General features: G+C 44.1%; 1 protein-coding gene across 1 annotated transcript; it reads right to left on the bottom strand.

Annotated features, from left to right (window-relative positions):
* Window positions 1-26488: 26488 nt before the first annotated feature.
* Window positions 26489-126756, bottom strand: LOC121280074 (hepatocyte nuclear factor 4-beta-like). Its single transcript, XM_041191702.1, has 13 exons — window positions 126747-126756; window positions 124807-124957; window positions 116393-116523; window positions 83381-83555; window positions 61172-61266; window positions 55061-55167; window positions 51493-51495; window positions 46981-47136; window positions 44710-44797; window positions 40973-41125; window positions 39703-39939; window positions 28201-28314; window positions 26489-26628 (listed from the first exon to the last, which is right to left on the bottom strand). Exons 1-13 carry the CDS (start codon window positions 126754-126756, stop codon window positions 26489-26491), a joined length of 1560 nt encoding a protein of 519 aa, XP_041047636.1.
* Between the last annotated feature and the right edge of the window lie 17423 nt (window positions 126757-144179).

Genomic DNA, 144179 nt, shown 5'->3' with positions numbered 1-144179 from the left:
ATTGGGCAGGAGTACCTGCATAGACCATAAGACCATAAGACAAAGGAGCAGAAATTAGGCCATTCGGCCCATCGAGTCTGCTCCACCATTCAATCATGGCTGATAAGTTTCTCAACCCCATTCTCCCGCCTTCTCCCCGTAACCTTTGATCCCCTTACCTATCAAGAACCTATCTATCTCGGTCTTAAATACATTCAATGACCTGGCCTCCACAGCCTTTTGTGCAATTAATCCCATAGATTCACCACTCTATGGCTAAAGAAGTTTCTCCTCATCTCTGTTCTAAAAGGTCTTCCCTTTACTCTGAGGCTGTGCCCTCGGGTCCTAGTCTCTCCTACTAATGGAAACATCTTCCCCACGTCCACTCTATCCAGGCCTTTTAGTATTCTGTAAGTTTCAATCAGATCCCCCCTCATCCTTCTAAACTCCATCGAGTATAGACCCAGAGTCCTCAAACGTTCCTCATAGGTTAAGCCTTTCATTCCTGGGATCATTCTTGTGAACCGCTTCTGGACCCTCTCCAGGGCCAGTGCGTCCTTCCTGAGATACGGGGCCCAGAATTGCTCACAATATTCTAAATGTGGTCTGACCAGAGCCTTATAAAGCCACGGCAGCACATCCCTGCTTTTATGTTCTAGTCCTCTCAAAATAAATGCCAACATTGCATTTGCCTTCCTAACTACCAACTCAACCTGCAAGTGAACCTTAAGAGAATCCTGGACTAGGACTCCCAAGTCCCTTTGTACTCCAGATTTCTGAATTCTCTCCCCATTTAGAAAATAATCTATGCCTCTATTCTTCCTACCAAAGTGCATGACCTCACACTTCCCCACGTTGTATTCCATCTGCCACTTCTTTGCCCATTCTCCTAACCTATCCAAATCCTTCTGCAGCCTCCCCACTTCCTCAATACTACCTGTCCCTCCACCTATCTTTGTATCATCTGCAAACTTAGCCAGGATGCCCTCAGTTCCTTCATCTAGATCATTAATGTATAAAGTGAAAAGTTGTGGTCCCAACACTGACCCCTGCAGAACTCCACAAGTCACTGGCCGCCATCCTGAGAAGGACCCCCTTATCCCCACTCTCTGCCTCCTGCCAGACAGCCAATCTTCTATCCATGCTAGTACCTTGCCTCTAACACCATGGGCTCTTACCTTACTGAGCAGCTTCCTGTGCGGCACCTTGTCAAAGGCCTTCTGGAAGTCCAAGTAGATAACATCCATTGGCTCTCTTTGTCTAACCTACTCATTACCTCCTCAAAGAATTCTAACAGATTTGTCAGGCATGACCTCCCCTTGATGAAGCCATGCTGACTTTGCCCGACTTTACCATGCACTTCCAAGTATTCTGAAATCTCATCCTTAATAATGGACTCTAAAATCTTACCAACGACCGAGGTCAGGCTAATCGACCTGTAATTTCCCGTCTTTTGCCTCACTTCTTTCTTAAACAGGGGGGTTACATTAGCGATTTTCCAGTCCTCTGGGACCCTCCCTGACTCCAGTGATTCCTGAAAGATCACCACTAACGCCTCCACTATCTCTTCACCTATCTCCTTCAGAACTCTGGGGTGTAATCCATCTGGTCCAGGTGATTTATCCACCTTCAGACCTTTCAGCTTTCTTAGCACCTTCTCCTTGGTAACGGCCACCTTACTCACCTCTGCCACCCGACTCTCTTGAACTTTGGGGATGTCACTCGTGTCTTCCACTGTGAAGACTGAAGCAAAGTACCAATTTGGTTCCTCCACCATTTCTTTGTTCCCCACTACTACTTCTCCAGCGTCATTTTCCAGCGGCCCAAAGTCCACTTTTGCCTCTCTCTTACCCTTTATATATTTGATTCCCAATGTCAGGAAAACTGTCCCTAATTTAGTGGGGGGGCAGGAAGCATATTAGTGAAAAGCACTGATGTTCATGGAAGAGCAAGAAAGAGTTAGATGTCATCCTGGAAAGAAGTTTGCTTGTCGTGGCTGAATTTCTTAGATGTGTCCAAGTGTGATGCAAGGTTCAAGCTCATATTGGCTTAGATGCCAAATGCTGCAATGTAATCTGAAGAGAACCTTAGCAATTCCAGCTGTTCTGCCTGTGGCTCTTAAGACACAGCAGCTGCTACTCCCAATCTTTTGCTTCCAGGTACAAATAGGTGATTCTGTAGTATTTGTTGGGGCAGAATCATAACTAGTATTCAGGAGGTGACCACTGCCCCAGTTCTGCAAGTCCATTAAATTGTCAAGAATGCACAGGTAGACGGCAACAGGGTTAAAGGGGAGGTGGTGACATAGTGGTATTATCACTGAACTAGTATTCCAGAGATCCAGGGTAAAGCTTTGGGGACCCAAGTTCAAATCCCACCACGGCAGAAAGTGGAGTTTGAATACCATAAAAATCTGGATTTAAAATTCTAATGATGACCATGAAACCATTGCCAATTGTTGTAAAACCCATCTCAATGCCCTTTAGGGAAGGAAACCTTCCATCCTTACCTGGCCTGGCCTATATGTGACTCCAGACCCACAACAATGCAGTTGACTCTTAAATGCCCTCTGAACAAAGGCAATCAGGGATGGGCAACAAATGCTGGCCTAGCCAGCGACGCCCACATCCCATGAATGAATTAAAAAATATGTAAGGTGCCAGATTTTGCTAGGGTATGAGGTGTGGATAGTGTTCGTCAATCCAGCTGCAACATGAGTTGTGACTTCCCTCAATGTTCAGTTGGCAATATTTCCCAAAAGCAATTGTATACGATTGCTTATGATTCCCTAGTTACCTAATCAATTGAAAGACTGGATTTTGGGAACCATGATCATTCATTAAAGTTGTCATTCGTGACACTGTTCATCAATTTCTAAATGTAAACCAGTCTTATAACTCAGGATGTTACAACACAGGTGACCATTTGGTATATCACATCTCTTTATCCATTTCCCTAATCTTTCCCCATTCCCTTGTAAAATGATCTTTTTCAAAAATTTAACAGCTTCCCATTTACGAAATCCACTGCTGTTTTCAAAAGATCATTCCAAGTTTCCACAAGCCTTTAAATTTTAATTTAAATTAAATTTCAAGCTTTTGAATTTTTTATCCCCTCCCTCTCCTTTGTTCTTTTGACAATCTAGTTACCAACTCACCAATGAGTGAGAATAATTTTTCTTAATGTGCCTCATCAAAACTCATAATATCTCTACAGATTTCTTATTCTTCATAACAATGGAAAAAGCCTGCGTTTGTCTAGTCTCTGCTATTAATTAAAACCTCTCATTTCTGAAGTCATCTTAACAAATTTCTTCTTCTCCAGGATCAAGACATCTTTCCTTCAGGAAGTCTCCATTGTTGGTCACATTATTTAAACCGTGCCCCAAACAATAGCGTTATTCCCTTTGCTTTTCTACTCTATACCCCTATATATAAGATTTAGAATCTACATGTACTTGTGTTTTTACAGCTTTTTCGATTTATCCTTCTGGTTTCAAAGGTTTTTCACTTGAACCCCTAAATCTCTTTTCTCTCCTACTCTCATTAAATCAGTTATATTATTTAGTGCATTTGGAGGGGCACGTAAAATAGAGCGGGTGCCAACATCACCGCCTTCCCACAAACTCCTGAGCTCATCCCATATTTAAATAGATAATCAAGGGTCAATTAGGCTTCTTACTAAGCCAACTGACCCGGATAGTACGATGCCCACGCCATAAAATGTTTGGCATGGCCTGTCAGGTGTGAGTGAGCAGCCCAATTTTTTAAAATAATCTCTAGCAAGGGTGAGAAGAAAGGGGGGGCTTCTATCTTCAGGGGCTGCCCTTTGTTGATCGGGTAGGTGACTTGCTTAAGATAGAAACCCCTTTCTTCCCAGCCGCATGCATCCTTAAACCCACACACCAGCCCCTTCCCTGACATGCCCAAACCCGACTTAAAACCTGGGACTTACCTGTTCAGGGGATCCATGGGTCATCTTCCTCCTCCTCTTGCAGTCCCAACAGCACCCACTAATGCACTGTTGGCGCTGACAGGACTGATGGAGCTGCTGGCCAATTGGATTGGCCGGCAGCTCCCGAGAACAGTACTTCCTCTGCAGTGAGGGGTGGGAGTCCCACTTGGTCTTTGTTTAGCCTGCCTGCCGGGGTGGGGCAAGCTCCCCCTACCCCTCCCCCCCAACCACCCAAAATATACAGCCCTTTATTCTTGCATTCAAAATTTCTCAGCTCATCTAACATCGATCTATATATGAACGTAAGTTCATTCTCACTACCCAAACATACTAACTTGCCTATGCCTTCCTGATCACATGTAGTCCTGTTCACAATTCTCCATCTCCTAATATATTAAGAAGAGCAACATTTCCAACATACACCTGATGGATACCATTGTTTGCATTCCTAAAATCTGAAAAATATCCGCTAACTATTACTCAGGTTTCTGTTCTTTAGCCAAATTTCTAACCACACTTTCATACTATTTTATCAGCAAGCCTTAGTTACTAAAGCAGCATTTAGCCCCCTATGGGGGGCTATTGATTTTTCTTTGCTGTGTAGTCTTGATACCATAAATTCACTTGAATTGACTGTGTCAGGGAATTTGGGAGTTCTTGGTACTTACCATTGGTAAGACAGGTTACATAAATATACCCAGCAACATTTTTCTCCTGCCAATGTGGCTTTCATCAATTGTGCTCTCCAAAATCACATTTTACGAAACAGTCCATCAAATATCCAAGAGTGCACATGCATTAGAATAATAAGAATGGTCCAATATATCCCTAATTCTGTCCATCACTCATTCTACTAATCACTATTTATTCCCGTGTTAAAAGAAAAATACTCATTGTAATATAAGAACATAGTTGTAACTAAAACAATTTGTTAACAATGACAATATGTGCAAAATCTTATTTGAGTTTGTTTTTTTGATTCTACAAAACTCTCGTAGTGGTACTCACCAAATACTTGTATGTTCACGAATGATGTAAAACCACATAAATTTCCAGCATGGAACAGCACCATTCAGCCCATCATATCTGTACTGACACTTTGCTAGAACAGTAGACTGCTCCCTCTTCCCGTATCCTACTGATTCCCCTGTGTCTGTAGCACCATTAGAAGGTCTTGCGTCCAAGAGGGAACATGCAACTCAGCTTGAAATAAGGGATGGATCAGCAGAACAACTTGATATCTGGATGTTTTACCTTACTGGAGGTTGATGCCTTGCAGAGAGTGGAAAACCACAACTAGACTGCTCGGCTATATTGATGGAGTTTCAAGTCAATGTTCTGTGCACATTGTTACATACTGAAAGATATCCCTTACCTTAGTCAAACGCTTCTTCAGTAGTGACTGTTGTTGTAATATTAGCTAACTGCGGACTTTGATGCACTCACTGAGTTACATATAAACATAGAAACTAGGAGCCGGAGTAGGCCATTCGGCCCTTTGAGCCTGCTCTGCCATTCATTATGATCATGGCTGATCATCTAACTCAATAGCCTGCTCTCGCTTTCTCCCCATACCCTTTGATCCCTTTCACCCCAAGAGCTATATCTAACTCCTTCTTGAAAACATACAATGTTATGGTCTCAGCCACTTTCTGTGGCAACGAAATCCACAGGCTCACCACTCTCTGGGTGAAGACATTTCTCCTAATCTCAGTCCTAAATAGTCTACCCCATATCCTCAGACTGTGACCCCTGGTTCTGGGCTTCCCCACCATTGGGAACATCCTTCCTGCTCCTCATTCTTCTGAACTCCAACGAATATAATCCTAATCGACTCCATCTCTCCTCATATGTCAGTCCCGCCATCCCAGGAATCAGTCGGTAAACCTTCGCTGCACTCCCTCTATAGCAAGTACATCCTTCCTCAGATAAGGAGACAAAAACTGCACACACTATTCCAGGTGTGGTCTCACCAAGGCCCTGTACAATTGCAGCAAGACATCCCTGTTCCTGTACTCGAATCCTCTGGCTATGAAGGCCAACATACCATTTGCCTTCTTTACCACCTGCTGCACCTGCATGCTTACCTTCAGTGACTGGTGTACAAGGACACCCAGGTCTCATCGCACATTTCCCTCTCTCAATTTATAGCCATTCAGATAATAATCTGCCTTCCTGTTTTTGCTACCAAAATGGATAACCTCACATTTATCCACATTATACTGCATCTGCCATGTATTTGCCCACTCACTCAGCTTGTCCAAATCACACTGAAGCATCTCTGCATCCTCCTCACAGCTCACCTTCCCTCCCAGCTTTGTGTCATCTGCAAATTTTTAATTCCTTCATCTAAATCATTAATATATATTGTGAATAACTGGGGTCCCAGCACTGTTCCCTGCGGTACCTCACTAGTCACTGCCTGCCATTCAGAAAAGGACCCGTTTATTCCTACTCTTTGTCTCCTGTCTGCCAAGTAGCTTTCTATCCACCTCAGTACACTACCCCCAATCCCATGTGCTTCAATTTTACACCCCAATCTCTTATGTGGGACTTTGTCGAAAGCCTTTTGAAAGTCCAAATAAACCACATCCACTGGCTCCCCCTCATCAACTCTATTAGTTACATCCTCAAAAAATTCCAGTAGATTTGTCAAACATGATTTCCCTTTCATAAATCCATGCTGACTCTGTCCGATTCTGCCACTGTTTTCCACGTGCTCAGCTATTACATTTTTTATAATGGACTCTAGAATTTTCCCCATTACCAATGTCAGGCTGACTGGTCCATAATTCTCTGTTTTCTCTCTGCCTCCATTTTTAAATAGTGGGGTTACATTAGCTACCCTCCAATCTGTAGGAACTGTTCCAGAGTCTATAGAATCTTGGGAGATGACCACCAATGCATCCACTATTTCTAGGGCCACTTCCTTAAGTGCTCTGGGATGTAGATTATCAGGCCCTGGGGATTTATCGGCCTTCAATCCCATCAATTTCCCCAACACCCATTTCCCTGGTAATACTGGTTTCTTTCAGTTCCTCCTTCTCACTAAACCCTGTGTTCCCCAATATTTCTGGTATGTTATTTGTGACCTCCTTTGTAAAGACAGAACCAAAGTATATATTTAGTTGGTTAGCCATTTCTTTGTTCCCCATTATAAATTCCCCTGTTTCAGACTGCAAGGGACCTACATTTGTCTTCACCAATCTTTTTCTCTTCACATACCTATAGAAACTTTTACACTCAGTTTTTATGTTCCCTGCAAGCTTAATCCCGTTCTCTATTTTCCCCTTCTTAATCAATCTCTTGGTCCTCCTTTGCTGTATTCTAAACTGCTCCCAATCCTCAGGTCTGTTGTTTTTTCTGGCCAATTTCTATGCCTCTTCCTTGCATCTAATTTCCCTTGTAAGCCATGGTTTGGCCACCTTTCCTGTTTTACTTTTGCACCAGACAGGAATAAATAATTGTTGCCGTTCACCCATGCACTCTTTGAACATTTGCCATTGCCTATCCACCGCCATCCCTTTAAGTAATGTTTCCCAATCCATCATAGCCAACTCACACCTCATACCATCTTAGTTTCCTTTATTAAGATTCAGGACCCAAGTCTCAGAATCAACTATGTTGCTCTCCATCTTGATGAAGGATTCTATCATATTATGGTTGCTCATCCCCAAGGGACCTCGCACAACTAGATTGCTAATTATTCCTTTCTCATTACACAATACCCAGTCGAGGATGGCCTGTTCTCTCATTGGTTCCTCAATGTATTGGTCCAGAAAAATATCCTGTATACACTCCAGGAATTCCTCCTCTATTACTAATTTGATTTGCCCAATCTATATGCATAATAAAGTCACCCATAATTACAAATGTTCCTTTATTACATGCGTCTCTAATTTCCTGTTTAATGCCATTCCCAACATCACCACGACAGTTTGGGGGTCTATATACAACCCCCACTAACGTCTTTTGCCTGTTAGTGTTTCTCAGCTCTGCCCATACAGATTCCACATTGTTGGAGCTAATATCTTTCCTCACTTCTGTGCTAATTTCCTCTTTAACCAGCAATGTAACTCCACCGCCTTTTCCTTTTTTGTCTGTCCTTCCTAAATACTGAATCCCCCTGGATGTTCATTTCCCATCCCTGGTCACCTTGCAGCCATGTCTCCGTAATCCCAACTATATCATACCTGTTTACATCTATTAACGCGGTTAATTCATCCACTTTATTGCAAATGCTCCTCGCGTTAAGGCACAAAGCCTTAAGGCTTGTCTTTTTAACATTACTTGTCCCATTCCCACTATTTTTCACTGAGGCCCTGTTTGATTCTTGCCCTTGATTTCTCTGTCTATCACTTTTCTTATTCCGCTTTCTTTCTTTTGTTCTTGTCCTTGATTCCCCCTCCTCTGACTCCTTGCACAGGTTCCCATCCCACTGCCATTTTAGTTTAAACCCTTCCCAACTACTCTAGCAAATGTTCCCCCTAGGACATCAGTCCCGGCCCTGCTCAAGTGTAACCCACCCAGTTTGTATTGGTCCCACTTCCCTCAGAACCGGTCCCAATGCCCCAAGAATCTGAAATCCTCCCCTTCACATCATCACTTCAGCCACCTATTCATCCGATATATCCTGCTATTTCTACTCTGACTGGCATGTGACACTGGTAATAATCCTGAGATCACTACATTTGAGGTCCTACTTTTCAACTTAATTCCTAACTCCCTATATTCTGCTTTTGGGACCTCATCCCTTTCTTTTAACCTATGTTGTTTGTACCAATGTATACCATGACCACTGACTGTTCAATCTCCCCCTTCAGAATATCCTGGCTGCTCTGAGACATCCTTGATCCTTGCACCAGGGAGGCAACATACCCTCCTGGAGTCTCATTTGCGGCCACAGAAACGCCTATCTATTCCCCTTACAATTGAATCCCCTATAACTATTGCATTCCCACATTTTTACTCCTCCCCTGTGCAGCAGAGCCAACCGCGGTGCAACGAATTTGGCTGTTGCTGCTTTCTCCTGAGAGGCCATTCCCCCCCAACAGTATCCAAAGCGGTATATCTGTTTTGCAGGGGAATAGCCACAGGAGATTCCTGCACTGCCTGCCTAGTCCTGTTGCTTTGCCTGGTGGTCACCCATTCCCTTCCTGCCTGTGGGCTCTTAGCCTGCAGTGTGACCACCTCTCTATATGTGCTATCCACAATACTCTCCACCTCACGGATGTTCCACAGTGTCCCCAGCTGCTGCTCCAGCTCCAAAACCCAGGCTTTCAGGAGCTGCAGCTGGAGGCACTCCCCGTATACATGTCGGCCCTGGGCACTGGAAATGTGCCCGGCTTCCCACGTAGAGCAGGAGGAGCACACCACGGTTTTGAGTTGGATCCATTTCCAATGCAGCCGGTCAAGGCAGTGTGCAGCGGTTTCTATATTGTTTAGTTGTCAACATTGAGGATCCTGCTGTGCGAATCATGGATCCCAGTGCAATGAACTCAAAATCAATCTTGGCCAATCATTACAGTGTATCACTCAGAAACTGAGGAAATTAACCTTGACCATGAAATTATTTGAAACAAAATAGTCGATAATAACGCATTATTAATCTCAATTCCTATTTAAGTAAGTGGGGAGGCGGCAGAGGCTGGGAAATTACGGTCCAGATTTTACCACGGCAGGACATCTAATTGTGTCTGGCGTTAGTTACACTTTCCCTTGCACATTAAATGTTTTGCATGGCAAGTTTCTGAATGTGAGCTGACAGCATCACAGTGAGAGAAAAATGGCCCCGGAAACTGAGTGAAGTCTATCTCATTTAGCAATCAAATTAAAGGATTATTAATTTAGCAGTTTAAGAAAGTGTAAATTCAAGTGGATGAATTCAATGTCAAATGAGGTAAAGAAAGAGAAGTACAGGTCAGAATTTTCCCAGATTTGCATTAAGCGCAGTAATGGGCGGGTAAAATGGAGTCCGACCCACTGACAAAAATAAGGGGTTTTCACGCTGAGCCCACTTCATTATTTTTCAGTCCTGTGAAACACGCCGTTTCCATGGCGGGTGGGCTCTCATTCGCTCATTCGCCATCGCCCAACTGTTGGATCATGCCAGCCGCCATCTTTAAAAGACAGCCGCCAACAGAGCACTCATCGCTACCAGCTCACCACCGCTGCCCGGGAGACATGGCCACCGAGAAAAGGCTCCCCCGCTTCAATGACGGGTCCCTCGAGCAACTACTGGATGCTGTGGAGGCCCACCAGGATGCGCTCTTACCCCGCTCTGGCTGCAGGATGGGCAGCAAAGTCACCAATCCAGCTTGGGAGGCAGTGGCAGTGGTGGTCAGCGCAAATGCCCTGCAGAGGAGGACAGCCACCCAGTGCTGCAAAAAGGACAAATGATCTCCATTCTGCCAGGGTAAGTTACTCTTCTCATCACTCCCAACTCAGACACTCTCAAACCCATCACACACCCTCAGTGCCCTCACTCACTGCCAGTGTAAGGGACATCATCATTCACTCTTCCACAAACACTGTCATTGTCCTCATCCCATCCATGGGACCACTGATCACCCACACAGGCCAGGCATACTTATCATCTGGCCCAACAGGAGTCCTGATACCCTCTCCCCATCTCTATCCATGCAGGACAAACTGGCTCACAACAGGAGGATCAAAGATCTGACAGAGTTGGAGAACAGAGCCATCCAGCTGGCCGGCGATGACTGAGACCAGTCCTGTGCTGATGGTGAGGTCAGTGCTGCTCTACCAAGTGAGGATCCAGCAGTGCAACATGCATCAGACAACCATGCTGTCAGTGAAGTGTCCTTTTCCACAGGCGCATGCACTATCTCCCCTTGCTTTCACAGGCACATCTGCCAAACAGCCGACAGAGTCCGTGACCCAGGGCCTCCAATCAAGTTCCGAAGAAACCTCTGAAGAGGAACCTGGAGGCACCCTCCCTGAAGTCCCGTCACAGCGCTCACCCACACCCTCCAGCAGCGCAGAGACACACATCTCGGTGGGACCTAGCTTTAGAATAGCCTCGGGACCACAATCTGGTAAGCATATTGCATTTTCTGATCCACAGTGGGTGGAGGCAGGAACTTCCCAGGTCCCAACACTCGGAGGACTGCTGGAGGCCAGAACGTTGCTGAGTCCGAGTCAGATGATTATGGACTCCGTCATGTCAAAGTTGCTGGAGCTGCAAAGGCAAGCTCTGGAACATCAGGAAGGGATGTCTGCTGCACTCCTCAGATTGAAAGGCAGGATGGAGAGGTCCATCCATCTTCAGGCTGAGGTAATAGTGTCAGCATTGCAGCGCACCAAGGTAAATACTGGTAGGATGGCGGCCGCAATGGAGACCTTGGTCCAAGATGTCATTCCTGCACTGCTGTGCTGGCTGAACTCCATCTCTGGTGCCATAGTTGGCCTCCAACAATGTGTACATGAGAGGGGTTCTGGGCAGCTCGATCTCACTCCAGCTACCCCTTCCACTTGTGGAGTTAGCCAGGGGCCCTTGATAGGGAGGAGGATCAGCAAGTGCACACTCCGGGGCCTTCCATTCAGGTGGTTCTGGGAGTGACTAGCCCATCCTTCTTCCTGGGACCTCCGCAGCTCCGGCTTCACAGGCCGAGGAGGGTGCCACTGCCACACAGCAGGACTCCGAAAGCAGGCCAGGGCCCACCAAGTCTCGGCCCTCCAGAGGACGCCCGCCAAAGTCATCACAGACAGGGCATCACAGTCAGTAGGCTGCACCCATCTCTGCTGTGGATGTCTGGGGAGCACGAAAATGTAGTGGCAGGGTTAGGAAAGTTAAGTAAAAGTAGTTGCACAGCCTAGACACAGGTGTTGATCATGTACTTACTGTACACTATTGTCAACAAACTCCCAGGAATGTCACCCTGCCTATGGCTCCTTGTTCTGATGAGCAGTGTTCTTGTCACTCAGATGTAAAATCTTTCTGCACAAGATAAAAGGCAGGTGTCTCAGTCAGGGCCCTCTTCCTTGTGCTCTGTGCAGCCTTCAGACCACAGTGATGGTCCAGCCTCACACTCCCTAGAAACATTACTGATACCTGCAGTTCTGGTCATTGCTGCCAGAATATGGTGGGCAGGCGCCACAGAGTTCTTTCATGCTCTCTGTGTGCTCTCAGCAACTTTAAGATGGGGCTGGCCCTCAACACATCAGCATCTGCAACCAGTGATGCTGTGCACCAGCTCCTGAAGGGCTGAGGTGCTGAAGGCAGACACAGCATTGGATGCATCTAAAGTTTCATGGCTGCGTTTCCAAGATGGCCGTGATCATGGAACACAAGCGAGCTACCCTCAGCCAGTCAGGAGTCAGACATTCCCAGAGGCTATATGAAGATCAATGAAGTGACCTCACTGCATGTTGTCAACATCCTCCAGTGATTGAGCGACTATGAGGGCCTCCATTGCACATCCATGACAGGAGGATTCTCACAGAGGATATTAGTGCTGCCATAAGCTAGACTGGAGTCAAACATTCACAACTGCAATGTGAGGATCTACGGGGACACCTCATGCATGTCGTCACCATCCTCCACAAATCTGGCAGCTATGAGGGCCTCCCCAGTGCACCTGCCCCATCTAGCCAGTGCGAGAGCTTCATAACCGTCATCATCACCACCGAGGACCCTTTCACCCTCATCCCCATTGGCGTCCTCCTCATCCGAGGAGACTTCCAGTTCCTCCATCTCCTCCTCAGCCAACTCCTCACCCTGTTGTAGCACCAGGTTGTAAAGGGCACAGCAGATGATTATGATGCGTGACACCCTCTGTGGACTGTATTGCAGGGCTCCACCAGACCGGTCCAAGCATTGGAACCACATCTTCAGCATCCTGATGGTCTGCTTCACCAAGTTTCGAACTGAAGCAAAAGCCTCATTATAGCATCGCTCTGCTGCAGTCTGAGGCTGCTGCACGGGTGTCAACAGCCACGGCCTCTGCGGGTGGCCCTTGTTCCCGAGGAGCCACCCCTGCAGACTCTGTGGACCCTGGAAGACCGCAGAGATCGGCAAGCGACTCAGGATGTAGGCATCATGCACACGCCCTTGTAAAGTTGCGCTTACCTGCAGGATGTGTTTCTGGAGGTTGCACACCAGCTGCACATTCAGTGAGTGGAAGCCCTTGCGGTTGATGAAGTCCACCAAGTGTAGCAATGGAGACCTGAGCACCCCATGAGTGCAGTCAATTGCACCCTGCACTGTGGGAATCCTGAGATCACGGCGAATCCAATGGCCCTTGCACCCTGGCTGTCCCGGTCCCGGGCAAAATGCACAAAGTTGTGTGCCATGGAGAAAATGGCATCTGTGACCTCATGGATGTATTTGTGGGTGGTGGATTGTGAAATCCCACAGAGGTCACCTGTGGAGCCCTGAAAGGAGCCACTGGCATAGAAATTGAGCGTCACAGTCACTTTCACAGCCATTGGCAGTGGGTGCCTTCCATGTCCCCTTGGCGCCAATTCCTGCAGTAAGTGGCAGATGTGAGCCACCAGTTCCCTAGACATGTGCAGTCATCAGCGACACTGGTTCTCGGTTATCTGCAGGAATGGCAGGCGGCGTCTATAGACCCTGGGTATCGCTAGGCACCGACCAGTATTGGCTCGCTGTCACTCCTGGGCAGTGTGTGCGGGAGCCTCTGCTGCCCTTTCTTCATGAGGTTGCTGCTCCTGCCTTTGAGCAGCCAGGAGCCTCACTCACTCTCTCCTCTGTCTTCTATGGCCTCTGGAGGCCATCAGGCATACAGCTAGATCACCAGGATCCATGATGCAGCATAAAAGAGAGAGAGATGTGGTTAGCATGGGTGTACATAGCACCTTTCCTGGCCCTGTGTAACCACAGCTTAATGCTTCCTGGGGAGTGCTGGTCACCCCCTCGGATGGCCAGAAGTGAGTTATCTGCATGGCTGCCCTGTCAACCTGCGACATCGGGGACACTGTTCCCAACTGGAATGCTGAGATTTCAAGAGACTGTGAGCACCTCCAGCAGTGACTGCTACATGGCCAATATTGGCAAGGAGATCGTACAATGTGTGCAGTCCAAATGCTCTGCGGTCCGCTAACATGATGGCTGACTCGGTGTCTGTGCTGGGACTGTGGGGGGATGGGGGGAGGCAAGTTATGGAGTGCTTGGTGGTCCTTTGGTGCCTCTGGTGCCTCTGATGGGCAGGCTAGGAGCCTGACCCCAATCATATCACTGTGGCTGCGCCTGATCTGTCTCAGTTGCAGGGGTTTATACAGGTGTCCCTAATGCGTGGACACTCCCCTCGCTTACTCTTCCCCCTACCTCAATTGCCTGTGCATGGGATGCAGTGCCAAGGCAGCACTTGACCACGCCCCCCCCCCCCCCCCCCCCCCCCCCCCCCACACTGACAATAGTTGCCTCCAAGGCTGGCCAGCACTTGCTCCCAGACACCACCTCCCTCAGCAGTTGCCTCTGAGGCTGACCAGCAGTTGCCCCTGGACATCCCCCCACCCCACCCCCCTCAGCATTCGCCTCCGAGGCTGGCCAGCACTTGCCCCCACCCGCTGATGCCCCTGAGGCCTGTAAACAAGAGGCAAGCTGTGGAAAATGCTTCTCAATTCCCCCAAAGTGAAGGCTGCCAAGTGCACTTTTGCACGCTGTTGTGAAACACATTGGTGTGCTTTCCCGCCAACGTGGATGGATGATACAGCGGGGTTCCCAGAGCCTGGTGAGATGGTCTTTTAATTGTACGCTGATATATTATAATTAGCCCCCCCCACCGACTGATGGTGGGAAACGCAGCCCGGCATCAATGGGCTGAGCTGACAATCACAACCTGTCTTCACACCATCTGAAACAGGTTGCACCGTATTTTCCACACACACCACCAGCGGGCTCGGAAAATTCCACCGCACGGAAGTTTGGATTAAGAGAGAAAACTCAGATAATTAAAGAAACATAAAAATATATATTTAAAAATGTTATGGTTTTAAAATTTCCAATAACACTTAATCCTGAAAGCATTGAGACTTCGTACTTGTAATAAAAATATTAACTTATATTTTGATAGTACTTTAAACACGATTAAATGTCCCAAGATGCTTCACAGCAGCATTATAAAACAAAATTTGACACTGAGCCATGTAAGGAGACATTAGGGCAAATCAAAGAGGTAGTTTGTGAGAAGTGTCTCAAAGAAGGAAAGAGCAGTAGGGAGGTGAAAAGGCTTAGGGAAGAAATTCCAGAGCTTGGGGACTTGAAGGCACTTCTGCTTATGGTGGAATCGTTAATATAAAGGATGCTCAAGAGGCCTGAACTAAATGAGTGCAGGTATCTCGGAATGTTCTGGGACTGCAGGAGATAAGAGAGATAGAGAGGTGAGGCCATGGAGGTATTTGAAAACGAGGATGAGAATTTCAAACTGAGGCAATGTTTTTCTGCCAAAATGGCAATAATTAATATTTATCACATCATTAAAAGAGTACTTAGACTTGAAATGACAATACTTAATTTTCTATGCTAAGTTTACTTCACGAGCACTTTGTAAGTCCAGCAACTTCACACCATTCAATGTCTTTCAATGGTGAGGCAGACAACAATAGGCTTTTGTCGCAAAGCTAACAGTGGAGTGGCACAACTCGGACAGAAACCTTTGAGTATTCATGTTTAACCTTGCATCTGTCCTTCACCTGAAGTTTTTGAACCATCTATGTATAAATAGTGGTGCGAGTCATTGGTATCATCATTGTTTTGACAGCAAATTTTGGCCCAATAACTATATACAGAATTTTTAGACCCTCTTGAGGGAAAATACAGTAAATATTGATAATGTCATTCTACCAATTACTAAGAAGTAAAGCCTTTGCATATAATAGCTAAATCAGTACTAGTCTTTAAGATTTTTATTTTAATTCAATTTGTTTTTCTTTCTCAATGGTTTCAAGTTAGTGCTTTAAGATCAATATATTCCTCTTTGACAGATATTTTTCACTGGACCAGCAAACTGACTTTTTTTCACAAACAAAAACAAAAATAGATGAAAAAACTCAGCAGGCCTGACAGCTTCTGCGGAGAGGAATACAGTTAACGTTTCGAGTCCATATGACTCTTCATCAGAACCCTGATTTTTTAACCCAACCAGTGTTTGCTTTCATCCTTAAATACGTTGCCTGACATCGGCAAATTTACAAAACTTTCTAAAGTGAAAAATATCTAATGCTATAACTTTTACTATCTCACGATCTGCTTTGGTACTTTGCTGAATGCTAACATTAAACAAGGGATAATCATAGGTAGATTCAGTTTTACACATTTTCATTAAACTGCATTGCCCACTTACTGTGCTTTGCTCATTTTTGGTACTTGTGAAATGGGTAATATGGTCAGAGCCAGCAAATCTCCTTTCAGGCAATGCCGATATTGTCCCCTTCCTGGAGAAAAGTCTTAAAAAAATAAACAAAAGGAAAACATTCTGTGTACCAGCCTTCTTGGCAACGCTCACTGTTCACAGCTTCAAAATATCCAGCTAGCTACCTGGCTTTTTGTCACAATATATTTACTCCTGTTGTCTCTGGGGCATAGTTCCTCTTTGTCAGGCAACCTCTAATTCTTCAAACATGTGGCTGTTTTCCATGTGCGAGTGGAGATGGTGAGGCCGACAGCAAGATGCTGTTGTCACGAAGCTAACAGTGGAGCTAACCACGTTGCCAAGTTATTTGCCTGTGTGAGCAGGTGAATCACAGTCAAGCACAATTCCGCTTTATCTGATGATCCGCATTCATATCACTTTCCAGAAGACACGTTACAATGAGAAAGCCTGGGTTCCCCTCACTCCTCCCATCTCCAATGCAGTATTATAAAACAGTCTTTACCTAAAAGAATGTTATTGGAAAGAATTGAATCTTCAAGTGATGGAGAGTAAAATGATACCATGACAGATAATAAGAATATTTTGAAGAAATTAATTGGGCTAAAGGAAGACAAAGCACTATGGAACAAAGGGATACATCCTAGGATTCTGAGGAAGCAAATTGCCATGGTCCTAGAAATTATAATTTAGGTCTTCATTGAATGCAGATGTGTGCTGGAGGACTGGAGAGTGGCCCTTGGAGCATTCATTTTGATAAAGGGAAATAAATAATTTGGGCAAAAACAGGTCCATTAGGTTAACAGCTGCAGTTGGGAATTTTTTAGCGTCTCTAAGGATAAAATTGCCATGGCTGCGATCGGTGCTCCACCCTCCTGCCCTTGCCCAATGAGATTGGTCCGGGGAGGGCTTAACATTTGAAAATCCTAGCTCAGGCCTCCAACCTGACACTTCCTGGTCTCCATAAATTTTGTGACAGGTGGTCATGCAATCGACGAGTCTCCTGCCAAGGGCAGGTGGGGTCATTATTAAAAACTCAGCAAGATGTCATTATTAACTTCACATCAGGGGGAGTGCCACACTGTCGCCATCATCAGAGCAAATTCATGGTGGAAGGTGCCGAAATGCCAGAAGAGGCCGTGGCACATTCAGAAAATGCCTCTTGTAAGGCTCCTTGTTGTCTAGGACGAGCGGGCATGCCCCCGCCCCCACAGGTTTTTCAAGGGCTCCTTGGGCTTTCCTGCCCTGGCACCACTACCAAATTCACCGCTCCAACATGCTGGCCAGGTAAGCAAGTTAGGCTGGGTGTCAGGCCAGACTCTGGGAAGCTTTATCTAAATGAGGGCCTGTTGTTAAGATCTGCAGGACCTCCTTGTTTCCAAACACTTTTGGTATGCCTCACCCCACTGGGACTCATGTGCACCATTCCACTCCCCTGCCTCTACCCTGACTTTTTCAAAAGGCCAGAGAATCATCCTGGGACTTTTTCGGTCTTTAATTCTCCTTCATTAACTTCCTTCTTGATCTGAAGTTGCCATTCATTTTCAGGCAGAACATTGGGGTGGGGTGGAGGTGGGGGGGTGGAGAAATGGAACACCTATTCCATTCTGTCAGCCAGCATCAGCAGCAAGCTATTCTTGGTAAGGTCAAACTGATTCTGGTACAGAGCTAGCTCCCCTTAATTTATCTCAACGAAACAACTGTGCCCAACTTTTTAAGCCTGCAGCACCAGCGTGAATTCTTCCATTTTATACAGAAACTCATCAAATCGTTGCTCTGAGTGGAATTGTCAATTATTGACAATTTTGTACTGTGAAAATTCGTTATTTTTATTGTTACTCAGTTCCACATCAAGCCTGCATCATGATGCCACGGAACAAAATCATGAGGAGATGTTGGTGCAGTATACAACACAAGACGCCCACAAATTAGCACAAATGTGCTAATCTCAGGAGACAATTGTATTGCTTAAGTGCTATAGCCCAGCCCAGTGGTCAGAACTTATTCTATTGTCCTCTCGACGGCGCAATTCCTGAAATAACTTTTTTTTATTTTGATGGAAAATGAGATAGCCAGTCATTCAAAAATATGACAGGTTTAGGTTTTAATACTTTAATATCTTATTTTCATTTGGATATTCTTGGATGGAAGAGGTGTTTTAATGAGAGGATACAGCACTGTTTCTTTCATGTTTGAAATACTGTACTTCAGTTTATTGGAAGGGAAGCACAATAATAAATTGCTCTTAAATAACAGCGATGACCCTAAATTTATTTGCAATTGTTTCTAGTTGCATTTACATTTACATAATGAAACATAACCGATTAAGTTTGCATATATTGGCATACCTAGAATTTAAAATCTGTTGCATTTTAAAAACAACTTCTCTAATGACATAATGCTATATCAGTTGCAAGGAACTCATATGCATACTTGATTCATATTTAAATTACACACTCGCAACCTTAATTACAAACCTAATTATTAGCTTTTTGTTGATAATGGTGCCTGCAGTAATTCTTCAGTATCCTATGATTAAAAGAGTTGTTTACGCAACCTTCTGTCACTGTTTCGTGATTTGTTTGCAACGCTGCTATTATGAGAGCAGTTCAATTCAGCAAAGTTGAACAATGCAATTAGTGCAAATTGTTCCTCATTAATTTATTTCTTTATCTGTACTTTGTACTCTGTAATATACAGAGCACATGGAAAAATGGAGCACTTTTTCCATTCTGTCAGCCAGCATCAGCATCAAGCTATTCTTGGTAAGGTCAAACTGATTCTTGTGCAGAGCTAACTCCCAACCGGTCTCGACAAAACAACTGAGCCCAACTTCTAGAGACTGCCCTCTGCTGCCCCAGTGTAAATTTTTCCTCTTCATATTCAAACCCATCATATTGTCTCTGTGGGTGAAATTTAATCTTGGGTTGGAAAACCAGAGGGGATCCCACATTGTCTCAGTTGGGAAGGCCAGACAGGATTAAGTGCCCAGTCAGGGTTGAGACTCCCCCAGGATTAGGACCTCAAGGGAGGATATCCACTGCCCATACCCCCAGAGAACTACCAGCAGATCAGAGGACTGCAGTTTTCCATTGCCAGCAGTGCCACCAGAAGTGGTGGCTGCTACTGGTAAAAGACCCAGGAGAGGCCTAGGATCACAGAGGGACCCAAACCACAGGGATTGAGGGTAGGGGTATGGTGTGGGATTAGAAGCCCAGCAGGCTTCCCCCTTCCCATTCTCAATGCATGCCCCTTGATCAAAGGCACTGAGTGGATTCGAATGACAGACACCCCAGGGAGGCCGCGAGCAAACATGACAGGTCTTGTCAGTCTCCCTGCATAATGAGTGCCCTGCCCACTGCTGGTTGAATACCAGTGGCAGTGGGATGAGGCCCTTAAGCGGGCATATGTTGCTCATTAGCAAATAGCACCCAGATGTGAAGCCTTCCTGCCCTGGACTTATCGGTGGAGGCAGATTGAGGGCGGGCTACCCACTCCACATCTTACTGCCCAATCATATGTCCACCTGCCTCCAAACCTGTTTCTGGGGGGGGGCATTGAATTCCACCCTGTGAGTGGGATTGTAAGTGCGTGCCAGCTTTGTACCGTGACCATTAGTAATGGAGATAAGATTGCCCAAGCTCCTTTCACCACCAAATTCTTATAACCAAGGGAAGAGACTTCCATGCCATCATTTGATAAAATAACATTGACCAGATGTCACATTCAGTGGCTAAGTGATGGTGCTTGGTGCTGACCTCGAAAAAAGCTGCCAACAAAGATATAATGATCCCAGGGCATAGATTTCCCTTTTCTCAATGTCAGTTTGAATCTGGTGCCAAGTCACAGGGAGCTCCAGGCAGAAACAGTGATGCTTCAAGCAGGTTAAGCAACCAATCGCATTGAAGTATTCTCACAGACAGCAAATTATGAAGTCAAATGCTGAATTTTTCATTTCAAATTAAAATTTTACAGAAAGCAAAATAAATGACTGGGACATACACTTGGGATTAAGGTACAAAATATTATTTCATAAGCTTTATATGTCATAATGGAGAAATTTGCCATTCCACAAATATAAAATCAGTTTTTCAGCATGAAATAAGCTCTTCAGCCGCAATTATGAGCTGAGTCCACGGCTAAAAACCCAATTATACCTCATTTAACAAAGTGTAACTTTGCAAGAGCTTTTATAGTGATACTAATAGCATAAAGGGCAAGTTTTCATCTGTTCAGTAATTTCTACTTGATTGCAACCTTGAGGCATCTTCAACAGCGCATCCAACGGGAAAGTGTATAATCACTGATACAATTCCTGGATTTCCACATTTAATTGCGCACATACAGAATCCAGAAAATTCTATCAGCTTCTATGCCGTAATAATAATGGGAAAGGCTGGCAGTTTTGCCATCATTACATTTGCACAACCTGGACCATTGTCAGAATCCATACTGCACTGGATGTAACAACAGAAACCTCCGTTGTTCATTGCAGTATGCTACCTCTCCAATACCTTTTAATCCATCAGCAACTAGTTTTAGTGTTGCAGCTATTCTCAGCAGTGTGTGAGTATCTGACCTTTTATTCTGTTGACTACTGATAATTACTTTATAATTTTGCATTTTGATGGTTTACCCATTCAAAAAAATGTACTGTTTAAACCAGAGCAATGAATGTAATTTAAATTACTATGATTTAGAGTGTCTGTGTTTAAATCTATGTGCAGGTTTGTGTTAGTTAAGACACTTGAGATGTTTGGATTTATGTAGAAAGGGCTTACCATTATCAGCATAAGTGATCATATTCATAGAATGTTTTCATAAGAATCAAATTGCTTTCAAAATAAAAAAAAATCTTTAATACACAAACCATTTTGAGGGGAAGCAGTGGCGTAGTGGTATTGTCACTGAACTAATAATCCAGGGATATGACCTAGGCAGCGGAAATGACAATGGCAAACTCAACACTGTCACCCCTGCAAAGCCCTCCTTACTAACATCTGGGTCTTGTGTCATAATTGGGAGAGCTATCTTACAGACTAGTCAATCAACAGCCTGACTTAGTCATACTCACGGAATCACACCTAACAGACAATGTCCCAGACACCGCCATCACCATCCCTGGGTATGTCCTTTCCCACCTGCAGGACAGACCCAGCAGAGATGGCAGCACAGTGGTATACAGTCAGGGGGGAGTTGCCCTGGGAGCCCTTAACATTGACTCCAGACCACATGAAGTCTCATGGCATCAGGTCAAACATGGACAAGGAAACTTCCTGCTGTTTACCACTTACCGCCTCCCCTCCGCTGATGCAACAGTGCTCTTCCATGTTGAACACCACCCGAACAAAGCAAAGAGGGTGACACGGATGCAGAATTTACTCTGAGTGGGGGACTTCAATGTCCATCACCCAGAATGTCTCGGTAGCAAAACTACAGACCTAACTGGTCAAGTCCTAAAGGACATAGCTGCTAGATTGAGTGTGCGACAGATGATGAGGGAACCAACAAGAGGGAAAAAATACTTGACCTCATCCTCATCAACCCTGCCTGCTGCAGCAGTACCTGCCAATGAGTGTATCAGCAGGAGTGACCACCGCACAGTCCTTGTGAAGATGAAGTCCCATCTTCACAATTGAGGATACCCTCCATCGTATGATGTGACATTACCACCCAGCTAGATGGGATAGGTTTAGAACAGATCTAGCAACTCAAGACTGGGCATCCATGAGGCACTGTTGGCCATCAGCAGCAGCAGAATTTTACTTAACCACTATCTGTAATCTCTTGGCCCAGCATATCCCCCACTCTACCATTAGCATCAAGCCAATGGATCAACCCTGGTTCAATGAAGAGTGCAGGAGGGCATGCCAGGAGCAGCACCAGGCATACCTAAAAATGAGTTGTCAACCTGATGAAGCTATGACACAGGACTACTTAAATGCCAAACGGCACAAGCAGCAACTAACAGACAGAGCTAAGTGATCCCACAACCAATGATCAGAACTAAGCTCTGTAGTCCTGCCACAACCTGTCATGAATGGTGGTGAATAATTGATTAACTCACGGGAGGAAGAGGCCCACAAATGTTCCCATTTTCAATGATGGGGGAGCCCAGCACATCAGTGCAAAAATTAAAGCTGAAACATTTGTAACAATTTTCAGCCAGAAGTGCCGAGTGGATCATCCATCTTGGCCTCCTCCGGAGATCCCCAGCATCACAGATGCCAGTCTTCAGCCATTTTGATTCACTCCACGTGATATCAAGAAACGGCTGAGGGCCCTGGATACTGCAAAGGCTCTGGGCCCTGGCAACATTGTGGTAATAGTACTGAAGACTTATGCTGCAGAACTTGCCACATCCCTAGCCAAACACTGGCATCTACCCAGCAATGTGGAAAATTGCCCAGGTATGCCCTGTACACAAAAAGTGGGACAAATACAACCCGGCCAATTACCGGCACATCAGTTGACTCTTGATTATCTGTAAAGTGATGGGAGCGGTCATCAACAGTGCTATCAAGCGGCACTTGCTTAGCAATAACTTCCTTATGGTGCTCAGTTTGAGGTCCGCCAGGGTCATTCAGTTTATGGTCTCATTACAGCCTTGGTTCAAACATGGACAATAGAGCTGAACTCCCAAGATGAGGTAAGAATGACTACCCTTGACATCAAGGCAGCATTTGATCGAGTGTGGCACCAAGGACCCTAGCAAAACTGGAGTCACAGGGAATAAGGGGGAAAACTCTCCGCTCGTTGGAATCATACCTAGCACAAAGGAAGATGGATGTGGTTATTGGAGGTCAATCATCTCAGTTCCAGATTGTCACTGCAGGAGTTCCCCAGGGTAGTGTCATAGGCCCAAACATCTTCAGTTGCTTCATCAATGACCTTCCTTCCATCATAAGGTCAGAAGTGGGGACAAAGCAGCCAGCTTCATTGGCATCCCATCCACAAACATTCAATCCCTCCATCGATGCACAGTGGCAGCAGTTTATTATCTACGAGGTGCACTGCAACAACTCACCAAGGCTCCTTAGACAGCACCTTCCAAACCTATGGCCACTACCATCTAGAAGGACAAGGGCAGCAAAAACATGGGAAAACCACCACCTTGTTCCCCACCAAGTCACTCACCATCCTGACTTGGAAATATATCGCTTCACTGTCATTGGGTCAAGGACAATTAGGGAGGGGCAATAAATGCTGGCCTAGACAATCCACCCATATCCCATGACTGAATAAAAATGAAGAAAAATGTCCAAACTTTTCAACTGGTGCCAAATGATGTGCAATTATATTTGGAGGAGTTGCTGTATTCTCAATGTGCATAATAAGGTTTTATCATTGTTATAAAACCATGTTTTATATCAAAAATTACTGTATTTATTGAGTGGTTTGACACCACAGGATAGATTTTAATTAGACTGACAACAGACAATATTCTTAAGTGATCTAAACAGCAATTATGGCCGAACATTTACATAACTTCAAATTACATAACTTTGCAAATTGCAATGTTTCAGAAAGGAGTGGTACTGTTTGGAAGTATCCCATCAGGACAATCAGCTTAAACGAGCGTGAATGACCCACCCGCTGAACTACTCACAGACATCCAGAGATAATCTGTTTATTCATTTGGGTGCAGACCGTCCTGTTAAACACAATCACTTTGGACAATGATCCCTAGCTGAGAAGAGCACTCCATCAACCTATCTGATCTAATCACATAAAGATTGGGCCTGGAATGACAGCTGCCCTGCCTTGCTTTGTCAATATTTACTAATTGGCTAGTTTGGAGATCATGTTATAGCAAACTCACCCTTTATGTTTCCCCAACAGGGGGAAAATGTTGCCCTATGTGTGTGAGAGAGAGTGGGTATCTTGAATGCATGTGTATGTTTCTATTATTTCTTGTCCATCATTTGCCAAGGATAATCAACACTATTTCCTTCTCTCCTATCACTTCTCTGCTGGCTGTAACATCATGAATGTTTCAATTTAGAGTTTTCTGACAGGAATTCTTAAGTTTAGGTAGAGGTCTAACTAAATCATTTATTTTAAATATATTTCCCATTGCAACTCTTGCAATATTTTATAGTTTTGTTTTTAGAGCAATATTTGGGGAAGTGAGACTATAACTTGAGCAGCGAATGACAGAGTGAATGCAAGACACTAATCTCAATGAGATTTTAGATGATATAAACTACATGAGCATAGTGTGTCATCATTCGAAACTTAAAGATGGAATTATGATCTTAAAATCAACGTGTATTTTTTTTTGTTTGATGACAGACATTTTTTTTTTGCCAACACAAGGTATTCTTTTCTGGTCATAATGTCCACATAGAAATTGTGATAAAGTCATGGCAAGTTTATCGTGAAATTACAGCTGCTTGCTGGAAAACCCCTCTCTATAGCTGCAATGCAAAATAGCTCTTCTGTGAAGGTTGCCTTTTAACTAGGCAATTCAATTAACTAATCAGAGAGGGTTTTTCCTCTGCGTGTCTTAATTCTCTTCCTCCTTTTGCTATCCTCTTCTCTGTACTTCTCCTGTATGCTCTGACTTCTTGCTGGGGTTAAGTTTCATGGATGCTCTTCATTATCCAGTAACTTGCCCAACTTTTTTCACCTGTGAACCTGACCAGTGAGTGAAGCAAGGCCATTTGATCATAAAGTGTTCTGTTGAAGAGTCATACAGACTCGAAACGTTAACTGTGTTCCTCTGCGCAGATGCTGACAGACCTGCTGAGTTTTTCCAGGTATTTTTATTTTTGTTTTGGATTTCCAGCATCCGCAATTTTTTGCTTTTATTTTTGCTTTGATCATAAAGTGTTCCTGGCGTATGTAACTGGGTACTCACATTCTTAAGTAGCTAAGCCCAAGAAAGAGGGCCTGAAGAAGTCCTTAATGAAATTGCTAAGTATAGGCCATGTGCTCTGTAATGCAATGCTTTAGTACCACAAGATTTATGTCCAAAATGCTTTTCAATTTTCATTCTAATTAACAAATCATTGAAATATATTAACGGTGAAACATCAATTTGCTGCAAATTCTTGGGCAAATTGAACAATGTCAGTGACATGATACACACAACTCTTTCAAAACATATTATAGAATCTCTCAATTTTTAGATTTCCTAAGCAATACAGTATAATGGCATGGAATTCACTCAAAGTCCAGAAGTTAGACCCAAAAAAGCGCCCAATGTGTGATGCTAAATTGCACTCAAATTTCCTGCCAATCCCTTTAGAAGATGCCCGAATGTGAAACTGGGTATAAATTAGTGTGAACAATTGAGGTCAAGGAAAGTGTGGTACTCACACAATAGATTCTTTCCGCATTTGAAAATTAAAGTTTACAGTCATTTAAATATCATTCATGCACATTATACATACATGTTTAGGAACATTGCAATTGGCAAACTTTTGAAATTTTAATGTGGCATGCCATAAAATGTAGTAAAAGAAACAGAGAATACGAAACAGACCTCAGTGAGGATATCATTAAAAATCCTCAAACAACTGCAATAAAACTTCAGAAAAATTAATTTCCTGCTGCACCTCAAAATCTAGTTATAATTTTGAAGGAGCTTCTGAGCAAGTAAAAATATAGAAAACTCGTAGACAAGGCCCTCTAACTAGGGAGCAGAACCAGTCTTATGGATGGACATGCATTCAGGTGGAGAGATCAAAAGACAGCTGTAAAAATTGAGGAGATTTGAGTGTATTGTAGTTCTGAGCATAACTCACACCCAAAATTCTGTAATCATGCCAGATGTGTCTCTCGGTGCAAGTACAGAGGAAATTCAAGGCAAATAGTGTATAAACGTAATCGGCTTTGTTGAAAATTTTTGACTTCTATACATATTACTGATATAAGATGATATTAGTACCTGACTCTTGATCATTCTCTTTGCAATCACAGTATATGACAGTTCAGAAAACATATTCCTAACAGCACTGTGAGTGTACAAACACCACTGCAGCGCTTCAAGGCAGCTCGCCACCACCTTCTCAAGGGTAATTAGGTGTGGACAATAAATGCTGGCCTAGCCAGTGTAGCCCAAATCGCGTGAACGAATAAAACATTTCTATTTTGCTTTGACGTATTAAACGGTAGTCATGTTTTGCAGAAGTGCTTGCAGCAAATTGGGTTTTTTTTTAGCATAGGGACATGGTGGAATTACATTGATTTATTTTTTACAGTATTTCCTGCTTGGGAATGATGGCTTGAGGCAGCATACGTGCAGAGGGAGTCTGGATTTGGGCAACAGGATGCAGTTTATATTCCTCATTTCCAGAGCCAGAAGATGGGGGTGGAAGTGGAGTCTCCGGTGATGCTACAAGAAACATAAATATTTTCAGGTTACGGTGTTAACGTAAGTCTTCAAACCGACAAAACAATTGACTTCTTGCGCTGAAAAAGGCTTGTCCAACTTTTTCACATAGCAGGTGGAGGGTTGGGGGGGGTGGGTGTCAAACAACAATTTTTTTTTTAAATGCCGAGGGATGAAAATACACAACCAGCTGAGCAAAGGAACAATGAGTAATCAATAAAGATGAGTATTAGGGTTTAATGGGGTGAGTGCGTGTGTGTCTGGCTCACTCCCAGTCTCAGGTGCTCACTCACTCACCCTCACCCACTGTGAGAGTGGATGAGAGTGTATGATGGTGTGTGTGGATGAGGGTGAATGACACCCCTGAAATTGGGAGTGAGCCAGACTTATGGACACACCCTGCCCTCCACACTCACTCCCCTTACACTCTCTCTCCCTCTCCCCCTCAAACTCTCTCCCGCAACCCACATACTCTCTCCCTCCCCGTTGGTTTTCGCTGTTTCTCCAATCACGGATTGTTTCTGTCCCACATTTGCTGCTGATAGGTTCACTAGAACCAAAGGTGAGAAAGAAACGGCCTGTGATTGGGGGAACAGCTCCATGCAGAATCTTCCACTGGAACTTATCTGTTTGACAGGCATTTTGAAAACTGGCACCAGAGGCCACATAGTGGGACATCGTTGGACAAGCCTGCTCTAGAATAATTTAAGAAAACACCCTTCATGCTCAATAAAAAGTACTGACTGTACTCAAGCAGCCCATGCTTGTGAGACTCAGAACATAATGCCTAACGTTAGATGTAATTCCATGATTGGGCAGCACTTGCTGAACAATCCCAAGTGCACTGAGAATTACACTAACAACCAATTTACGACTATCAGTCAAGCTCACAATATAGCTCATTTACGCTTGCTAGACGCTACACATATTCATATGCAGGGACCTGTCCTCTGCAGGCAAAAAGAATATGTCCAGACATCGCACCTTTTTTGAATTATACAAAATCTGGAAGGGGGGAGGGGGTGCAATAGCTCCCTGGTGCATTTGCCATGGCAATATCTCAACCAATCAGAGCTGACTTGTCCACCAATCAGCATCCTTTCTCATGCAGTATAAATTGTTGCTTCCTTTGAAATTTAGCTTTCTTCCATCTGTCCTGATAAGTGCAAGATGATAAGTTTCGACAGCATATCTAATTATTCATCAATATTTATGTTCTGTAGTACCAAGCGACTATCAAAAAAAAGTGTTCAAGAATAGAAAATCTTAAATTGTCTCAGATTGTATCATTTTCAATACAAATAAAAATATTAGCAGTCACCCACATACGCACTGGAACCCTACAAAATACTCCAGATGATGAACATGGTCCTCTTTGCCTCAATGGATGAACAACAACAACAGAAATATAAGCAATATATCTGCCCTAGTTAGCAATAAAACTGAACTGCAACAGAATTCAAAATAAGCATTGGTGCTACAGGAAAGGGCTCTAGGCACCTTTAAAAAATAGGACTTTTAAAGCAGCTTTCTTGTAATGTGAAGTTTCAGTCAAACTCAGGTTAGGCAACTTACAGATTTGAACGTGACGGATTGCTGAGGACACACCAGCTGACATCGCTGCAGGGCCACCTAAAGAACTGTGAACCAGACCAGAATGTGGGTACTGCGTTAACTCAGTTGTGGATCCTGTGGCAAGATGAAAGTCGTAATGCAAAATTTTTGTAAAAGAAAGAAGCTAAGCTACAACACAGGCCTAGGCAGCATAATGAGACACCATAAAAGTCAACATTTAGGTTCTTGTTCCTGAGACATCAGTCTGGTGACCACATTTGTTTTACTTTATTTTAAAGTATTCGCACATCACAAATTTGTGAAAAACATATGAGACGCCTATAGTTCTGAAACTAGACACATTACCAGAGCTCAGCCTGAGTAGCATTAGGTTAAATTATTTAAGTTGCCACGTACCACCAGTGTGGTACCACTTTCAATAACACGTTGGAAAGAGCCACCTGCGGCCTCAATGTGTTAAGAGAATGTGTGTAACTGAGTTACAGAGATCAAGAAAATTTTGGGTTGGATCGCTAATCTGCACTGAGTTAGTTTGATCTCCCACGGCGTTCACAGTAGGGACGCAACAATTGGTTTCAGTGGACCTGGGTTAGAAAAGGGGATTAGACAGGATTTGTTGCTCTGTTGGAAAGAAAGTGAGTGTGGGTGTCAGGTGGAACAAACCTGGCTGTAATATCCCCCACAGCTAATTAGCATGTGCAAGATGTGTGGGCACCAATTTGATGAAGTATCAGAGCGTAGCTGGTATCAATGCAATCATATTGGTTAGTGAGAAGAGGAGAGGAGAAAAGAAAATTGAAAGAAAGAGAAAAGAGAGGCAAACGGAATAAAAGACATAAAAGGAAGGATTCCAAAATCTGATATATATGTGATAAATGGGAAGATACATTAAGATACAGTACAATTAAAATTCTGGAGTGACTTCAGCCACCGTTTAACATTACTATTGCTCATATCTTAACTTTTATCAAAATGAAACAGCTTATTGTATGAAGAGATTAGATTTTGGGGGAAACTTTCCTCATTTAGGCTGCCAGTGAGGAGCCTCAGTCACTGGTATACACCACAGGAAACTGTGGGCAGCACACCAATAATGTCCTGGAGTACGATCTCAGAAAATGCCCAATAGCCTGTCTGAGTTGCTCTTTATTTCAGCAGTTAAATCCACATTGGAATTACTCTCCAGTAAAACCTAGGTTCAAACCAAGTAAAATTGTCTGCCTGAGATTTCTCTTCACCTGAAATTAAGAAACTCTAACCTTGGAACTAGAGTGGTTATAGAATGTGTCTTTAAACAACTGCTTTATATATCCATCCAGTCAGGCGGGTGTGATAGTGACTTAATGTTGTTATTCTTCTCATGTGCCGACATTGCTTAGCTCTCTCGGTCTGCTGCAGGTGCTTCAATTGATTACCGTAAATATGGATTAACTAAATGGAATAATCTGTTTTACACTGCTTTCCTTGTACACATAGTTCCTTTGGGTGGTTAAGTTTGGAGCAGCCAATGTTGAGAAGCAAAACATTTGTTTTTACTGTTGTCACGCAATCTTAGCACCAAGTTTCCACACATCAGGTATGCCGCTAAAAGTCACATGGAGCAATCTGACAGATTGATTCTACCATCTGAACATTGTGTAACAAGTGATAAATAAAAGTATGTGAAGATAGTTGCATTGAGATGGTGCAGTCAGCAGTAGAGGACAGTAAATGGTCAGCTAGTGTTTGGAAAACTATAAAAAGAAACGTCTCTATCCTTATAGGCAGAAAAACAACTGTTTTCATTTTAACTTCCAACTTGTACATGACGAAGTCCATTTATCTCCCTAATACTGTGTTATATGAGCTTTTATTAATGAGATTGTGAATGGCAAGTTCAACATGCCAAAGAAGTGACTAAATGTAAGAAAATTTTAACCATAGAATAAATGTTACATGTATTTCTACCTGGAATTAGTTATTGAATAAAACTGAATTGCTTTCTTGATAACTTGCATGCTTGAATGTACTAATAAATTAGAACAATAAGTGTGTCTATTCTGAACAGGTTCTCTTTCAAATAGGATCACAATTTCGAACAATGAAAAAAATAACATTAGTTAATCTCCTGTGGTGTTGCAACTGTGGGTGTGGGGTGGGGGGAGGGGGAATGAATTTAATGGGCACCCCATTAGTGTTTTTGAAGGCGGGGGTGCGTAAAATAAAGTGGGTTGCCAGCCCACTGTCTTCCCATCCAGCCCTGACCTATCCCCCATATCACAGGGGGCAGGGAACGCATCAGGCAGCCTGCCTGCCCTGAGGCCGATTGAGGCCCTTAAGTGGACAATTAGTTGCCACTTAAGAGCTTCATTCCACCTCCAGCACAACTTTTTGGACTTCAAGGGAAGGCAGAAGGAAAGAAGGCAAACAGCCCAGCAGCTTTTAAACTGCAGGCTGCTGTCAGACAGGAAGGGAAGGTATCTCCTTTGTGGGGAGGGGTTCCCTGCACCCAATATGGACCCCCAAGATGGTACCCCACATTTATGGATTCCTCTCTGGCATCTCTAACATGACCCCCAGCTCCATTCGCCCCCACCTCCCCCTTAACCTCACCCGCCCACCCCTCGTTGGGGTCTCGCAGATGTGCCCCTCCAAAATCCCTGGACTTACCTTAAGTCCCATCCTCACCCTTTTTTTCGGACTAGTTGTAGTCCCTTCAGTAGTCAGTATTCTCCTCTGGCATTAGTGGCACTACAGAGCTGCTGGCCTATCAGATTAACTGGCAGCTCTCTAGGGGCGGAACATACTGTCCCTGATGGGACGAAGTCCCAGTCTTAACTAATAAAGGCTGCCCCCAACCTAACCATGCAGCGGAGAAGCCAGATTTCACATCAGCAATGTGCTGACCGATTTTTAGGTTGGGGGCACGCATAATCCATAATCCCGGGCTAGTTCAGGCCAGGTGACAATGTCAGGTGAAGTGGGGGATAATTAGACTAGTGCAAACAAATACAATTCAGTTCCTATTTTAAAAGGATAACTTCAGTCCTTATTTTGAAAGAAGACCTAGCGTTTATACAGTGACTTCAACATTCCCAGAATGTCCCAAAGCAGTCACAGCCAATGAATTCCATTTACTGTGTAGTCACCTTTGCTATGTAGGTGAACATGGTATCTAATTTGTACACAGCAAGGTGTCACAAGCAAGAATGTGATAAATGACCAGCAATTCCATTTTCTGGAGGTTTTGTTTGAGGGTTAAATGTTGGCCAAGACATTGGAATAACTCTTTACAGATTAGTACCTTTGGATCTTTATATCCCCCAAAGGAAAATTTATGAAAATTGCCGATGTAAATTTGTCGTAAACTTGGTAAACTGGCCCTAACTTAACACCTTACCCAAAAGACAATTTCCATAATAATTCAATTAAAGCTCATCAAGATTATGTGCTCTAAAGTCGGGTTTGAACCCACAACCCTTGACACAGAGGTAGAAGTGCAACAGTAAATCTAGGCTGGCACTTTATAGTATACTTTGATTATATACAATTAAATAATAACATTCAGCCCATACACGGCAGGCAATGACCATCACCAAGAAGAGAGAATCTAACCATCTCTCCTTGACAGTCAATGTCATTTCCATCACTGAATCTCCCACTTTCAACATCCTGGGGTGTTATCATTGACCAGAATTGGAACTGGACCGGCCATATAAAAATGTTAGAAGCTATTTTTTAAAAGTTATAGCAGGGCACTTGGATAAGTTCAAGGTAATCAGGCAGAGTCAACATGGTTTTGTGAAAGGGAAATCACGTTTAACCAACTTAGTGGAGTACTTTGAGGAAGTAACATGTGCGGTGGATAAAGGGCAACTGGTGGATGTACTGTATTTAGATTTCCAGAAGGCATTTGATAAAGTGCTGCATCAGAAGTTATTGCATAAAATAAAATCTCATAGTAGGGGGTAACATGTTGGCATGGATCGAAGATTGGCTGCTAATAGGAAGCAGAGAATAGGCATAAATGGATATTTTTCTGGTTGGCAAGGTGTAATGCAGGGATCAGTGCTGGGACCTCAACTGTTTACAATTTACATAAATGACTTGGATGAAGGGATGGATAGGATGGTTTGCCAAATTTGCTGATGGCACAAAGATAGGTAGAAAAGTAAGTTGTGAAGAGGTCATGAGGAGGCCTCAAAAAGATATAGATTGGCTAAGTGAGTGAGCAAAGATCTGGCAAATGGAGGAGAATGTGAGAAATTGTGAAATTTGTCCATTTTGGCAGGAAGAATAAAAAAGAAGCTTATCTAAATGGTACGAGATTGCAGAGCTCTGAGACGCAGGGAGATCTGGGTGTCTTAGCGTATGAATGGCAAAAGTCTAGTATGCAGGTACAGCAAGTAATTAGAAAAGCTAATAGAATTATTATTGCAAGGGGAATTGAATACAAAAGTAGGGAGGTTATGATTTAGTTATACAGAGCATTATTGAGACCACGTTTGGAGTACTGTGTACAGTATTGGTCACCTTATTTAAGGAAGGATGTAAATGCATTGGAAGCAGTTCAGAGAAGATTTACCAGACTAATACTTGGAATGGGTGGATTGTTTTATGAGGAAAGGTTGGACAGGTTAGGCTTGTATCTGCTGGAGTTTAGAAGAGTAAGTGGCAACTTGATTGAAACATATAAGATCCTGAGGAGTCTTGACAGGGTGAATGTGGAGAGGATGCTTCCTCTTGTGGGACAATCTAGGACTAGGGGTCACTGTTTAAAAATATGGGGTCACCCATTTAAAACAGAGATGAGCCGAAATCTTTTTCTCTCAGGGGGAGTCTTTGGAACTCTTTTCCTGAAAAGACGGTGGATGCAGAGCCTTTGAATGTTTTTGAGTTAGAGGTGGATAGATTCTTGGTAAGCAAGTGGATGATAGGTTACTGGGGGTAGGCGGGATGCAGATTTCAGGTTACTATCAGGTTAGCCATGATCTTATTAAATGGTGGAGCAGGCTCGGGTGGGGTGGGGGGGGGGGGGGTTGCTGAATGGCCTACTCCTGCTCTTTGTTTGTTTGTTTGTATGTGGCTACAACAGTGGGGATCAAAGTGTGGGAACTCACCTCCTGACTCCCAAAGCCTGTTACTATCTATAAGGGCCAGACAGGAGTGTGATGGAATACTCTTCACTTGCCTGGATGAGTGCAGCTCAAAAAGCACTCAAGAAGCCCGACACCATCCAAGACAAAGCAACCCACTTGATTGGCACCACCTTAAAAATTCACTCCCTCAACCACTGATGCACAGAGGCAACAGTGTGTACTATTTACAAGACGCACTGCAGCAACTCACTAAGGCTCCTTCGCTGGCACCTTCCAAACCCGTGACCTCTATTCCCTAGAAGGACAAGGGCAGCAGTTACATGGGAACGCCACCATCTGCAAGTTCCCCTCCAAGCTACATACCATCCTGACTTGGAAATATATCGCCATTCCTTCACTGTCGCTGGGTCAAAATCCCGGAACTCCCTCTCTAACAACACTGTGGGTGTACCTACACCATGTGGACTGCAGTGGTTCAAGAAGGCAGCTCACCACTGCCTTCTCAAGGGCAATTAGGGATAGGCAATAAATGCTAGCATGGCCAGTGAAGCCCACATCCCATGAAAGAAGAAATTTTAAAAAAAGTTACATTACAAAACATGCAACAATTTGGGAATCAGAGAATCAGGGTTGGTTGGATATTACAGCCAAAGGGCTGGGAGATGCAAAACTGAGGTGTGGCAGCACTGGTACTGATAGAAATGTATATTTACAAATGTGACAAATTCAAGTAAGCAGTTTTCATTATAAATACCAGCTTTCGTATCAACTTTCTCACTATAATTTTTTTTATTCATTCATGAGTTTTGAGCATCACTACAAGGCCAGAATTTATTGCTCGTGCCTAATTGCCCTTATGAATGTGGTGGTGAACCAGCTTCTTGGACCACCGCAGCCTTTGGCAGTGTTGTACACCCATAAGAGAGTTCAGCCAGCAACAAAAGTAAGATTTTGCAGCCAGGGAGTGCATGCAGATGTAAGATTATTAATATGTTACAGATACATAACTTTCAAATTAAAACAGACATTTTATTTTGTCTCCCAGTTTGCAAAACCTTCAAATTGCACAGCTATTGAATTTACACAAACAAAAATATCAGAACCACCACAGTTAAGCATACTATTATGGGCAGAATTTTGCCCTTGGCGTGCGGGATTGGCGTGGGTGGGCAGGGGCAGTCGAGAAGCCGATTGCCACCCACTATCGACAGCGCAACGCAATTTCCTGCTGGTGGAACAATTAAGGCCCACCCAGTGTGAATCACGAGTGGCAATGCTGATCGCTGCCTGTACGGGCGGGTGGAGAAGGGCAAGCTGGCCTAGTGTGAACTTGGCGCACACGCGCGCGAGAGAGAGCACTGAATAATCTCCCTAAGGCACGGAGCTGCCTCAGGCCTCAGAGAGATGAAGAAGTTATTGAAAAAATTAGTAAAGCACAGAAAAATGTAATGAAACATGTCTCCTCATGTCACTCATGAGCAGGGACATGTTTTCAATTAAAAAAAATAAAGCTTTTATTTTGTTTGTATTTGCTTTTGGAAACCTCATCCTACCCGTGGATGAGGTTTCCAAAAAAATGCAAAGGCCGCTTGGTCTTTTCGTCTCCCCACCAACCATTAGGTTGAACAAGAAGTGAAAAATGAATGATAACTCAGAGGCGTTGATAGGCCTTTTAATTGTCGGCAGGCTCCGGCGCGCACCCACCGACTGAACTATGGTGCGACTGCGCGATGACATTGGCACACTTGGCCAACATCATTGTGCCTCATTTCATGATCCATCGGGCTGGGCGCGTGCCCACCCATCGAGCAATAAATTCTGGCCTACAGTACAAGGTTTGCAGTAACTGTGTGCTGAGAATTTGTGTTCTGGTAATGAAGCAGATGTTGTTTATTTCACAATATTATTAAGAAACCATTTATGCCTGACTTTAACCTTCATGACAGGAATCCTACTTCAGTATTCACTTGCCAAATAAGCAAGGTAAACAAATACTGAAAAATGATAGAACTTAGGGAAGATTGGTAATTAGGAATTATCCACAGCAATTTATCTTAAATAATATTGATAGGGCTGCATCATTCTTGTAAAATAATTGTGGTTTGGCTATATTTAAATAAAAATTTGAAAAAATGATATAATTCTTCTCCTTAGGTTTTCAAATTGTATGAATAAGTGAAGTAGCTTCATATGGTTTAATTCAGAGATAATCTTGTGGATCTTATTCTGTCCTTCAATCTCTGCTCTGCTTATTTTTCGTTTTGAGTTTTGATACAATTTTCTATTCGTACAGAAAAATATATACCATTTCTTCACCGAACTGATCGTCCCATTCTGTCGGAATTGTTTCTCACTGTTGCTTCGATGCTTTGCTCAATATACTGTGACCAAATATGGGAAGGATCTATTAATTCCACTGAGGAATGTGCTAACTGTATTAGCTTAATTTGCTCTGGGGGACTTGAAGTATGTGTTACGACAATATCAATAAAGTTACCTTGAAGATCCACGCTCATGAAATCATACCTATCTTAAGAGGAAAGCTGTTCCTGATTATAATTTCATTTCGATTATATCCAACAGATGGTTTTTGATCACAATTCATCTTCGCCTTGTCCAGCAAGCAGCGCGGATATGAACTCATGGGAAATTTGGGCTATGTTTAACAGAATCTACTAAATACCTATTTCCAGTCCCCAGTATTCTTTAAAAATCATAATTTTGGACTGCAGAATTCCTCTTAAATGAGAGGCGCCCCTCACTCCATCAGATTAGGCCAGATTTAAACCCACAGGGAGAATTTTCTGCCCTATCGGGTGGGCCATGCGAGACCCAGCGCGACCCAATCACCGCCCGCGTCGGGTCCCTGCCGCCATTTTATGCGGGTGGGCCAATTCAGGCCCACCCAGTGTGAAACGCGGCTCCCGAGGACAGCGGAAGAGGGCGGGCAGCAGCGGGACTGCTATGACCGCCGGGTCCAATGGCGAACCGGCGGCCTGTTTAAAATTCCTCCTGCAGTCTTGCAAAGGCTGTCAAACATGGCCAGCAGAAGGGCTCCCCAGAGCGCTGCTCGTGAGCAGGCCAGGCAGGAGGGTAGAGTGGGGGGGGCACTGTGCCCCTTGTTCCTCAGACCAGACAATTGCCTTGCCGCCATCCTCAAGGAGGTGACAGCATGGCAGGAGGTCCTCGTTCTGTGGGACGGGAGGAGGAGGATGCCCCCCCCCCCCCCCCCCCACCCCCCCCCCCACCACATGACGAAACGTGCCTGGGAGGTGGTGAGCTCCCGCGATGTGGTGCGACACACCTGGACCCAGTGTCGCAAGCGCTTCAACGACCTGTGGCACTCAGGAAGGGTGAGTTCCATGTTGGCATTGGTCACTTAACCCAGCAGGTAGGCTTTCCCCCCTGGCTGCCGCCTCTACCCACCACCCCCCAACTCTGAGTGCAGTTACTGCATTGAATCATTGGCGGTATGTGTCCTTCGCTGGGTGGGCCAGCAGATATTGCCCATGCCGAGACCACCCTGAGAGAGTGGTGATGAGATGGGTTCTGCACCATGCAGCACGTGGTACACTGAGACCCACATTACTGCTTTGGGGGCAACCTGGGAGAGCTGCACCTAGGCACTGTGTTGGAACTGCAAAACACGTCAAAGTCTGGGTGCTGACGTGCTGGGAGGGGAGCTTCCAGGTGGCGGGGCACCCATCCATCTGCTGCCCTTTGCATTCCACATGCTTGCGTCTCCTTGCTTGGCAAGGTTGGACCGTGTGGTGCCAAATGTTATGTAGGCTGCATTGGGCCAAGGGGACAGGCCTGGCATCTTTGTGTGTGTGTGGCAGCTGCAGGGTGAGGAGGCACTGGAGCCCTGCAGTGTTCCAGTCTGGTTGGGGTGGGACGGCAGCGAAGAGAGTCCAGGTACAATTAGCACTAATCAATGCTCTTCTCTCCTTTTCAGGAGAAGAATGCTCATGATGCTGCTGAGCAGCTGAGGACAGGCAGAGGGCCGGCCCTGTTGGCCATCATTACCAGGTCCGAGCAGGAGGCTCTCGATCTGGAGAGGCGCCATGTGCCCAGGTCCACTGGTGTCAGTGAGGCTGGGGTGCCACGGGCAGGTATGTTTACCCAGCACTGAGGTCACCATTAGTGTCCCAGCAGCCATGGCACTGCTGAATGTTCTGTGATTGAAGTTTGCAACATGGCTTGATTATAGCTTATGGAAGGATGAGCACATAGTAATCCGGGGGACAGGGATGCACATTGACATTGTCTCCATGTTAACTGATCCAATGTCCTTGACTTTCCTTTCAGCACCAGCGGATTAGGGCTGGGAGGAGGAGGCAGAGGGACCCCCTCTGACACCTGAGGGCCCTGAAGTCTCTGACCCACCAGCTGTTCCAAGCAGGCACCAGCGCAGATACTAGCACCTCGGTGGGAATTAGATCATCGGCTAGTATCGCAGGGCACAGCGGTGAGGGCACTTCACACTCGCTGGAGGAGCTGGCAGAGACAGAGAGTGCCCGTGGCACCAGCAGTCAGAGGACTGCTGGAGACCAGGAACATGCTCAGTCGGTGGCTGTTGATGTGCCTCTGGAGTCGTCCATGAGGCAGCAAACGCTGGAAGTCCAGCAGGGTTTGTGGGAGGATCTGGCGGAGGTACATGAGGCAATGCTTGGCTTGGTCTCCGTGGTGGAGGAGTCCACGCAGACCATCGCCAATGCAATGAGCCTCATGGCCGAGCGTCATGCTTCCTCCATGGAGAGGGTGGCGACTCTCACAGAGAGGCTCCTCCAGGAGACCAATCAGGGCTTCCTGAGGATGCGCTTGGACCAGCAAGCCCTCACATCGGCATTGAACTCAGCTGCTCAATGCCAATGTAGGAGATGATCTGGGCACCAAGTTTCCCAGCTCAGTGCCCATCCATCTATGGTGAACAGAGAGGTCTGAAGCGACCTCACGTCGTCTCTGTGGGCACCTCTCAGGGCGCTCCAGATGAGGACAGCAGCTCCCTCTGCCCCTCTGCCAGTGACCGTTGCATCCGATGAGGCTGCGACGATTGGGGAGATGCCAGCTGTGGAACTGCCCACTCCCTCCCCGGCGGGGCCAGCACAGGCTCCATGGGCCAGTGGACGGCCGCCAAGGTCATCGAGGTCAACAGGACAGGAAAGTGAGCAGGCTGTCTCAGTTGCCAGTGCCAGCGAGGGGACAGCACCTAGACGTAGCACCCGAAAGCATGAATTTAAGGCACCTTAGTCACACCATGAGTTTCTCACTGGTGTTTTTGTGTTGCCCCGCAATGAGGTCATGATTAGCTGGTGTGGTATTTAACAACTTTGTAATTTGTTTCCTTAAGATAATTTTATTGTATCATTAAATTTAGACATGTGACCATGGCTGAGGGTGCCTCTTTTCCTCTGCAGGCAGATGGTTATCCATGATGTTATGAGTGAGTTGTGTCACATTGAGCTTCATTGACAAGGCCCTTAGTTAGTGTTCCTATCCAGGCAGATTTAGCACTCAGGTATTGAGTATGGAGCCTGCAGCATAGGCTTTTGTTGGAGGTCCATCTGTGGTGTTCTAGCTGAAGGTGCCTCCAGTGGAGAGCACAACTCCCATTCCCAGGCTAAGAGAAGGCTTCCTGAAACCTGCAGGCCCCAAACAGGATCTTCACTGTAGAGTGCTGACCTGAAGGTTGTGAGTCCTGTCCAAGCAGCTGGTATGAGTTTTGAAGTATTTCTGCTCACACAGGCAAGTATCAGTAACTTTCAAATTTAAATACTCGACTGGGCACATTCACGACCCCACTGACCCCTTCTTATCCCGCCCATGGATGAGGTTTATACAAATGTGTCCCACCCACCTGCCCGTTGCGCCTGAGCGATGACCTGAAGATCGCACGGGACCTGAAAAATCGCTGTCGATAGGCGCCTCAAGGGCCTTAAGTGGCCCGTTAATTAATGGCGGGCGCGCATCGGAGATCATCGCGCATCCGCCCAGCGAAACATCACAATGGCGCGCGGTGGTGTCGGAACACTCGCCCGATGTCACCGCAGGTCATTTTACATGTCGGTGGGTGGGGCCCGCTTCCACACGCCAAGGGGAAAATTCTGCCCCATGTCTCAGAAATGATAAGTTTAATTTTTCAAGGCATCAGCTGCCAATAAAATTCTTTTTAATCATATCGCTCTCTATCTATTATAATAAAGCTGTGCATTAACCCAGTTCTTGATATGTCAACTTGCTGTTGCCACAAATTTTGCTCGCATTTTTTAACTTAACATTTAAAATTGAAAAGGCCGATCTAATCACTTATACAGTAAAGGAAATTAAACAGATTCCTGTGACCCTCAAGTCACAACAAATGGGTGAATCTTTAGCTTAGTCTTACTAACAGCCTGTAACTAAAAATAAAAACCCGGTTTCTCACCTCCCAGGAGCATTTCCTGCAACAGATTATCAATTCTTGCCACTCCGAAGAGTCTGACAAACTGAATCTGTTCAATCATCTGCCACGTGATGCTCTGCAGTGGTGGGAGAAGCAGTAGGATATCACCAAATCGTCCACGTGAGTCATACTGCCGATCATTGATATAATCCTCCAGGTTGACCTGCACTTGAAATCGCATGTTTTTGATTTTTGCCGAATCGCTTATACCCCTGCAATCTATGATTAAAAAAGCCACAGTGAATTAACGATTCTGTATAAAACATAACGCATCAGAAGTATCTGTAACTTTAGATGGAGAAACAGAAATGTGTAGACACAAACAACATTTGATGTTGTTTGTACAGGGGGTCGTAATTAAAGATCAGAAAAAGCTAATTGTAAAGGCCAAGCTCATCACTTAGCATAGCACACTGATTCTCTTGGCCTAACGTCCAGCTGCGGTATGAACCTAAAGTAAATCGCTCCTATTACAATGCCAGGCTGCTGATTCTAGATAGGTAGCATATTTTTGCATGAAGGAATTCATCCTGAGCATCTGATTTAAATTTACTGGTGAAGGAAGGTATATTTTTGTGTTCATACAGCAGAATGTTTTGGAGTAATGAACAGGTGAAAATTAGGTGGGGAGCTTTCCATCAATCACCTTAAATGAAGTATAAAAAAAGTTCTGCCGACTCCCTCTCAGGTGTGCAGTCCTCTCCTCTGTTTGCCAAGTGAAAGTTTGCCAGCGTATGAGTTATGCAGCACAGAGCTTTTCATTGAAAGTTCAGAGCAGAAACGATTGATTCCACTGAAACAAGTCGATGGGGCCTATGACTGACCTCAGGTGAATGCTTGTGAGGGCTCCCATCTACATAGGTTCTCTCAGCTTCACTGTTTACATGCTCCCCTCGCCATGTCTCGATACCATCGGGCAGGTGGAGGAGGGGGCGTGGTGGTGACGTGGACAGCACAATCCAGAGAATGTATAGTCAAAGGGTCAACTTGTCTAACCCAAGCTAGTGGATTCATAAAGATACACAACAATAAATCCCAATTTACCTGCTTGGATAGGGAATAATTCATGGTACGGGGGATCTGTAAATGGGAAATGCTGAAAGATCTGTCTATTGCCCTTCTTCTCCTCATGTTTAATTGGCTTCTCTCTGGAATCTGAGCCTTCACTGTCAATGTCTTAAGTTTCAACCTTTCACAGGCATCATTGAGCTATGTTGATATCTGAACAAACTCTAGTCATAAAGACACTTGCCTGGATCAAAAAATACCACAGCCTTGAGGCAAGCAAATTCATTTTCATCTATCTGGAGGTCAAGTAATGGCTTCACCAGCTCATCCAGAATCCTGTTTGCAACACGCATAATCTCTAACTCTGGGCAGTGCCTGGGAATGATGAAATCATTTCCTGTTGAAAGAGGATAGAATTTTGTCAGAGTCGTTCCTCCAGTTCACAGACACAAAGTAGCTGTGCATCTTCTGGCATCCCTGAAAATCACTGAAAGCTCAAAATCTAGTTTATACTTATATATGCAAATATTCTAATTTGGCAGCAAACTTTATAATCTTTCCATCCTTCAGGGAATTTTAGGAAGCATTATTAATTACAAATGAAAATGTTAAATCAGCATTCAGGCTGTAATGCTAGGCTTTATAATAGCATTGATAAACCATTGTGAATTCTGACGACGTGTACTAGTAGTCACAGTAATCCCTCTGCAATCTATGTTCTTCATTTTGGAGCAATATATCAAACAATTGTACATTGTATATTATAGGCTTATAGCAGATATTTTAAATATTTTCTCCATTTTTTGCTGCATTTATCTAGAAAAGCCTAGAGAAAACAGCGAGTGGATATATATAGTTGCATTTTATATTATTTTGCTCCACTGGGAGTGTTGTGTGTTTAATATATTGGTCGGCATCCAGGTATTTGCAGAATGCAACACATCAGCTTCATCTCTTCTTTATTTTATTCAAGGACAATAACAATTAACAACTCCTTGAAGTGCCTTATGGAGGAAGAGATGGTGGGCTGTGGTCCTGTAACACAGGGTGGAATTCAATGCCCCCTCCACAAAAACCCTAACATCACAGCCTGCATGCTGCTTTAATATTTCCATTTGTAATTAATAATGCTTCCTAAAGGGCAGAAAATTCCCCTCGCTGGGGGCGGGTGCGAACCCGATCAGCGCCCCCAATCAGGTTCACGCTGCCATTTTACGTGGGCAGGCCAATTAAGGCCCACCCAACGTGATGTGCGCCCGGAAACGCTGAGCACTCCCTGTGTGGGCTGGGGGTGGGGTGGGGTGGGTATTCCCTGAGTCGGGGCTGCGGGCAAAAGAGCTGGGACATGTCAAGAACCATTAATGAAAAGGTTTATTGAACTTATAAAACCTTCATGGAACCTCATCCCGCCCGTGGATGAGATTCCATGAAAAATGTGAAGGTCACCTAGACTCTTCGCCTGCCCCCACCCCCTGCCAACCTTAAAGTTGGACCGGTAGCTCAGTTAATAACTTTAATTGATGTTTAAATGGCCTTAATAGGCCTTTGAGAGTTCAGGGGATGCACAGCCAACTTGGGTCTGAATGACTCACCATGACGTTGGGACGCATACCCGATGTCACCGCGCATTATTTTACGCTTCGGCAAGCAGGCCCCACCCCTGCTCGCTGACCCTAAAGTTCTTCCCAAGACTTCTTGCAGAATGGAAAGATTATAAAGTTTGATGCCAAATTAGAATATTTGCAAATATGATGGTGGGGGGGGGCATTTAATCTGCCAGGAGGGGACCCTGCCACCTACCCACCTCTGCCCTGATTAAGTCCGGGGCAGGAAGGCTTGTGGATGTCCTTCCTGCCCCTCTGCCAATTGAGGCCCTTAGATGGGCAATTAATGCCCGTGGAAGAGCCTCATTCCACTGCTGCCGGTATTCACCCAGTGGTGGGTGGGGCTCTCACCGCGCGAGAAGCCCAAAAAACAAACTTTGCGGATTTCTGTTGGGGTGGGAGGGAGGGTGCTAGGGGGGACCCTCGTTGTCAGGCCCTCAGTGCCTGATCGAGGGACAAGGCATCGGGAAGGGGACGCTGCTGAGAGCCACCCTTTGCTGACGAACCCCTCCCTCCTGCAATCACTCACCTATGGCATGGGTCCCTGGGAGATCTTGGGCGTCTGGTGGATGCATTACCAGCAGCAGCCACCATCTCCACAGTGGCCCTGCCAAGCAATTCATTACCGCCAACCTCTGATTGGCCGGTAGCTCTTGGGTGGGGCTGTGGAGGGGGTTGGAGGGTGGGGGGGCGGGAAAGGGAAACGGGATTTCCTTCCCCGGGGTCCTTGATCCCAGGGAAGTTCCGCAGCAGCTCAGTTAAGTGCCTGATCGGCACTTAATTTAGTAGGCGACATGAAGCTCTTGCTGCTCTCCAGCCAGCGGGCAAATCCTCTGGCACCTATATTAAGTAGCACCCAATGAATCCATGCTTACATTTCGAACATCAAGCATGTGGTTTTTAATTTTGCATTTCTTATGCTCCTTCATTCCCATCAACTGAACAGTTGCCTTTTTTTGTGACAACTCTAGCATCCAGGGACAGATTATCACAAACAAACACACACAGATTCTCGGAATATTGAACAATGCGAGGAAGGTCTCTGCCCAACCGTTAAGATACTCAAAGCAGACTTGTGAATTAGCAAATTACAACACTTCTGCTTACATATGAAACTTTGAATTCAGGGATAATGCAGATGAAAATGGACAACATTTTCAGCAAGCCAACAATGTACAGCTTACCTGCAGTGAGTGAACGGCTAAAATGTACAAAGTTTCATGCTACCAGCTGAACCATCTTTAACATTGAACTTTGAAATGACAGTGTTATAAAAGAACTGTGGGGAAAATTTCACAAGCCACTGAAATCCAGTGAGTGGACTTTGTATGTTCAGGACACTTGTGTGCTTTCTCTGAATGGAGCGTGGTGTGAGTTTGTACTCTAAATAAACATTGTGCCCTCACACTGTAAAAACATTGATGCTTTACAAATGGTCAAACAGCATAATTGCTTTATTGACTCATTAATGAACGGTTGCTAGATAAAGCATCTCATCACAATGCCTGGAAACATCACTGCAATTAACGGCAGAATGAAAATCATGGTGTAAAAAACTTACAAAAGCAGTAATATCCAGGATAGAAGCATGGGGCTTCCAATTAAAAGATAACCCCAATTATGTGTAATTAAATTGCAAGATATGCTAGCTGCAATCCATTGCAACTTGCTAAAAAATATCAATTCTGACATTTTGATATTTTCTAAATGAGTACCATAAACCCTATGGGGCACACACTGTCTGGGATAGGACCCCAGTTTTTTGAGTGCATGGAAGAGGTAGAGCCATAGCCCATATGAATCAGTAAAGTTATGTGTAGGACAGCAGCTAGAGGCTACTGTTGACTAAATGTTCCTTTAACTTTTTTCTTGAGGATTGGAGGTCATGAGGAGGATCTGGAACTTCTTGAAGAGAAGACACCGTCCCCTCCCCCCCCACCCCAGCCCCGCTAGGGCCATCTGTCACTTGCTCATCCTGCTTTCTACTCTTAATGTCACCATTAGCACCTCCTTTAGCCAGTATCACCGCCATCAACACCCCTTCGACCTTTTTTTATGACATCTTTCGCAATCTCTCCTTTGCCTCCACCTATCACTGGCCTTCTATCCAGCTTCATCTGTCCCACTCCCTTATACAGTATGTATTTCACCATGTTTCTACTTCTCCTTAGTTCTGAAGAAGAGTCTTCTGGACCCAAAACGTTAACCCTTCTCTCTACTGACGTTGTCAGACCTGCTGAGTTTTTCCAGCAATTTTTTGTTTTTGTTTCACCTTGACTGCACTCTTTGGGTGGTCTTACATTGCTTGCAAACAGCAAATCAAAACAACTTGAAAACTGTTAAAGCCTCTCACTACAACAAAGAGGATGATTCCTACCTAGCAAGAGAATGTCCTTGTAGGGAATCGAACGTCTGGCCAGACCCAGCAGCAAGTGCTCCCCTGCATGAGCTCTAAGCAATGCAACCTTTAGAGAGAGAGAGACAGACAGTGATAAGATCATAGGAAGATGAATACTCCATTCAGCACCTTAAACCAATTCTGAAATATTGTAACCGATTTGTACCTCAGCTTAATTTACTCACAATTATTCCATATCCTTTGATACCCACAGCCCATAAAAAATATAGTTTTGAAGCATTGCATTGATGCAGCCTTCACAGTCTTTTGGAGGAGAGAATTCCTGATTTCCAATTCCTTTTGTAAAAATTGCTGCCTGATTTCAGTTTCAATTAGTCCAGCTCTATTTTAAGATTATGCCCCTTGCCCTGGGTTTCACCACCAGAAGAAATTGCTTCCCTGTATCTTATAGAGAGTCATAGAGTTTTACAGAATGGGAATAGGCCCTTCGGCCCATCGTGTTCACGCTGGTCATCAAGCCCCCATCTACTCTAATCCTGTTTTCCAGCACTTGACCTGTAGCCTTATATGTTATGGCGTTTCAAGTGTTCATCTAAATACTCCGTAAATGTTGTGAGGGTTCCTGCCTCTACCACCCTTTCAGGCAGTGAGTTCCAAATACACCCCACCATCTGGGTGAAAAAAACTTTCCTCAAATTCCCTCTAAACCTCCTGTCCCTTACCTTAAATCTATGTCCCCTGGTTATTGACCCCTCCACTAAGGGGAAAAGCTTTTTCTTTGCCCTTATAATTTTGTACACCTCAGTCAGGTTCCCTTCTCTGCTCTAAGGAAAACAACCCCAGCCTATCTAGACTTTCTTCATAGTTGAAATGCTATGTCCAGCCCAGACAACACCTTGGTGAATCTCTTCTGCACGCTGTCTAGTGTAATCACATCCTTACTGTAGTGTGGCGACCGGAACTGCACACAGTCCTCCAGATGTGGCCTAACTAACGCTTTATGCAGCTCCATCATAACCTCCCTGCTCTTCTATTCAATGCCTTGACTAATAAAGGCAAGTATCCCATATGCCTTCTTAACCACCTTATCTACCTGACTTGCTGCCTTCAAGGATCCAAGGACATGTACACCAAGGTTCCTCTGATCCTCTGCACTTCCTAGGGCCCTAATATTCATCGTGTATTCCCTTGCCTTGTTAGTCCTCCCAAAATGCAACACCTCACACTTTTCAGGATTAAATTCTATTTGCCACTGTTCTGCCCATTTGACCAGCCTGTCTTTATTGTCCTGTAGTCTAAGGCATTCCTCCTCAATATTTACCACACCACAAATTTTTGTGTCACGCGCAGGCTTACTGTCCATACCTCCTACATTCATGTCTAGATCATTAATGTACATTACAAATAGCATCTACTCTTTTGAATCATGTTAAACAAATAATTAGATTACCCCTTAATTATCTAAACACAAGAAAATACTAGCTATGTTCATGCAACCTGTCTTAATAATTTAGTATTTTAAGCTATGGCAGCAGTTTGGTGAAGCTACGCAGTATCCCTTCCATGGTCAATTATACACCTCCTGAGGTGCAGTGCCCAAAACTGAATGGAGTTGATCAAGGCTCCATTATCAATGAGGAAACATCATTTTCCTCCTCTTTGTATTCTAACTGCCTTGAGTTAAATGCCAGCATTCCATCAGCTTTCTTGAAAACATGTTGTACTTGTGCTATTAGTGATTAATGTAACCGGACATCCAAACCCATTCACTCCATCATCATTCCTAGTCCCTCGCCTGCCATTAAGAATGTATTTGGATTTGGCTTTCCAGGATCCAAAGTGGATTATCCCACATTAACTCAGCTGTCAGTATTGCTTACTTCTTAATTTCTCTATGTCCCTTTATAACATCCTGCTCCCATATACACAGCTTACTATGTCTCCTAACTTAGTGTATCTGGTGGAATACCTAATGCAACCCCACACGCTGGTATCAAAATGTTTAACAGCAATCATCTTTATCAAAACTAATAGTTTACTTTGTAGAGAATCAATACATACATAATTTAAAACATTTTCAATGCATTGCTTAAAACAATTCACATGAAATGTCTTGTACTATCTGGCTCCTGGTTAATACTTAATTATTTAATGAATGGACTATGCTTGTCAGATATCAAAAATGAACTGGGATGGTATAATGCAAAACACCAGGGTAACTAAAAATAATGCACCTGTAATTTTTTTTTTTACAAGAGTAAGTTTCTATTTCCTGTGGCTTTCACTCACCTGGTCATCCAGGAGTAATTCACAGAATGCTGGGATAGATTTTGCCCATTCTACCAACACAAGTAGCTGCTGCTTCATGGATTCACTGACGTCATTGATGGTTGCTATCTTCTTCATTGCAATATCAGCATGATGAACAGGACTTAAAGCAGACATCTGCCAACAGAGAAAGTCATTCAATTATATGAAGAAGCACTTGAGGAACTGTGATCCTGAGATGTGACTTCTGAGGTGAGGTGTCAAGAATAGAAAGGGCATTTCTACATCATCAGGGAGAGTTAATTAAGTCAGCTCATTTGAGAATTTTAAGTGACAGGGTGACCTTTTTACTTAAAGATTAAAAGAGAACTAAAATGCAGCTGACGAATGCAGACATTTAGATGACACTGTGTGTAAGGAATAATATTCAGGGATCCTTTGAAGGTGAAAAGGAGAAATGCACAATATTTCAGCAACAATAATATTATAAACAATTGGTGCAATAATACATTTCAGCGTGATTAGTGTTTGTGAAGATCTAAAAAAAAGTAGCTGATGCCCTTTAAGCAATTCAGTTTGTTTAACAACAGCTACTAAACAGTTCCATTAGGTGGCATCACAGTAGTCACATTCTGACCATAAAAGAGATGAATGACCCTGAGTAATAAATTATTATAACAGTGGTTGTTAGTTGCACACATTTATGTAGAAAGGACTTTCCATTGGCTATGAAACAGGTCAAACAGTAATCTTCTGGAGATAAGTTTGGTAAGTTAAAGTAGGCAGGGAAAAGTGGAAGAATCTGTAAGCAGGTTAATGGCCAACTAGTTATTTTACTAATTGAAATGCAACGTGACAAAGACTCGTAAATAGCTGCAATCTTAGAAATGATTTTTTTACTGCTGTCCTCTACTATGTGAGAGAATTTGTGTAAAGAAAGTTGGAGAAAAACTGAGAGGTTCAGAGAAACTAGGGAAAAGTTGGTGGGTATAAACTGATGAGATGGCTAGATAACCTTACTATGCTATGAATCATTGTAACTAATAAATTCCTGCCAGTTGATCAAAAAGAAACACAGAGACCTAATCACAGAGAATACAGGAGACTATCACCTGTTTTACTCATGGGCAACTATGGGGTGCCTCATGGCACATCCCCCACTCTACCATTACCACCAAGCCAGGGGAGAGTGCAGGACAGCATGCCAGGAGCAGCACCAGGCATTCATAAAAGTGAGGTGTCAACCTGGTGAAGTTACAACACAGGACTACTTGCACGCCAAGCAGCATAAGCAGCAAGTGATAAACAGAGCTAAGCAGTTTCACAACCAACAGGTCAGATCTATGCTCTGCAGTCCTGCCACATCCAATTGTGAATGGCAATTAAACAGTTCACTGCAGGAGGAAGCTCCACAAGTATCCATATCCTCAATGATGGGGGAGCCAACAACCTTCAGCCAGAAGTGCCAAGTGGATGATCCATCTCGGCCTCTTCCAGAGACCCCCAGCATCACAGATACCAATCTTCAGCTAATTTGGTTCACTCCATGTAATATCAAGAAACAGCTGAAGGCACTGGATACTGCAAAGGCTTTGGGCCTGACAACATTTCAGCGATATACTGAAGAATGGTGCTGCAGAACTTGCCATGCCCTGAGCCAAGTTGTTCCAGTACAGCTAAAATGCTGGCATCTACCTGGTAATGTGGAAAACTGCCCAGGGGTCTTCTGTACACAAAAGGCAGGACAAATCCAAACCAGCCAACTATCCCCAACAATCTACTCTCGATCATCAGTAAAGTGATAGAAGGGGTCATCTACAGTGCTATCAAGTGGCACTTGCTCAATGACGCTCAGTTTGGGTTCCACCAGGGCCACTCAGCTCCTGACCTTATTACAGCCTTGGATCAAACATGGATAAAAGAGCTGAACTCCTGAGATGAGGTGATAGTGACTGCCCTTGACATCGAAGCAGCATTTGACCAAGTGTGGCATCAAGCAGACCTAGTAAAACTGGAGTCATTGGGAATCAGGGGAAAACTCTACACTGGCTAGTGTCACACCTAGCACAAAGGAAGATGATTGTGGTTGTTGGAGATCAATCATCTCAGTTCCAGTAGATCATTGCAGGATTTCCTCAGGGTAGTGTCCTAGGCCCAACCATCTTAAACTGCTTCATCAATGACCTTCCTTCCATCATAAGGTCAGAAGTGGGGATGGTCGCTGAAGATTGCACAATGTTCAGCATCATTCATGACTCCTCAGATACTGAAGCAGTCCATGTTCAAATGCAGCAAGACCTGGACAATATCCAGGCTTGGACTGACAATTGGCAAGTAACAGTTGGGCCATACAAGTGCCAGGCAATGACCATCTTCCACAAAAGAGAATTTAACCATCACCCCTTGATATTCAATGGCATTACCATTGCTGAATCCCCTCATTAACATCCTGGGTGTTACCATTGACCAGAAAGTGAACTGGATTAGCCATATAATATTGTGGCTACACGAGTAGGTCAGAGGCTAGGAGCCCTACGGTGAGTAACTTACCTCCTGACTCCCCAAAGCCTTTCCATCATCTACAAGGCACAAGTGAGGAGTGTGATGGAATACTCTCCACTTGCCTGGATGAGTGCAGTTCCAAAAACACTCAGGAAGCTCAGCACCAGCTCACTTGATTGGCAGCCCTTCCACAAACATTTACTTCCTCCACCGCTGATCCACAGTAGCAGCAGTGTGTACCATCTACAAGATGCACTGCAGGAACTCACCAAGACTCCTTAGACAGCATCTTCTAAACCCATGACTGCTACCATCTAGAAGGACAAGGGCAGCAGACACATGGGAACACCACCACCTGGAAGTTCCCCTCCAAGCCACTCACCATTCTGACTTGGAAACATATTGCCGTTCCTTCACTGTGGCTGGTTAAAATCCTGGAACTCCCTCCCTAACAGCATGGTGGGTGTGTCAACCCCAAATGAACTGCAGCGGTTCAAGAAGGCAGCTCATCACCATCTTCTCAAGCGCAATTAGGGATGGGCATTAAACCCTAGCCCAGCCAGCAACGCCTATTTCCATGAATGAATAAAGAAAAAAACTAAAATGTAGTCATGTTACTTGTGGCATTACTATATTACAAGTAATATCTGCCATTTGGAAGTAACAGAACGTTATATTTCCTAAATGAGGTGCATTGTGGGAGGTCAATTGTATTTATATGCTACAATGAACTGAGCAAAGCTATATAAATGAAAGCGTATTTTTAGCTGCAATATTTACTGTAATTAATCTATATATATAAATATTAAGTATAATTTTAATGCAAAATATATTTATTAAATCATGGGAAGCTGTTAATATTTTAAGATTAATACTGCTATGCGTTGTCTGTTTACCCATGAGCCTACTTACAAGCATCTAAAAGCAATCTCATTTGCTAGTCACAAGTCACTGTTTGCTCTTGATCGAGGAAGAAATGTTGGAGATATTTGAGAATGATAATGCTGCCCCACAAACAAATTAAAGACGACAAGGTTTTTTAGTTCAGCATTTCATTCTTAATTCTGGCGAGCTGGAACATGAGCCGTGTGTTATGTATATCAAATTCAATCCCAACTAATAACAAGAATGAAAGACCCAACTTCAGACAGAATTTGCCGATCCAGCACTACATAAAATGCCCCCACTATTTTGGCATTTGATATTTGCATTGCTACCAACAGGTGAGGAGGGGTCAAATGGCTCCCCTCTTTGCCCTCTCCTTGTTTGACCACAACAGGTTTTTTTGCTCGAAAAGGATATACTTGCCAATTCAGTAAGCGCTTAACTGTTTATGTGCTGTGATCATAAAAGTACCAATAGGACAGATTTTTTTTAGTTTTAAGAAGAAAGCGGTTAGCTTTATTATACTTAAACTGATCTAAATAAAATGATAAAGTGCACTGACTTTTGCGTGTGCACTTCACACACACATAAATACAGATTACAGCGCGGGAAAAGGTAGCTTGGTCAAATTAGATTCCATAAAAAATTAAAAGAATATATAGCCTGTAGTTTGGTGACTCGTTTGGCTTCAGGCGGAATTGAGTGGTCTCGATGCTTCCAATTTAAAGATGTAGCTGACTGAGTTGGCTGTACTTCAGGAGAGGTATGGGTTGGGTTGGATTCTTTTAAGAAATCTTTGACTGGTTGATCACAGTCAGCAAACAGGGCTCAATGCTCACCAGGTGGGTTGGCAAATAAAGGAGGCAGGAGGGACCACACTTAGTTCTTTTCCGTAGGCTCAGTTCTGCTGAGAAAAGAACTGCTTAAAACATGCAAAAGGTAGACTTGTCATGTGATCTTCCTTCTCCAACTGTCAGGGGGATTAAAAAGAGACATTGGGCTGAATTTACAACTTGGTGTGTGGGTGCGTGTTCGATATGCACAAGCGTGAAATAGCGCGTGATGACATCTGGTGGGCATCCTGATGTCATCGCGCACTCGCGCGATATTTCGGTCGGCAAGTGCGCACATGAGTCAGCAGTGCACCTGCTGACAATTAAGAGGGCTGTTAAGCCAATTAATAAATTAATTCAACTGAATTTTATCTTACCCAGCCAACCTTACAGCTGGCGAGTGGGCGAATAGGCCAAGCAGCCTTTGGATTTTTTAGGAAACCTCATCCACGGGCGGGTTAATTAAAAATAAAGTAGAAATTTTAAAATCTCATTTCTAACATGTCCCTGCTCCTGTAACAGAGTCACATGAGGAGACAGGTTTTCCTTTTTTTTAAAACTTTATTTTTCATGTGAAAAATCTTCAGCGCCCTGAGGCAGCTCTGTGCCTTCAGGGAGCTTTCTATGGGCACACCCATGCGCATGCACTGACTTCCCCACTCACCCTTCTCCCCCGCCCCAACCTAGGCATTGCTGAGTGTTTCAGCGCACGATTCATGCTGGCTGGCCGCTAATTGGCCAGCCAGCGTGAAATCGCAGTCGGGGCACGATCGCGGGTGGCGGACTGTTGCATGGCTGCTCCCAGGGCCAGCCACTGCACCCATCTGATGAGGGGAAAATCCTTCCCATTGTCCGTCTATTCCAAATGTGACTTGATCAGCTCATGCCTCGAAGCTGACTTAGCCAGGCTTCCGTTATCCAATCAATTAGTCTTAATGGCCTGTCTCCAACAGTTAAAAACCTCACGTGATTGCCAAAGATGCCTTGCTAATGAGGCAGGAGATGTGAGTCCATCACACTCCCTTGAAGTCACCGTCTTTAATTGTTTTTGCAGACAGACTGACTCCACTCCAATGAATTGGACTGTGGAATCTATAGTAATGCAATATGGGGCTAGCCATCTTGGCCTGTGAGTTCAAGTCACTTTGCACTCAAGTTTTAAAAAGTCTGTTTTTAAAAGTTTAATTCAGGTTTTCAGCTGGTGGGTTAAAGATCACTATTTGGCATATTTGCTAAATTACTTTTTCACTTTGTTGTTTTATTGAATTCTGAACAAATATTTTATGCACTTTATAATAAAAGGACCAGTTTTAGCACTCTAATATTTCTGAAGAATGAAGCGTGATACAACACATAATGAGGGTGAAAAGGTAACTGAAAGTAGAAGAGTTGTTAATGTTGAATGTCATGAAACCAGGCAAGGGCTAATTACTGGAAAGGTAGAGATTGAAAATGACTGTGGATTAGGCCTCTAATGAGAACAGCCGAGAGACTCCAAAGAGAAATTGCCAAAAATTGTAACAGAATTTATTGAAATAATGTTAGCAATGCCCAGATAAAAATCATGCAATTTCTGAAACTAGCAGCTTTGTTGAAACTGATAATAATGGTGAGTACCCTTTCTGTTTAGTGATGGCTCTGATTAGCTTGGAGTTAACCTTTAACAGCAAGCACATGCTAATATATAGTGATGTGCTATTTTCTAGTGTTATACAATTCTGCCAGTAGAACTTAACCTCTCAAGTCATGATTTACTTCATGCCTTTTACCAACATGATTGCCGAATATTCCATCATCCTTTCACTCTGTAAAAAACTTACCATCTTCAGCAATCCAAGTCAGGTTGTTGGTGACTAAATAACTCCATGGCTGCTGCAACCTTTACAGTACTGTAACCACTTTTAAATCCAAATACAACCCAAAAGCTACATATATCAGTTGTGTTGAACTGAGTTAGAAAGTTGTGACACAATTTTAAGGTTCAAATAGAAAAGAAAGACTGATATTTATATCACACCTTTCATGACCTCAGGATGCCTCAAAGTGTTTTACATCCAAATAACTCCTTTTGTGATACAGAACTGGATTTTTGTGGAGTTGGGAAGACTTCATTTCTGATAGATTCAATGTTTTTTTCATTGGGCATCACTGGCTAGGGCAGCATTTATTGCCCATCACTAATTGCCCTTGTTCAGAGGGTATTTAAGAGTCAACCACATTCCTGTGGGTCTAGAGTCACATGAGGCCAGATTTCCTTCCTTAAAGGGTATTAATGAACCAGATGGGTTTTTACGACAATGGCTTCATGGTCATCAATAGATTTTTAATTCCAGATTTTGTTTTTTATATTAAGTTCACCATGTACCATGGTGGGATTTGAACCTGGGTCCCCAGAGCATTACCCTGGATCTCTGGCATGCTAATCCAGTAATAACACCACTATGCCACCACCACCCTTTTGCTGGTGGGGAAATGGGCTGGGGTGTGAATCACATTTGGGGAAACCCAAAATTGGTAGGGCCATTTGAGCTTACACTGATTCAAACAGACTCCAATTCAGCTGTTCCAAGGGCCTCAGCCAACAGTGTTGGAGTCAAAAATTGATGGCAACATGTAGCTTGAGGGGTGCCACTCTGCAAGCCTAGGGCAAGGCAAGGAGGCAGGGCCTCCAAAAATACCACAGCTGGTAGATAGATTGAACCAAACTGTTGGCATCATTCTGCATCACACTCTAGCCAATGGATCTAACCGATCTCCCTGAATGAAACCATAAAGAGGCTATTAAAGGATTAGAGGTATGAACAGAAGTTTGGTTATTTTTATAAGAGATTAACCACTTGAAGAGGTTTAAAAGCTTTGATGCTTTCACAAATAGGAGTTTTTCCACTATAAAGTCCGTCTAGTGAGAGCTGTATTAGATTTTTAGAATTATTTTTTTTATGTTCACATGGCTTCTGAGGTCTGCCCATGGCATATCCTGGGTAAGTTGGAATTGAGTTCACTTGGGTAGCTTTGAGAGGCTGTGGGGTGTGGGTGGGGGGGGCATGAATTGGCATGGAGGTATGAAAAGAGCATGAGGGGATGTGAGTGATGAGGTCTAGAGGGCCTAAAATCTCCTAAAACAATTGGAACCCAGAGAACCAAGGCAGGCCTCCTAACCAGCCCATCTCAGCACTCACCCATCGTCCCCCACCCCGTGTCCTCCTAGCAACTGCTTCTGGGATTGCTGGGCCTAACTTCATCCTGCCCCTCCCACACCCCGGAGCGAAATTCTCGCAATTCGGGGCACTTTTTACCAAAGCAGGTCTGGAAAGTCAGAGAATCTTCCCAACTCACACTACCTACTTCAGTAGCCAAAATCCAGCCCACAGCATCCAATTTGCACACAGTAAGTTCCCACAAGTAGCAGTGGGATAATGACCGATAATTTTTTTTTACCTCTTGGAGATTAAGGGATAAGTATTTGCCAGGATGCTGGGCTAGGTCCTCTGCTCTTCTTTGAAATGGTGTCATGGGATCTCAAGAGAGCAGTTGGGGCCTGGCAGCTCATCTGAAAGATGACATCTCTGACAGTACATCATTCCAATGCACTACTGAGGGATTGTCAGCTTTGGTATTTGTGCACAAGTCTCTGGAGTAGGACTTGAACCCACAATCTTCCGACTCAGAGGTAAAATGATGTTTACAAGCTGCTCAGTTGATACAACTAATGAAAGCACGTGACCTAATTAACTTTCTCAAGCACATCAAGCCAACTATTTTTCTAGACATAATGGCGTCGAAAATAATTAACGAATTACATTTTTCATTGATAAATAATTTTCAAGATACCATTAAATAGCTTTAAGCATCACTATGTCCATTTGTTTCGGTAAAGTTACCTGCCTAGCCATTGCTTCTGCTTGTACCAAGGTTGTAATAGAAAGAGAGCCAATATCTTCATAGCTGGTTCTGCGAATGCTGATCCTGTCCCTTTCATTTTGTACAGCTTTGCAAAATAAAAAATTACATGTTAAATCACCAGTATCCAATGTTCAAAATTTAAATTATACATCTGTCCCTAAAACCTTTTGATTTCAGTGAGTTAGTGACAAGAAATAACTTGCATTTATATAGCACCTTTTATGATGTCAGGAAGTCCCAAATTACTTTACAACCATGGAAGTGCTTAAGTCCTGTTGTAATGTAGACATTATGCCAACCAACTTCCACACCAGGTCCCACAATGGAATATAAAGCCAGAGAGTATGTTTTTAGTAGTGTTGGTTGAGGCTGTGTGCTATGACACTAGGAGGATGCCCCTGCTCTTCTCTGTGCTTCAGTTTAATACCTCATCCAAAAGGCATTAGCTTGATGAATGCAGCATTCCCTCCATAGTGCATAAAGTGTCAGCCTGGATAATGTGCTCAAATTCCTGGAGTGGAACTTGAAACCATAAGCTTTAAGAATGTTAGTTGCTGCTCACCAGGTAGTACTCCTGTCTCTGAGTCAGAAGGTTGGGCTTCAGGTCTGGCTTCAGGTAACAGCACAGAATCTAACCAATGCTCCGATTGCAGGACTGAAGGAATGCTGCATTGTTGAAGGCGCTGACTTTTGGATGAGGCATTTAAATCCAAATGGATGAAAAAGTCCCCATGACACTATTTGGATGAAGAGCAGGGGAGTTAGCCCTGGTGTCCTTGCCAATATTTATCTCTCAACCAACATTATTGTCTGGTCAAAAACAGAATTACCTGGAAAAACTCAGCAGGTCTGGCAGCATCGGCGGAGAAGAAAAGAGTTGACGTTTCGAGTCCTCATGACCCTTCGACAGAACAGTCATGAGGACTCGAAACGTCAACTCTTTTCTTCTCCGCCGATGCTGCCAGACCTGCTGAGTTTTTCCAGGTAATTCTGTTTTTGTTTTGGATTTCCAGCATCCGCAGTTTTTTTGTTTTTATTATTGTCTGGTCATTATTTTGAGTCCTGCTGCATGCAATTTGGCTGCTGTGTTTCCTATATTAGGAAAATGACAACACTTCAAAAGTACTTGATTTTCTATAAAGCTCTTTGGAGCATCCTTGGGTTATAAAGGATGTTTTATATTGAAATATATATATATATATATTTATATATCACACACACAAGCATGCCTACCTTTGGGTTGGTAAGAATCAAGAAGGAAATGCTGGTATTTATTTAGTACTTATCAAGAATGAGTCAAGATTGACACCTAGGGCATCAGGAAGGTTGTTTGTGGGGGTGGTGTCGGAGGCAGAATCTGCTGACAGCCAACCCCATGCACTTTCCTCTGACCCCTCCCCACAACCCCCATCCTACCCTCACTTACCTGCGGCCTGGGTCTCTCAACAACCCTAATTATCTGATGGGAGCATAATCGGCAGCAGCCAGAGCTGCCGGTGGTGCTGGTGGGCAATGGAGAGCTTCTGGTCTTTGACTGGCTGGCAGCCTTGGTTGTGGGATTTCTGTCCCCAGTGTGCTAAACCCCAGAGAAGGCCTGATGCTGGCCAATTAAATGTCTGATGAGCATTTAATCTGGCGGGCCTTCCCCAAAGGAGGTGATCTGGGGGTGTGTGCCAGCAGGAGTGGCACCTATCACCAACATTAAACCCCACTACTGCCCACAACCGCAGCCCCACCCCCCCACCCCTCCCCCCACCAACCCCCACCTAGTTCTATCATTTACCACCTGCTATTTTTCTAAGATAATGGACAGAAAATCATAGAGAGCACAAGTTCACAAGGCACTCCTGGAGGACTAAACTTCTCACTAAGTTTGACACTTCAATATTTTGGGCAGTTCTATACTAAATACATTTGCCAGCAGATGGCAATCTGCTGTTACATTTGTTTGATATATTTCTTATGAGCTTCAATTGCTGGAAGGAGCAAATATGAATCATCAGAAGTATTAAACCGATTTGGTTTTTAATGGTATCTTTTTTTTTAACTGGTTTAAATGAAATGAATTTCAATGTTATGCCACAAGACTCATTCATAGTGCAGCAATAATATCTTAAAATGGGAAAAGACTTCCTGTGTGGACTACCTGTAATACAATAATAAACTTGTTCTTTAGAAGCATCTACCAGACAGAAAATATTCCTTCATTTTTGGTGTATCTTGATGTGGCCAAACTGCAATGATATGGTTCTCAAGTTACTACTAAATTGGTAAAGTTGTGTCAGGCTCCAAGTTCTATCTGATGACATTCATTTTATTTAAATTTACACATGAGGTAAGTAGAAAGAAGATGTCAAAACAGGCTGGGGTAGAAGTTGGATCTTGTTTTATTTATCCTGATTATGGGTGCAAAATAGGTGCAATGGAGCTAAATCTCTTGGGCAAATGTCCTGCCTCCTCCCCTTAAAAATGGTTGCAAATCATCCAACCTGAAATTAGCCGCACCATTTTTTAGGCATCTAGGACTGCCACCTACAACGGGTATTAAGCCTTTTGCAGATGCTAATGAACAGCCTGTTTGAGGAGCCCTCAAGGAAATTGGCCAACATTTGGTTATCAAAGACAGAAAATAAAGTAAGAAGAAAATGAGTGAGAGAAAGGGAAAATGATGGTGGCAAACCCTACATGCAATAGGCTCAGAATAACAAGGCTGATTAACAGCTGGTGCTATGGAATCCATCCATTTACTGTGGGGTAGAAAGCACAGCACAGGTTGAAACACAAAAACTATTTTGAGAGTTGTTATTTCATCTTTTATTTCTGCCTGCCGATCAAAAAAAAAAGTATCACTGGCATGGGCAGCTGACCAGAACCAATGGCTAGAAAAATTGGTGGTATGTGTGCAAGGTACTACGATCTCTGGAGGAGCAAGTGAATATATCCAGTCGATGCCACTGGATAGCAATCTTAAAATGGTCAGAGCTATCGACAGCAGCAGCATTATAATATAACAGGGTATTGAATCCCACAATGTTCTTAAAAAGCCTCTAAGTGAAGAAAAGGTATCTCATGTACATTTAACATTGATAGTTTTAAAGGCCAACCTTCATGCTTAGATCTGTCTACAGAAGGGCACTTGACAGCTTGAGCTGTTTTGAAGCAGAAAGGTGATGACTTCAATGGTAATACAGATGGGAAAAATGTAAAACAGCCTGTCAACTTGTTATCACTCATTTGGCACAATCGTGCAAAATCAAGATCTACCCCAATGAGTTGCTAGTAGATGGGTGAATAAGGTAGTAAGTTAAGCAATGCAAACCTCCTGATGGCCTTGAGTCTAAATATGCCTCTCAATGTAGCATCAGGGTACACAGACTAGATGGTTGAGTTCCAATGCCTAGTTTGTTATGAGGTATTTGATTCCAATTGGGGAAGCGTATGATAGAATTGGCCTCAGTATTTTGGTCTGGGGAAGAGAAATTGAGCTGGGTTCCCTGCTTTTGGTTGTTATTCAGTGATTTGTGCTGGGCAGTGTAGGTTTCAAGTAAAAATAAAGATTTAGTTGTGCTGGCTGGAATGCCCTCCAAGATTGAATAGCCCTCCAATATTTCTTGTCTGGGGCTGCAAATGAAGACTGACCATAGAGCTACCGTGGTACTGAACCATACCCCAAGGATCCAGGAGATGGCAGGAAAAGAACTGTAAGTGATTCTAAAATGATTATATTATTTACTGACAGGCTAAGCCTCTGTAATTACATAAAGTTTATTTTTTTTTCTCCTTTGTGCATTAGTGGTTTCATAACAATGCAGTGTTTACCTCATCTGAAATTGTGAGATTGCTGTAATGATTGAACAAGAGGAATCATAATCTAAGGGATAACATAAGGGAATACATTTTCATTTTGACTAAAGTTGGTATTGGGAATTTGAAGATGCATTTCCCACAACCTTCAATATGCAAAGCTCCATTCCTGGGGTGCTGAGCCTTCCCTATGATCTGCAATGTGGCATATATATACTTCAGGCCAATATATAAACTGTTTGGCAACTACAGCTGTGCAACTGTGATTCAATGATACAGACTCAACAATACCAAGAGATCATGACAGAACATTTAAATAGATCTTACAGAGGTTATGTATTTAGACCCAATATACTTGGCCAACAATAAGTTAATTTAATCACTTTTTTGTAACTGGTCTTCCTTTGTTCTGTTTTGTTCTTCTGTTTTATAGAATCATAAAATTAAGGAATGGTTACAGCACAAAAGAAGACAACTCAGCCTGTCCTGTTTATGTTGGCTCAACGTAAGAACAACTCAGCCAGTCCCACTTGCATATCTTTTCCCCAAAGCCCTCCAATTTTTTTCTCTTGAGGTTATTATCCAATTCCCTTTTCAGACCCATGATTGAATTTGCCTCCACCATACTCTCAGGCAGTGCATTCAAGATCTTAGCCACTTGCAGCATAAAAAAGATTTTCCTCGCGTCGTTTTTGTCCTTTTGCCATTCATCTTTAATCAGTGTCGTCTAGTTCTCGATCCTTCCGGTAGTGAGAACTGTTTCTCGCTATCAACTCTGTCCAGACCCCTCATGATTTTGAACATTATCAAATCTCCTCTCAACTTTTACTTCTCTTAGGAGAACAGCCTCAGCTTCTCCAATCTATCCCTTAATTACATTAATTAAATCAGTTGCTTGCTGCTTGTTCTCTGAAAGTGGCTCGGGTTTGGGATCGTGGCATCACACTAACATGATGGCTAGGGGCACCAAATTGCAGGCCCCACCCACCTCAGTTCCAACCCTGACCTTGTTTGAAAATTCACTCCTTCATCATCCAGGCTTTGTTTGTACTGCCTTCACCCTCGTGGCTGGTTTTGGATGTATATTTTCCTCTGAATGGGCTTTCACTGGCAGCCTTAGTCTGAATTTGTAGAAACCAGCATCAGTCACTCACAGGATTAATCAAAATATTCATAATCTAATTTGTTCCATTAATTTGGACTTACATTATATTAATTCTCTCATTAACAGCATAAGCAATGGTACCTGACTTTTAAAAAACTGCTATCACCGTGTCAAATGTCTGCCAAAGACCCATTCGATATAATCCATTCAAATTCTCCTGTGCATGTCTAGATTGGAATTAAATAGCAGCAGTGTAACTAGTGCTGTGGGATGCTCTGAGCACGTCTGATGGAACTGGCAAAATGATCATCTTCAGTAGTGGAACCTCCTTTAGGTGGGTAAATTTTATTGTATAAAGTCTATGGCACTGAAGTGTTTAGATGGTGAATAGTCACAATGTTGATTTGTTGGGAAAAGCCTATAGAATCATAGTGTTTTGCAGCACAGATGGAGGCTCATTGTACCTGTGCCGGTTCTTTAATAAATCTGTCCCAGTTTAGTGCTACACCCAGAACTCTGCAAATTAGTCCTTCAAAATTGGAGCATCTACAAGTCATCACGGGCAATAGAACTACGCTGACATGAAACATCTGCCAGTGTGGATGGGATAAAAATAGAGGAAATGGAAGTTAATTTCTAGAGGACTGTGAGTAAGCTTTTGAAAGTGAGCGAGAGATTGAGAGAACACAAATTTGAATTCGTCCAATTTTCCTGTAGTTAGTAAAATCCCAGATGTATATGCTAAGTTGCTCTCAGCACAGAATTCATTCATTCGTTCATTTAGCACTTTGTCCTGTACAACACTGATTTGCTGAAGCAGTAAATAGATGAGTTGAGGCAATGCTACCACATTGTTGTTACCCCAAGCTTTGACAAGACATATGAGCAATCAAGTGATAGCTAAGCTACAATGGTCATGTTTGGAGCTCCCAGTAATATCTTATTGCACCTTTTCAATAAAATAAGATTAACTGTGGCATCTGTAATGCATGTAAGATTTAAGTGGCAGTGTGCAGGATTGATGGAACCTTCTCATTAAAACAATACTAGAAGATAAGGAATTATCATGCTATTAATCTTTTATGAATGACAGCGGTAGTAATTATCTATCTGTGTTGTGTCTCATCCTACATGCCAAGGCATCAACTTTACATAGATCTAACAAGATGAATGTCCCTACCTTCCTTTCTCATCCCAGCTCTGAAGCACTTCTTGAGTCTGCAGTACCTGCACTGGTTCCTTTTGTCCTTGTCGACCACACACTGCCTGCTAAACCTTTGGACAGGAAAGATAACGTTGATTATTTCATGTGTCGAAATGGCTTTTTAATTGTTATGTGTTTCACCATTCTCCAAACGTAACAGAAGTTTTGAAATAGCATCTCAGGCTGCCAATGTGCTGTACCCAATAGGAGAAATAAGGATTAAAATCCAGAATGTAATTTCTTGCTGACCTACAGGCCAGCCACTTCCATGTTTGAATGCGGTATGCATGAAGGGCATCACTTGTGAACCACAGACTCATGATAGGCTGCATTTTAGAGTAATTCCGGAAAAAAAAAGTGTTAAGATTTGAGCAACAGGCTGGGGCTGTGCAATGGAGCAGATTGAATAATCCACTAGGAGATCGCAAGGATGCACAGGAAGCAGAGATATCCCGGAGGGTTGTGGGGTTGGAAGACGTTACTGAGATAGGGAGGGGTGAGGCCAGGGATGGATTTGAAAACAAGGATGAGAATTTTGAAATCAGATCATTGCTTGACTAGAAGCCAATGTAGGTCAGTGAGAACAGGGATGATGGGGAATGGTACTTGGTGTGAGTTAAGACGTGGGCAGTAAGGTTTTGGATGACCTCAATTTTATGGAAGATATAGGCCTGGATTTTCTGGCCTGACCTGCCAACGAGATTTTCCGGTCCCACTGAAAGTCAATGGACTTTTGGCTGGCCTGCAGCATCCCCTGAGGCAGGTCCCACCACGGCGGAGATGGAAAATCCTGGCCGTAATGTGGGAGACCAGCCAAGAGTGTGTAGGAATAGTCAAGTCTACATGATTGAATGTTTTAGCAGCAGATGAACTGAGACAGGAGCAAAATGAGTTGATGTTACGGTGGTGGAAATAGGCCATCTTAGTGATCACACTGATATGAGGTCGGAAGCTTATCTTGGGGTCAAACATGACACCAAGGTTGCAAACAGACTGGCTTAATCTCAGACTGTTGCTAGGGAGAGGGGTAGAGTCGGGTGCGTTGGAACTGTGTTTGGAGCGGGCACCAAAAACAATGGCTTCAGTCTTCCCAATATTTAATTGGAGAAAATTTCTGCTCATCTAACACTAGATGGCAAATAAGCAGTTTGATCACTGAGCAGCGGTGGAGGAGTTGAGAGAGGTGGTGATGAGTTGGGGCAGAGTATTGTCAGCATACATGTAAAAACTAACACCGTCCTTTAACCTGGAAGATGTCGCCAAAGGGCAGCACATAAATGAGAAATAGGAGGCGGCCAAGTATCGATGCTTAGGGGATGCCAGAGGTAGTGGTCTGGGAGCAGAAAGAGAAGTCATTGCAAATGATTTGCTGGCTATGACTAGACAGATAAGAGCGGAACCATGTGAGAGCAGTCCCACTTAGTTGGACAGCAATGAAGAAGCTTTGGGGAGGATGGTGTGGTCAAATGTGTCAAAGGTTGCAGACAGGTTGAAAAGGATGAGGAGAGAAAGTTGACCTTTGTCACATTCGCTAGGATATCATTTGTGACTGATAAAAATTGTTTTGGTACTATCCCTAGGAGTGTGATAAGAAATTCAGGTCCTCACCTCCCACAATTTTTCACCAACTTAAGTTTAAATTTACCCCATTTACCCCAAACCTTCCAGATTATTAAAATTGGTCCCACAACAGATTTAATGGCTCACTCATTACTGCCTCACCTCAAGGTCACTCATTCATTTGAAACAAGCATTTCAGTGAGCTGATGGGCTGACTTGCAGAAGTTGGTTCCTTAAAGGTGAGTATCACTTTTTATTATTTGTTGGAAAGTTACATACATTTCTTTTGCCTTACTAAATTGCTACAGCTGCATTTTATTTAATGCACTAAATTTTGTTGCTATTTTTGTGTCATATATTACTGCCCAGGCATCCACTCCACTCTCACCTAGGTTAGCCCAACCCCAGCATGTTATGGCAGCAGAGTGGGCTTCTTCCTGTTGTGTCAGCTGCTGACCGACTTTCCTTCCAGGAAGATGAGCAGGGCACCCTCTCCCAAACCCCAGAACCGTAAAATGTGGCCCATTGTGTGTCACATTTTATAGACTCCCTGTTGTACCCGAAACCATGGATGGAATTTTCAGGTCGGCCGTCAGGAGTGATCGGTGGGCCTGGGACCAGCCGGGAAATGGGCCACCGCCCGCGATTGGCCCACGACTGCTATTTCACGCTGGAGGGCCAATTGAAGCCTTCCCAGTGTGCAACATGGCTCGCCAATGGTCGGGAAGGGGCGGGCAGAGGGGTGGGACCTGTCGGCTGCCAGGTCCAATGGTGACCCAGTGGCCAGTTTAAAGACGGCCCAGGCAGCCCCTTGAAGGTACCCTCTGCGTTTTCAACACTAAAGTTATGGAATCAAGTGCGGCTGGAGACATCAGGTGAGAGGGCTATTCGGGTGGGCACTCAGCCCATTGCTTCTCGGGCGAGTGCCTCACTGTGCTCCTGGAGGAGGCGCTGCCAGGAGGGACACCCTTGTCCACAGAGAAGGGAGGAGGAGGCTGCTGCACCTCATGAAGAAAGCATGGGAGGAGGTGGCAGCGCAGGTCAGCACCCGTGATGTGGTGCAGCACGCATGGATGCAGTTTTGCAAGAGGTTCAATGACCCACTGAGCTCAGGGAGGGTGAGTACGGTGTTGGCATGGATCAGTGTACAGCAGTGTTAAGGGCCGGCTGTTCCCCCGTGGAGCTCAGGGGTGTTAGAGTCTGAGCGCCAATTGTCAGTGATGCTGGAGATGGCCAAGGGCGTGAGCTCTGGCTGCTTGGGCTGAGTGCTTTGCGGCTTGAGGGCCACAACTTGGATGTGCCCTGCAAGGTGTTTCTCAGATGGGGTTGGCCAGGCTGCCGGTAGAGAGTGGACTAATCAATGCTTCTCTGTCCTTTCAGGAGAAAACAAGTTATAACCAATTGGAGAGGTGACGGACGGGTGGATGCCCGCCCAACCTCCTAATATTGACCAGATTTGAGCAGGAAGCCTTGGAGCTGGAGAGCCAGCATGCTCCCTTCGTAGAGAGGCTGGGATGTCAGACGAAGATAAGAGTGCAGTGCACAGAGGTGAGAGTTTCGGATTGTGCAACCATTCTAGCGTAATCTCTTAACTGATGGGAGTCTCAAACCTGGAGACCCATTGATCATTGGAAGATGATGGCACCATGATGCAGATCTCCATTGTCTTACCAGGATGCCTGGCATGCACAGTGACAGTGTGAAGACTTTAACCAATGACATGTCCTTGCTCTCTCTCAGATCCACCAGCACTCACTCACTCACTAGACCCCTAAGGGCCATCCCTGATGCTGGAGGACCACCGAGCTTCATCTGCACCTGTGTCACAGCCGCACACTGAGCCAGACACCAGTGCAAATACCAATACTTCGGTGGGCGTTAGATTGTTGGCTACATTGTCGATGCACATTGGTGAGGGCACCACACTTGCTTGAGGTGCAGTTGAAGGCAAAGAGTATCCAGGGCGCTGGCAGTCGGAGGACTGCTGGAGACCAGGACGATGCTGGTTCGAAGGCAGATGATGAACATCTGAGGTTGCACATTAGGCAGCAGATGCTGAAGGTCCAGCAGGATGTGCAGGAGGATCTGACAGAGATCCATGTGAATTTGCGTGCCATGGTCTCCATCATTTAGGAGTCCATGTGGAGCATGAGCACTGCGTTGACCCTCATGGCTGAGCGCACTGCCTCCCCCATTGAGAGAGTGGTGACTCTCATGGATAGGGAGCTCCATGGACAGAATCAGGGGTTCCTGGGGTTGTGCTCGGACCTGCAAGTCCTCACACAGGCAGTGACCTCAGGTGGTCAGTGCCATGAGGGTATTTGATGGGTGAGGCAGCCATCATCCCAGCTAGGTGCCTGTCCATCAATGGTGAGCAGGTAGGTCCAGAGTAACCTCACTTTGATGCATGACCTGCTTGTCGTCTCTGCGGGCTCCTCTCAGGGAGCTCCAGAAGATGGCAGCAGCTCTTCCGCCCCTCTGACAGTCTCATGTGATGAGGCTACAATGACTGGGGAGATGCCAGCCATGGCACTGGCCGTTCCCTCCCAGGCGGGGCCAGCACGGGCTCCACTGGCCAGAGGATGACTGCCAAGGTCACCAAGGCCAACAGGACAGCAGAGTCAGCAGCTGCCTCCAACGCTGGTGCCAGCAGGAGGTTGGTGGGGGCACCAAGACCCAGCACTTGCAAATGTAAGTTTAAGGCACCATGAGCACATGAGGGACTGTTCACGGGTGATCTTCTCTTCAGTTATGTTTGGTTTATATGTCAATGTGATTTTAATGTGACAATATGTTAAATTTGCTTTTGTTGTGATGGCCTGAGTATGTTTCACCTTTTATTTTTGTTTCAGGGTACGCCAATATATAATGATTAGCTCTAAACTTTATTGCACAGGCACTGAGTGGCCTTTGGGTTCACATGACAGGAGCATTTCGGACATCCTGGATTGAGGTGGCAGCCCTGGCGTGAGGTGGGGGCAGATCTTTGGCAGCCTAGCTGAAGGACCGTTGGACCAAGGCATCCCTGATGTCCCTGCCTTCCTGAAGGATATATAGGTCTGCATCCACACCTCAGCATTCTCCTCACCATGCTCCTCTTCTGACTCACTACTGGATCCATCCACTGTGGCCTGTGAAGCTGCATCAAGATCCTCTTCCTCCAATGGATCCCCTCTTGTCAGTGCCAGATTGTGGAGAGTGCAGCATGCAACCCACTATCAGTGACACCTGGACTGGGGGGTATTGTAATGCTCCCCTTGAACGGTCCAGGCATCGGAGGTACAACTTGAGAAGACCTATGGTCCTCTCTATCACCACCCTTGTGGAGGTGTGGCTCCTATTATAACGCTGCTCTGCCTCTGTTCTTGGGTGAAGAGGCGTCATAAGGCACCTTTTCAACAGATAGTTCTCGTCACCCAACATCCATCCATCCAGTTGGGCTGGAGCACTGAAGATCCTCAACACCTGGGAGTGCCTGAGGATGTAGGCGTCATGGGAGCTGCCTGGGTACCTTGCACAGACTTGCAGAATCTGCATCCTGTGGTTACACACGATCTGCACGTTCATGGAGTGGAAGTCCTTCCTGTTGATGGAAGCACCTGGGTGACCTGCTGACGCCTTGATGCCAGTGTGCAGTCGATTGCACCCTGGATGCGGGGGAACCCAGCAATCACTGCAAAGCCTCTGGCTCGCTCAGCCTTGCTGGCCTTGTCCATATGGAAATGAATGAAAGTTAATACCTGCCTGAACAGATCTTCTGTCACCAGCTTGATGCAACTGTGGACAGCTGATTGGGAGATTCCACACAGATCCCCCACTGACCCCTGGAAAGAGAAGGAGGCATAGAAGTTGAGGGCCACTGTGACCGTCAGAGCCACTGGCATGTGGTGTCCACCCACACAGTCGGAGCTGATCTCAGGCCCAATCATCTGACAAATAGAGATCACAATCTTCCTTGTGGGGCAGAGCCTCCTTTGGCATTGCACCTCAGGCATACTGAGGTAGCTGCATTGTTGCTTGTTAACCCTGGCAGCAGGATAATGGTGTCTTTTGTAGCTCCTAATGCCTTGGACTACCTGCTGGCCCTGCGTCCCTCGTGCCTACACCTCTCCTCTTACAGGTCCCTCCCCTGGAAGCTGGACGGAGACACCTGCCCTCCTCTCCCTTCTGCCCCTCTCTTCCTCCTCAGAGGAGGTGCCACCAGCAGAGAGCACAGTCCCCAGTACCAGGGTCACAGAAGACTGTCTGATACCTGGTCTGAATTCTCCGGGGTCCTTAGGGACACCAATGGGTCCTGAAATGAAGCCTGGAAATGCTAAGAATGAAGCCCCAAACAGAGATGAAGCTGCCAAGTACCAATAAGCAACCAGCAGCAAACTATCTCCAAAACTCTGCACTACTCACACTAGCAATGCTGCTGACCCTTTTTATCCCACAATTGGATGAGGTTTTGCAAATCCTTGGTTGCCCACCTGCCCATTTTGCCCATGAGATGAGAGCAAAATCGCATGGGCACTGTAAAATCTTGGTTGATTGCCTTTTTATTGCCTTAACTGGGCTCTTAATTGATGGTGGGTGCGGCTCTGACACCCATGCATGCCTGCCGACCGAAATATTGCATGGAAGTTCACCCAACGTCATCTCGCATGATTTTGTGTCTGATTGGGTTGGGCGCACACCTGCCCGCCGACCTGAAAATTCTGCCCCATGTGATCTTCCGGGTGAGGTGAAAAACAGGTAAAAACCCAGGCCAATTTCAGGGGAAAGAATCTGGAGATTTCTCTCTGATCCATCCAGGTGATTGAGTTTTTGATAATCATCATGAAATTTAAAACAAGGTTATAGGCACGCATGCATTTTGATCACATGATATCACCATGTTAATTATATCATTGCATGGGCTTTTGTTTGTGAGTCTAGTCCGTCTTCTCTTCAGGATGCAAATTTACCAAAGACAAAGACTCTCCTATATTGAAAGGATGTTCCTCAAACCTTTATCAAACGCTTTTATACTTTTACAACCTGAATATATCACTTTACAGGAATAAACAAGTATGATGATTGTTAATGAAATCTTTACTGATAATTCCAGTGTGTAGCAATGATATCTGCATTTGTATGAATCAAACTATTTTATTATTACATGGTCAATCAAATTATGAAGTTATTGAAGTGTAACGTGGCACTTTTTGAGCAATACTGGATTATTCTTATTCGTTTGACTGGGGGAACAGATGTAGTTCGATGTCAAGGTTAATAGTCCATTCAATGGCTTCAGCTAACACAGTGTGAATGGTTATGATACAACCAGGGATGGATCTTCCAGGGCAGAGTTTCAGTACAGGGGCTATGGTCTGACTTGGATGGCCACAATCATGATTTGAGCTGCTCCTCATAACAGTACTGGATGTTAAGGGGTTAGCTAGGTAAGAATGGAGGTCAGTCAACTTGGCTAAACAATGGTGGTTCCTACCTTAATAAAAGCAAAATACTGCAGATAATCTGAAATAAAAACAGAAAACGCTGGGAAAACTCAGCAGGTCTGGCAACGTCTCTGGAGAGAGAAACAGGATTAATATTTCGAGTCTGCATGGCTTTTCTTCAGAGGGAAGAAGAGTTGTATGGACTCAAAGCATTAACTCTGTTTCTGTGTCCACAGATGCTGCTAGACCTGCTGAGATTTTCCAGCATTTTCTGTTAGAAAAATCAGTTTGAACCAGTTGGATCATAACTGATCTCTATCAGGGTAACAGATCATAATCACGTTTAACTAGAATAACTGGAGATTATAACTGGACACTAGCTGATATCCATATTTGTCCAGTTGGATTTAATTAGGACATTAGAATCTTACTGGACTAGTTGACTTGTTTACTGGTTTAGTTGTATAGAGCTGGAATAGTTGGCACTTACGATGGGAACCCTGCGTGATTTCACTTCCCGGTTGACTTCAAATGTAACCTTTTGAATATTACTGGGACCAGTTGACTTCTGCTGGAATCAGCTGACAGGCAAAATTGGAAGCAGTTGGAATTAAGTGGGGCCAGTTACCATTTGCTGCTTCACTGATTCTTTGGACTGGAAAATGTACCAGTTCAAGCCAAATGGATTGACTTAAGTTAAAAGATTGCTTGAGTAGGGCAAAAAGGCATTAGCGTGTCAGTACACATTTTCATATCATGTTTACAATGTGTTAAGAAGAGCACATTGTTACTTATCTCCTCCCCTCAGGAAAATGAATGTGTTACACAAATATAAGGTTTATTAATGCTGTGTATTTAGCCATTTCAAGATTTTTGATTTTTTTTGAGTACAGTGACACAAAGGGTCACATAATTGCAAAAGGTAAACTTTATTATGCTGAAAGTTTCCCAGGATAGGAAAAAAAAAATCAAAAATATTTTTCTCAACAATATGCATGAAAAAAGCCATTCTGCAAGTAGCCATTGCCATAAGAACCTTAGTTGTCATGATATAGTGTCAATTGTCACTCAATGGTAGCATTCCTTACACCTAAAAAAATTAGGAAATAACCTCACATTCTCTGGTAACCCCTGTCAAGAATGGATAATGGTAAAACCTATGGGCATCAATTCAGAACGAGTTGAAAAAGTGGCAAATATAAGTGAAATAAAACTCAAAAAAATGAACACATTTTGATAAAATGAATACAAGAGCTGGATATAAGACATAAACAAATACAAGTTATGAACATAAGAAATGATGAACATTACAAATAAACATACAAATACAATGGGGGGAGATAATCCCTTGCTGCACTTGCCCTCTGTGGGCCAACAGTTCCCCCTCCCCAGTAATGGTCGCCTCCTGCCCGCTCCAGTACTCCCCGCACTCTCCAATGTACTTGATATCTGCTTCCCCTCCCCGTCATGGTCACCCCCCCGCCCACCACGGTACTCGCCTCAACCTCCCCGGCATTTGACAGCTTGCTCCTGCTGCTTAACGGCCTGGTCCCGATCACCAAATCTCTTGTTGGGGCTGCTCGCCCTTCTTCTGATCGCACCTTTCCAAGTGAGAATGAGTGGCTCAGGAGATGCTATCAGAAGGAGGGCGAGCGGCCCCAGTAAGAGATTCGGCATCCAGGAGGTCAGAAAGCAGCTGGCGAAAGGCGTCAAATGCTGGGGTGGGCGAGGTGAGTACTGGGGCGGGCGGGAATGGTCATAACGAAGAGTGGGAAGGAAGTGTTCAGAACTGGGAAGAGCAGGAGCAGCCATAACTGGGGAGCAGGAGAGAGTCAGTAAGAGCATTATGACGGTGGGCACAGTGTTAAACTTGCCTCCATCACGAATGATTTGTCATTCATTGAGACTGAACTGTTGAATAGCCTCATGTAGAATCTGCAGTTAATCTATTTTCCATGTAGGACACTGAGTATGCCCCTGATTTTTCTTACAGATAAAACTGCTATGTCGCATTGAGATACCAGAGGGAATGTGGAATGATGCACACAGCCAAAGGACAAATTCATCATTTGTCAAGGCTTTGGCTGTTGGTATCTGTGGGTCCGATAAGCTGGCACACTGTTTTAATGCAGGCGGCATATTTCTTGCAGCAGGAGGTTAGCTTAGAGACCTTCTGCAACCTGTTTCAGAAGTCCCAAATTAATTTAAAGCTTAGATTTTTTTTCTTACTTTACAGCATGTTTCACCCACCATTTCCAGACCCAGGGAGGAGGTTTTCAAGAAAGAGTTATATCCGAGAAAATTCAGGACCTCAACAAGAAACAAAAATCCAGTAAAGCAATCAACATGTAAATGTAAATGCTTAAGTTCAGTATTTTGATTAACTGCTGCAATTTAACATTTCTGTACTTTAACTATGTTTATTTTTATGGTTCCTGCACTTTTTATTTGGTTTTTGCATCATGTGTTTTGTGTTTTTATGCATCACAATAACATTTGAAACTCTGATCCATCCTGTCAGGTTATATTTGATGACAGCACACAAACACATTATTGATAGTTTTTTTTATCATGTATCAGTAATTTTTATATGAATGGAATGAATTAATTTTCTAGATTTCCTTTTCGCAAGTTTTGAATATTTAGCTGCAGGGTGACTAGGTGTCCCACATTTTAAGGGATTGTCCATTGACTGTTTGTCCCAGAAGGGACGCTTTGTGTCATTGTATTTTCTAGGACAGCCTGTGAAGACTGATCCTGGGAGTCTGCAGGGTGAGTTTGAATGATTCATGTGGCACTGCAATTGAGTGAGTCAGCCAGCAGTAGGTCTCAACAAGATAAGTTGACCCCCGGTCTCAATTAAAAGACCCCCCACTCCTCTTAACTGCAACCCCGCCAGCCCCACCACGGCCCGCCCCGCCATGCCACTGCAACTTACCAAACTCCCACCCCTGCTCTCATGGTCACCAACACCTCACCCCCTACCCAGTCCATGGACAAAGTGTTCCTTTAAAACAGTAGATCAACCAGGGCCAGTAAATTTAGCCAGGCTAATTGGACACAACCAGAACCTGCTTGACAACTCAGTCGAAAATTATTCAACTGGGAGCAGCTGAACTGGACAACTGAGAGTAGCTGATCTGGCCAACTGGGAGCAGATTGACTGGCCAACTGGAAACAGCTCAACTGGCCAGCTGGTAGGCAGTCAACTGGGAGTAGCTCAACTGACTCACTCGGAATAGCTCAACTGGGACTAGTTCCAATTCCCATTTAAAACTGGACCTGTTGGCAACTGATTTTTCCACTTCCCTTGTTCACAGTAGCAGCAATAACAGGGAGCCATTGAGAACATTCAATTCTTTTTGAAGTGATCAGAACATCCACTTGTAAAGCATCAACATGAAGAGCACAGCATAGCTCCCCAATGGCTTGTTGCGTAAATCTGTGACCGACTATGGCGCTAAGCCCTGGCTTCAATTCCTAGTTTGTGCTGAGTTAGCTGCTCACAACTAGAGTGGTGCCAAGGTTACCAGAATCAGTCTCAACACCACTGGGCATAGAGAAAGGCTAGTCCAGATTCCTGTCCATGATCATTACCCAATGGCTATGACAGAAAAGTAAGTGTGTGGACATTACATGAGGACATAAACAGTCTTGTATGAACATACAAATTTGGAGCAGGTGTAGGCCATTCAGCCCCATGAGGCTGCTCCACCATTTGATAAAATAATGGCTGATCTGACTGTGGCTTCTACTCCCATGTTTACCCCTTATACACTTTGACTCCCTTGTCAGTCAAGAATCTATCTAACAAATGGTTATGGTTTGAGGGCATCACTCCACATCAAGCATGACTGACCAGGAATTACACCCTCTCATACCAGCTGCCATGTGCATGTTGGAAGGATACGCACATTGATTGTCAACCTTTTTGGCTGTGTTATGAATGGTCCTTCTGTGGCCCACAAGTCCTGAAGTGGAATTCCGAAGCTTCTGGCTCAGAGGTAGGAGTGCTCCCCTCTGAGTCACATGACCTCCCTGCTGTCCCCCAAAGATCAAAAAGTCTCCCAACACTCATTGTACAAGTTTGCACATGAAGAATAGTCACAGGACAAGATATCAGAGAGCTCCCACAGTCCAACATCTTGAAACAATCAGGAAAGAAGACGAAACCAGGAAAATGAGAAAGCAATTAGAGGTTAATGTTTTGGCACATTGCTCATCGATATCAATTTCACCTTTAAATCAGAATATAGTGGGTTAAAGCCCCACTCAAGGACTGGCCAGAGCATATAAATTAGGCAGTACTGGCAGAGCACTGAACTGTTGGCATTGCCAGTTTTCAGATAAGATATTAAACCATGGCTACTTTTCAAGTTTTTTTTAATTAATTCACATGGTGCGGGCTTCGCTGGCTGGGCCAGCATTTATTGCCCATACCTAGTTACCCTTGAGAAGATGATGGTGAGCTGCCTTCTTGAACCGCTGCAGCCCATGTGGTGTAGGTACACCCACAGTGCTGTTAGGAAGAGAGTTCCAGGAATTTGACCCATGATCCCATGGCAAAAATCTGCAAATGTCCCAAGCAAAATTCAAGCCAACATTAACACAACCTAAAATAAATCAGCTGGTCAGTTATCCTACTCTCTTTTGTGGGATTTTATTGCTTGTAACTGCTTGAAAGTTTGTCTATGTGACAGCAGAAACTACATTTCAAAAATAATTGGCTGTAAGGGGGCTTTGGGGTGTCCAGAGGCTCAAAAAGACAATGTTAAATTAATGTTACAATGGCTCCAATTCTGAATAATGCATGAATGTCCTCCCAGTATAGTCAATCCTTGAACCACTTCAAATGTTTAGCTTTTGAACCGATGCTTTCATGTTTTTCCATTGCACAGCATCAAATCTAAATATTGTTCCCTGGCAAGTTATTGGATAGAAACAAAAGTGTATGCTTGATTAGAAATTGATAAACGGAAATCAGAGAAGCAAGCCTGAACTGAAAGGCTCCTTTCCACTGTTCGCTTTGTCATTAATATATTTTATTTGGCAATCATTGTGGGAGTTATAATCCATAAAACCAAACCTTGGCAAAAAATCTACAATGCGTCAATTTGAACTTGAAATCCTGGGAACTGATAACAGAGAGGGAATAGGTCAGTCAAAGTTCGCAGCTGATGCTATCCTTTTCCTCGTATTCTTCTTTCATTCCCCCGCTCACAGCCCTTATATTCAGGATTGGTAGTTGGCAAATGTTACACCACTTATGTACAAACGAACATACGACATGTAGGCCATTCAACCCATAGGGCCTGCTCTGTCATTTAACAAGATCACGGCTGATCTGACAGTTATCTCAAATCTGCATCCCACCTACTCCCGATAACCTATCACCCCTTTGCTTACCAAGAATCTATCCACCTCTGCCTTAATAATATTCCAAGACTCTGCTTCCACCACCTTTTCAGGAAGAGAGTTCCAAAGACTCATGACCTCCTGAGTGAAAAAATTTCACCTCATCTCTATTTTAAATGAGCGACCTCTTATTTTTAAATAGTGACCCCTAGTTCTAGATTTTTCCACCAAGAGGAAGCAACCTCTCAATATCCACCCTGACAAGATCCCTAAGGATCTTATATGTCTCCATCAAGTCGCCTCTAACTCATCTAAACTCCAGCAGATACAAGCCTAGTCTGTCCAACCTTTCCTCATAAGACAGCCCACCCATTTCAGGTATTAGTCTGGTAAACCTTCTCTGAATTGCTTCTAATGCATTTACATCCTTCCTTAAATAAGGTGACCAATACTGTACACAGTACTCCATATGTGGTCTCACTAATGCACTGTACAACTGAAGCATAACCTCCCTACTTTTGTATTCAATTCCCTTCACAATAAATGGTAACATTTTATTAGCTTTCCTAATTACTTGCTGTACTTGCACACTGGGCTTTTGTGATTCATGCACTAGACCATCCAGATCTCTCTGCACCTCAGGGCTTTGCAATCTTACACCATTTAGATAATAAGCTTCTCTTTTATTCTTCCTGCCAAAATGGACAATTTCGCATTTTCCCACATTATACTTCATTTGCCAGACCTTTGCTCACTCATTTATCCTATCAAAATCTTTTTGTAGCCTTCTTATGACCTCTTCACTGCTTACTTTCTTACCTGTCTTTATGTCTTCAGCAAATTTGACAACAACCCCATCCATCTCTTCATCCAAGTCATTTGTATAAATTGTAAACAATTGGGCCCCAGCGCTGGTCACTGTGGCATACCAGTCATTACATCTCACCAACCTGAAAAAGACTCATTTATGCCTATTCTCTGCTTCCTGTTAGCCAGCCAATCTTCTATCCATGCCAATATGTTACTCCCTATACCATGAACTTTTATTTTCTGCAATAACCTTTGATGAGGCGCTTTATCAAATGCCTTCTGAAAATCTAAGTACACTACATCCACCAGTTCCCCTTTATCTACAGCACATGTTACATCCTCAAAGAACTCCAATAAGTTGGTTAAACACGATTTCCCTTTCACTAAACTATGTTGACTCTGCCTGATGACCATGAGCTTATCCAAGTGTCCTGATATAACTTCTTTAATAATAGCTTCTAATATTTTCCCTACAACATATGTTAAGCTAACTGGCCTGTAGTTTCCCGCTTTCTGTCTCTCTCCTTTTTTAAATAATAGAGTTACATTTGCTATCTTCCAATCTAATGGGACCTTCCCCAAACCTAGGGAGTTTTGGAAAATTAAAACCAAAGCATCAACTATCTCACTGGACAATTCTTTTAAGACCCCAGGATGAAGTCCATCAGGAACCAGGCTGTTGTCGACCGCAGCTCCAACAATTTACTCAGTACCATTTCTCTGGTGACTGTAATTTTCCTGATTTCCTTCCCCACTTCCATTTCCTGATTATTAGCTGTTTCTGGGGTGTTACTTGTATCCTCTATAGTGAAAGCTGTTGCAAAATACCTGTTCAATTCATCTACCATCTCCTTGTTTTGCATTATCAATTCTCCACACTCACTTTCCATAGGACCAACGCTCATTTTGTTAAATCTTTTCTTTTTAAAATATTTATAAAAGCTCTTACTATCTGGTTTTATAGTTCTGGCTAGCTTTCTCTCATACTCTAATTTATCCTTCCTTATTAATCATTTAGTCACCCTTTGCTGTTCCTTATATTCTGTCCAATTTTCTGACCTGCCACCTGTTTTTGCACAAGTATGTGCACATTTCAAGAAAAGAGAGAGAGAGAGAAAGCAGGGAACTCTAGGTCAGGTAGCCTAACATTAGCCATTGGGAAAATGCTGGAATCTATTATTAATGGAGTCTTAGCAATGCACTGAGAAAAATGTAGTATGATTAGAACAAGTCAACATGGTTTTACAAAAAGGAAATCCTGTTTGACAAATTTTTCTAAAGTTTATTGAGAATGTTACTAATTGGGTAGATAAAGAGGAACCAGTAGATGTGGTATACCTGGGGCAGGTTTTTCCCGTAAGTGAGCAGGGGCAGGCCCCGTTCGCCAACATGTAAAATGTCATGGGGATATGCCAGGCGTGCGTCCTGAGATCATCCCACGTCATTTAGATTTCCAGTTTGGCGGGAGCGAAGCCAACTCGGCTTCGCACTTGAGGAACTGTCAATGGCCTATTAAGGCCATTAAAAAACAAATTAACATGATTGTTGGACCCGCCCATCCAACCTTAAGATTGGCGGGCAGGCTGAGAGCCCAGCCGGGCTTCGGAGAAAACATAAAACCTCATCCACGGATGGGATGATGTTTCATGAGGGTATTTAAATTTTTATTAAATGTTTAAGTAAAAGTTATGGACGGGTCCCAACTCATTGACAGTGTCACATGAGGGGACATGGCAGGGAAAATTTTTAATCACCTTTATTGAAAGGTTTAAATCGGAGCCTGTCTCCCTGAGGTAGCACTTTGCCTCAGGGAGATCTATGTGTTCTTGCACTCCCGACTGAGGGAATTCCCTCCCCCCGGCCGCACAGGGAGCGCATTGCTCTTCCTGGTGGACGTCACACTGGGTGGGTCTTAATTGGCCCGCCCATGTAAAATGGTGGCATGCCCCCAACTGAGGTCACCGATCAGAAGCCCGCCCACCCGTGCCCGCTCCCACACTTCCCCCCTCCCCCAACGGGGGGAAAATGCTGCCCCTGGATTTCCAAAAGGTATTTGATAAGGTGGCAAACAAAAGTTTATTGCAGAAGATTAAGGGCTTGTGGAGTTGGGTATAATATATTAGCATGAATAGAGGATTGGTTAATGGACAGGAGGCAAAGAGTCGGCATAAACAGAGCATTTTCAAGTTAGCAGACTGTGACTACTGGAATGTTGCAAGGATCAGTGCTGGGATCTTCGCTATTTACAATCTATATTAATAACTTAGATGAAGAGACAGAGTGTAGTATATAATTTTGCTGAGGATACAAAGATAGGTGGAAAGGTAAGCTATGCGGAGAACACAGAGAGGCAGCAAAGAGATAGAGACATGTTAAGTGAGTGGGCAACAAGATGATAGGTGCAGTATAATGTGGGGAAGTGTGCAGTTATTCACTTTGGTGGTAAGAATAGAAAAGCAGAATGTTTTTAAAAGGTGTTCAGATGATGTTCAGAGAGACTTGGGTGTGCTCATACAAAGAACACAAAAAATTAGCATTCAGGTGTAACAAGCAATTAGGAAGGCAAGTGGCATATTAGTCTTTATTGCAAGGGGACTGGAGCACAGGAATAAAGAAGTCTTGCTACAATCTTTGGTGCGATCACATCTGGAATAGTGTGTGCAGCTTTGGTCTCAAATTTCAGGAAGGATATACTTGCACTGGAAACAATATAGTGAAGATTCATTAAGTTGCTCCCTGGGGTGAGGGGGTTGTCCAATGATGAGAGGCTGAGTAAATTTGGCCTACATTCTCTGGAGCTTAGACAAATGAGAGGCAATGAAACAAACAAGATTCTGAGGGGGCTTGATAGCTTAGACACTGACAGATTGTTTCTGCTGGTCAGAGTCATGGGCCTGGATTTTTCCTGTGGTGGCCAGTAGTGCTCAACGCTATCTGTGCAGGCGGGGGGAGGAGGGAGAGTCGGAAGAGCGCAGCAATCTCCCTGATGCACGGAACTGCCTCAGAGAGATTGAATGGTTATGAGAATTAATACAGAATAGATTTAAAAATTTATTCAAACATGTCCCCTCATGACACATGAGTTGGGACATGTTTGTAAAGGTGGGAAAATTTATGTATTTATTTTATAAAAGCTTCAGGGAATCTCATTCTCAACCTTAAGGTTGGACGGGCAGCATTCTGAACTACTTTAATTGCTTCCTTAATGGCCTTAATAGGCCGTTGACATATCAGCGGGCGTGTGGCTGCCTCTGGCGCGTGCCCGGCAAGCGAAATATCGTGATGACATTTGATGACGTTGGGACGCACGCCCAACACCATTGCGCATCATTTAACACGTCGGCATGTCAGGCCCACCCCCACATGCCAACCGGAAGATTCAGCCCATAGTCACACAGCACAGAAACAGGCCCTTTGGCCCATGGTGTCCGTGCCGGCCATCAAGCACCTATCTATACTAATCCCATTTACCAGCACTTGGCCCGTAGCCCTGTACACTATGATTGAGGAATCTAAAACATGGAAGCACAGTTTCAGGATAAAGGGCCGATCATTTAGGACTGAAATGAAGGGATATTACTTCACTTAAAGGATTATGAACCTTTGGAATTCTCTATACCTTCTCTATGGGCAAAAACAGTGACATAGTGGTAATGTTGCTGGGCTAACAGTGACCCAGCTAACGTTCTGGGGCAAGGGCTCAAATCCCACCTTGGCCAATGTGGAATTTGAATTCAGTTAATAAATCCAGAATATAAAGCTAGTATCGGTAATGGTAAACATGATAGCTATCATTGATTCCCTTTTAAGGAACTTGTGGAGGCTCCATCGTTGAGCAGGCTCTATGGGCTCAATGGTTTATTCCTGCTCCAATACTTGTTCTTGTGTTCTTATCCAGTACAATACCATAATGCTCATTATTAGTTCTACTTGATAGGATTCAAACTCTAGATTATTAATCCAGATGTCTCAGTGATTAGTCTAATAATATAATTGCTACTTTACAATATCTGTGATGGAAAGAATCGGCCTCCATAGTTGATGCAAAGGACATGGTCCAGCCACTGAATTGTGTTCACATGGAGAACACTGCTAATGAAATGTTTATCTACAGGTCTCATCTAAAAGATCCAGCTATTTGATTCTTAATGCCTGCATTGGTAACCCAGAAAATGTGAGTTCAAATTTTGTCTTGGCAGTGACATGTTGTCATGATATACAGGCACCAATCACTCATAAGAGATTGTGTAAACATGTTATGGGCTAATTTATTTAGACTAGGCACATAAGAACAGTTTTTTTACATTGGGATAAATTTTGAAAACAACAGCAGCAGAGCTGTGTGTGTGCTCTACTCAAAGGCAAAAGTGAAACTCAAGACTGGTTCACATGGCACACTTCAGTTCTCGTGATGTCATGCTGCTGTCCCTTAATGGCATATTGCAACAGGCAGTTTCAGAATTTGAATTCAGTTTAAAAGAAATGTGACAATTAAAAACTGGTATCGGTAAAAGTGACCATGAAGCTGTTAATTGTTGTTAAAAACCAATTGATTTGCTAATGTCCTCTAGTGAAGGTAACTTGCTGCCATTAGCCAGCCTGGCCTACATGTGGCTCCAGTCCTTAGCCAATGTGGTTGATTCTTAAGTATCCTCTGAAGTGGCCTAGCAAACCTGTCAGTCATATCTAGCAACTACAAAGAATTTAGGGCAACATGGGATGGGTAATAAATGCCAACCTTGCTAGCGATGCCAAACCCCAAGAATGAATTATTTTAAAAAGGTGATGCATTGTCATGGGGCAAGATGGGTATTTGTTTGAGAGAATATTCCTTGATTTGCAAGCGGGAGAGAACTAGGTAAGATAGTAGGTCATTGTGTTGTACAGGAGAGATGATCTGCATTCTGATGGCCCTCGCATTGAGTGCTGATTATCTTGATGGTCGGTTTCATGGAGTTCTGGCTCCAACTGAGCAAAGGTCTCTTTGTGAGTCTTAGCAATGTCCAGACTTTCATGGAGTGTAAAGTTTGAAGAGAACAGCATAACTAGTCTTGACTCCTGATCTGGAGCCTAGTGCAATGCAATTTAAACAGATTAAAAATGTATTGTTAACACATTGATGGTTGCCTCAATAACCAGTCTAGTGGAGACATGTGCCTCATTGAAGCCTTCCTTTGCAGGCTGTGTGGACCACTTTTGCAAGCTTATTATTCATGGAGATTGGTGTAGTCTTTGTCAGCCATTATCCTAGAGGAGTTGGGTGTTGGGGGGAAGGTGTGTGTGTTAATGGTGCAAAGTAGACAGAAATGATCTCCAGCCAATTTCCCTGTCATATACATTTCTTGTGCCTCTAGCACTTATGCAAAAAGTACTTGTTTTCCTTGAAGTTTATTCATTTTCCATTCCTCTCCTCCAGTTCTGTGACCACGGATTTAACTTAACTGACTTATTGGCCTCATTTTTGACCTTCCCCTCACACCCAAAGGACAAGAAAGGGCCAGGCGAAGGGTTAATTTGATTTTCAAAATTCTGCCTCAAACAACAAATTCCAAGCCACCATAACATTAATGGTGGTGTTTCAGCCCTGGACGAGACTCCCACGAGAAGCAGGGTAATGTACTTATGATCCAGAAATCACAGCCGGTTTACATTATTGACAATGTTAGGGCAGAGTGCTGCTCACAGGCAGAGAAATGGAGAGAGGAGCTGGCTGCTTAGAAGAGGCCACATCAAATTTGAAGAATGCCCATCTCTTTGAATTCCCTGTGGGCCAGGGAGGAGTAGGAATCCTCTCCCAGCACACCGCAATAAGTCCTTTGGCCTCCTCAGGCCCTGGCCTCATCGCATAAAGGATATCCCAAGTCCTTTGCTGTTCTTAACCTGGTTGTTGAGGGTCTCCCCAGCTTACTGACTGACAAGGACCATTCCCTCGGGTTCCCAGTTGCCGACCAGATTCCTGCTTCCGCACATCCACCAGCCAGGCAATGAATCCAGATGGAAATCTGGGATGTTTTATTCAAATAAGGCACCACCATTAAGATCAACAAGGCCTATACAACCCAAGCCTGTCCATGTGTGCAACCCCTGCAATCCTTCCCCACCCCTGTAAAAAATTGAGCTTACTGTGTCTGTATGATGCTATAAACCCAGATTAGCTCCTCTCCTGGTCTTCTTTTCTCATGAGAACAAAACAACTTTCAGGGGCAAGTGGAAGCCTTTAGACCCAATGACTATGCCACCTTTTTGCTTAATCTCCAATTGACCTATGCATTTCTCATCATATCACTCGATCCCTTCTCAAAAGAAAACAAGTCTTGTTCTTGGAGTATTGCATGGAATAAGTAGTCTGTAATAACCATCACAAACATACCTAAACATGATAATCTATGAGCTTAACTGCTCTTCTTATACTCCATTCTTATTAACCTGGAATGGCATTTTTACAATCAGTGCACCACCCAATCCTAATATGACAGAAGTAAGTCTCTCTTGTGCGTGCATGACATTCAGTAACAGCCTCATGTTTGTTATTCATATCAACGAAAATGAAAGGTGCCAAAAGAAATACAGATTATGCTTTCTGGGAAAAATTGCATAAGCATGATGTGGTCTGTTTTGAAAATACTGCAAAAGCTATTTCAGTGACTTAACCATCTGCACAAGTCATTATTTTACCACACAGAAAATGTCAAGGAAAAGAAAAGACAATCCATCTGATTAAGCTGATCCCACCAGAATTCTAAATGAGTCAGATTATATTCCTCCAGAAATCAATCACTCTGTCTAATATCTATTCAGAACTCTAACACACCCAGTTTAGCATCTATCCAGTGCCACAATTTATCCAGTAATACAATCACCAGGCCTAGCATCCAATGACATTTAGAACTTCTCGATTATCATTCCCTGCATTACCTTACCTGGTAAACTGCTCCAAATATTTAGCAACCTTTTTGAGTGAGGGATCTAAGATCTGATTTAAGTTCATTTAACTTTATATCCTCTGGCCTTATTGATCTTGAGGTAATATTCTGAGTTCATTTACATTGGAATATCATCCTGAATTTATCTTATTCCTGCAACGTAATCCTTTATATACCTTAGTAAGCATCTGCTCAACCTTCTCTCTGAATTATAGAGTTTAAGGCTGGAACCGTCCCAGATTTCCACTAGCGGGCGGGTAAAATGACATTTGTGTGTGTGTGAGAGGGATTTTCACACTGTATCGTCCCAAACCTGCCACATTATTTATGCATTCCTGGGAAACACACCGTTTCCATGTCGGGCAGGCTCCCATGCGCCGCCACGCCATGACCTCGCCATGACCTTGCCGCTTTATCACGGCAGGCGCCACATTTAAAGTCCAGCCACGCGCACACATCTCAGTGCTTCCAGGCCACGCCTGCTGCAGGGAAGATGTCCACGAAAGGCAAGAAGACTGCAGCCCCCAGGTTTAGCGACACGTCACTGGAACACCTTTTGGATGCCATGGAGGCCCGCCATGATGTCCTCTACCCCCGCTCTGGCCGCAGGATGGGCAGCGCCATTACCAATCAGGATTGGGAGGCGGTGGCAGCAGTGGTCAGCGCCAATACCCAGCAAAAGGGGACAGCCAGCCAGTGCCACAACAGGATGAACGATCTAATCCGCTCTGCCAGGGTAACTCACTCTTCTCGTCACTCTCAACTCACATGCTCACAAACCATTCACACATTCACAGGGATCTCACACCTCAAGGGACAGCACTGCTAACTCTCACACACACCCTCACATCTCCATCAGGCTCATATCCCCTCCCGAGCTCACATCCTCATTCCTGTCCATGGCGCCGCTCACCGCACAAACATTCCACGCAGTGCCTTGTGTCCTGCTTACACACTCTCTCCATCTGTTTTCATGCAAGAGAAGTTGGCTCACAACAGCAGGGAGAGGTCCGAGACCGGGCGTGGGGTGACCCACATTGGGCCCTGCACTCACCTTGAGGAATGTGCCATCGTGTTGACTGGTGAGGATGTGGACCCTGCCTGCGGCGGTGGTGAGGTCAGTGGCGAAAGCCCACCTGAGGATCCTGCACCACATCATCCCTCCCGTCAATGCAGCTGTGAGTGCTCTCTCTCCCGCTTTTGACTCTGCTGCCACACACTAATTATCTCTACTTTGGTTCACAGGGAGCTCTGCTAAGTGACTGACACCCTCAGCCAGCCAGTCCCTCAGCTCCACACACATCCTCATTCGCAGCCAAGAGGACTCCTCCTCCCCCTCCACTTAGTCCCTCCCCCTTCCTGAATCCGTCCTCCACCCTCACCTCTTATGCCATCCTTAGTCCTCTCCCCTTCCAACATCCCTCCATCCTTACACCTTCATTCCCCCTTCCCAACCTCCCCCATCATGACACTTTCATTCCCCCACTCTCAACCTCACACACCCGACAACTCTTCCTCTCCCAGTCGATCATAGCCCTTCCTCTCCCACCCCATCGACCATCACTCGTTGCGAGCATCAACAGTGACTTTTCAACTTCTGTGGGCTGCTTTGCATCAGAGCCATATCCAGGGGAATCCATCCGGCATGCCATGGATGTTCCTCCAGTGTGCCCATGGTGTTGGGCTCCGGCATCCTCTGCTCCTCAGATATCTGCAACATGAGCAAAGCCCTGGCAGCTAAGTCCCGACTTCTGCACATCACAGTTGCCAAGGCGTGTTCTACACCGGTGTGTTTTCCTGCCAACGTGGGTGGGTGATCCAGTGGGGGGAGGGTTGGGGGGTGGGAAGCGATTCCAGTGGGCAGGCCTAATAAAGATATGCTGATGTATTACGATGACGTACCCAACGTCCAGTGGTGGAGAATGTGGCCTGCCAACAGCAGGATGAGCAGACAGTTGCAAATTAGTTTCATGCCATCGTGAAACCAATCACGCCACATTGTCTGCTCACGCCACTGAACATGCCCAACGCCAGCAGGCATGGAAAATCCTTGCCTAATCCTTGTCCACTTTCATCATGGCAAATGACTTGAAGTCCAAATATGTGAAGCCTACCTGCAGGTATAGACATGATTTTTCCGAACACTTCTCCTGAAGAAACCTTTGCATCCATCACAGCTGGAAGCGCCGTAGTGTTTCCCTGTTGCACGATCACCACAGATTGAGCACATGGCACTGACACCATTGTTCATCAACACACTAATGTTACTAGCTTCTGATGGAATGGCTTCTATGAAACAAAAAAATAAATGCAGTACAGACATTAGATTTTCGACACCAAAACATTCAGTTTACAGTGTGGAGGCACACCCCATGCCAGGTACCAGGGCAGCTCTCACCAGAACATCAACCCTTTACAAGATTGGTCTAGTGCGCCATCACAAAATCTATTCACAGCTAAGTCCATGTGTTTATGGCCAGAACATAAAATCTGCTGTAGCTGCATCTTAATCTGGAACAGCTGGCATAGAGATTGAATTTTCTGAGTTTGTATCAGGACAAGGAAATTTACCCACTGCCAGCACATGTGTTAATGGAATAAGGTCACACACTGGATTTTTTGACTTCAGACAAAGTCCCACTCACAGGAAACTACATGTCCATGTAAAATAGCTATATCTATTTGAAAGCAAAGTAGAAAGGACTTGCTTTTACACAGCAGATTTTGCAACTACAAAAGTGGTTGTTCCCAAACACTATATAGCCAAGGAGCACTTATGAAGTTTAGTCACTGTTGTAATGTACGAATTGTGGTAGCCAATTTACACACAGGTCCCACAAACAGGAATCAGATAATGACCATAAAATCTGTTTGATGACGAGAGATAAATATTGCGCAGGACAATGGGAGAAAGCCCCAAACTTTTCTGAAAAATTGTGCCATGGGGTCTTTTACATCCACCTGAGAGGGCGAACAATGTCTATGTCTGACATATCATTTGAAAGGCAACATCTCCAACAGTATAGCACACATTGGATACATTGCGTCCTTGTGAATCCCTTGGTCCATACCAAGAATTGCACTGTTAACTTTACTAATAGATTTTCACATGAATAAACATAACAGTTCAATTAATCATTTAATCATTTGTACAACTCTTTATTTTTCATATTTATTTTCATACAATAATATGTCTGTCCTAATTTCTGTTCTTTTTGCAGTCCATTTCAACACTCTTCATTGGTTTTTATCTTTCTAATTTCAGAAACTCTATAATAAGATACACATGGTCAGGAAATTGGTTGTGCAAAGGGTGTTCTACAAACATGAAACCTGGTTTAGTTACCCTGGGACATATGCTAAAAATTATTATCGGGCCTGTAGACATTTACTTTCATGAGTTGTAACAATTGTACTTGCACCAGGTTTGGACATTGTTCTATGATGGGAAACTACAAACAGTAGTTACTATTATTTAGCAACTAATTATTTAAATTATTATTTGGTATGCCAGGATGGTTACATTGTATATATTGAATAAACAGGGGCATACTCAGGCAGTGTATTTGTAAGCCTTCTGATTTCTTTTAAATAAAACCTGACTCAACTCTAAACATAAAAAAATATTGTTAAGCACATGAAAACCCAGAAAAATGAAATTTAGCGCACTGAAGTTCTGGTTAAAGCAAACAGTGGCTTTCTTTGTTGGGCATTGATGCAAAATGTACCTTCAACAACCCATGTTGCATTTGGATAGCTGAGCAAAGTGCCATTGGGGAGGAGATAGCAGAGATGAGGTTAACAACGTACACAGACTCCTTTCACATTGAACTTGGTGAAGACAGACCAAATTACAGTCACGCAATTGTTCCCTCAAAATTGTTTCATTGATTAAATCTGACTTTAACTCCAAATTTTCTTGACTAAAAATATGACTGCATTTGCTGCCAATGCCACGCATGGCCGCCATCTTTATCGGGGGCCAACAGCATCAAGTTACCTGTGCTTGTGAAGCAATTTACTGACGATACAAAATATATATGAAAATTCATTACCCCAAACCTAGCATTATTGATATGGTTGGCACAAAAATGCCAACCAAAGCAACAGATGATTAAATAACTTAAATGTCTGAAGATCAGAAAACATATCAGTTGTTTACATTACTCCGTTGTTGGAATTGTCATTTCACTTACAGTCATGTGAAAAACGTTTTTCCAATAAGAAACCAATGATTTAGTGAAAATGAAATGACTCAAAAAATTAAGTCAAAGCTGCTGCTAGGAATTTTTCTAGCATGATTAAAGGGAAAGTGTAAACCTAACTGGTGCAATATAAAAGATCTATTTGGTTGAAAAGGAATGCACAATGATTTACCCTCGCTAGTTTTTAAACATGCCAAAGTTTACCATTCCACACGCCGTCTCACTCGCGCATACTTGGGGTGGATTTCTGCGCATGCGCTGACAAGCACACATGTGCAGAAGCGCTGTCGGTACCCATCTTAACGTTGTCAGGAGAGACGGTGCAAAAATATCTCGTCTTGTTTTATTTTTGATTTGAAAGGCACACATTTCCTGGCAGTTGATTTTATCTAGGTTTTCTAATCAATACCCTGAAAGATAAACCTGAGAACAAGGGGTCCATTGCACATTCCTTTAAAATGATGGCTTTAATTAGTTAAGAATTTCAAACTAATATAGAAATGGTCATCTCAACACAGAAATCAACATACATTTAAAAAGGCCAGTTTTCATAGACTGTGTATGTACTCTATGAATAGTATTGAAATAGCTGAGAATTATATAGAATGTGCTGCATAGAAACTCACTATCTAGCCCTATATCCTGCAACAAGGCTATTTATGTATATGCTTCACATGAGCCACCTTCTACCCCTCTTCACCCATCCAACAAACCCTAGCAGCATAGCATTCAATGAATTTAAAGGAAACCTAGGGATCTTGGTAGACTTCATGGGCTGAATTTTCATGCTAGGGCGCAATTTGGAAAATTTCTCTGCTCAGCACACCCTCCTCAGGAAAATGTGCCTCAAAGGATGCAACTTTCATTCCACGGGTGGGTGGGATTGGTGGGTGGGTGCAGGAGTCAGCCTGCCACCCTGGAAACAGTCAGGAGGCAGCCACAGGGGCAGCTAAGTGATGAGGTGGGATGGTTAAAAGGTTCACCTCGGTTCTCTGGGATTCCGTCACCCCTCACCCACCCATTCATCCCATGCCCCATTCAAGCCAACTCATGACACCCATTATCCCCATCCAACCCCAATGGCCCCTCATACCCTCCATGCCAACATATGCCTTTCCATCCAACCCCAATGGCCCCTCATACCCTCCATGCCAACATATGCCTTTCCATCCAACCCCAATGGCCCCTCATACCCTCCATGCCAACATATGCCTTTCCATCCAACCCCAATGGCCCCTCATACCCTCCATGCCAACATATGCCTTTCCATCCAACCCCAATGGCCCCTCATACCCTCTATGCCAACATATGCCTTTCCATCTAGCCCCAGTGGCTCCTCATGTCCTCCATGCTAACTCAAATTACTTTCATACCCATTCACCCATTATAGAAACAATGAACCCTATAGTAAAACACATGTGGAAAGGCTTAAAAAACAGCCATTCACAACTGTTTCAAAAAAACTGCTGTTATTATAACTCTATAAAAGTGTCAATTGACTAGACCTTTAAAGTATCAATAGCAGGACTACAAGCACTTGACACCTCTTTATCTTGTGTAAATAAACGTTGACCCATTTGAAAAATAGAGCTAAGAGAATAAACTGTCAATCAAGCAATATTTTCCCTTGTGTCCATCTGTTTCAGCCAAGCAAGCATTTGAGTATGGGTGGGGGTCATGTGTTGGCATGCAGGGTATAAGGGTCCATTGGGAGTGGGGGGTGGTGGTATATGGGGACATGAGGTGGCACGGAAGTGGCATGGGGAGTGGGTAAGGATATGAGCTGGTGTAAGGGGTGAGGGCTAGGGGGCCTAAAATATAAGCAAACAACTCGGATTTAGTCCCAGAGAATCGGGGCAGGCCTTCTAAACAGCCTGCCTCTGCACTCAGTCACCGTAGTGGCCACTCCTGATCTGCTTCCGGGGACAGCTGGCCTGACTCCATGCCACACCCTCCCCCTGCCACCACCCACTGCCGACGACCCCCCCCCCTCACCCTACCCACATCAGGATGAAAGTTGGTCTGACGGCGCATTATCTTTCAAGGTGAGTCTGCCGTGTCAGGAAATCTCCCGACTCCAGCTACTCATCTCAAGGATGAAAATCCCACTCAGGATCTCCAACAGTTTCAGCATTTCCTCATGGTTTTAGTGAAATGTCACGTGGATCATATGTTTGAGTCTTGAGCTTGAACCCACAAACTTCCAATTTTCCAAAAACTTTGATTTTTTTTTCAGGATTTTTCCTCTGGAACAATAGTCTCGGGCATCAATCCGTGGTTATTTATTTCTAAACAAACTCAGGGCAGAATCGGCCCAGATTTGCACAAAGCGCGGTAGCAGGTGGGAAAGAAGCCGTCTTCTCGCCGGCCTCAATGGCGGCTTTTCGCGCCATATCGTCCCACTCCCGCCTCATTAATATTGCAGCCACAGGAAACATGCCGTCTTGCTGACGGACAGCCTTCGATTAGCCTGACATGCCATTACCTCGCCGCTTCCTCACGCAGGGTGCCATTTTTAAACTGCAGCCATGTGCACACTTCTCAATGCTTGCAAGCCAGGACTGCTTCGGTGAAGATATGGCCCCAAAAGCCAAGATGAGGGCAGCCCCCAATTCAGGGACACCTTCTGGACGCCATGGAGGCCCATTGCGATGTTCCCTACCCCTGCTCAGACCATGGGAGGCTCATCAGTTTCATCGCTCCAGCCTTGGAGGCAGCGACAGAGGTGGTCAGTGCCAATGTTGTACAGAAGAGGTTGGTCATCCAATGCAGATAGAGAATGAATGATCTCATTCGTGCAGTCAGGCTATAGCAACCAGCTTATCACTCTAAACTCACACACTCAAGCCAATCACACATTCACTAGCATTTCACTCACTGCCAGCTCAAGGCAAATCACCACCCATTTTCACACACAAACTCTCACATGTCCATCTGGCCTCATCCCCTCTGGAGACTGCCTCCTCAGCCCTCACTATCTTGAGGCCGCAAGCACAGATCAACATGTGCCCCCCAAACACACCCTGGGGTACCCCGCTTCACCAGTACACCCCTCACCCTGCAGCCTCTTCCCTTGCCTGAGGCCACTTCTCCCCTTCTCCCTTCGCCTAGCCCTGCAGCCCTGCCTTACAGCTGGTCTAGCGGGTAGAGACCTGCTCGTGAAACCCTAAATGTGCTGTGCTGTTGTCCGCGCAGCCTGGCGCTGTTGAATGCAATTGCTGCCCGAAGCAAGATAGGCAAACGAACCTCGAAGTCCCGAGCGAAATGCGGCTCTCCAGGTGCAATCACACCAATCTTCCCTGATGATCCAGCGTTGGTGGATGATTCCAGTGAGCAGGGCTTATACTGAGATGTTAAAGTATTGAAATTAGGTTCCCGATGTATGGCAGCAGGAAACACAGCCCGCCATTGACAGATGGAGCAGACAAACACAAACTGGTTTCAAGACATGTGAAACCGCTTTCTGGCCTTCTCAGTGTATTGCCACCCCACCCCCCGCCCACCCGAAACGACGCCCGATGCCAACAGGGCTGGAAAATTTCTGCCTAACGTTACTGCTCTTTTCCATACTTTATTATTACTTGCCAAAGAACTCCAGCAAATTTTCTGTTTTCATTTCAGCAGATAATGAAAGCTTTGCTTGATCCATGTGAATTTAAGACACTGCAAAGACACACATGCTCTTAATTTTGCACCACATTCAATCTCCAAGAGATTAAGAGGACAGTGTGCAAAGAAACACTGAGTCATCCAGCTTAATCCTGATAAACACTTAACCAGTTTTGTCAACAAAAGTTACATGTGGATCAACGGTTCTGTACATTGCAAATAAAATAGTGATTTTCTACCACAGCTCATACAATCATTCGATGGTCAAATCAGCTTAAACATAAAAACAACTGATGTCATTAAACAGAAACATGCAACCAACGCCCATGGTGATTAGATTATCAATGTGCCTTGGCTCCTGCCATTTAGATTGATAGATTTCCACGTAGAAAGCTGGACACTGAAAATGAATCATTTATGGTTGGATCAGAGCATCATCATTAATTGGTTTGGGTGGATGAGTCATCTTAGATAATTGGAGCAAACAGGAAGTGATTTGGTGTATTAATATTCAGTGAGGTATGTATTTATTTGGAGCCAAATGTCTCAGAACTGGCATTGTGAGCTTGAAGCAGAAAAAGAATGAAAATATGAATTTAACTTGTCACTGGCTTTCCCATCTGAAGTGTTTTCTTACCATTGGAATATATCTTAAAAGCCATCTGCAGTAGAAGATACAAATTACTTAACAGAAATAGAGGTTGAGCAAAGGGCTAAGCAGAGTGCAAAACTTAAAAGTCATGATTATCAGCAGGGAAAAATATTGAAGAACCTTAAACTAAACTTACAGCTGACAAATCCTAAGGAGCTGATGGCCTACATCCTCGGGATCTAAAAAAGGTAGCTGCAGAGTTAGTGGATGCACTGTTGGTGACTTTTCAACATTTCCTAGATTCTAGTACAGCTCCAGTGATTGTTAATAAATGTAAACGTGTTATTCAAGAAAGGATGGAGAGAGAAAACAGGAAGCTACAAGCCAATTAGTCTGACAGTCGGTTGTCAGGAAAATGCTAGAGTCCATAATGAAGGAAGTCTTAACAATGCACTTAGGAAATCATAGTGTGATTAAACAGAGTCAACATGGTTTTATTAAGGGAAATTTATTACAGTTATTTGAGGATGTAACTAATAGAGTTGATAAAGGGAAGCCAGTAGATGTAGTATACTTGGATTTCCAAATAAAGTGTCACACAAAAGGTTCATACACAAGATAAAGGGCTCATGGAGTCAGGGGTAATATATTAGCATGGATAGAGGATTGATTAATTATCAGGAAGCAGAGTAGGGATAAACGAGGCATTTCCAAGTTGGCAGGCTATAACTAGTACTGTGCCAGAAGAATCAGTGTTGGGACCTCAGCTATTTATAATCTATATTAATGACTTAGAAAAAAAGGCCAAGAATAATGTATCCAAGTTTGCTGATGATACAAAGTTAGGTGGAAAGGTAAGCTGCAGGGAGGATCCAGAGAGGCTGCAAAGAGATAAAGACTTGTTAAGTCAGTGGGCAACAAGGTGGTAAAGTGGGTATAATATGGGGAAGTGTGAGATTATTCACTTTGGTAATCAGAATAGAAAAGCAGAATATCTTTTAAAAGGCATGAAACTTCTAAATGTTGATGTTCAGAGAAACATGCATATACCTGCACAAGGAACACTGAAAGTTAGCAAAACAAAAACAGAATTACCTGGAAAAACTCAGCAGGTCTGGCAGAAAGTCTGGCTGAAAGTTAGCATGCAGGTATAGCAAGCATTTCAGAAGGCTAATGGCATGTTGGCCTTTATTGAAAGGGGTTTAGTGTAAAATAATCAGGATGTCTTGCTACAAGCGTACATGGCTTTAGTGATATTACACATTGCATAGAAGGTGGTACAATGAAGGTTCACTCGGCCGGTTCCTGGGATGACAGAGCTGTCCTGTGATGTGAAGATAAGTAAATTGGACCTAGACTCTGGAGTTTAGAAGAATTTGAGTTAATCCCATTGAAATTTACAAGATTCAGAAGGTATATGACAGGGTAGATACTGAGAGATGTTTCCCTTGGCTGGGGCACCTAGAACACAGGGTCATAGTCTCAGGATAAGGAGCCAATTACTTAGAACTGATATGAAGAGAAATGTTGACTCTCAGAAGGTTGTGAATCTGTGGAATTCCGAACCCCAGAGGGATATGAATGCTCCATCAGTTAATATATTTAAGATTGAGAGAGACAGATTTTCAGTCTGTCAGGGAACCAAGGGAAATGGGGAGGGGCCAGGGAAGAGAAATTGAGGCAGAAGATCAGCCACGATCGAGGGGCCCGATGGTCTACCTCCTGCTTCTTCCTATTTATTATGTTCTCTCCCTAACAGTCAAAGAAAATAAGTGTTGAAGCCATGAAAATGTCATTTTACAATGCATGTGAATTCTGTATAACCAGTTTTACAAACATAGATCTCGGTTTTAATTTCTTACACACCTAAAGAATCCCTGTAGTCCGTCCAGACTATTATGCTGTCCTGGAAATTAACACATTAGCTGATCTCCCAATGTGTTGGTCATGAAAAATAAATTTTCAAAATGATGTGTATCTCTCTCACTTGTGCTAAAATTGTATTTTTTGGTGATTGCTTTCTAATTCTTTCTACGTCATCTTTCTGTTTCCCATGCTTTTCTCTCTCTGTATGGTTCTTACAATAGTTTTTTTGTATACACACTGCGAGCAGTGAACGTTGCTCACCGGCAGAGCAAATCAGAAACTGGGGGACAGGGCATTGCGATGTCTCCAACCTGCACTCCGAAAATTGGCACTGTTTTCTGTTCATCATTTCCGTAACTCTGGCTGGGATTCTCCGTGCGTGTTGGGGGCGTGTACGGTGGCATGAGCAGACAATATGGCAAGGAGGCCAAAAATCGGTTTCATGATGTCGTGAAAGCAGTTTGCGATCGTCCACTCCGCCCACTGATGGTGGTCTGTGTTCCCCACTATCGGACGTTGGGAACCTCAATGTAATACATCAGCATAAGATTATAAGGCCAGCCCACTGGACTCATCCCCCTCCTCACCCGCTGGATCGCCAACCCATGTTGGCAGGAAAACACGCCGATGTATTTCACAACAGCATTTATAAGGTGTGTACTTGGCGGGCTGCACTATGCTCTGGACTTCAAGGTTTGTTTGCCTACCTTGCTTCGGTCAGCACTCACGGTCATCAGCGCCAGGCTTCACAGACAGCACCACATCACTTTTAGGGGGACTCACAGGCAGATCTCTGCCTACCAGATTAGTCTTATGTGGGCGGCTTTTCAACTGCTGCAGGGCTAGGGCTTGTTTGGGGAAGAGGGAGAAGTGGCCTCAGGCAAGGGAAGAGGCTGCAGGGTGAGGGCTGTACTGGGGAAGGAGGGTAACGCAGGTTGTGTGTGGGACACATGTTGATCTGTGCAAGTGGCCTCAAGATGGTGAGGGCTGAGGAGGTAGTCTCTAGAGGAGATGAGGCCAGATGGACATGTGAGGGGATGTGTGAGAGAATGGGTGCTGATGTCCCTTGAGCTGGCAGTGAAAGAGATGCCAGTGAATGTGTGATGGGCTTGAGAGCGTGAGTTTAGAGTGATGAGATGGTTTCCATATCCTGGCTTAGATCATTCATCCTCTATCTGCATTGAATGGCCAACCTCTTCTGTGCAGCATTGGCACAGATCACCACTGCCACCGCCTACCAAGCCTTTCGAGTCATACGGCCTTGAAATGTTAATTCTGTTTCTCTCTCCACAGATACTGTCAGACCTGCTGAATTTTTCCAGTATTTTCTGTTTTTATTTCAGATTTCCAGTATCCGTAGAGTTTTGCTTTTATCTGCCTCATTAATCACACATTCCCTGGAAAGATGCAATTTTGCTGGAGGGTGGGATCTCTTTTGCCTGCCAAGCTGTCACTTAATTACCTCCTCACGCCAGGCGCCATATGTAAAGAGCAGCTGCGCACACCTCTCAGAGCTTCCAGCCCAGGACCGCTGCACAGAAGACATGGCACTTAAAGGCAAGAAGAGTGCAGCCCTGCAGATCAGTGACACACCCTGGAATGAAATCTGTCCACCACTGGAGCCCGCCACCATGTCCTCTGCCTCTGCTTTGGCCACAAGAGGCCCATCAGTGTCACCACTTTGACTTGGTAGGCGATGACCGTGGTGATCAATGCTAATGCTGCACAGAAGAGGTTGGCCATCCAATGCAGATAGAGGATGAATGATCTCATCCGTGCCACCAGGGTAAGGCAACTATCTTATCACCCTAAGCTTTCACACATTCACTGACATCTCACTCACTGCCAGCTCAAGGCACATCACCACTCACTCTCTCACACACACCCTCATATCTCTATCTGGCCTCATCCCCTCTGGAGACTGCCTCCTTAGCCCTCACCCTCTTGAGGCCACTTGGCCAGATCAACATGTGCCCCAACACACACACCCTGGGATATCCCCCTTCCCCAGTAATGCCCTAGCCATGCAGCCTCTTCCCTTGCCTGAGGCCACCTCTCCACGTTCCCCAAGCAAGCCATCATTCTGCAGCCATTGGAAAGCCACCGCAGTGCCTTAGGTTTGTCTCGTAAGTAGAGACCTGCCCATGAGCTCCTCTGAAAGTGATGCTGTGCTGCCTGCGAAGCTTGGCGCTGATGACCACGAGTGCTGCCCAAGGCTAGGTAGGCAAACAATACTCAAAGTCCCGAGTGAAGTGCAGCTCACCAAATGCAATCATGCCAACGTGCTCAGATGATCCCGCATGGGGAGGTGATTCCAGCTTGCTGGGCCTATAATGATACGCAGATGTGTTACAATGAAGTTCCCGACATGCGGCAGTGGGAAACGTGGCCTATCATTGACAGGTGGAGAGGACGGTTGCAAACTGGTTTCGTGATGTCATGAAACCGATTTTTGTCCTTCCCACTGCATTTCCCACTCATGCACAACACCAGCGGGCACAGAAAATTCTGTCCTTTGTATCCAATACTTTGTCTCATTCTTCCTGCCTCCCTTTTTGTATGTCTCTCATTTCATGTTTCCCCTCTCTTTATATCTCACATTTCCTTCATATTTTTCTTGAACATATTGCTTTGCTAATTTAATTAATTTGTAATCTTTTGGGATATTTTTAAAGCCCTGTGCCTGAGGCATAATGGCCATCAACATGTCAGAGGGTACTGAGCCATTTTGAAGGAATGGGTGTTGGGAGTGTGGGAAATTTGGGGAAACTGGAATTAGAACCCAGAGAGGAGAAGCTATCTGAAATGTGCCACCCACGGGTGAAAGAGAAATTACAGGGCAGAGAAACAGCACCTAGGAAGGCTAAAGTTTAGCATATTCATCTTCTAGATGCCAGATGATCTTTCTGTTATTGTCTAGAGATCTAGAGACTAGTTCCCCCAATGCTTTTCCCCATCATATCATACTGTATAACATCCAAGACATCATTCTACATGAGTGTGTGTTTAGGCAGTGAATGTTAGTAGTCGGTTCATTGTGGATACTATCATGGCTGTTCTTGATCCTCCTCCCACCTGCCCTTCAACTCTTTGAGCTCCTATCAGCAATCACTGAATTGTGACCGAGAAGAGGAATACCCCAACAAAGGCGAAACACTGCAGGTGCTGGAAATCTGAAATGGGAAAAGAAAATACTGGGAATGCTCAGCAGGTCCAGACGTGAAGAGAAACAGAGTTAATGTTTCAAGTCGATTAACCTTCATTAGAACACAAAGGTAGAGGAATACCTCCCAATTTTTCTCTTGTCTTGGCTACAAATTCTGAATTTCATTGTTGACCTCCTATTGCAGGCCCAACCAAGATCCTCAAATTCACCACAGAATATGTTTATTCACTAAGCAATCAGAGTAGCTCGAGTAGAAAATTAATTGTTAGAAAAACGCTAAATTTTTGACCCATAAAGATATCCTTATGTGCTGCCAGAACTGTTTTACACTTATTTCAAACAATTCATTTGCTTTTCCCATCATGTCTAAAAATAATTGGATTGACAATTTGTATAATTCCTTTTATCAAAATAACTTTAACGTTTCCAATGATCCAATGAATAAAAATGAAGCTGAGAATATTCCCTACTTAGTGACAGATAGCAGATGTTTCTGGAAAACCTTGAGACTGGTTGTGAATTATTCTGGAACAAAACTCAGTTTTAAAATTAAAGGCAAAATTCTGCTGATGCTGGAAATCTGAAATGAAAACTGAAAATGCTGGAAAAACTCAGCAGGTCTCACAGCATCTGTGGGAGAGAAAGACAGAGTTAACATTTCAATTCCATATGAGAGCCATACCGACTCGAAACGTTAACTCTGTCTTTCTCTCCACAGATGCTGTCAGATCTGTTGAGTTTTTCCAGCATCTTCAGTTTTAAAATTGCTCATTTATTAATCTGACTTACCTAAACTTTAGCTGAGTTTTCCCATTTGCCAAATTTTCTGGTTAATGCTTTGAAATTAAGCTTCTTATCATTTAGAACTCAGTATTTTACTAAGAACCATCAGGCAATACATCAATTCTGGTGTTATAGTTTACATGATGCAATCTCACATTCATTCTACTGCATAATGAACTTGCTCCATCGATTTGCCAGCTCCCCTAATTGCTGCACAATAGGTAAAGGAGCAATTTCATGTAGCTTTATCCTTTGTTTTTAAACATCTACAGGAGCAAGAATGTTTTAACCCTTGCCGTGACCTTCCCTCCCCCACTTCATCCTTCTTTCTAGAAAACCAAGTCCTGGTGGAGCTTTGGACCAATGTAAACGTGAAATTCACCAAATCCAATATCTCAGGACAAGTTGTATGGTCTACTGTCGCAGAGAGTTGAATACAATTTGACACAAAGGTAAGTTATGTTTGAAAGAATTTTTACATTCATTTTATTGTATCTAAGATGGGTACAGCTGTAGTATAAATGCTATACACTAGCAAGGCATCACTACTGGGGTAACAGAGCTATTGCTGCTTACAGTGTTTTTTAAATGATTTGGATCTGGGGTCAGAAACAAATCTATGCTTGCAGATGATTTCAAGCTTGGGGCCTTCAAACTTGAGGGAAGTTGATGGGTCAATGACATCTCATTTTTCTTACTTATTCTTTTGTAGGATGTAGGCATTGCTGACAAGGCCAGTATGTGTTGCCCATCCCCAATTACCCTTGAACCATTACTAAGGCAAGCTTTTCAATTCCAGATTATTAATTGAATTTAAATTCCACCAGCTACCAGGGTTGGATTCAAACACTTGCCTCCATCCCTGTACAATAGCCTGAGCCTCTGGACCACTAGCCCACTGGTATTACCACTACACCATCATCTCCTCCTGTAATTGCTTCTTGCAACAAGCTCTTTAGAAACAGACTGGGACTTAGAAGCCTCTCTCTATGCTCATTGCTCAAAGGAGAAGATTCTCCCCCTCGAAAATTTTCAGGTCAGGCAATTAACAAGCCTTTGGGCACCCACATTTCACTGGTCTCCTCTGCTTTACTCCTGTCCCTCAACATCTCCAAAACTTTCTGTTCAGTTCTGTGTAGCTGTAATGAGACGTTAAGTGATTAAATGGGCTACTGCAAGCCTTGGGCTTAACTACAGGCCTGAGTATGTTTGTTGAGACATAATTGAGCAATAATTGACTGATGTAACAAGTGGCATGCCTGGGGACAGCACATGATGGTGTCTGAAAGCGAAGTATTTTGTTGATAAAACTGCCACGTATTTGTGTTCTGTTGAAAGGTCAAAGACCTGAAACCTAACTCTATTTCATCTTCCACAAAGCTGCTGAGTCTTTCCAGCCCTTTTCATTTCAGGTTTCCAGCATACACAGTCTTTTCCTTTTGTGTGGATGCATACTTGTTTTTAAATGCAATTGTTTCTACTTATTCACATGCTAGAGTGTGGCTGGCAAAGCCAACATTTACTTCCCATCACTAATTGCCCTGGGGTTTTCTTACTCTTCTCTGATGATGGAAACGTGCCTTCAATGGGTCCTTTAAGTGTTCTATGGAAACTGTGTATGTCTGATTGACAACCATTATCCTCCTTGCTCACTGCCTCCATATTGGATTTTTCTGTTTCATTGTTTGGATCAACGCCAGATGAAGCTTGCACCAAGGGAGTTTTGCTCCCTTTACTCAAGTCATTTTTAGTTTACCTGAAAGATGTGCATAGTCTTCTGCATGGCTTCATATCCTTCGCACTAGTGCTTGAAAAATTGAACTTTCGTCCCCATTTCTTTCACAATTTCATCCAAATATTTGCCTACTCTCTTATTTCCTAATTCTTTTCAAAGTTTATTAATCTTTTTAAATATAAAATAAGAAACAGAAAATGCTGGATAGATTCAGCGGGTCTGGCAGCATCTGTGGAGAGAGAAACAAGGTTAACTTTTCGAGTCCGTATGACTCTTCTTCAGAGCTGACTCAAAACGTTAGCTCTGTTTCTCTCTCCATAGAGGCTGCCAGACCTGTTGAGTTTTTCCAGCATTTTCAGTTTTTATTTCACATTTTCAACATCTGTAGTATTTTGCTTTTATTTTTACAAATCTTTTTGTTCAGCTCAGCAATTGCTCTGGTCAGTTCAATTGTCTTTGTTTCAGAGTCATCTACAGAACCTTTGACAAGATTAACAACTTGACATGGGCATTCAGTTCATTTTGGAATCTTTCTCCCACGGTCACTGACTGCTCCTTAGACTCTTTTAAATTTACTCCTTAGATCCTTGATCTACTCCTTAAAATTTTCCTTATCTGCTTTTAAAGTCCGGATTTGCCCTTCCATACTGCACACATCATCTTTCTTGTTCTGCATTGGAATTCAAGAATCTCATTGCTCTTTTCATGACAAAGTTCCAACACTTCACCAGTCTTGGTTTTCAACTCAACATGAAACCAACTGTTCTGTTTCAGCAGCAATTCCTTTTCCTGTTCAAGACATTTTTCATGACAATTAATCGAGGCTTCTGGTAATTGAAGTTCATCAAGTTTTAATTGAAGATCTATTTTTGTTGAATTTGCTTCCACATGATTATCATTTAGACATTAAGTCCTCATTCAAGTGTTATAATTCCTGTGGCCGGTTCTCATTTCCTATTAGCAAATTCATCTTTCATGCATGAAAATTGGTTCTCTACACTGATCAGTTTTTCCTTCAATTGCTCATTATCAGCAATAAGCTTCTCATGTTTGGCCAAGTAATCTTAGCGAGCTTGGTAAGACCAGCATGATCAAGCAACTGCTGCAACATAGTCGTCGCCATATTACCGTCTACACCGACTAAGTACTAATAACCTCCACTTTCTGTCCTAGGCATATCTGACAAGTCGCCCTCAGACAAGCACGACCCCAACCCCAGTGCTGAGAGCACCTTGGATGAGGACCCTGGGGGCAGCACAGTTTAAGACCCATCACGGCGCTCACCCCATACACTCCACCAGCACTGCAATACACACCTCAGTGGGACCTGGATGTAGAGCAGCATCGAGATCACAATCAGTTGAGCACAGCACACAATCTGTTCCATAACAGGCCGAGGCAGGGATATCCGAAGTCGCCAGCACTCAGAGGACTGATGGAGACAAGGAATCTACTGAGACGGAGTCAGATGATGAGCCTCTGGACTCGGCCCTTAATCAGTTGTTGGAGCTGGAAAAACAGTCCCGGGAACATCAGGAAGGGATAAAAACAAAAAAACTGCGGATGCTGGAAATCCAAAACAAAAACAGAATTACCTGGAAAAACTCAGCAGGTCTGGCAGCATCGGCAGAGAAGAAAAGAGTTGACGTTTCGAGTCCTCATGACCCTTTGACAGAACTTGAGTTCGAGTCCAAGAAAGAGTTGAAATATAAGCTGGTTTAAGGTGGGGGGTGTGGGGGGGGCGGGGGGGTGGGTGGGGTGGGGGGGGAAGAGAGAGAGAGAGAGAGAGAGAGAGAAGTGGAGGGGGTGGTGTGGTTGTAGGCAAAAGCAGTGATAGAAGCAGATCATCAAAAGATGTCACAAACAACAGGACAAAAGAACACATAGGTGTTAAAGTTGGTGATATTATCTAAACGAATGTGCTAATTAAGAATGGATGGTAGGGCACTCAAGGTATAGCTCTAGTGGGGGTGGGGAGAGCATAAAAGATTTTAAATATTTAAAGATAATGGAAACAGATGGGAAAAGAAAAATCCACACAACTTATTGGAAAAAAACAAAAGGAAGGGGGAAACAGAAAGGGGGTGGGGATGGAGGGGGGAGCTCAAGACCCAAAGTTGTTGAATTCAATATTCAGTCCAGAAGGCTGCAAAGTGCCCAGTCGGAAGACGAGGCCCCCTCCTATGGCACCACCCCATGCCCACGCAAAAGATGCAGTGCCTGCCCCTTCACTTCCTCTCTCCTCACTGTCCAAGGGCCCAAACACTCTTTTCGGGTGAGGCAGCGTTTCGCTTGCATTTCCCCCGGCTTGGTCTGCTGCATTCGTTGCTCCCAATGTGGTCTCCTCTACGTTGGAGGGACCAAGCGTAAACTGGGCGACCGCTTTGCAGAACACCTGCGGTCTGTCCGCAAGAATGACCCAAACCTCCCTGTCGCTTGCCATTTCAACACTCCACCCTGCTCTCTTGCCCACATGTCTGTCCTTGGCCTGCTGCATTGTTCCAGTGGAGCCCGGCGCGGGCTGGGGGGGCAGCGCCTCGTCTTCCGACTAGGCACTTTACAGCCTTCCGGACTGAATATTGAATTCAACAACTTTAGGTCTTGAGCTCCCCCCTCCATCCCCACCCCCTTTCTGTTTCCCCCTTCCTTTTGTTTTTTTCCAATAAGTTGTGTGGATTTTTCTTTTCCCACCTGTTTCCATTATCTTTAAATATTTAAAATCTTTTATGCTCTCCCCACCCCCACTAGAGCTATACCTTGAGTGCCCTACCATCCATTCTTAATTAGCACATTCGTTTAGATAATATCACCAACTTTAACACCTATGTGTTCTTTTGTCCTGTTGTTTGTGGCATCTTTTGATGATCTGCTTCTATCACTGCTTTTGCCTACAACCACACCACCCCCTCCACTTCTCTCTCTCTCTCTCTCTCTCTCTCTCTCTTCCCCCCCCCCCCCCCCCCCCCCCCCCCCCCCCCCACACCCCCCACCTTAAACCAGCTTATATTTCAACTCTTTCTTGGACTCGAACTCAAGTTCTGTCAAAGGGTCATGAGGACTCGAAACGTCAACTCTTTTCTTCTCTGCCGATGCTGCCAGACCTGCTGAGTTTTTCCAGGTAATTCTGTTTTTGATCAGGAAGGGATGTCTGGTGCAGTCCTCAGATTACAAGGGATATTGGAGGAGCCCATCCACCCTCAGTCAGAGGCGATAGCATTGGCATGCTGATGCATCAACGTCAACACTGATAGAATGGCGGCTGCCTTGGAGACCTTAGTTCACGACATTGGTCCTGCAGTGCTGCACAGGCTGAATTCCATCGCTGACGACATATTTGGCCTCCAACAGTTTCAACACGAGTGGGGTGCGGGGCAGTTCGATCTCACTCCAGCTTCATCTTTTCCTCAAGGAGTCAGCCAGGGAACATCGGGAACCCGTAGGGAGCAGGACCAGCAGCTCAACACCCTGGGGCCATCCACCCAGGTAACACCGGTAATGTCCAGGCGATCCAAATCCCCTCTTCCTGTGACCCCTTTATCTCCAGCTCCACAGGCCGAGGAGGGTGCACCTGGCCCATAGCAGGACACCCAAAGCAGGCCAGGGCCCTCCAGGTCTCGGCCCTTCAGAGGACGCATTCTGAATTCACCACAGACAGCAGTCAGCAGGCTGCCTCCACCTCCACCTCCACCTCCACCTCCACCTCCGCCTCCACCGTGGATGTCAGAGGAGAACCAAGACATAGCAGCTGGGTTGGGAATGTTAAGAAGACATAGTTGCACAACCTGGGCAGGGTATTAATCACGTGTGTTAATTTTCACTATTGTAAATAAACTCCCAAGAATGTCTCCTTGTCTATGCCTCCCAGTTATGATGAGCAATGTCCGTGTTATTCAGATGTGAAGCCTTGGTTCCTGCACAAGACAAAGGCAGAAAGTTGTGGGCAGGCATCAGAGTTCCATCATTCTCTCTGTGTGCTCTCAGCACCTTTGAGGTGGGGCTGGCCCCCACCTCTTCAGCATCTCTGTCTGGTGACAATGTGGTCCTGAAGGGGTGAGGTGCTGAAAGCTGCCAAAGGATCAGGTACGCTTAATGTTTCATGGCTGCACCTCCATGATATGACCCTGATCACAGAGTGCAAGTGATCTGCCCTCAGCCAAACTGGAGTCAGACATTCACAGAGGCAATTTGGATATCTATGGAGTACCCTCATTGCATGTCGTCTTCATCCTCCTGGAATCTTGCAACAATTAGGGCCTCATGAGCACGCCTGTCTCAACTGGCAAGTGCAATTGCCTCATCGCCAACATCCTCGTCTTTAAGAGCCTCATCACCATCATCCCCTTTAACGTCCTCCTTATTGAGGGGGCGTAGAGCTCCTCCATGTCCTCCTCAGCCAGGTTCTCTCCCCATTGCAGCACCAGATTGTGTAAGGTGCAGCAAGCTACGATGATGCATGAAACCCTTTGGGGACTGTACTGTAGTGTTCCACCAGACCTGTCAAAGAACTGGAACTTCATTTTCAATAACCGGGTCATGTCATGAGCCGTCACTCTATTGCAGTCTGAGGCTGCCACAAGGGCATCATCAGCCATGTTCTCTGTGGACAGCCCTTGTCCCTGAGGAGCTAACCCTGCAGCTTCTGTGGACCATGGAAGATGAGGAAGAATGCTCACTTTTGACAAACTTTTCCAAATACGCGGCTGCTTCCCTCACCCTCCACTCCCCACCTGGCACGTGCTTGTGTATTTCCTTCAGCCTGCTTTGCCCCACCAGCCCCTGGCCCCAGCCGTACAGGAGTCATTGCCTCAGCACCGCACTGAAAGCCAGCAGGTAAAAAGTGACTTGCCTGGGTGAGCCCCGGATGTGTGGCCCTTCTTCCTTGATGCCCTATGGGCGATGATCATGACCACTGAGCAAGGTTGTGTGCACTCACTTCCAAGTTCCCCTCGAAGTTCAGCTCGCCAGATGCAAACCTTTAAAGGCAACTCTGAAGCCATGCTGACGTGGGCGGTAAGTTTGACCTGAGGGGATGATTCCGGTGTGAGGGCACAATAACGAGATGCAAGTGCATGAAAATTAAGTTCCTGACGATGGACGGTGGGAAATGTGGCCCACCCATTGACAGGAGAAGCGGACGATTGCGAATTGGTTTCACAACGTCATAAAGCCAATTTTTGGCCCTCTCGCCATATGGTCCGCTCGTTCCCGCCATGATGCCCACTGCCAATGGGACCCGACGATTCTGACCTAAGTCACTTCATAAGTTGACTTCGCTCGTGGGAACAGGCTCATAAATGCCATGAATTCCCTCTATGAATACTTTTTCTTTCATTAAACCATCTGGAATATAAATCACATCATCAGCCATCGATGACTGAACTGCCCCAGTGTCTCAAAATATTAATTTGTTTTCTTGTTTTGTTGGAGGTTAAGGGAATACTTCCCCTTTAGAGGCAAAACCTCCATAACCTCCAATAATCTGACTCACTTTATCAGTATTCATGAAGAATTCACTTGATTATTCTGAGCCACATTGCCCATTCTAGTAGGTTCTGAGGAAACATGTTTCACTTGTACCATTGCCAATGTTTCAATACTCTTTGCCTTTACTGGTACAGCCTTTTCTGAAGACTCCTTAGTGTACCTATTATTGCCACTGGTTTACTCTTCATCTTCCAACAGTTGGTTTTGAGATGCCCTGTCTTACGGCAATAAAAGCATACTGGTTTCTTTACTCTCTTTATCCCCTATAATCATTTTTATTGAATGGAGCAGCTTCTGCCTTTTCCCTAAAGCCAGCTTCCCTGTAGGTTTACAAATGGAAATCTACTGCTTCCTAATTGCCTATGTGATATATCATACCTAACCGCCAGAATCACTGCTTCTCATATCTTAGGAGACTTATGATCTTCCAGATGTGTTAATGTCTATAGGGACACTGTTTCGAAATTCTTCAGATATCATTATCTCTCTCACATTCTCAAAATCCTGTTCAAGTGTCAGTGCCAAAACCACCAGTCCCATAACATTCACATACGATAATACAAACATACAAAATGGGAGCAGGAGTAGGCCCATTCAGCCCCCTCGGGCCTGCTCCACCATCCAATAAGATATGGCTGATCTGTTTGAGTTTCGAATTCCACATTCCCATCTACCCCGATAACCTTTGATGTCCTTGCCTAAAAATAATCTACCTCCGCCTTAAAAATATTCAATGACCCCATCTCCACCGTCTTCTGAGGCAGAGTTCCAAAGTCGCACACCTGTCTGAGAGAAAAATGTCTCCTCACCTCTGTCCTAAAGGAGCAACCCCTAATTTTAAAACAGTACCCCCTTGATCCGGACTCAACCACAGGAGGAAATCTCCTTTCCACATCCACCTCATCAATACCATTCAGGATCTTACATACTTCAGTCAAGTCACCCCTCACTCTTCTAAACTCCACTGGAGTTTCCTTCTCTCTGGCAAGTTCTACAAATGTTTCTTTCAGCCTTTCCTTTAAAGTCCGGCATTTCAAATGATATGCTTCAGGAATATACTCATCAGAATTGAGTATCGCAGTTTTAACTATTCCTGGATACCTGGGTCCAAATCCCACCATGGCAGCTGGTAGAATTTGAGTTCACTAAATCTGAAATTGAAAGTTATTCTCAGTAATTGTGACCATGACAACTATCACTGATTGTTGTAAAAACCCATCTGGTTCACTAATGTTCTTCAGGGAAGCAAAGCTTCCGTCCTTACCCAGTCTGGATTATATGCAATGTGGTTGACTCTTAACTGCCCTCTGAAATGGCCTAGCTAGTCACTCAGTTCAAGGGCAATTATGGATGGACAAATCACAGACAGGTACAAGTGCTGGTGCTTTTATTAAGTTTATTCTTTTATTCTGGGATATGGGTGTCACTGGTAAGTCTGGCATTTGAACACCCCATAGTGCATGTCAAATGGCAGTTACCGTCAAGACAGATCCCATGGATTTCTCAGCAACCCACCCAGATCTCAGAGACGCAGTGAGTCACCAAATCAAGTTAAAACTCTGTCTCCTTCACAAGGGATTCCAATTTTGCACTATCAAAGATCTAGCCTTGGAACTCCCTCAAAGCCATTTTGACTCGGATTATCTCAACTACTGCTCACTTCTCAGGCTTTCAATCTCATCTCCAGAGGCACTGTTCCCCTGGTTTCCCAAGTCTGCACTCCAGCCTTTGATTACTGGCATAATTTCAGCTCTCCAGGCCTTCTCCCGAGCCTGCTCTTCCTGGAGCCTGCCATCTCAGCTCCTCAGAGCTATCAACAGCACTTCAGTTGTATGGAGCTAGCCACCTTCTTTTTTGACTGCTCCTGACTGACTCTGCTTGGCTAAAACAACTGACTCATGCTTGAAATGCTGTTCACTGACCCTTGAACTGGTCTGGGTGACCTGTCAACATGGTCCAAGAGGGTCCCGCCCTTGTTACTAGGCAGTAACAAATGTAACAAACATTGGGACATCCTGTCCTTTACAAATGCCACAGGCCACTAGCTTATACAGCACACATGGACACAGAGAAAATGGGTTTTATCCCAACTTTAACAGAATGGTACCCCTTGTGATTGAAGAACATTTCCCGGTTAGCATATGGGGCCTATTGCGTGCACTCGATTGCCCCCTGCACCAAGGGGAATCCCACCCATTTGGCAAATCCATGTGTTGGCTCCTCCTGCTTCACTCTAGTCTGTGAGAAGACAATGAAGCCCCTGCTCTTTCTGTGCAAGGCCTCTGTCACCTCTCTAATGCAGCGATGGACAATGAACCGCGAGATGTAGAGAACGTTGCCTTCTCCTGCATGAAAGGATCCACTGGAATAGAAATTTAGGACCTTGATGGCAACTGGCAGCACTGTTCTCACCCTTTTATGAAGCTGCAGGTTAGGCAGGAAGTGGCACAGTTTGGTGACAATCTCCTTGGTGCAACATAGGAGCCTCAGACACCACTCCTGAATGAGATGGAGGGAGGAGGAGTCCTCTCTAGATGGGTAGGGACTTCTATTGAGAACCAAACTCTTTCCCCTGTGCACAGCTTCCTCTCTCTGCTGACTGTGCATCATCTCCAAGTCCTGCTGCAGTCCAAGAGGTACTGAAAGTATAGCCCCCGTCTCTGAAGTAGTCTTTCTCCTGACAGGCCTCCCAACTCCCTGGCCACCTTGTCAAGATCCAATATCACTTGCTTGAAAATTTAAAAGGTTTGCAAAACTTTTCCAATAATAATCAAAACAGTATTTCTACCCATTCTGCACCAGCTAAAGAAAATCAAAAGCACCTCACCTGGAAGTTGCATCATTAACGCTTTAAAAACATTAATCAGATGTCCATTGTGCAATATTAACTGTGTGATTCAAAATGACAGATAATATGGCAATCAGTATTAGAAACTGTTTGATGTCATGATCTGCCCACTCTGCAGGCTTCTGATGCATACATGGCATTCTAGTTCTAATGTCTTGCCAGTCAGGTGTTACAGCAATGTGTCATGTGAAACGTGGAATATTAATCATTCATTTCATCAGCTGGTGTAATGCCTTGGATTGTTTTTAAAAAGGAAAGAAACAGCTAGATCTGCAAAGACACTGTGTTTTCAAAATGGCTGCAGTAGTCAACTGACCTACAAATTGGTCAAGTCTCTAGAAGTCTCTGAATGTAGATTACCAGGGGACATGGCTAGGCAGTTCTCCTGATGGACATCATACCTGCCATTGTCTGAACTCTCTGCTAAACATAAGAACACGAGGCTACCAGACTTCCTGACTCCAGAAACTACCAGGAACAAAGAAGGACTAGCAAAGCTTATTGTGCAAGGAGGGTACTAAGGACCTCCTATCTGTTTTGATGGCACCTTGATAGCTTTGACAATGGGAGGGCAAAGTCTCTCTGATAATATAGATTGGCCCCATTGTGTGCCAAAAGCAGCTGTCATCTGATTGGAACTCCACTTGTGAAAAGCAATGGTTATAAGCCTGTCTGTTTGTTACAGCAAAAGAGAGTCTGCAGAATGGAATACTACCATCAGGAAGATGACTGCTGAATGTAAATTCATCTCTCTTTCCCTGCTCGGGACACTACCCCTGTTATATTTTGCAATACATCACAGAGATAGAGAATTTTGACTGAAAGGAACTTCAAGTGTCATAACATCCACTTTGGAAAAAGGCAGACTATAGTTTAAAAGAGACTGAAGAGACAACCAGCTTACATCTAGAATTTTAAGACCACCAAAGGAACGTCAGAGCATATATTTCGTTATTTTCTTATGAACTCTCTTATCAATTCCACCCATAACTTGTTCTGTTTTGCATGTTAATGCGTGTATGTCTACATTGCAGGATTCAGGACATTTTTACATTTTTAATAAGATTTATACTTTTACCTAAGTGAGTTTTTAAACAATGGGTGGAATTTTACAGTCCCATCAAAGTCGATGAACTTTTGAATGGCTCACCACATTTTACAGCCCTGCCCCTGCCACGACATGGCCATAAAACTGCCTATTTAAACCAACTCCTAACTTGTTACTCAAAAGATCTGGCTGGCTTATTTCTTCATATATTGGAGAGGTGGTGGTATAGTGGTATTATCACTGGGCTAGCATTCCAGGAACCCCCAGGGTATTGCTCTGGGAACCTGAGTTTGAATCCCACCGTGGTAGATGGTGAAATTTGAATTCAATAAAAATTTGGATTAAAGGTCTAATGATGACTATGAAACCCTTGCTGATTGCTGTGGTTCACTAATGTCCTTTAGGGAAGGAAAGCTGCTGTCCTTACCTAGCCTGGCCTACATGTGACCCCAGACACACAGCAATGCCCTCTTGAATGAGGGCAATAAATGCTGGCCAAGCCAGTGATGCCCACATCCCATGAATGAATCAAAGAAGAGCTTTGCAAATGATCAAGTGCATGTTAAGTCGAAAAAAAAAATCACAGCTTTTTAAAGGAAGGAAGAAAGGAATTTATTCACCCCTCTGGACCTGGTAGTAGTGGCTGAAAATATTCTGGCTGCCATTTTATGGGTTTGGATCTTCTGTAGCACCGACTCCCGTTGGTGCTATGGAGTCCAATCTCAAGGCCTGAAAATCCACTCGGCCATTTACACCACTGTTACACCCTGGGGATGGGACTTGTACCAAGTGATCCCCTCCATTTCTGATGCTACTGTAAATTAGTTACCTCATTAATTGACATTTTAGTAGCGAACATTCCATCCAGTGTGGAAATATTGTTCTGGGTGGCTTGGAGATAGGAGCACTGCTGTTAAAAAGCTAAGAATGACTGAATATTGCAGTAGAAAGCTGGGAGAGAAGCAGCCAAAAGTATAGTTATTGGCATAAAGAGTTAATTCAGATATTGGATGGTTTGTGTGAATTTTTGTGGTAATATTAAAGCAGGGCTTCAAGTGGAGGACCTAGCAGAGGTATCAAAAGAAGGGAGCAAGGCATTACAAGGAGGCAGAAATGAGAACACAGTTTTAATAAACCAACCTTTGGACACTCTTAGATTAGATACAAGAAAGGAGAGAAAAACATAAGTGCCCATTGGTGGAAACCTGAGAAAAATGTCTCACTTGCCACAGAGCAGGAGATGGCCATGGCTCTGAAATGCCACCTCTTTCGCCCCTAGACTGGAAAAAATTCAATTACCTGTTCCTTTCCTACCCTGGGCACCATAAGCATCAACACACTGTTCACTCTAAAACTAAATGCTGTACAAGTAGTCCTTTGCATTGTACCGTGATTAAGAGTGTCACTAAATTCTGGATCTTACAATACACATCAACATGTTTCTTTGTATGAACAGTAATTACTTGCATGCCAAACTTTGCAACCTCTTCTGCCATTTTCGCAAGGTGATGCCAGAACCTCTATTACATCAGCTGTCTAATGCAAACTGGGAACATCCCTCAAATACTAGCCATCATCTAATTCCCTTAATTCCTTTAATCTAATTCCCTTAATCTCAGTACGGCAAGTAATTAGGAAAGCTAATAGAATGTTATAATTTATTGCAAGGGGAATTGAACACAAAAGTAGGGAGGTTATGCTTCAGTTATATGGAGCACTAGTGAGACCACATCTGGAGTACTGTGTACAGTATTGGTCACCTTATTTAAGGAAGGATGTAAGTGCATTTGAAGCAGCTCAGAGAAGGTTTATCAGACCAATGACTGGAATGGGCAGGTTGTTTTATGAGGAAAGGTTGGAAAGGCTAAGCTTACATCTGCTGGAGTTTAGAAGAGTAAGAGGCAACTTGATTGAAACATGTAAGATCCTGAGGGGTCTTGACAGGGTGGATGTGGAAAGAATGTTTCCTCTTGTGGGAGAATCTAAAACTAGGGGTCACTGTTTAAAAATAAGGGGTCACCCATTTAAAATGGAGGTGAAGTGAAATTTTCTCTCTCAGGGGGTCGTGTATCTTTGGAACTCTCTTCCTGAAAAGGCAGTAGAAGCACGGTTTTGGAATATTTTTAAGGCAAAGGTGGATAAATTCTTGGTAAGCAAGTGGGTAATAGGTTATTGGGGGTAGATGGGATGCAGATTTGAGGTAATTTCAGATCAGCCATGATCTCATTAAATGGCAGAACAGACTCAAGAGGCTGAATGACCTATTCCTGCTCCTTGTTTGTATTTTCGTATGTTCATCACTGGAGAAACCCACAAAAAGAGGGATTCTGGAGGGCGCATTCTGGAGATCAGAGAAGTTATCTCCCATTGGGGCAGGCATGGAACTACAGAGGTGACACTTAGTGTTAGTTGTGGGAGATAACGAGATTGGTGAGACTAGTGCAGGCAGCAAGTTAGTAGATGTGCAGTTACAGACACCAAGGCATCCATGTGAAGCAACAAGCAGCCAAAAGCTTTCAAACCCTTCTTTGCTTTCTTACTGTAAAAGGAGATACCCTCAACTATTCTCAATTTCTATCCTCCTTTTGCAGACCCATTAAAACAATGGAAGACAGAGAATGAGGAAGCTATGATATTGTGGAGGAGAGGCAGGAGGGGAGAAAATTCTTTCTAATGCACTACGAAGATGACCATGAGGACATTGAAAACAAAGCCAAACAGGTGTCGCAAATTTCAAGATTCTGATCTTTACTCCTCTGCCCCAACATATTGCTCCTATACCATTTGTTTTCTGAGTCCAACATACCATTTCAGACACTTCCACCCTGGAAAATTAGATACTGTCAATGAACATGTGGCACCAGGTGATCCATAGAGAACAAAAGGGCCAGAGGACTGGGAAGTATGTATAGCTGAGACCGAGGAGAAGGCAGTCCATGGCTCTTTCATTTTAATTGCTCCACGTACTCCATTAAAATAAAATACAAGGGAATGGCTACTGGAAAGCCCATACCAGTTATTAAAACATTTTACCGTGTGGGATGGGAAATGTTTCCTGGTATTTTTGAAGGCAAGCTCAATCCATTTCTCTCATTTGTGTAATTTTCAAGTGTTCTTTGCCTGGCCCAGAGTTGTCCAAAACTGAGTGTTACAAACTGGCCTATTCCAAGGCCTAGGACTATGTGCTGAATGATGCATTAAAGCTTGGGGCAGCTGCTGCAAAGGCTCAATGGGTAATGCACAGTGTCTAATTTCACCTGCCATAGTATACCAAGGGGAAGGAAGCTACTTAAAATCCCTCAGGAGGTATCTCTGACATGGAATGTATATTGGAAATATCATGTGTAATTGCATTTCTATCAAGGAACATCAGAATGCCACATGCTATATGGAAAGAATTTGAACTCGATTGCACTTTCAATAATGTTCCATTTGAAGTGTCATGGAATATAAGTTTACAATTTTTTATGAATAAAGTATATTTTTGGAAAAAAAAATCTTTGTCTGGTTAAATGGCCTAACCAGCAATCCTTGGAGGGACTGCTGGAGAGCACTCTAAAAAAGCACCAACCTAGGGTTGCCAACCCTCCAGGATTGGCCTTGAGTCTCCAAGAGTTGAAGGTCAATTGAAAATTGAGAAAAAACAAATCATCTGACATAAATTGTAAATACAAAGGATCATTATACAATGAGCCTGCCTCAATCGCCAACGGGATACATCGGATTGTTAACTAGACTGGCCTGCTCATAAATATCATGCAATTCAAAGTGGGTGTGCCATTGACAGTGATTATTCCACACATTGGTCCATGCCTGGTCTGGAGGCTAATGTTCCCTCTGGTGTGTGGCTGCAATGTTACTTGAAATGTACCACGCACTGCAATAAACAGGCGGTGCACATCAACGAAAAATCAGGGGGGTGATTGCTATGTGCAATCCTGGAGAAAAATCATTGGGGCATTAAAAAAGATTACTTATTTTGTGCTTTTCTTTGAACGTTTCTCTTTACTAGATATAAAAATACTGAAAATAGGGGGAAAAAATGCTGCCTGTCTGACAGTCAAGCACCTTCCAATTGTGCGAATGAGTCTGCTTTCCAATTGGCACAGGGAGGCAGTGTGTCACAAGGATGGATGTGCTGGCCGACTAATGGCCGGAAAGTTGGGGGCAGGTCATATGATGAAACCTCCGGGAATACATGTAATCACAGTTGGCAACCCTATCCTAATTGGGATCACCTCTTCTCCCTCCAGACTCAACCTCCTGACTGTCTCAATGTAGGAGCTGGCTGATTTCCTGCCCTTTCCCCCAGTGGAAACCCAATCCAGTAGGCACCCAGTTTGTGCCTGCAGCTCGGTGGTAGAATAGAAATGAGACCCAAAGCCAAATTTCACTCAAGCTTCAGACGTTCTCCCCTCTGATTTTTCTTTACTAGGCATTGCCTGTTTATTGCAGCCATACACCTGCACAGCTTAGAGGGAACATTCGCTCCAGGCCATGTTGGACCAATGTGCAGAATCATCACTGCCAACAGTGTGCCCGCTTTGAACTGCATGATATTTAGTTAACATTCCAACATATTCTGTTGATGAGTGGGACACACTTATTTTATGATGTTCCTTTGTATTTACAATATATGCTAGATGTTTTGTTTTTCTTGAACAGAAGCAGTATCTTAAAAAAAATCTCCAAATTTTCCATAAACAGCATATCAATCACACCAGTAGAAAGTTATATATAAAGAATTAAGCAATCTGATTGCACAGATTTTATGGTACACTTTGGGTTATGTTCTTTTATGATAATGGTAATGATCGGAGCAACAGTTATATACAGGGTTGAGCTTTGGCAATTGTGTAGTTCACACTCAGACAAGGAAATGAATTCAAAGAGCTTATCAGATGTACTTGTTCCAGTTAAACATGTATCATATTAAAGTTCAGTTAGAAATAATATTTAGCACCAAGTTGCACAAACATAAAAGCCTATTAAGTCAAGTATTTGTATACTTATACTACATCTCTAATGCAATGGAATGTCCCAAGGCACTTTATGGGAGCATTATAAGATAAAATAGGACTCCAAACCACATTAAAAGATATCAATGCAAACGCTAAACCAAATAGGTAGGTTTTAAGAAATTTTAAAAGAGGAAAGTGAGGTACAGTGGCAGAAAGGTTTAGGAAGGGAGTTCCAGAGCTTGGGGCCTAAGCAGTTGAAGGCACAGATTCAATGGTGGAGAAATCAGGGATGCTCAAGAGGCCAGGATTAAATAAGTGCAGTTATCTTGTAGGGCTGTGTAGCTGAAAGAGATTTCAGAAACTGGGAGGGTGTTAGTATAGTCAAGTCTCAAGGCAACAGAGGAAAGGTGAGGGTTTCAGCAGCAGACAAGCTGAGACAGGAGTGGAGCTGGGCAATTTTATGGTGGTGGAAACTGGAGGTTTTAGAGACTATGGATATGCGCTCAGAAGTTCACCTCAGTGTCAAATATGGCACCGAAGTTGTGAGTAGTCTTGTTCAGCCTCAATGCAAGGGTAAGAGGACTGAGAGACAGTCAGTGACTTGGGTGGAATTGTCCCATGTTTGCGCTAAGTGCAGTCGTGGGTGAGTAAAATGACCTTTTACCCACCAGCCGCGATGGTGGGTTTTCACACCGTATCATTCCCAAACCCGTTGCAATACTTATGCATTCCCGGGAAACACACCATTTGCATGGTGGGCTCCCATTCACCCATCACGCCATCACCTTGCTTCTTCATCACGCCAGGCACCACATTTAATGTACAGCCACACTCAGTGCTTCCAGCCCAGGACTGCAGCAAAGAAGACATGGCCCCAAAAGGCAAGAAGACAGCAACTCTCGAGCACCTTCTGAACGCCGTGGAGGCCCACTTTGATGCCCTCTGCCCCCACTCTGGCCGCAGGAGGGGCAGCTACATTACCACTCCAGCTTGGTAGGAGATGACTGAAGTGGTCAGTGCCAACGTTGCACAGAAGAGGTTGGTCATCCAATGCAGATAGAGGATGAATGACCTCATTTGTGCAGTCAGGGTATAACAACCATCTCATCACTCTAAACCCACACACTCAAGCCAATCACACATTCACTGGTACCTTGCTTACTGCCAGGTCAAGGGACATCACAGCCCCTTCTCACACACACACCCGCTTATGTTCATCTGGCCTCATCTTCTCTGGAGGCTGCCTCCTCAGCCCTCACCATCTAGAGGCCACTTGCACAGTTCAATATGCGCCCCCACACACACCCTGGGATACCCTCCTTCCCCAGTACAGCCCTCGCCCAGCAGCCTCTTCCCTTGCCTGAAGCCATTTCCCCCTCTTTCCCAAGCAAGACCTAGCCCTGCAGCTATTGAAAAGCCACCCACATATGGCTGATCTGGTAGGTAGACACATACCCTTGAGCCCTCTTAAAAGTGATGTGGTGCTGTCTGTGAAGGCTGGCACTGATGACTGCGAGTGCTGGCGAAGCAAAGTAGGCAAAGAAACCTTGAAGTCCCAAGCAAAGTGCAGCCCGCCAGGTGCACGTCTCTTTTATGCTGTTGTGAAATGCATCGTCAGAGAAGATGAGTCCTGGGGGCCTGGCCTTATAATGGTATGCTGATGTATTACAATGAGGTTCCAAATGTCCAATGGTGGGGAACGCAACCTGCCATCGAAAGGTGAAGTGGATGATCGCAAACTTTCTGACATCAAGGAACCGATATTTGGCCTTCTCACCATATTGTCCGCTCATGCCACCGAATATGCCCGACGCCAGTGGGCATGGAAAATGCCAGCCTTGGGAACTGAGCTTGTCACGGGGACCAAATACAATGTTGGGCCATAACATCTGAAGAGTGGCAACCACAGTCAAATTGCCATCTGATGCTTGTTACTATCCTTAGTTGGGAACTGCACATTTTACACCTGATCTTCTGACTTGGGCCAAATGAGAAAAGTGCAGTGGGTTCCTGAGGCCTTCATTTTAGGGCAGCAGAGATGGAGGAAAGGAAGTCTCTACCCCTTTTTACTAGCTTCCATAAAGCAGGTAAGTTTAAAGGTTCCAGCCACCTTGAGAAGCCAAGGAAGAAGGTAAGTGTGTAAGATAACTGGGTAGGATGGGGTGGTGGGGGCCAGAGGGTTGATTGGGTGGGGGTGTGGTCGGATCAGGAGGTTGGTCGGGAGGTTAGTCTGGGTGGGACACAGTCAGGATGGTTGGGGAGGTATTTGGAGGGGGAGGTGTAGTCAGTGAGTAGTCAGGGAGGGAGCTAGTCAGGGGCTCAGTAGGGTAGTTGGGTGTTTGGGAGGGAACTTGGGGGTTGAAGGGGTAGTCCGGGGATCAGGAGAGTAGTCAGGGGGTCAGGAAGGTATCGGGGACTTGGTAGTATAGTCAGGGAGTCAGGAGGGCAATCGGGGTGGGAGCTCATTGATGGTTCGGGAGGGTAGTCAGATGCTGAGGGTGGTCAGGGGGTCAGGAGGATAGTGGGCGGTAGGGGGTAGTCAGGGGGCCAGGAGGGTACTTGGGGTTGGGGGTAGATGAGGGGGAGAGGATATTCAGGGGGTTGAAAGGGTAGTCGGGTTGGGGGGATAGTCAGGGGGTCAGGAGGGTAGTCTGAGGAATGGTAGTTGGGGAGTCACGAGGGTAGATGGGAGGTTGAGGGGTATGTAGTCGGTGGCGCCAGAGCGTAGGCAGGAAGTCCAGTAGGGGTCAGGGAGTTGGGTGGTGGTGGTCAGCACTATCGTTACCCAGGAGTTAGAAATGGTTTTATCTCTTCTATTCTTTCCTGGGTAACTGATCTGGTAAGACAATTGGAACCATCTGAATTCTATAATTTCAATCAGGGTTTTGGATGGCTCCCAGTGCAGGATAATTGCTCATCAGGAGTTTGAAATTCTGTGCATGGAGGCACCCTGGGGAAGGGTCCCCCAGTGCATCTTCTGTGGTATCTCACGGATACAGCTCCACCCCCACCCTCGGAGATTGGAAGCTCGGGGCCAATGATTTTCATCTGCCTAATATTTATCTGGAGGAATTTATTTCTCATCCAGTGCAGGATGTTGGACAAAAACTCTGATAATTTAGCAACGGAAGTGTTGAGAGAGGCGGTGGAGAGGTTGAGGAGGCTGCGCCTATATTCTCTGGTGTTTGGAAGAATGAGGAGTGATCTAATTGAAGCATAGGAAATTCTTACAGGGCTGGACATGTTAGATGCAGGAAGGATGTTTCCCCTGGCTGGAGTCGGGGGTGGGGGCAGGGGTCTAGAACCAGGGGACAGAGACCCAGAGTCCTTTTAGGACTGAGATGAGGAAGAATTTCTTCACTCAGAGAGTGGTGAGTCCTTGGAATTCTCCACCCCACTGGGCATTGAAGGCTCATTCACTGAGTACATTCAAGACAGAGATTGATAGATTTCTAGATATTAAAGATATGATGGTATAAGGGGATAGTGTGGGAAAATGGCATTGAGGTAGAAGATTTAATTGAGTGGTAAAGCAGGCTCAAGGGGCTGAATGGCCTTCTCCTGTTCCTGTTCCTATTTCTTATGACCTGGGTGTCATCAGTGTACATGTGAAAACTGGTGTTTATTTATGGATGGTGCCGCCAAGTGGATAACAAATAGGAGGGGACCCCTGGGGGACACCAGAGTTAACAGTTGGGACGGGGAACATTGCAAGTGATTCTCTAGCCATGATCAGATAGTTGAGAATGGAATCAGGTGAATGCAGTCCCATCCAGCTGAACAACAGAGGAGAAGTGCTGGAAGAGGAAGGTGTGATCAACCGTGTCAATGGCTGCAGGCAGGTCGAGGAGGATGAGGAGGGATCGTGAGCATTTGCCACAGTAGCATAGGATGTCATTTGTGACTTTGATAAGAGCCATTTTGGAACTATGGCAGGGCAGAAACCTGACCGAAAGAATTCAGACATGGGGTTCCAGGAAAGATTGGCAAGGATTTGGGAGGTGACGACATGTTCAGGACTTTGGAGAGGAAAGCGTAGGGAGGGGCCAGGGGATATTTTATTCAAGGCGAGGCATTATGATAGTTTATAAAGGAAAAACAGTTGAGTAATAAATGTTCATTTACTATTTTGACAGACTTCCAATTATTCATAGTCACGGTATGATGTTCGAGTATGAAATGGTACGTCTAACAACCTGGTTTCAACACAGATACTGTAGCTAAAACCTGGTTAAATTTTAACTACAAGTCAAATAGTCTTCCAGTGACCCAGATACCATTAGCCTTTAAAGCTAGGCTGCAAATTCCTATACATTTAATACTTTATTCAAAATGCTTTAATGTTTCTATGTTTCCCTTGTTTTACTTGAAAAGGAAATGCAGAAATAAAACATATTTTTGGTAAACGTGTTTTGATACAATCTTTTTTTACTGTACAGTTTACTGTTATTTCAAAATGAATAGACCAACATAGTGCAAACTTTATGACATCTCGATGACAGCTAAAGGTTTAACAGCTTATATTTGTTATTTCTTTAGTGCACACAATGAAAAGTTTTTCACATGCTCTATGTAAATTGATAGACAGAGTTATGACTTTTAAATTTACTGATTGTGTCGCAAAATTGAAATTCAGTTTTTATTTTGTTGCTGTCTTTCCAATTGTAATTTGGATTTGGGACCAATATTTAACATCATTTTCCGAATACTTTATGGTTTATTTAAAGGCAGAAGAATTGTATGAGTTAAGTTATTATTCTAGTTAAAGTGCAACCTTAAACACATCAAAACTCTTAAACAGGCAAATTCACTTACACATCAAAACTCACCGTTATTTGGTGGCAGTACTCTCAGGCTATCAAACTCAAGCATAGTATAGGATGAATCCAGTGTTTCGGTGTAATCAGGCATATTCATGTCCATCATGGGTTCACAAAGCTTCATTATTATGAGCTGACAACTAAGTAATAGGACAGCTATTACAGCTTCAAATAATTATGGGAAGGAATGACAAGCGTTTTGCCTGCTCACTCCTCATCAACCGCAGAAGACTCCCCCAAAAAATCCCTACATGCTCATGTTGAACATAGAGGTTCTGAAAGCCGATCCCAAGTTCTGTCCTGGCACTCCCAATACCGTCTTTCTCATAACATGAGAATATGACACTGATAAGGCCTTGAATGTATCTAGATACCCAACATCCCTGTTTTCATGCAATCCGCTTATCTGTGCTACTGTGTACACAACATAAAAGGTGTAATACCTTATTGGTTTTTGTGGAGCCACCCATACAATTTATTCCTAAACAACCAGTAACATTATGGCGTAAGGCAGTTTAGAACACATATTTTTAAGCGCCGGCACACCATTAGAAATGTTCTTTCCCTCTGCAGCATAGCCCCTTGATGTAACTAAATAACAGCAGGAAGGGATTTTTTTGCACAGTAACTGTTAGGTCTTATAGGATCTATTGAGTGAAGTACAGATTGGAGTGTAGGGTAAGGTACAAACATTTACCATGAGCAGAAAAGAAAATCAGACAGTTGAGTGTGGCTTTCTGTCCAATAATTAGCTCAAGTGGCCAGCCATATGAAAAACTCTGAGCTCTCAGTCAGAAAATCCTTATCATTCAAAAAGATTTCACCTACAGATAGGTGGTGACCACAGGCCATACATTATACAGGTTTGAACCCAATATCCTGGCAACAGTCAAAATTCATTCTTTTTGCACCAGTCTTCCATACCACCCTTGTTCCAGTCAGGTTGTCAAGTTATAGGCTGACTACTGGGCAACAAGGGTCATCTCCTTCTGACATGGCTCATGAGTCCCAGTCAGGAACCCAGGGACAGCTGCAGTGCTGGCCTACAATGAGAGCCATGTCGACAGGCATTTTTCTGACTGAAGGACTGTTACTAGTAGGGTTTCACAGGGTTCAGTAGAATACCATGCTTTTTGTGGTATATATTAATGACTTAGACATAAATGTAGAGTGCATGATTAAGAAGTTTGAAGATGATACAAAAATTGACTGTATGGTTAATAGTGATAAAGAAAGCTGTAGACCGGGGTTTCCCAAGCTGTGGGTCATGACCCCCAGTAGGGAGCAATTGAGGTCGCAAGTTCTGAGCCAGCAATGCTGATTGTGGAGTGGATACTCAGATTTGACGGTTCTGGGACTGGGGGAGAGGCCCCTTTAAATGTGCGTGATTTTTTTTTGCTAGGGGTCATGGCCTATTGAAAGGAGCTCTGAGGCTTGATCACTGACACCAACAGAGCCTGCAAAATGGTAGGTGTCTGAGTTTTTCTTTGTCTCTGTACCCCTGTGTTTTAACTCTCCCCAATCCCTTAGTCAGCATAACCCAACCCCAGCAATTCTCTCTCCTACCCACCCAATCAGCAACTCTCCCTACCCCTCAGCCCCTCCCCGCTTGGCAACTCCTTGTCCCAGCCCTCCCCAATTTTCAATCAGGTGTCGGACTAAGTGTGAAGTATTAAAATGGGGTCACAGCGGGAATAAGTTTGGTAAACAATGCTGTGGACTGCAAGAAGCTATCACTGGACTAGTCAGATAGGCAGAAAAGTGGCAAATGGAACTCAGTTCGGAGAAGTGTGAGGTAATGCATTTGGGGAGGGCAAGCAGGACAAGATACTACACAATGAATGGTAGATTTCTGAGAAGTGTCCAGGAACAGAGGAAACTTGCAGTGATTGTCCACAGATCCTTGAAGGTGGCTGCACAGTTAAATAAGGTGGTTTATCAGCTGATGCCTAGAATATAAGAGCAGGGAGGTTGTGCTCGAACTGTATAAAACATTAGTTCAGCCACGGCTAGTGTACTGCAAACATTTCATGTCACTGAGTTATAGGAAGGATATGATTGCACCAGAAATCATATAAAGGAGATTTACAAGGATATTGCCAGGAATTGAAAGTTGAAGCTATGAAAATAAACTGGATAGGCTGGAGTTATTTTGTTTGGAATAAAGGAGGCCGAGGGGAGGTTTAATTAAGGAATAGAAAATTATGAGGAGCTGAGATAGAGTGGATAGAATTTATCTATTTCCCTTAGTGGAGAGGTCAATAACTAGGAGGCATATGTTTAAAGAAATTGATGGAAGAATTAGAGGAAAGTTCAAGTGCCGTGACCAATAAGGGTACGAACAAGAACTGGAAAGCGGGATTAGGCTGGGTGCCTCTTTTTTTGACCACAAAGACATAGTGGGTCAATTGTCATCCTCCTATGCCATAAATTTTTCTGTGTTTCTATGTTTCTGCAAATAACCAAATGCAATGCAGAATGGAAAACAAATTTATAAAACAGCTCAATTCCATCTCTAATAATTAAAATAAGTAATTAGAAATCACTTTAGCAAGCCTTTAATACCAGCCTTGTATGCCCTACCTTAGTACTTCTATGATGTGTTTCCCAGTAGCTACAGCTTGGGAGGAGGAAGGCTATGGATTTTCCATTAAAGATATTTTAGATGACCATGATGGATGACTTCAAACAGTTGTAGACTTTAAGGGCCAATGGAAAGCAAAATATGGTGAAAAGAATATTGAGTGGTCAATCTAACACAATCCATTTTGTGCTCCCACTCCATGAGATATGATGTCGCTGGCAAGGTCAGTAGTTATTGTCCATCTCCAGTTGACCTGAGAAGGTGATGGTGAACTAACCTCTTGAACCACTGCAGCCCATGTGGTGAAGATAATATGAAGGGAGTTCCAAGTTTTTGACCCAGCGTCAGAAAGGATTGCGATATAGTTCCAAGTTAGGATGTTGTGTGGCTTTGGGAACTTGCAGGCTTCCATACCCTTGTTCTTCCAGGTGGTAGAGGTTGCAGGTTTAGAAGGTGCTGCTGAAGAAGGTTTGGCAAGTTGCTGCCGTACATCTTGTAGATGGTATACACTGCTGCCACTGTGTGCTGGTGGCAGAAAGAGTCATTTTTTTAAGGTGGTGCATGGGGTATCAATCAAGTGGGTTGCTTTGTCCTGGATTACATCGAACTTCTTACACTAGAGCTGCACTCATCCAGGCAAGTGGAGAGTATTCCATTGAACTTCTAACTTGTGCCTTGTAAATGGTGGAAACTGTTTGCAGAGGCAGGAGTTGAGTTACTCAGCACAGAACCCCCAAACTCTGACCTGCTCTTGTAACCATAGTATTTATAAGAATGGTCCAGCTAAGTTTCTGGTCAACCTTAACCCCCAGGCTGTTGAAGTGGGAGATTTGACAGTGGTAATGCCATTGAATGTCAAGGGGAGATAGTGAGATTATTTCTTGTTGGAGAAGGCCATTGCCTGGCATTTGTGTGGTGAGAATGTTACTTGCCACTTATCAGGCCAACCTGAATATTGTCTTGGCCCTGATGCATGCAGACAGAGACTGCTTCATTATCTCAGGAGTTGGGAATAAAACTGAAAAATTGTGCAATCATCAGCAAACATCCCCGCTTCTGACCTTATGGTGGAGGGAAGGCCATCAATGAAGCAGCTGAAGATATTTGGGTTTAAGGACACTACACTGAGGAACTCCTGCAGTCATATTCTGGGATTGGGATGATTATCCTCCAACAACCACAACTATCTTCCTTTGTGCTAGTTATGACTCCAACCTGTGGAAAGTCTTCCCCCTAATTCCCATTGACTTCAGTTTTGCTAGCATTCCTTAATGCCACACTTGGTCAAATGCTACCTTGATGCCAATAGCAGTCAAATCACCTTTGGAATTCAACTCTTTTGTCCATATTTGGACCAAGGCGGTAATGAGGTCTGGTGCTGAGTGATCCTGGCAGAACTCAAACTGAGCATTGGGAGCCAGAGGTTGGTGAATTGGTGTTCAATTTCAATCCCAATGTGTTAGTTGAAGAATCCCTGTGATGAATCATGGTTTCAACATGGGGAGAGGAATAGATAGTAGGATGGTAGGTTGTGAGCTCAGCAGGAACAAGAGAGGAAAGTTCAGAGAAAAAGGATTGATAAAATACAGACACCATAGGTTAGATTGAACTATAGAAATACTGGATAAATACAGTGAGAGAAAGATCATCTATAAGGATTACAGGCTTCTTTTACATCCTGAATAGTGAGGTCTTTCAGCCCAGTTGCCTCAAAATTCTTTGCTTTGCAATCCCATTGTTATACTAGGATCATGTTTGAAAGTGCCTCCCAGTTCTCCCTCAACAAGAGTTTTGGTGGTATTCAATTAAAGGGCACACCGTTAGCATCACACAGAATGATGTAAGTGCTACCATGTCTACATCCCTGGCCCATGGAACTCCAGTTTTGCTACTTAATTATGGGGGTGGGTGGAAATGGAATCACCCATAGGTCCTCTCCAACCTGCGCAATGTCTCTTTCGAATCCCAGAAGAAGGATGGCTGATCTGCTTGCAATCTTTGCAGTTGGTGGAGCAGGCTGACTACCTAGCCTGGGCCAGCTGCTGGATTCCACATATGCCTTTGTGGAGGCCTCATCTGAGATACCGATCACCACAACAATGCTAGAATCCAAGTTCCACAGTCCTAACACTGACATGGGTTTTACTTTTAATTGGTTGGTAATGGGTGAACAAAGTCTGCCCTTTACAAATAAGTGAGGGAACTCTCAGAACTAATGGAAACCTGGATCAGCTTATTTTCCTAGTGACTCTGTCATTTTCCACTGGAGTTACAGCAGGAGACTAGTGGAACTTTCACAAAATTTCAGGCAGCATATTTACCCAATAGGCAATGTTTAAATAAAGCATTTCTTACCCGTGCTTTATTTGCCCAACAACCACCAGATTCTGTTTTTGTTTTGCATTTTGTGACACATTTTGTTGTACAATTAAATAGTATATTTCTTAGAGTTTTTTTATGTTATAGCTGATACTGTAATGATTATTTATTAGTGCAGGCATTCCTTCTGTTTAAAAATACACAGAGACAGCTACTAATAGAACCTGGGGTCCTTATTCGCTATCAGGTTGGAAGGTTTTGAAGAGTGGAGCAAATACTGCTTCTATATGAATGCAGATCAGATCTTATTCCTTCATGGGTTAATGGTATCCTAAGTGCTTCAGAAAACCTACTTTGATATAGTTCTGATAATGAATGCTGGGTCACCAGAAGTTCTTCTGTTGTGAACAGTATTATTCTTCAAATATACAGGCTTTTGACATTCCTCAAATCCCTAATCTCAATGCACTTTAGGAGAAGGTTAAGTGGCCTCCATTTTTGTTTTACAATAACCAAAGGAGGCTGGCATGCTACAGTGAGTGATTCTAGCCCAAGAATTAAATGTAAACAATGATCTATGGAAGAAGATAAATGTTAGAGTCCAACTCTCAAATCTTTAAGCTTATACCCTCTCCATTGCATAGTTTGTTGTCTTATAGAAATCTATGAAGCTTTTTCTTTCAGTTTTAAGACTGAAGATCTCAAGTTTCAAGACTTTTTCCTCAACCCGTTGATTTGAGTCAAGGGATCAAAGGGGTGAATTTAATAAAAGCAAAATACTGCAGGTGCTGAAAATCTGAAACAAAAAACAGAAAATGCTGGAAAAACGCAGCAGGTCTGACAGTACCTGTGGAGAGAGAAACAAAGTTAACATTTCAAGGCTTCTTTAAGAAGAGTCACGCAGACTCGAAACGTTAACCCTGTTTTCTGTTTTCACAGATGCTGCCAGGCAAAGTGATGAGTTTAGTTAGCACTGGCTTTCCAATCTCTGATCAACCTCTCTGCCAATTGAGGTAGGTCAAAAGCATACATGATGTTGGATTTGGGCCTCATTTAAATTAAACCAGTGGATAGGATTTAAAACTTTGGGTCTTAGATATGTCCTGGAAGGGAGAGGAAGGGATTAGAAGGGGACCAATGCAGGACTGTGGAGCTGATGGTGCTGGGAGGAGCACTGCAGTGTTTTAAAGTCTTAGGTATTTTGTAACAGCTTTCAGTGGCTCCCTTAAGGACTGCTGATTAGATTTACATTTACATTTGGTTATCTTTATGTTGGCTATGTTCAGGGCAGTCCAATTTCAGGAATGGGGCCTGAAACAGGCATTACATCAACTATTCATATGTGAAACTCTTGCTTCAGGCATCGGCCCATTGCACCTATTGTTCAGCCTTTACCAATATGGCAGGTGGCACACTTTGGGTGTGGAATGCACCACATTAGAAGATTAGACACAAAATTAAAACCTATAAAATGGGATCAGGGCCAACAAATTTTTAGGCTTATGCTACTTTTCTGCACTCTGCAACTGGATGTTAGCTTTTTGACACAGTGATCAATGCTGAGCACAGTAGTCACTGTTATGATTTTAGGTCTGTAACTGATGTTCTCTTGAGTGCACAGCCACCAGTCTTTCTCTTAAGCTGATCCTACATCTCTTACAACCTTTACTGTCCAATATCTAGTGGTACAATTGCATAGATGTATGGCACAGAAACAGGCCATTTGACCCAACCAGTCCATTTTTGACATGGCCCAGGAGACTGATAAGCACTCTCTTAAGGCAAACCAAAGAATAATAAACCAGCATTGAATATGCAACTGGCTGTGCTTTTAGTGTTTAAGGCTAACACTAACACTGGGTAATTGAGAAGAGTTCTAACCCTCAGCACTAATATCCATCACCATGATAATGAGGAAGTAATAACTTGTTAGAGCAGATTTTAATGATTGGGTAGCCAGCCACTCCAGGGACGTGTTATTTTCCAGATGCCTCTGGTTAAATGCCTGGCCCATATTGAGGACTGGGTCTCTTTAACTTTCCACCAATGAACTGCACACCCAAACAGGCACCTTGCTGCAGCTTGCTAGCTCTGAGACTGGCAGAATATTGGGCGGTCGAACATACGTTTGCAGTTTGCATAGATCAGTGAAACTGCTCCCTCATTCTGGTAGTCGTGTGAGCTGCCCAGTGGAAGACCCCCAGAAAAGGAGCAGTAAGTCAATCACCTTCATTTTAAATTTGGTACCTCCCTATTTTACAGCAGTAAAAGCCTCCCTTGATATGTTAACAATTGAGTGTAGTATTACCTCAAGAGCTTTTATCTCTGGCTACCATTCACACAATCTTTCTTCCTTTGTCCAACTTCTTTTACTCATTGACATTGGAGTCAGCTGCAGCTGTTCTGCCCATTGCCTGGGTTTGATTACTTTTCCATTTGCCAATTAGACCCACTGAAGAAACTGACTGAAGAAATCAGCAATGTAATTAGAAGTCTTGAGTTTGTTTATGCTTTGCCCGGTGAGCATAAATTAGAAAATTAAATCTCAGTCTCAGGCTCCCAACCTGGAACTCCAAACTGTGCACATTATACCAATGAGATGAATGTCAGGCATTACATTATATTATAATCAACTGCATATGCTAGCAATTGTCATTTACGTAATACATTTTAAAAGGATTTTTTCCCCCAGCATGACCTCGCCATTTGATATCAGTTCAAAGTGTATCAGGGCATAAACACACTTTACTGAAGTGCCAGCTATCTTATCACAAGCTCAATTTCAATGCGCACTATTGCCTTTACCCAAGAGCTTAGTACAAGTTTTACAGTGACGATCTGATGTGCATCAACTTGAAGATAAAGTTTAATTAACAATGTTACCTTGAAAGCCTGATGAAGAAAGCAAAGTAGTAATAAGAAACTTAAAATGTGTTTAATGTGGGTGTTTTATCACCACAGTTCCACTCAAATAGATGTGAAAATAATGTGTGCCTGATTGAATATTTTCACGTATGGAGCCAGGACTGAAGCTAATCATTTTTAATATGATAGAGTTCAAGTTGAATCTTTCTGTATGAATCTGTTTTCAGTTTGTTATTGAAAACCTGTTCATATCTTTTCCTGGCTATTCCTCGCAAGAATCAACATTGGCAACTTTAAAATTTAGATTTCTCAAATCCAAACTGTCAATTTAAAGCTCCAGTTCGCAAAAGAAAGTGGCAACAATCAGTTACCTGCAGAACCATTTCGGGAGTTTATAAGTTATCTTATCTATATTATGAACATGAGTAGGAGTTGACAGTTGCTGGGAATTCCTGAGCTGTCATAACTCCAGCTAGTAAATGAGCTTTGACCAAAGTTACACCTATCAATTGGAAAGCCTAAAGAAATTTCTGGTGAATATTTTGACTTGTGCCTTGAGCTTCGGTAATATCATCACCACAAAACATTCCAACTTTCATGACACTATATGGCTAGGGCTCAATTATGGACCACCAACAGCCTCTTCAGCCCTTACATGAAAAACCGAAAAGCAGTCCCACTGCCGTACAGCTGCTTCGTGTGAATGTTGTGCCTTTCTTTAAGGTTGCATTCAAGTTCCCAGTTCAGACCTTCCTCCTCATGCAAAGGTTGATAGGACTTATACAAGAAGCAAAATGCTGCTGATGCTGGATATCCGAAATGAAAACAGAAAATGCTGGAAAAGCTCAGCGAGTCTGGCAGCACCTGTGGAGAGAGAAACAGAGTTAACACTTCAGGTAGATGACCCCCCCCCCCGCTCCCTAGTCAGGACAGTTGAAAATAATTTCTGATGAAAGATCATCAACCTGAAACATTGGGCTGGATTTCTAGGCACTTAACCAGAAGTTGAACATTCAGCTTTTAATAACTGTAGTGGCACTTGGCTTTAATATTTGATAATCAAATTTTTGTCACCATGATATCACAATGGCATAATGCATTAGGACAGCTGGTGGAGCTGAGCATCCTCAATATAGTCACTTTACACTCCTGGGTGACAATATCAAGAGTCAGCACAGAAACGATAGAAAGAAGGCAACCAAGGATTGAGATTTTGGGTATACTAACCATGCAGACAGAAGAGGAAAAGAGCTTCCTCTTTTTACATTTTGGTTTTAAAGGATCTTTAAAATGCTTTTAAAGGATAAAGCAAAGGAAAATCGGGCAGAGAAACTTCAATGCCTGCTGCTGAACCTGCCTGATTTCCCTCTCTTCAGTGTACCCGGGTGATCTTTTTACATTCAACCACCAGAAAAGTAAAACCTGTCCCATTATGTCTTCATTATATGAAAAGTGAGTAGAATCATAGGGACGAGGGCAGAGGATGGGTGGCCTGGTACTGATGAAATAATAAGCCAATCACAGGGGAGTTGCTCATTGGAAATGAAAATTCCAGGTGTCCTCCTTCCTTTGTACATCAACCATTAGAGAGAATTGGTAGCTTTGATTCATCAGTTTTTGGCTTTCATTATTGAATTTAGTCCATGGTGACAAGTGAATTGATAATACTTCACTTTTACACAGCGTAAGTCCATAAGACCATAAGACATAGGAGCAGAAATTAGGCCATTCAGCCCATCGAGTTTGCTCCGCCATTCAATCATGGCTGATATGTTTCTCAACCCCATTCTCCCACCTTCTCCCCGTAACCTTTGATCCCCTTACCAATCAAGAACCTATCTATCTCGGTCTTAAATACACTCAATGACCTGGCCTCCACAGCCTTCTGTGGCAATGAATTCCATAGATTCACCACTCTCTGGCTAAAGAAGTTTCTCCTCATCTCTGTTCTAAAAGGTCTTCCATTTACTCTGAGGCTGTGCCTTGGGTCCTAGTCTCTCCTACTAATGGAAACATCTTCCCCACATCCAGTCTATCCAGGCCTTTCAGTATTCTGTAAGTTTCAATCAGATCCCCTCTCATCCTTCTAAACTCCATCAAGTATAGCCCCAGAGTCCTCAAACGTTCCTCATATGTTAAGCCTTTCATTCCTGCGATCATTCACGTGAACCTCCTCTGGACCCTCTCCAGGCCCAGCACATCCTCCCTGAGATACGGGGCCCAAAATTGCTCACAATATTCTAAATGTGGTCTGACCAGAGCCTTATAAAGCTTCAGCAGCACATCCCTGCTTTTATATTCTAGTCCTCTCAAAATAAATGCGAACATTGCATTTGCCTTCCCAACTACCGACTCAACCTGCAAGTTAACCTTAAGAGAATCCTGGACTAGGACTCCCAAGTTTCTTTGCACTCCAGATTTCTGAATTCTCTCCCCATTTAGAAAATAATCCATGCCTCTATTCTTCCTACCAAAGTGCATGACCTCACACTTCCCCACGTTGTATTCCATCTGCCACTTCTTTGCCCATTAAATTCCAACAATTGTGTCACAATCTCAGTACTTATCATATGAGATGTATTTGTTTCACATTACCTTGGTCCATTCTAGTCAAAGTGAAGTCTGCTATATATTAGGCCTACTTCACTGTTGTTTTGATTGATTGTGGCTCTCTCTATTAGACTGGCATGTGGCCTGTGGCTGAGACTGCAGTAAGTAATAACCTGCTTTTCTGATTTTGTTTATATCTAACTGTGTCCAGTGCTCCATCCTGGAAATGTAAAAAAAAACTGAAAGTTTATGCTATAAATAACATGAGTTGCCTGCCTGAAGGCAGGTCCTTGGCAGTTATTCACTGAACTCCGGCAAAGAGCCGTGACTTTTTGCAGGGACATGTTCATGAGTCATTGAAAGCTAGCAGGCAAGTGCAGCAAGCAATTAGGAAGGCAAATGTTATGTTGGCCTTTATTACAAGAGGATTTAAGTACAGGAGTAAAGATGTCTTCCTGCAATTGTATAAAGCCTTGGTGAGGCCACAACCGGAGTATTGTGTACAGTTTTGGCCTCCTTACCTAAAGGTATACTTGTGTTACAGAGAGGAGGGGATTTAATTTAAAATTGCCCTGATTTCACCACTCACTACCTGACCGTTGACAGAAAGGTGTTTTTGATTTTTGATTTACCCCTTTTATATTTGGTGGTGCATATTCCCCAACCCTTCGGTTTGGAGGCATCCAATCCTCTATTAGTAACCCCACAGCAATCTCAAGATAAGGTAAAATAAAAGGGTTGGTTTATTTTACACACACACACACACACACAAAACGTGGGAAAGGAGTTTTGCAGTGTTCCCCACCCCGCAACCCCCCCTCCCCCGCCGCCTTTTGCATTTAAACAATAAAAAAGGGAGTAAGGGAAAGAAAGGGGCTCAAGGCAAAGACGATGATTAAAAATAATAATTATGGTTTCACGTGAATCCAGAGTCCAGAATCAAAGTCCAATGAGGAATTCTTTCGCAAAGTTCAACTGCCTGCAGACCGGCGTTGTAGGATTCGCTTTTCTTGTGGTGTTGATGTCCCAATATGAATTAGGCATGCAGAGATTGAAACAGATGAATGAAGATGGAATCTGAAAATTCCACAATTAAAGCAATTCAAAAAGTTCAAGTCTCAGCCATGTAGCAGGGTGGTTTCAGGTTGAGCTATTCAGCTAACGAAGCTCCCCTGGTTAAAACCCATTGTGTTTTGAGCAGATAACTATAGAACCATTAGCACAACATTACAGATGAGGAATCACAAATAGCTCTGCCTTTGCTCATAGCTAGCTGATGTAGACATCTCACTATCTTTTGTGTTGGCTTGGCTGGAATGTTTATACAATGCAAACAATGCTACATTCCAGGGGTTTGATGCATTAACCTTTGTTACTTTTAAACTACTCAGAAACTTCCAGAGTTACCATCATGCGGTCAGCAGCGGCCATTTTATCAGCCCAGCCAATTGTCTATTTTAAAAGAAAAATAATAATTTTATTAGTAGCCAGGATGATGTAGATATTTTTCCTTCATGTCTTTTGATCATGTCACTTGCCATAGAGGGAGTGCAACAAAAGTTTGCCAGACTGATTATTAGGATGGCAGGACTGCCCAATGAGGAGAGATTGAGGAGACTGGGCCTGTATTCTCTAGAGTTTAGAAGAATGAGAGGCAATCTCATTGAAACATAAAAAATTCTTACAGGGCTCGACAAGGTAAATGCAGGAATGATGTTTCCCCTGGCTTGGGTTTCTAGAACCAGAGGACATAGTCTCAGAATAAGCAGTAGGCCATTTAAGACTGAGATGAGGAGGAATTTCTTCACTCAGAGGGTGGTAAATCTTTGGGATTCTTTACTCCAGAGGGCTGCAGAGACTCAGTCTTTGAGTATGTCAGTATGTAAGACAAAGATCGATAAATTTCTAGATAGTAAAGACATCAAGGGATATGTGGGTAGTGCAGGAAAATGGTGCTGAGGTAGATCAGCCATGACCTAATTGAAAGGCGAAGCAGGCTCAAGGCTTTGAATGGCCTACTCCTGTTCCTACTTCCATGTTTACCACGGGCAGAGCAAGGAGGCAGGCCCCAAGTCTAGATCAACCAGAACTAGTTCAAACCCCATACTATTGTCATTACTCTGATCCACACCATCGCCATCTAACCAACTGAGCTAACCACCCCTCAATGAGCAATATAACATGACCCAAACCAGGGCAAACACAGTGCTATTTCTACTGTGCATTAAATACATTAAATTTGTTACCTTACGTGCTCATTAGAGAACAATTCAAATATTCCATTGTTTTGCCCAGGAGTGGCTGAATATTTGACCCTTATTGAAAATCACCAACATAAGTACACAACAGGAGTCTTGTAAATATTATAACCCAAGAAAATTTTAACCTTGGACTCTGCTCTGCTTCTGACTGCAATTTGAATCTCAGCGAGATCTCTATCTGATTACAAGTCATACCTTCTTACACAATCAGGTTGTTAGATTGTGATTTTGTACAGGTAGGAGTTCCTGATTAAATGTGGAGATGGGCTAGGGCTACACATGAAATATATCAGAATAACTTGTCTTGGACAGAATCTGCAGTGCCTCTGCATACCAGGAGGTCAAAGGTCAGTTCACATTATGTCGCTGGGTCAAAATCCTGGAAATCCCTCCCTAACAGCACTGTGGGTGTACCTACACCACTGGACTGCAACACTTCAAGAAGGCAGCTCCCCACCACATTCTCAAAGACAATTAAAGATGGGCAATAAATGCTGGCTGAGCCAGCGATAAACCCATCCCATAAATGAATTTTTAAAAAGTGGGTTACTTGAAAACAGCATTGAGTGCAGTTTTGTTTTCCAGTCAAATTATAATTCATCAAACAGTATTTCAGCAAGACAATTGCTTTAATGGAAAGCTGGACTTTATCTCAAAGAATTTGGAATACCAAAATTGGAAATTGCCTTACGGTTAAATAAAGCTCTGTGTAGTTCTGGGCGTCAAAAGTTCAGCCCTGATTCACAATGATGTTATCAAGGCTAACGCAATTAAGTTATGAGGACAGGTTGTATCAATGAGTCCTGTATTCCCTTGAGTATAAGGGCTGAGCTAATTTTTTTAGAAGGAATTGATCTGCTGGAGAAAAATTATTTCCTCTGGTGGGTGAGGCCAGAACAAATGGAAATTACCTTAAATTTAGGGCTAGACCATTCAGGAGTGATGTCAGGAAACACTTCTTCACACAGTGGTAGTTGAAATCTCTGACCCCAATAGTTTTGTGGCTGAGTTGGGGGGGGAGTCAATTAAAAATTTCAAAATTGAAATTGTTAGATTTTTGTTCAGCAAAGATTTTTTAAAAATTCTATCATCGCATGTGCTTGTCGCTGGCTAGACCAGCAATTGTTGCCCATCCCTAAATGCCCTTAAGAAGGTGGTGGTGGGTCACCTTCTTGAACTGCTGCAGCCCGCCTGGTGCACTTAGAGTGTTGTTAGGGAGGAATTTCAGGATTTCTGATCCAGAATGACGTGGGGTTGAAGGGGAGCTTGCAGCTGGTGGTATTCCCATGAGCAGGATTTCCAGCTCGGCGTTCGGGGGCGCGCCCAACACGCATGAGCATGAAATAGCGCACAATGATGTCTAGTGAGTCGCGCGATATTTCAGTTGACGGGCGCGCACAAGAGTTGGCAGTGCGCCCGCTGACAATTAAGAGGGCTATTAAATCCATTTAATCCACCTTAATTAAATTGAATTTTTTGCTGCCCGTCCAACCTTATGGTTAGCGGGCGGGCGAGTAAGCCAGGTGGCTTTTGCATTTTTTGCGAAACCTTATCCACGGGCAGGGTGAGGTTTCTGGCAGTCACTGAAAAAAAAATGTTTTAAACTCATTTTTCACATGTCCCTGTTCATGTGACAGAGTCACACGTGGGGACATGTTTTCCCTATTTTTGAAATCTTTATTTTTCATGTTAAAAATCTTCAGCTCCCTGAGGTAGCTCTGTACCTTCAGGGAGCTTTCACCGAGCGCAACCCCACACAAGTGTACACTTCAGCGCTTGCGCTCATCCCACCGCCACCCAGGCAGCGCTGAGGCTATCAAGTCAGGAGTGTGCTGGAATACTCCCCAATTGCCTGGATGAGTGCAGCTCCAACAACACTGAAGAAGCTTGACTCCATCCAGGACAAAGCAGCCGCTTGACTGGCATCCCTTCCACCAATATAAACAGTGTGGCAGCAGTGCGTACTATATACGAGATGCATTGTAACAACTCACCAAAGCTCCTATGACAGCACTTTAAAACACGCAACCTGGCCATTAATTGGCCAGCCAGCGTGAAATCGCAGCTGGGGCCTGATTGTGGGTGGCGGACTGTTGCACAGCCACTTCCAGGCCCGCCTGCCCAACGTAGAATAAATACCCACTCATGTGTCCGCTGCCCTTATCCTTCTAGGTGGTAGAGATTGCAGGTTTATAAAGTGCTGTCGAAAGGACTTTGGTGAGTTGCTTACAATGCTTCTTGTATATAGGACACACTGCTGCCACTGTGCGCCAGTGATGGGGGTGTGAATGTTTAAGTTAGTGGATGGGATGCCAATCAAGCGGCTGCATTGCCCTGGATGGTGTCAAGCTTCCTGAGTGTTGTTGGAGCTGCACTCATCCTGGCAAGTGGACAGTATTCCATCACACTCCAAACTTGTACCTTGCAAATGGTGGACAGGCTTTGGGGAGCCAGGAGGTGAGTTACTCGCCCCAGCACTCCCAGGCTCTGACCTGCTCTTGCATAAAGGTATGAAGGACCCTGGAACCAAGATGGTAGATGGAGTTAAGATACAATCAACCATAATCTAACTGAATGGTGGAACAGGCTCTGGGGTTGAATCATGTACTCCTGTGCTCATGTTCCCATTATCCAATAACAGATCCTCTCAAAGGGGAACCATGATGATGAATATAAACAGAAAATGCTGGACGTACATGGCAGGTCAGGTAGCACCTGTGGAGAGAGAAACAAAGTTAATAGCCTGAATTTTAGCATTTAGACCCAAATGGAGCAGGCCAGGCCAGCAGCTGGTTGGGAGCATGAAAGTTGCTGGAACAAGCTTTACTGTGGCTTTTTAACACAGCCTGGGCATTAGCGTCATGCTTCCAGGTTTCCCAACTGATTGGAGCATTCAGGTGTGATGACAACCTGCACCAGACAGTTAAAGGCACTCTATTTAAAGGAATCCCCAACAGGGGATAGAATGGAACTGCTATGATGGTGGGAGAATGAGCCTCCATCATTGCACTATGTTGGAGGGCTGTTCCTCAGTTCTCTGAGGCATTGGAGGTCATCCTGCAGGCTGTAAGAGGCCACAGTCTTCCCAGTGGATGGCTGGAAAAGGCCACCCTCTGAAGCCAAGCAGGTGTGCTTAAAGTGGTTCAGGAGGTCGGTAGAAGGAGTGTGATACCTCACACAAGAATGCAGTGCTGAAAGAGGTTCAACGATCTCATCAAGGCACTAAGTTGAGTGGCACCCCACATTTAAGTGACAACACCCATACTCTGAATTTCCCAGTATTCTCAGACCAGCGCAACTTACAGCTCCACTCATTCCTCTCTCTTGAGGTGCACCATCACATCCCCAACTGATCAGCCATCAATCGCACTCGCCTTCATTTTATTGTATCTCACATGCATCCCTCAAAGTTACCCTCCACAAATGTCGCCTTTCCATCCTCTCAAAACATTTCATTTCTCACACTCGTAACTCTTAGATTTCTCACCTTTCAGAGGAAGAGAACACAGAACTCCAGGGAGACAGAGAGAACCAAGGGTGGCCTTCCAGTTATAGTCACTGTGATCGATACAGAGGAGGAGGCCATGCAGATCAGCAGAGTGGCAGAGTCCTGACCATTGGAGATGGAGTGTTGGGGGCCTTCTAGATTTCTGGTGATAGAATTAAATATCACACAACCACATGGCACTAGTCAATTGATGCTGAATTTATGTCACTAGAAACTGAAATACGAACATCTTCATGAGTATGATTTTGAACCTTTGCCCTTGTCAGTGCTAATTCATGTCTTTCATCTCTCAGGGGCCCTTCAAATGTGATGCAGGAGGTGGTGAGAGAGGAGAACAAGGAGTCCTCAGAGGAGGTCACACACTCCAAGGAAGAACGGCCCTAAGATTTATGCGCGCCTTCACTAATTCAAATATATACATCTCGGTGGGACACCCAGGGCACACATAGCAAACCACACCTTACATGTGAGCAACAGCAGGTGTTGGAGACAGGGTCAGCAATGTAGAACAAAAACAAAAAATGCTTGAAAAACTCAGCAGGTCTGACAGCATCTGTAGAAAGTGAGACAGGGATAATGCTTCTCATCCGTTTGATTCTTCTACAGATCTAAAGGGAGGTAGAGATGTGGTGAAATATATACTGATTAAGGGGAGGGTGGAACTGGTGAAGCTGGATGGAAGGCCAGGTGGAGGCAAAGGAGAGATGGCAAAAGATGTCATAAACAAAAGGTCAAAGAGTTGTTAATGGTGGTTGTACTGGCTAAATGAGGTGCTAAAAATGACAACAGAATTACCTGGAAAAACTCAGCAGGTCTGGCAGCATCGGCGGAGAAGAAAAAAGTTGACTTTTCGAGTCCTCATGACCCTTCGACAGAACTAGGTGAATCCCAGGAAGGGGGTGAAATATAAGGTGGTGGGGAGGGCGGTTGAGTGGGGGGAGAGAAGTGGAGGGGGTGGTGTGGTTGTAGGCAAAAACAGTGATTGAAGCAGATCATCAAAAGATGTCACAGACAGCAGAACAAAAGAACACATGGGTGCCGAAGTTGGTGATGTTATCTAAACGAATGTGCTAATTAAGAATGGATGGTAGGGCACTCAAGGTATAGCTCTAGTGGGGGTGGAGCGAGCATAAAAGATTTAAAAATATTTAAAAATAATGGAAATAGGTGGGAAAAAGAAAAATCTATATAATTTATTGGAAAAAAACAAAAGGAAGGGGGAAGAAACAGAAAGGGGGTGGGGATGGAGGAGGGAGCTCAAGACCTAAAGTTGTTGAATTCAATATTCAGTCTGGAAGGCTGTAAAGTGCCTAGTCGGAAGATGAGGTGTTGTTCCTCCAGTTTGCATTGGGCTTCACTGGAACAATGCAGCAAGCCAAGGACAGCCATGTGGGCAAGAGAGCAGGGTGGAGTGTTGAAATGGCAAGCGACAGGGAGGTTTGGATCATTCTTGCGGACAGACTGCAGGTGTTCTGCAAAGTGGTCGCCCAGATTACGTTTGGTCCCTCCAATGTAGAGGAGACCGCATTGGGAGCAACGAATGCAGTAGACTAAGTTGGGGGAAATGCAAGTGAAATGTTGCTTTACTTGAAAGGAGTGTTTGGGCCCTTGGACGGTGAGGAGAGTGGAAATGAAGGGGCAGGTGTTACATCTTTTGCGTGGGCATGGGGTGGTGCCATAGGTGGGGGTTGGGGAGTAGGAGGTGATGGAGGAGTGGACCAGGGTGTCCCGGAGGGAACGATCCCTACGGAATGCCGACAGTGGGGGTGAAGGGAAGATGTGTTTGGTATTTGCATCATGCTGGAGTTCGCGGAAATGGAGGAGGATGATCCTTTGAATGCGGAGGCTGGTGGGGTGATAAGTGAGGACAAGGGGGACCCTATCATGTTTCTGGGAGGGAGGAGAAGGCGTGAGGGCGGATGCGCGGGAGATGGGCCGGTCACAGTTGAGGGCCCTGTCAACAACCGTGGGTGGAAAACCTCGGTTAAGGAAGAAGGAGGACATGTCAGAGGAACTGTTTTTGAAGGTAGCATCATCGGAACAGATGCGGCGGAGGCGAAGGAACTGAGAGAATGGAACGGAGTCCTTACAGGAAGCGGGGTGTGAGGAGCTGTAGTCAAGGTAGCTGTGGGAGTCGGTAGGCTTGTAATGGATATTGGTGGACAGTCTATCACCAGAGATTGAGACAGCGAGGTCAAGGAAGGGAAGGGAAGTGTCAGAGATGGACCACGTGAAAATGATGGAGGGGTGGAGATTGGAAGCAAAATTAAAAAATTTTTCCAAGTCCTGAGGAGAGCACGAAGCAGCACCGAAGTAATCATCGATGTACCGGAGAAAGAGTTGTGGAAGGGGGCCGGAGTAGGACTGGAACAAGGAATGTTCCACATACCCCATAAAGAGAAAGGCATAGCTGGGGCCCATGCGGGTACCCATAGCCACACATTTTATTTGGAGGAAGTGAGAGGAGTTGAAGGAGAAATTGTTCAGTGTGAGAACAAGTTCAGCCAGACGGAGGAGAGTAGTGGTGGATGGGGATTGTTCGGGCCTCTGTTCGAGGAAGAAGCTAAGGGCCCTCAGACCATCCTGGTGGGGGATGGAGGTGTAGAGGGATTGGACGTCCATGGTGAAGATGAAGCAGTTGGGGCCAGGGAACTGGAAATTGTTGATGTGACGTAAGGTGTCAGAGGAATCGATGATTACTTCAGTGCTGCTTCGTGCTCTCATCAGGACTTGGAAAAATTTATTAATTTTGCTTCCAATCTCCACCCCTCCATCATTTTCACGTGGTCCATCTCTGACACTTCCCTTCCCTTCCTTGACCTCACTGTCTCAATCTCTGGTGATAGACTGTCCACCAATATCCATTACAAGCCTACCGACTCCCACAGCTACCTTGACTACAGATCCTCACACCCTGCTTCCTGTAAGGACTCCATCCCATTCTTTCAGTTCCTTCACCTCCTTCGCATCTGTTCCGATGATGCTACCTTCAAAAACAGTTCCTCTGACATGTCCTCCTTCTTCCTTGACCGAGGTTTTCCACCCACGGTCGTTGTCAGGGCCCTCAACCGTGTCCAGCCCATCTCCCGCGCATCTGCCCTCATGCCTTCTCCTCCCGCCCAGAAACATGATAGGGTCCCCCTTGTCCTCACTTATCACCCCACCAGCCTCCGCATTCAAAGGATCATCCCCCGCCATTTCCGCCAACTCCAGCATGATGCCACTACCAAACACATTTTCCCTTCACCCCCACTGTCGGCATTCCATAGGGATTGTTCCCTCCGGGACACCCAGGTCCACTCCTCCATCACCCCCTACTCCCCAACCCCCACCTATGGCACCACACCATGCCCATGCAAAAGATGTAACATCTGCTCCTTCATTTTCACTCCCCTCACCGTCCAAGGGCCCAAACACTCCTTTCAAGTGAAGCAACATTTCACTTGCATTTCCCCCAACTTAGTCTACTGCATTCATTGCTCCCAATGCGGTCCCCTCTACATTGGAGAGACCAAAAGTAAACTGGGCGACCGCTTTGCAGAACACCTGCGGTCTGTCCGCAAGAATGACCCAAACCTCCCTGTCGCTTGCCATTTTAACACTCCACCCTGCTCTCTTGCCCACATGGCTGTCCTTGGCTTGCTGCATTGTTCCAGTGAAGCCCAACGCAAACTGGAGGAACAACACCTCATCTTCCGACTAGGCACTTTACAGCCTTCCGGACTGAATATTGAATTCAACAACTTTAGGTCTTGAGCTCCCTCCTCCATCCCCACCCCCTTTCTGTTTCTTCCCCCTTCCTTTTGTTTTTTTCCAATAAATTATATAGATTTTTCTTTTTCCCACCTATTTCCATTATTTTTAAATATTTTTAAATCTTTTATGCTCGCCCCACCCCCACTAGAGCTATACCTTGAGTGCCCTACCAATTCTTAATTAACACATTCGTTTAGATAACATCACCAACTTCGACACCCATGTGTTCTTTTGTTCTGCTGTCTGTGACATCTTTTGATGATCTGCTTCAATCACTGCTTTTGTCTGCAGCCACACCACACCCCTCCACTTCTCTCCCCCCACCCAACCGCCCTCCCCCCGCCCCTCCCCCCAACCTTAAACCAGCTTATATTTCACCCCCTCCTGGGATTCACCTAGTTCTGTCGAAGGGTCATGAGGACTCGAAACGTCAACTCTTTACTTCTCCGCCGATGCTGCCAGACCTGCTGAGTTTTTCCAGGTAAATCTGTTTTTGTTTTGGATTTCCAGCATCCGCTGTTTTTTGTTTTTTGTTTTTTTTTTGCTAAAAATGACATTAAGAAAGCAAAATGTGATAATGTCCAGACCAGGGTAAGCACTCTGAAAAGTGACAGATGGTCCTAATGGGGGTAGGGTGGGGGGAAGAAAAATCGAAAATAGGCTAAAAGCTGGGGATAAAACAATGAATCAAAATGGAAATAAATTTGAAAAATAATAATAATGAAAATAAGTGATTAAAAAACATTAATAAAAAAATTTTTCAATGAAAATGGAAAAAAGGGGGATGAAAAATGGGAGGTGGGGGTGGAGGAGAGAGTTCATGGTCTGAAGTTGTTGAACTCAATGTTAAGTCTGGAGGCCTGTAAAGTGCCTAATTGGAGGATGAGGTGTTGTTCCACAGTTGGGCTCCACTGGAACAATGCAGCAGGCCAAGGACAGACATGTGGGCATTAGAGCAGGAAGGGGTTTTGAAATGGCAAGCGACAGGGAGGGCTGGGTCATGCTTGCAGACAGACCGAAGGTGTTCCGCAAAGCCGTCATCCAGTCTGTGTTTGGTCTCTCCAACGTAGAGGACACCGCATTGGGAGCCGTGAATGCAGTAGACTAAATTGAGGGAAGTGCAAGTGAAGCGCTGCTTCACTTGAAAAGAGTGCTTGGGCCCTGAGGAAGGGGGAAGTAAAGGGGCAGGTGTTGCATCTTCTGCAATTGCATAGGAAGGTGCCATGGGAGGGGGTTGATGTGTTGGGGATGATGGAGGGGTCGACCAGGGTACCCTGGAGGGAACGGTCCCCATAGAATGCCGAAAGTGGGGGTGAAGGGAAGATGTATTTGGTGGTGGCATCATGCTGGAGTTGGCGGAAATTGCGGAGAATGATCCTTTGAATGCGGAGGCTGGTGGGGTGAAAAGTGAGGACAAGGGGGACCCTATCATGGTTCTGGGAGGGAGAGGAAGGTGTGAGGGCAGAGGCGCGGGAGATGGGCCGGACACGGTTGAGGGTCCTGTTAACCACCATAGGTGGGAAACCTCAGTTAAGGAAGAAGGAAGACATGTGAGAAGCACTGTTTTGGAAAGTGATATCTTTTGCCATCTCTCCTTTGCCTCCACCTGTTGCTGGCCTTCTATCCAGCTTCATCGGTTCCACCCCACTTAATCAGTATATATTTTACCACATCTCTACCTCCCTTTAGATCTGAAGAAAAGTCATACAGACTCAAAATGTTATCTTTGTCTCTCTCTCTCCACAGATGCTGTCAGACCTGCTGAGTTTTTCCAGCATTTTTTGCTTTCATTTCAGCTTTCCAGCATCCGCAGTATTTTGCCTTTATCTCAGCAATGTAGAGCTCCCTCCAAGAGCACAGGACACTCCAAGCTCTGCTCGCCTGGACACAGAGGCTGATCCACGAAGACAACCATTCTGCAACAGCCGCAGAAAGTGTATGAAGTCCTGTCAGTATTTCCCAAGGCAAACCATTAGGGAGAGATTAGAGGAGTCCACCTCTAGCAAGAATGCCATGATGTCTCAGGTCTTTGCACTGATGTCTACCTCCATGAAAATAGCGGCCTGCTTGGAGGATCAGGCATGGCAAGCCACTGAGTGCTTGCTCCAGGTCTTCCCTGGTGAGGCTGCGCTGACCCTTGGCTGCTTCAGTCAGGATCAGAAGTCCCGGCTGAAAAAATTGTAAAAGGGTAATGTCGCAGAAATCCTCTCAGGCAGTGTCAATGCGCTTGGTGTCAATGTTGACTGGATGATCTGGGCAATGACCTAACGTTCCTAAATAATTGACTGTCCAGATGGAGTGAGAGTAAAGAGATATGCCTACATTTAAATACATGGTTCAGTTTATGTAGTTAGCCACATAGAAGGACTTGATTTGTAATTTATATGATGCCTTATCACAGCTCTCAGAAAGCCCACACAACGCCACATAAAATTAATTACTTTGAAGTTGTTGCTTCTGGGCAAACAAAGCTACTATTTTTCATGCAGGTAAATCCCACAGGTGGAAATGAGATGAAAGATAAAGAAATTTTGCTTTAGGTTGAGGGAGAGTAGTTACTAGAATACCAGGAGAACTAGGAGAATTCTGAAGAAGAGCCATAAGGACTCGAAACATTAACTCTGTTTTTTTTCTGTCCACAGATGCTGTTAGACCTGCTGAGTTTTTCCAGCATTTTCTGTTTTTGTACCAGAACTACTCTGTCTTTCTACAAGTATTACCATTGGATCTTTAATATTCACAATCCACCTGAGCTAGGTAGACCCTTGACTTAATATCTCATCCTGGACAGCACATCTGACAATGCAACACACCCACAATGCCACGCTGAAGTGTCAACACAGATTATGTGCCCAAGCCTTGAAATGGATCTTAACTTTCTAACTATGCTAATAAGAGACTTTCTTCATATCTACATATTCAGGGATGAGTTAGCCAGTTTGTATAAAATTCATAGTGATCTAAAATAAATTAGATTTAAATTGTGGAGGTAGATTTTTAAAATTTTGCATCTATATGCAATGGATTTCCTGGGAACAGTGTACAGCAGAAAATCAGATGGACCTCCTCAGGGTGTGCACTTCTCCCCACCTGATTTTCCTAGTTTCACTACACCCAGAAATCCAACACACCCAGGCACAAGACCAAGAAAATTTATCCCATGGCTTTAGGAAAGGCGAGGCCAGTGTCGAATTACTGCTGTAACCTTGTCATAAATCTCAGAAAAACAGCGTCATAATATATTTGGAGAAAAGGTTAACAGGAACAGTGTTACTGTTATTCATTTTCAGTCTCAGATAGTGGTGAACCACCCACACAGATAAGAGAAGATTTGAAATGTTTATTTTTGCTTACACTGTAATTTTACAAGCAATAAAGTCAGTTACTCATTAAGTACAATGCAGCTTTGGATGAAAAAAATCAATGAGCATTTGAAAGCCCCTCTACTGATATTAATGTAGAAACCAAAAGCATGTGTGCTAATGGAAGGCAAAAGTAAAACACCTGCACAGTTACTTACTTTTGCCAGTATTTTTAATGTTAAGGATTATGTCATGAAAATGCCGAATGTAGCAGCCTCAGTGAATGTTTGATTTGATTGGATATATTTGCCTTGGAGGCAAATATATCCAATGGCCTGTCCTGTGATGAGAGGCTGAGTAAATTTGGTCCATACTCTCTGGAGTTTCGAAGAATGAGAGGCGATCTCATTGCATCACACAAGATTCTGAAGGGGCTTGACAGGGTAGACACCAAGAGGTTGTTTCCCCTGGCTGGGAATTCTAGAAAACTGGGGGCAGAGCCTAAGAATAAGGGATGGAGAAACGTCTTTATTCAAATGTTTGGAATTCTCTACTCCAGAGGGTTGGGGACACTCCATTGTTGAATGTATCTAAGGCTACGATAGACAGATTTTGATCTCTTAGGAGATCAAAGGATATGGACAGCAGGCAAGAAAGCAGAGTTGAGGCTTGTATGCTTGTATTGTATGGCAGAGCAGGCTCAAGGGGCCATATGATCTAGCCCTGCTCACATTCCTTTTGAGCTTATTTTCTTATCAATATGCTATTAAAAATGGTGGGCAGCCACAAAAGTCCATCAATACTGTGACTGTCGGCAGTGCTGGGAGTGTCATGTTATGTATCTCATTAATCACACTGGTGTTCACATAACGTTATGTGTCAATCCTACTGTGCTGATCCTATGGACTTGGCTTCTCCATTCAGTTGAGCTCAGTTTAGCTTCCCTGCTACTGAATACACATCAGTATTTATACTTCACCGGCGGAATTTTAAGGCCCCGTCATGGTTAGGGGCAGGGCCGTAAAATGCAGCCAGTCGTTCCAAACGCTATTGACTTCAGAGGGACTGTAAAAACTCACCGGTGTCAAATTCCACTCTACGTCTCTCATCCCTCTTACTAACACACTAAGTACAAAAGAAGAACCATCTCCCTGCCCTGAGCACCAAACCCTGTCTGCATGAAAAAAAAGCACATTTTCAGACAATGAAACGGAAAACAAGGAGACTGGCAGAAAATTATCAGAGTTTCAAAAACCCATGGAGTGTAATTGTGGAGCACTAAGTCCTCCAGAGGCACCTGATAGCTAATGGATGTTGAAGAACTTCTATTTGGTCTGCCCAATTGCTAGTGGTGAATCTCAGCCCCAAGAAGTGCAGAGCAGCATTAGAGGTCTTTGAAGGTCAACAGCACAATATATTATTGAGAGACATATATGATACACTATTTCTATGACAGAGATTTTCAGAAAGCCCCAGCTCCCACAGAGCACACACAAAAGCCCTCCTTTCCCAAACAGCCAACAAAACCACGCCATCCCCAGTATAGAACTACCCACATGACACCCCTAACCACTGAGCTGTGAATCTAACATTACCACCCCCCCCCCCCCACCCACCCCCCCCCAACCCCCCCACTCCCCCCAACAGAACAATGAGATACCACCTCTTGTTGAGTTACAGGGTAGATCCAGTAGAAGTACCTCACTTTTCTCACTGTGTATAACACCCAGATTTATGCCCCCTCCCCTGATTGTTGCACAGCCTTTAAACCTTTACTGATTTCTCAATCTCAAGTGGTTATATGCCCACCCATTCTTAGCTTTTACCTTCCCCTTCTATAGATCTAGATAGAGATGAGAGACTGTCTCCAACTCAATTGAAGAGGAAACTGCAGCTCTGATGGCAATGGAAGGCTAAATGGAGAACAACCTGCATTGCAGCTTCCAGACCAGAGTAGTCATGTTATATACAGCTGCCTCTCAGGGCTGTCAGAATCTGATAGATGCTGTCCTGTTAATGAGTGGAGACCAGGGCCCATTGGCATGTTGACAGTTGGAATTTCAAAAGATGAACACATTGTCACATTCTACATTAGTCCTATCCTGGCCTTGAGACTTCAGCATTAAGCCAAACAACCCACCCATCTCGCCCCATTCACAGCCTCCTAGATCATGTTCCTCCATGGGATAGACACCACTCCCACCCTCTAATATTCACTTTATTACTAACAAGATCTAAAACATACCACAGTAACATGTTTTCTTTTACACCATACTTTCCTCCTTGTCAAGCAACGCATGCAGTTATTTTTCAAGGACTAGCCGCAGGGATGTCGTGGCACATAAATGCCCAATAAATGCTGGCAGAGCAACATTTGCCACTGCCAACGCATGCATGAAAAATTGCACCCATTATCCATGCTCCCATTGTCTGTGAATATGCACACAGGCCTGTATCCACTAAAATTCCCATTTTGGATAAAAAAACGGAGAGGAACTTCAGTTAAATGAATAGCTCCAGCTCACAAAACCCATGCCTTGGGAAACCTATTTACAAGTCCAACACAATGTAATCCAATATTGGGCAAATAATAGTGCTCGTTTATATTGCATAGTTTCATTTGTATCCAAAAGGTGGTGACTAGTCCCGGAGGTAATGCTGTTCCGCATTTGAATCCTTCTGCCGATTCTGCAAATCAGAAAATGTGCAAACTGGCTAAGTAAATAGTCAGGAGGGCTGTCAGCTTTTGTTGGTCATATTCCAGGAGGTTTCATCACATGACCTCCTGCCTCCAAGTCAGTGTTTTTCCCCCATCAATGCTTTTATAAATAATAATCAAAAGCACTCAAAAAGAATTGAAAAATAATTATTTTTATTGCCCCTATGATTTTGTTACTGGGTTGACTCCATGAGTGTCCAGATGTTAGCAATTAATTTGATGAGATTCCAGGAGAATTTTGGGAGGGCTGGCAATCCTAAGTTACTAAGGCAATTTCTAAGTTACAACAGTGCCTAGAAGGAAAATAACAATTCGGACCAGTATTCTTATTTCCCAGTTTTTATTGGTGTTCCAATTTAAAGTGTACAAGACCAGTTTGGACCAATATTCCTATTTCCCAGTTTTTGCTGTTTTTCCTTCAATGGTACTTCATTGGCTGTAAAGCACTTTATGATGTCATGCGCTACATAAGTGCAAGTCCTTTTCAATGATCTTGTAACTAGAATGGTTTCTCTTCAAAATTACTCAGATGCAGTTCCACACAAACAGCAATTTCAATGAAAAATGTGATCAGTATGCAGCGCATTGGTGTGAAATGTATGAAAAACTATTTCTAAATTTTCCTGTATGAAACAGAACAAATGGAGGTGCAGCACTTGGTGGTACAATAGTTTAGCAAGCAGTGCTCTCCCCTCCAGCATTCAACTTCATTCCAGTACTGACTGATGGGTTGAAGGTCCCTATAGTTTCTGTTAGGTGTAGACCTGCAACACAAAACAGTCTCTAACTCGTAAATAACTTTCATTTCTTGCTGCTCTTTGCAAGTCCTACCCAACTTCACCTGTGGTTCAGGGACCCCCGAATGTAATATTCACCTTACTAGCAACACACAAGTGAATGGAAATTTCTCAGTGCAACAGGGAATGTTCTGTTCATTAATGTTCAAGGATGGAAAATCACAGCACGACTACTTGGAATTCACTGGTATGTGTTTCTAGCAGACTGGGGACACTGGATAGTGGTCTCATTCCTGTGAGGCCTCCTTTGCTACTGCATTGTTTTTAATGAATCTTCATGCCCTGGGCAGTTTCAAGTACCAGGCTTTAACAGAAAATTATTTTTTAATCCATGCTACTTTGTCAGGCGAGGTGATGCTGGTACTCAAACACCATTAGCCCACTTAGTGTTGAAATGGGGTTGCTACCCTAACTTGTTTCAAACAACCTGAAAAATCTTGAGGAGAAGGAAGACTTTCATTGCATCTACCTGTGGGAATTAATTGTGCGTCAAAAATAGAATCATAGGATCATTGAGTGGTTACAGCACAGGAGAAGGTCATTTGACCCATCATTTTTTAAAATATTTATTCACAGAATGTGGGTTTCGCTGGCTGGGCCAGCATTTATTGCCCATCCCTAGTTGCCCTTGAGAAGGTGGTGGTGAGCTGCCTTCTTGAATCACTGGAATTCATGTGGTGTAGATACACCCCACAATGCAGTTAGAGTGCGAGTTCCAGGATTTTGACCCAGCGACAGTGAAGGAACGGCAATACATTTCCAAGTCAGGATGGTGAGTGACTTGGAGGGGAACTTCCAGGTGGTGGTGTTCCCATCTATCTGCTGCCCTTGTCCTTCCAGATGGTAGTTGTCGAGGGCTTGGAAGGTGCTGTCTAAAGAGCTCTGGTGAATTCCTGCAGTGCATCTTGTAGATGGTACACACTACTGCTACTGTGCATTGGTGGTGGAGTGACTGAGTGTTTGAGGACGCATTGTGGGAGCTGCTCATCCAGGCGAGTGGGGAGTATTCCATCACAGTCCTGACTTGTGCTTTGCAGATGGTGGAAAGGCTTTGAAGAGTCAGGAGGTGAGTTATTCGTCGCGGGATTCCTATTCTGACCTGCTCTTGTAGCCACAGTATATATATATGGCTAGT

The sequence above is a fragment of the Carcharodon carcharias genome, chromosome 7, assembly GCF_017639515.1.
Source record: "Carcharodon carcharias isolate sCarCar2 chromosome 7, sCarCar2.pri, whole genome shotgun sequence".
NCBI classification, from domain to species: Eukaryota; Metazoa; Chordata; class Chondrichthyes; order Lamniformes; family Lamnidae; genus Carcharodon; species Carcharodon carcharias.
The sequence above is the reverse complement of the archived record's forward strand: the minus strand, read 5'-3'. Positions and strand labels throughout refer to the sequence as shown.

Coding starts and splice junctions, on each gene's coding strand:
- LOC121280074 (XM_041191702.1), bottom strand. Junction 44,798..46,980: donor AATTACTCCTGGATGACCAG/GTGAGTGAAAGC, acceptor CTCTCTCTAAAG/GTTGCATTGCTTAGAGCTCA. Junction 39,940..40,972: donor TGTGGTATTTTTTGATCCAG/GCAAGTGTCTTT, acceptor TTTTAATCATAG/ATTGCAGGGGTATAAGCGAT.